The sequence below is a fragment of the Limanda limanda genome, chromosome 2, assembly GCF_963576545.1.
Source record: "Limanda limanda chromosome 2, fLimLim1.1, whole genome shotgun sequence".
NCBI lineage: Eukaryota > Metazoa > Chordata > Actinopteri > Pleuronectiformes > Pleuronectidae > Limanda > Limanda limanda.
Window position 1 is genome coordinate 28894841 of NC_083637.1, and position 124952 is coordinate 29019792.

The 124952-nt window shown below is 41.7% G+C and overlaps 4 protein-coding genes across 6 annotated transcripts; 1 reads left to right on the plus strand and 3 right to left on the minus strand.

Annotated features, from left to right (window-relative positions):
* Positions 1–863: 863 nt before the first annotated feature.
* Positions 864–74746, minus strand: rims1b (regulating synaptic membrane exocytosis 1b). The gene is made up of 34 exons (XM_061085573.1): positions 74580–74746; positions 51420–51633; positions 48054–48065; positions 37603–37889; positions 36131–37023; positions 29836–29876; positions 29404–29514; positions 29058–29157; positions 28397–28520; positions 28225–28281; positions 27875–27921; positions 27578–27693; positions 27361–27491; positions 27039–27210; positions 26220–26373; positions 25936–25971; positions 24170–24323; positions 23072–23188; positions 22556–22618; positions 21995–22072; positions 19927–20046; positions 19082–19171; positions 17523–17600; positions 16133–16246; positions 15476–15615; positions 14549–14652; positions 14281–14441; positions 13854–14009; positions 8436–8653; positions 4790–4934; positions 4546–4658; positions 4022–4123; positions 3655–3794; positions 864–3551 (listed from the first exon to the last, which is right to left on the minus strand). The coding sequence occupies exons 1-34, from the start codon at positions 74744–74746 to the stop codon at positions 3345–3347; spliced, it is 4962 nt and encodes a 1653-aa protein (XP_060941556.1). The 3' UTR covers positions 864–3344.
* Positions 74747–81793: 7047 nt separating this feature from the next.
* On the minus strand, positions 81794–85046 carry LOC133022055 (keratin, type I cytoskeletal 13-like). Its single transcript, XM_061089072.1, has 6 exons — positions 84690–85046; positions 83855–83937; positions 83449–83605; positions 82577–82741; positions 82334–82459; positions 81794–82018 (listed from the first exon to the last, which is right to left on the minus strand). Exons 1-6 carry the CDS (start codon positions 85044–85046, stop codon positions 81794–81796), a joined length of 1113 nt encoding a protein of 370 aa, XP_060945055.1.
* Positions 85047–98285: 13239 nt separating this feature from the next.
* Positions 98286–115732, plus strand: krt222 (keratin 222). 3 transcript variants are annotated; one of them, XM_061094096.1, is made up of 10 exons: positions 98286–98622; positions 98854–99079; positions 101211–101293; positions 102230–102383; positions 105264–105548; positions 107724–107849; positions 108588–108808; positions 111790–112010; positions 112090–112192; positions 113646–115732. In XM_061094096.1, exons 2-10 carry the CDS (start codon positions 98882–98884, stop codon positions 113857–113859), a joined length of 1605 nt encoding a protein of 534 aa, XP_060950079.1. In that variant the 5' UTR covers positions 98286–98622; positions 98854–98881; the 3' UTR covers positions 113860–115732. The 3 variants fall into 3 exon arrangements, with proteins under 3 accessions (XP_060950079.1, XP_060950088.1, XP_060950070.1); XM_061094105.1 differs by having other exon boundaries at positions 98897–99079; XM_061094087.1 differs by lacking the exon at positions 98286–98622 and having other exon boundaries at positions 98648–99079.
* An 887-nt stretch (positions 115733–116619) lies between these two features.
* On the minus strand, positions 116620–123569 carry LOC133019198 (tensin-4-like). The gene is made up of 12 exons (XM_061085593.1): positions 123335–123569; positions 122130–122445; positions 121462–121793; positions 121276–121371; positions 121010–121141; positions 119953–120045; positions 119273–119350; positions 118899–118961; positions 117488–117659; positions 117275–117343; positions 116983–117012; positions 116620–116752 (listed from the first exon to the last, which is right to left on the minus strand). The coding sequence occupies exons 1-12, from the start codon at positions 123567–123569 to the stop codon at positions 116620–116622; spliced, it is 1749 nt and encodes a 582-aa protein (XP_060941576.1).
* Between the last annotated feature and the right edge of the window lie 1383 nt (positions 123570–124952).

Consider the following 124952-nt stretch of genomic DNA (forward strand, 5'->3'; position numbering starts at 1 on the left):
TTTACGTGATTGTTTCCTGTAACAAGTATGAAACATCGTCAATCGTGGTTCCCAGAGGATGACTCCTAATTGACTTGATGATCCCCTGACTTTTCCACTTGAATTACCATGAGGTTGACATTTTGGGTTTTGGATGGAAGAACTCAACAAAAACGCAAAGTTAATTGGATGTCCTCAGCTCAACTTGAGTTCCATGCTGATCAACAAATGTTAGCATACCATATTAAATGGAGCTGGGACACCTGATATAAACAGTAGCCCTGGTAAACCTTAGCATGTTGGTATATTGCAAAGACTCTGACTCCGTTGAACAATGGTTACAGTTGATTAAAATAGATAATATAAGTCTTTAGAGTAATGAATAGACTGGTAGTCCGGTTGTTACATTAGTAGTTTTTAGTTCTTATTTATTGCCACATATCAGGGAGAGATCTGCTAATATATGAAAACAGAATACATCATATTCAGTATGTCTGTGTATCCTACTTTTCAAAAATGTGATTATACAATGCAACAATTGTAATGTGCAAACGACTGATTTATTTATTTAATTTATTTTTCAAAGTTCAGGCTGAGATAAATGAAGCATGAACAAAGTCATTTATGGGACTAAAGAAAAACCTTCCCTAGAACATGCCAAGAAGAAAAAAGTTTTTCCACTGTGACCTTTTGGCCTAATGTCACAGGTAACTGCAGGCTGATAGTATAACAAGAAATTTTAAATATATATACATATATGTGTTATTTTGGCTAAGTGAGACATCACAAAGAAGGCAGGTTTTCTTCCACACATTCTTTTTATTTGTAAATAATAAAAATGAACTTTTTTTTAAATATAAAACATACACATAATTTGAGCCACATCTGTTATACAAACAAGAAATGTTGCAGTGAATGCTTTACTTTTTTCTAATTTTCTTTTTGTTTCAGTGGAACACAGAAGTTGTAAACAATCAGCAATTTTTTTTCCTGTTAATACTGACAAAGAAAAATTAAGAAAAAACTAAAAAGAAGGGGAAATCAGCTTTACCGGACGATGAAAAGAAAGGTCAACTCTTCTGAAGTGGGACTGAGCATGGTCGGAGTTCAAACACTGGGTTTGAAGCCCAAAGAAGTGTTCACGCGTCGACTTTGAGAGCAGTGGTACACCTGGAGGTTTGGCGGCTGTGTGCTTGAGCTCAGCCGCATGTGACCCATGTCCACTGCTCTGTGTTGTCCCACTGCATGGTCCCTATTGACGTATTAATCGCTCCTCATTACATGACTTGGCCCCTGTGAAGTTATCACTCAGCCCAATGAAAACCCAGTGCATGGCTGTTGAGTATTTACAGTGTGTGACTCTCTGTGCATTAACTCTTTACATAATTTAACAGTTCATGTGTTAGCATATCTGAAATCATTATGTTGAAACATAATTCATATTTTCATATAGGTGGATCTGATTTGTACATATTTATTCATACATCATCTCAGCCCCTTGGAGGTATACTATGATGTGGAATAACAGTAAGAGGGGCTGTGAGGTCTGCTCAGTACTACCATACAGTACAGTACATCTTCCAGAGGTTCGAGGAAAGACAACACAATCTTGGGATTTAGTTTGAGAGACATTCAGCACCGGACTGAGGGACGTGGTGTAGACTGCAGTTGAGATCAGATGTCTTTGCGTAATGGGAATGGCTTCTGTTTCTTGGTTTTATTTCTTTAATATTCAAGTACGAGCAAACTGTACAACTGCATGCAACATACAAGCGGCCCTAGAGTATGTGGAACTAACACACGTATCTAGGTCAGTATCTTTTTTTGTATCTGTTCTGTTTTACAAAAATGTGCATGCAGCTCGGAACAGGTTCCTAAGTCATGCTGGCCCCGCCTCTTCCTCGATGGGAGGAGTCTGCGGGCCAAACGGAGGATGGCCATTAGTGTTGACGTCGGGACAGATCAGTCTGATTCGTTACTTTGACATTCACAGAGACAAACAAGGGAAACTGTGAGCGATTCTTCTCCTCTGTTTGTTTGTGTGTTTTCTAATATCTAGACAATGAAATGAACCGAATGAGTGACGGTAGTAATCTCTTTTTTTCCTTTTTTTAACGTCATGTATTTTTTTTTGCAAAAAGTTAGACTTTTTGTCGTAAAAAAATCAAGCTCTTGTGCTTGTGTTAAAATTTAAAAATAATGTAAACTAAGGGTTGGATAAAAACCTCAAACGTGCTGGGGTGTAGGACTGCACTTCCCGAAAAATGTGAAAAATAAAACGCTCCTATCTTGCCGTTGCACAGGTGAACAAAGATTTATATTTTAAATTTTTTTTACAGTGATGTTGTATCCTTGTGATTTCAAAGTGACATATATCTTATTTATTGGTCAACCTCTTGAGAGGCCTAATATACATCTATACAAAGACGACTGGCCTGGACTTCTGCCAGAGGTGCAACAAGGAAAACAACTCTGCCCGCTGTCAAGTGTAAAAATCTAAGCTGTGGCAATATCATTAGCACCCCCCTTGAATAACACTTGCAGACATTTAATAGTTTTTAGATCCGTTTTTTTATCTCTCTGTATTTAGTTTTTTCTCACCATGCACACACCAGACTGACAACATTATCATGAGCATTTTACGCACTCTAAAAACATTTTGTGCCAGTAGTAACAAAGGGAAAGAAATAAACGACAAAGCAAACACACTAAAACAGTGTGGCCTCGGAGCAGCCATGGTAAACATATTGAAAAGAGAGGGTCCTTTGACAGAGAGCGGGACCAGAGATGTGGCTCCAAGGTCATAGGCACCAGAAGAAGGCCCTGTGCTTCCAGACTGAATACCCAGGTGGGAGCACCCTGCCTGGGGGCAGGAGTGCGGCAGTCTGTTGGGGTTCTGGAGGAGGCCACTGCAGAGAGGACTGTGCCAGCTGCAGGGGTGGAGTGTGATCACCTCTGTCTCGAGTCCATACATTCCGACGCTTACATACATTTCTTTGCTATTGTTGATTCAGTTAAAAACCACCCTGCATCACTTTTGATTCTCTGACACTGTTTCGTCTCCTGTCTCAAGAGCTACAGCTTGTCTGTGGACAGCCCTGCCTCTTCAGCATACACAGAGAAAAAACAATACGATTTTTCATCGAATGGATATGAAACACTGAAACGTGGCGCTCCCTACAACAGACAAAATTAACAGCGACAGGAGTGATTGTCAGATCTCAACAAAGCTTTCTCGTTGTGACTGTTTCTGATTGTTGTTCTACATTTCCGCTATTAGTTTTTTCCCCCCTCTCTCTATTTGTCTCTCTACTCTTAGTTTCTTGAGTTTGTTACTCGCCGAGCGGTGTAGAGCTGTTGGTCCACTAGGATCGGACTCCTGAGGAGTCAAGTGACGACTGGGAAGCTCGCCGTGTTAGGGAGGCAAGTGTCGGGTCCACCAAGGAGGACGGTGGGAATAACTTGTACCAACCAATGACTGTGCTTGATAAGTCCAGTTCCTCCAATAGGATTTGTGCAACTCCCATGAAGCTTTTATGGTCCATGCGGCCGTAATCTCCCCATACAATCACCTGAAAGAAAGAAAAAATCGTTCAAATTAAGCAGCTCTAGTTCGTCCTGCTGAATCATATTGTTGGAGTGATCTTCTGCTGAGGAAAGACATGTCCCACTTACCTGTAAGACTTTACCCTGTGGGCTTTCCTCAAATAGCAGTGCTTGCTGGTACAGTGGGTCAAGTGTTTTCCGTGCAATCTTTGTTTTCTTTTTGGCTACGTACGCTCCGTTATTCAGCAGGTAGACCTTGACATATGGAGCTGAATGCAGAGGCAAAGCAACAGAAAAAGCCATTAGTGGGGAAACAGAGTGCGTCACCAACCCAATCTCAATCAGATCTCACATGTCTTTATGAGGAAAAGCTTCAGCTGAGTGTATGCACTGGATTACACTGCCTGGGTGTATATCACATAATAATGCTCTCTTGAGAGGGAGATAGGGAGGAATTAGTTGCCCTTCAGTATCTAAATGTGGGTCAGGTCATTACCGGGGAGAGATTTGGATCCTGGCTTTTGTACGAGTCCTCGAGCTCTGATGACTTCCACCTCCAACTGGCTCTTCTTCTCCATCATACCAATCTGGATATCACCTGAGAAACAGACGAAGAGCAGGTCTAGAATTAAAGCCTTGCACTTGTAATCCAACCAGTCAATAACTTTATGGGTTAGGGTTAGGGTTAGGGGAAGTCGACCTTTGACTTGGGAAATAAAATGGTGTCATTCTATCCTATAAGGCAGTGGTTCCCAAACTTTTTACAGTCCCGCACCCCTTTGGACATTCAATCTTCAGCTACGTACCCCCCGTATATTTTTCATGTTGTAACCGTTGCTCTTGCAATCATCTCTAGGATAGTATACTAGTAAACTGCTGACTTGGTATGAGTTATGACACCACTGACTGATCTGAGTAGACAGAAATACCCTAGACAGATGCACTTACATAAATTATTAAAGAAAATATCCATCCAATGTATGGAGAAAAAATATTAAAGAAGAGAAGAGCGTATCATACCTATTGCAGGAGTAGCCAGTGTTTGCCTGCCCACTAACTGAGCTGGTCCCAGACCATCCAGGAAGTCACTGAACTGGCTGCTGGCACCTAGATTCACTCCAGAGAAGATGAGACTAGACAGAAAACACAGAAATACAGTTTTAAATATCCATTTCCATTCCATCCATTATCATTTGAGTGTTGCAGGGAAAGGTGATCCAATCCCAGCTGACATTGGGTGAAAAAAAAATGATGGTTTCCTCACTTTCCCTCCGAGGTGCAGCTATTCATGCTGCCATTGTTGGACTCTCTGCTGGGCTGTCGACTCATGTTCCTGGTCAGCTCCACGGCCATTCCTGTCTCGGTGCTCCTCTGGATAGGTGCTCCCTTCTCTTTCTTACTCTTCCCCTCTGGATGGAACAGGAAAGATGGAGGGGAAAAAATCCCAATGATGTTGTCAGAGATGCTATTATAGTTATTTTTCACTTCACTCAGAGTAAAGGTACAACTTTACCCTGTATTATGCTGATTCTGTTTAAGGAAGATAATGTACAAATATAGTGGAAAACAGCACACATGAAAAAAGCAAAGCTGGCACACTGACTCCAAACCACGGAATTATGAAAGTAGACGACAATTTAATTCCTATGGAATCTATGTCAAGTTGATCTAACAAAAACATTTGTCTTATGGAGTAAGTTTAACATTTGGAATTAGTTTTTATAATTATACATTTTGGGAAATTCCTACAGGCAGCTGAGAAAGAGTTTCCCACCCAATTCTTGGCGAGAAAGCAAATAAGCATATTTCCCAAAATGTCAACATTTTCTTCCAACTATTTTACTCTTAATTCACAACATGTTTCATATAGAACATGAAAATGAGGACAAAAAAATTGCATTATTTAAACCTTGTTCTTCCTCACGTGATTTTTTGTCACAAGTGTAAGTTATAGCACATTTCTCATGAAGCATCTTGTTCCATTCTATCAAGCAACACCTACTTAAAAAAACTGCACATGCTCACTGTGTAAATGTGTGGCCTTTACACTGAGGACAAATGACTGATGACATTGCTATGAGATCATCAGGGTTATTTTTTCCATATTAAGAGAAAGATTTCCATATTAAGAGAAAGATTTCCTAGTGGTTAAATAAAAGCCAAAAACATTATTCTGAGAGAGCCCAACTTCCAAAGCCTTTTTATCCATGGATTAGAAGTGAACTATTAGTTGCTTCCTCAATCATGGTTACAGGAAGTAAAACATCACAGACGCAGTTAAGAAGTCTGTGATCTCCCTTTGTAAGTCACAGCCAAAGTCGCACCCATGTCCTGCTGAATCCAGAAATGGTAGTAAACAGGAAATTGTTGGGTAGAAAAAGAACAACACTTTGTGACATCTCAGACTGGGATGTGTTCACCTCCTGACTGAAGATGTAGCTGCTTATCCTATCATCCCTTTCATATGATAAGCAGGAGATGAATCTTTGCACACAGCAGTCAACAGCACATACAGTCAATCCAATAGATAACGTAGAATAAACCGTTGCATGTATAAACTATTACCTCCTGGTCCCATGAAAATCCTCACGTTTACAAACTCAAACATGCTTCTCCCTTACCTTCACTTGCTCACATCCATCATGAACGAGACCGACTTCTCAAATTAAGCTTGATCTCTGCACTATCTCCACTTCCTCTCTCTCTCCTCTCTACATGAGGCAGAGAGCCAAAAGCCCCCCTTAGGCCTAATGTTCTCTAATAGCTTTTTATGTCTACTACAAAGAGGTGGAGCACAGCACTTGGCTTTCATCGTGAGTCGTACACCACCCTGTGGTACAAGTGGCTGCCAGGCCCAGACCAGCGAGACTCTGCACTGTGGCTGGGAGCTGAGCTGCGAGGGGCTCTCAGCTGGCCACGATGTTCTGGAGCTCTCAGGAACATACTTATGTGGTTGTTTGTCTTCGCGACACGTGTCGGGGGAGGCAGAGGTTTTGTCTTTTACACAACAAAAGCACACTTGCAATTTGTGGTGCTCCGGTACAATCTGCTCCTCGGGACAAATCCACTGAAAACACAACGATTGCTTCAATGCGAAACACGGTTTCATAATTTGGTGAAATCAGTGCGGACATAGATTACATGTGGTGGAGATTAAATAAAAGCTTTTGGGTAATGAATGTCGCAGGGAAATCGTGTTGTTAAGGAGAGCAGTAATCCAGGCAAACAGAAGGTACATGAAGCTATAAGGTAAACTGAAGGAACCAATCAGGCTGTGTCAGAGAGTCCAGGTCAAAAAGATCAGCACACAACACTAGCACTTGCGGATCAATGTCTGTTTCACTGAGATCTTGTTCAGCTTTTGCTATCGAAACATCACAGAGCAGTAAAAATATGCAAGATAGACAAATAGTGTCACTACTCAAGTGTTTGTTATCTGCCTGATTATTAATCAGTTATTTTGCCCCACTGGACAAAACACTGTGATGCACCAATAGAGGACCAAAAATGCAATTTTGTCTGATTCTGGTACTGATTTCTTCAGTATCTGGGCTCTTTATATATCAATACTTAATATTTACACTAGTCCAAAGTGGATAAACTAAACATCTTCTGAAGGTTACCACAGGTTCTCTGTACTGTTTGGAAGGGGAGGGTGCGATAAAGGGTATTCAACTGCAACATGCAACTTCACCACTAGATGTCACTAAAGTCAACACACTGAACCTTTAAGTCAAGCCGCGTTATTTAAATAACATGGAATCATTGGAATTATTAACAAATAATTTAAAGTAAATCAAGATTAGGTTTGGGGAAGGTTAAACTAAGGCTTTGGCAGAATTTTTTTTTAAATGAACAGTTGATAGTAACCCCAGACTCATCCATCACTTTAGCCTCCAAACATTTACTGTATTAAACCAACTTCTGTTACTTGTTAATATCTCTTCCCCTCTACTCTATGTTATTCACAAAAATACAGGAATCTGCCTTAACAGCACACTATCAATCAATATTTCTATTCAGTATTCAACCCAAAAATTTAAAATCAAACTAGGAAAATTAAAGGATGTATTCTGCCAACCGTAAAACTAACTCATGCTTCCCAATCAACACTCCAGCAGTTTAACTCTGTATCACAGTGCATTGTGCTTTAGTCATCATTGTTCTCTCTATCAGTCGGTGGGATGGACATCCTTCCAGTCATGTCATGTTATTCATTTATAAAACTCCACTGATGAAACTCCCAAGCTACCTCACATCTCTTCTCTCATTTAAAACCAGTCTCTACATGATCCAGTAACTTCTTTACCTTTGATATCCACTGCACTTGCACTAACGTTGCCAGAACAGGGTTCAGGTGACATGCATCTTTTTAATGGAATGAGCTGTAAACTGTCCTGCATCTGCAGTCCTACACTCCCCTCTGGGATTTTACATCTTTGTATTCTGATGCTTTTCATGATTGTTCTAATTGTTTTAAATGCGTCCTTGTGTTACTCTCATTAAGTAACACTTTGTTCTTTCTTATTTATTTGCTGATTGTGTATGTTTCTTGTTCTCAGTTCTGTCTAGAAAAAGATGACAGGCGTGACAGCCTGTTTAAAGAAAGATCAAATAAACAATGTCTTCAGAGAAGTGATGTACCTCCTTTACACTCAGCTCAACTTAGAAGGAAGATGATTGGTCGACCCTATATTTGAGCAGCATGGTGTTGTTACTGCCTTTATTCCTCAGTAACCACCCTCACACCCTGAATGTGACATGCTGACACTATCACACCAATATGAGTGTATGCAATAATGATTCATGTGAGTTCCCTTTTCAGCAGAACATTGCCACATTCACGTCAAACGTAACCAGTGGGCTCCAGAGCCACCACTGAACATTTTAGAGTTGCCATGGCAACTCACCGGGGCCATTGATCTGTGAAGTGCTGCGACTGCGACGGTTTCCAACTATGGCCACCACCCGTGCGCTGAGGCTGGAGCGTCTCTTCTTGCTGCCGCCACCCACAGTGCCCAGCGCCGTGTCTGATTGGCTGCCGTCAGTGCGTTCCTGGGTGTAGATCTCCCCGCTCACGCTGGAGCTCTTCAGCATGTTGCGGCCCATAGACGACCGCATCTGCCGGCTGGAGAAAGAGAGAGAGAGAGAGAGAGAGGAAGATGCTGAGTGGCACTGTGATCTGGTGGAATGGAGAGGGGATGACTTTCAGGTCTCAACTTCCTCTGTACTGTACCTTCCTTTTAGTAGAACACAGACACAACATGGTGGATTTACAAATGGTGGAAGACGATGATTTCAAGCTGACTGTTGTTGAGTGATGTTTAATCAAAAGTGAATCAAATAACAGAAGAGTGAAAAGGTAAAATTATGATACTGAAAGGAACTAAAACATATTAACACAACACACAACTGAAATCAGCATAGAGTTTTGTGTAACATGACTGTGCTGTCATTTCAGTCACTACTCTATTGATGATTTCATGAAATTATCCAGGTTAAAATCAAATTGGAGTCAAGTAAAACACAATCTTTGGGGGGGTAAATTATAATGGCTTTATGTAAATAAGTTCCTCAAACAAGCCACTGCCCGAGAGCAGAAGTTGCTCAGTGCTCCATGCTGCCTCCTAGGGGCTCGCAGGAGCTGCCGCATGTCCATTCCCTCAGAGGGTGTGAAAGTGCTGCAGGAAAGCCCGGCCACACTGCCCCTGTCACCCATACTTGCCGCTCCCAAGGGAGCCAAGGAACAACTAGGGAGGGGCAGGTTGGCTTCCACTGCCCCCTGCAGGGGAGTCAGGGAAGGGCGTGCAGCAGAGGGGTAGGTTGGGAGGGGAGGATCCAGGTCTGGAGGACGGAGAGGGTCCGGGCAGTCACAGCACAGGATGCATGCAAGGAGGGATCTGAGACATGCAGTGGGGTTGCACAAACACACACACAGACAGACACACACACACACAAATAACACAATGACCACATAAAACAAAAATGACAAACACACTTGTACATAATGGAAACTGGGGTGCAGTTGTGCGTAGGACAGAAACATCTTGTGATTGTGTGTTTTTGCCCGTGAAACGATCATTTCAGGAATTTGTCCATTGCAAAATCATTTTTAAATCATTTTCTTTATTCTGAAATGTCAGGTTTTGGGGAATCAAACAGGTGATATTAAATAAAAGCTAAAAGAAAAGCAAACTTGAATTCATGCATGATTTACACGTGTGGCATCCAATTGATTATTTGAAACTGATAAGACACAAATGGCAGGGGAGAAAGGTTGAAGAACAAGGATTAAAAGAAAAGATGACAAAAGGGTTTGATGTTTAGGTGTGACTTCACTGCCTCTGTATGAACTCAAGAACAGATCATCAAACTCAAGAGAGATATTAATACCCCACTCTGAGTGAAAACTGATCTGAGACCAGCTGTCCATCACTGGTTGACACATTCAAATCCCCTCTGTCTAAAAACTGAGCCCTGGTCTGAATCATAGATAAATGACATGACCGGTTTTCTCAAACAGACTGACTGCTTATTTTTAAATAGATGGAAACTGACTTAATTTTCTGCTTTTGGAATTCAAACCTATGTTTTCAGTTTGTCTGATTGCAGCCTTATTATTATAACAGACACAAAATCCACTGCTGCCTGAAACAGAGCCTGACTTTTAAGTTAAGCATTTAGAAGCATATAAATCAGTTTAGTAGCACATGTGTATTTATTTTAATCTATAAAGGGATATGAGAAGACAGCTGTCAAAGGTTCAGTATCTTGCCCAAGGACACTTTGTAATGCAGACTAGAGGAGCCAGGAATCAAACCACCTCCCTTCTGGTTAATAGATGACCCTCTATACCTCCTGATCCACAGCCCCCTGCCACTGGGGGCTTTGTTGCACCCGATCTTTTGACGTGATGAATAATTAATTTCATGCTCTGCGTTCACTGCCATTTAATTAGCGAACTAACTGGCTAAATCTAACTATCCAGCTTCCTCCTCAGAAGTCTAAAGCTATTAAGAGTGGATTACATGATTTACATTGCGTCCGGCAATAGTGGCCCTGTCGTTGTCATTTTTGTGTTTTCAACCTTTTAGAAAAACAAACAAACCAAAATAAAGGCTGCTTGGGTTAAATTTTTAGCAATAACTGTGCTATAGATTTTACAATCATAACACATTTTATTTTAGTAGCAAAAGCTAGTAAAACAGTAGAACTGTCGAGCCCTGTCCTAAGAGCTGATTTGCAGCCATCATCATAATAACTGTTTATCTCTCTTTATTCAACTGACACATATAAACACATATTAAAGATGGAGATTTTCTCACATTACACTTAATCAAAGAGGATGTCCCAGACTTTGATGAGTAACATTGGTGGAATTCCTCTTGAACTTCATTTATATTTGTTCATATGAAGTATATGGATGCAAGTAGCCAGTCAACGTCTGAAAATATGTTCATGCACCTCTGTTCTTCTCAGCTTGAGAAAATACAATATGGCAAAAGTATTTGAACAGGGTTTTCTATGGTGATGTTTGATGCGAAAGTACATGATAATATTATAGTAATAATAATGTGCCTCCAGATTTGCAGTGATAACCTGTTAAATGTAGAGGAACCAGACAACTGACCTCAACACCAGCCAACACTTCAGGATGAGCCAAGCTCTTACTAGCCTCACTGACACTCTCGTGGTTGAAGGAGAACAAATCCCATGTAGCATCCGATCAATCACAATTCATTGACAGCTCAGAATTCGTTCTGATATCGGTTGTCCACATACTTTAGCCATATTGCTGAGATTGTGTTTGGTTTGAAAAGAGAAACTAACACATACTCTCTCGCCCTCCTTCTCACCTCCCACTCCACAAAGTGTGTCAGAGGCTGTGAGGCTGTGCTTTTATAAATCTCTGCTGGGATTGATCCGTGGTGAGGCCATAAAGAACCGACCTCTCTCTCCTCCTCCCAGACCTCAGTACATTAGCCAGCTAATAAGCTGCACTACATCACCAGCTGGTCCACGACGGACCACTGGGATAGGGTTGTTTGTCCCTGTCAAATCACTGACACTGGTCAGCCGGGGAAGTGCACAAGCTTTGTGTGTGTTTTTGAGTGCGAGATGAGAGCATGAGACTTTTTATTGCTTTTTAGTTCTTAATCTTTTATTTTTTTATTTTACGTTACGCTTGGAAGTTTAGTTTCTAGTTTCATTATTTTTTTTAAAGTAAATCATTTTTACATTCAATCATTAATAATCAGATTCAGACTAAGCTGAAAACAATTAATGTGGATTCTAATTTTACCTGAGAAGGAAAATATTCTACCTAAATTTTTTAGAGATTTCACTTATTAAGTGCTGCATCTATTGTTGAGAGACCATTGGGAGACCCATTTTAAAAGGATGGTGAAAAATAAATGCAGCAGAGGGAAAATGTAAATTTTCAGTCTCTTGTATGGTTCAAGCTCCAAAAATTAAAGACACATTTACCATAATGCAACGTATGCATGTCTGCTCAAATCCAGCATCTCAATTAATCACATTTTTACGTGATCCCATATTCTGACATTCCTGTTCGGGAGGACATACTGGCACAAGTCAACATTTTGTCATGTGTATAATCAGGGCTGGACTGGGAGAACAAAACGGCCCGGGCATTTTTTGGCTCAGACCGGCCCACATAATTAGCCGAGCACATCTGCCATTAAATTGACGTAACTTATGTCTTCTAAATGTCTTAAAGTAGCTCATATTAAAAGTACTTAAGTATCAAAAGTATCTGGTGTTGAAATGTACTTAAGTATCAAAAGTACAAGAACTAAAGTAAAAAATGCAAAGCTCTTTTTATAGTAGGTCTATACAGACACAAAACAACCCAAAATGTTTCTCCTCAAGATTTATCTCAACTGACTGAAAAATTACAACAACAATATGCATATAATGTATAATTTTACCAATTTTGAACCCTAGATGCTGAGGTTCAAATAGTAATGGACCAGAGCATCTAGAGACAACAAAGAATTAACTATAAACAAGTGCCTCTTGTGTCTGCCCAAGAACATTAATAAACCGCAGTATAACCACTAAAACATTCTGTAAATATCACTAAACATGGACCTCTCATCAGTAGCAGGAGTGATACACAATGCCCCTTATGATAACTCAGCAAAGGGAAACCAGATCTTGGCACACAAAATAAGACACTATCTCTTATCCTATTCTAGAGGAAGTAAAAGTCGTAACAAGATTTCTGAAGGTGAACCTGCGGAGGGATAGACCAACCTCTCGCGCTGCCCCCCCCCCGACGGCAAACACGCCACCGGACCTGCACATCTCAGGAGGGAGGGGGCAGCGAGAGAGAGAGAGAGAGAGAGAGAGAGGTGCGCCGTGGGTAGAGGCGTGCGACGCCAACCTCCGCTGCTCAAGTAACGAGCCAGTTTGGAGAATGTATTGAAAATTGAAAATGCGCGCTCACATGTCTGCCTCCACTCGCTCATCATTGTCGAGTCCTCCTCGCTCGTCTCCCGGCGCACCTGCTGCTGCTGGGCTGGTGAACCCGGCACCACATAGGTCCGTCAGTTTGGCACATTTAGCAGCCTCCACCTCCAGAGACTTCAGCTTTTTTTCCCGATGCTTCTCAGCGCCACCCGGGCGTTTTTTTGAGGTCCCGCCCCCCTCGCCCCCGGTTTGTGTTGTGATTGACAGCACTGTCAGGGCTCTCTGAGCCTGTCAGCCCATGATTGATTGACAATGACAAACAATAGACCAATAATATGTGTCGATGCTGGCAACACACTGCTAGCCCTCTGTAGCCAATTGGCCGGCCCAATTGGAGGGAATTTAGAGAGGAAGAAGAGAAAAAAAAAAAAACAACAACATAGCGGACCAGACCGGCCCACATTGGGTCAACGGCCCACCGGGATTATGCCCGGTATGCCAGATGGCCAGTCCACCCCTGTGTATAATTGACAGAGCGCTCCTTTAAACTTGTTTGGAATTCACACAAAGTCCTAATAAAATCAAATGAATCGTTCTCATAAGAGTGAGACTAACTGCACCTCGAAACTAACTACAATGTCAGTGAGTTAGACATTGAACCCCCCTGCAAGTTGAGAGAAAACTGTTCTGTAGCCCATAACCTCCCTTTGGACGGTGCAAGCGAGGAAGGAAACTGTCTTCCCTGCAGAGCACTATAAGAAACTGTCTGTAATTGTTGCCATTTCAAGTTTCCGTTGTGTGCTGTTGTCTTGAACGGATGGGAATGTGGGGAATGAAGATGTATTTTGTGCCATCATCAGTAAATTCACCATTGGGCATCTATTGATGTTTACCTGGACTCAGTGTCGTCTCCTGTAACAGTGTGTCTCCTGCGCTTCAACTCCGCAGAGAAACGTCTCTTTCCTGTCGCCCTCCTCCTCTCCTCCTCCCCTTCCACCCCCCACGAGATCCTCCTGTCCTTCTTCTCCTCCTCCTCTAAAGACTTGGATCTGTGTTCAGTTTGTTTGGATCCACCGTTCATCATGTATCCACATGTTGTATGTGTTTATATGTGTTTGTGTGCGTGTGGGGAGATAGAGGACACAGGGCATGCAAAAAAAACAGAAACATGCAGACATGCATAAATAAAAAAGAAAGACACACAGTGATTAGCATGCATAGAACAGACAATACCCAAACATGTACGGTAGGTGTATTTCACAGAGGTTAAACTGGCTGTATGTGAGTAACCGTGATTTAGAGAAGCCAATGAGGACTGACCTGAGTCGTCCCCCAGGCCGTTCTGATTGGATGGACATGTAGCTGGTGCTACTGAGGCGAGAGGCACTGCTGGCACGGGAGATGGCTGACACATCGCTCATATCACTGTCCGATGATCTCGCCGACATGTTGTCACTGCTACGCCGCTGTTCCGCATACATCTATAAACAGAGAGAGACGTGCAGGAGGGGAGAGACGTGATGATTTTGCACAGAAAATGTGTCATTTATTTATAACTCATCAAGTGCAGGAAGACATGGACGCTGACCTCCCGTTTGGTCTTGAGGTCCGTCTCAGGGTCGTGGGAGGCTGAAGGCCGGTAGGAATGTACTTTCATTTGCGCCTGTCGGGCTCGCTCCTCTACTGCGAGGGCTGGGACAAAAAGACAGAAGAAAGAGAGAGAATAAAGGAATAAGAGAGAGAAAGAAAAAAAATAACACAAAAACCAGGAAAAAATGTATGAGAAGCATTTGTGTGTACTCAATGAGAGAGACCAGAGTATCTTGAGGATGCAGGACCAGGTTTCTGACACTAGATGGAGCATGATGTGTACTGATCTGTACTGATGTATTAGGATAAAATGCTATTTGATGCTATGCTGGGTTTAAAAAGATGGGGAAAGTCAGATAGGGATGTTATGTTGTAATGACAGAAATCAACGGCCAAAGCATAAAGACTGTGACTGTCTACACAGATCATTTAAGCACCTTTGTTTAATCCCATCCGGCAAACCCCACCCATCTGTCAGCTATAACCAACAACAAGAGGTTAGAACGACCAGAGCAATCATTATGCTCTGAGCTGGCATACGTCTGTAGTGTAGCCATATTCAAAAAGGTTGTTGAGTTGATTAGAATGATGATACACAGTGTTATTCTCTGCATAGGCTCCCTCACCATCTGTTTGGTAGATCCTGATCATCCACCAAACACTCAAACAACTGCTTTGATTCAAAGCTGACAATGTGTTGTTATATGCTCATAAAACTTCCTTAAAAATGTAATAGCTTTTTCTAAAGTGATAGCAAAAGGTAATGTTACCGACGCAAGACATTTGATAAGTCTTTGTATTTTGTGCTTTGTGTTTAAAGATGTAACGTCTCAGCTCTCTGCAAGTGAAACTATGTCATCTCCTTAACTCCACATTATTTGTTAGGCATATATTAGAGTATATAAATGAGGAAATAGCTTTTAACACTTTGAGATTATTGAATCGCTCCCACACAACATACCTTGCTCTACGCTGCTGCTCTTTGCAGGGAGCTGCGGCAGCTGCCTGCCCCTACGACCTGATGAGGGAGTCCCTGTTGGAGAGGGGCTGCCGTGAGGATGTGCTCTGACCGTCAGGAACATAATGACACAAGCAGAGAGGGAAGGATAACAAACTGTTATAGCTGTGATCCTCATTAACGGAAGTTGCGCTAATAACAAAATCATAAAAGCAACAAACAGCCAATACTTAAGGTCGACAGGGCAAGTTGGGAGAGGAATCAGTCGGAGTCGTCAGTACAAGAGGAAAAATAGGTGGCACTGTATGTGTTTATACACAGAATGCATGGTACCACAGTATTTATACATATCTCGGTTTTAAAATATTTGGATGTAATTTTACATGTAATCCTTTACACTAACAGCTTCAGACCAGGTTGTTCCCAAAATGTACCTCATCTACATAACAAGATCATATAACCTGCTTACACAGATATCATGCCTCTTCAAATGAACATGACTTTTGTTTCCTGAGTTACGACAAATACCTGTGGTACTTGTGCATACAGTGTTAGCACACTCAGTGCAAGAGAAGAAATCAGCACACAGGGGAGCAGAGGTGTTGCTCTGGCAGGGACATGCACCTGTCTAGCCGTGGCGAGTTTGGACAGGACCCAGCCAGGGCTGTCTGGCCAAAGGGCCTCAGCGGGCCCCCTCTCCCCCTACTGCCCCTCAGGATAGAGGTGGGCTGGATACGACTGCCATCAGTGGGCAGGCACCAGGAAATAAAAATGAATTTAAACATAAAACCATAAAATGTTGCTCTTTTCGGGGCTCAATGTGTGCAAAGGATTTAAAATGGAATGATCCACAATCAAAATACATGTATTATATTGCAATAATATAGCAAATCTATTCCTGTTTGAAAGTTCGAAAAAAATACCTGTCAGCAACTTTAAAGGTTACTATTTAAGTTTTAATTTCTCACTTCTTTAATCTGCAAAAAAGTGTAAACATGACAATATTTAGTTTGACGAGAACAAAGTCAACACATCAGAACCCTTGGTACCTTTTGGACATGGGTTGTTGTTTCTGGTCATTTTGCTGAGCTAAACTAAACGGTCAGCAAACATCCTTTATCTTTTCAGGAAAAAAAATGTCTAATTATGTGTAAAAGTCAAATGATTGCAACTCGTAGCATGTTTATAGCTAATATTTTTCCATTTCAACCTTATTCACCTACCAACTGCACAAATCCAAACCAATATTCCAGATTGGACAACAACATGGTCAGACATCATCCCTCCAGTGAGAGGATCGAGGTGACAATAATGAGAGGAGGTGAAATAAGGCGAGTGAGTGAATGAATACATCTATGAATGATCTTACCTGTCTCCCTCGAGGCTCTTTTTGCAGCCCCTTTGACAGTTTGGACTTGATGAATTGCTACCCCGCCTGTTTCAGCCCACAGCAACCACAGAGAGAGAGAGAGAGAGAGAGAGAGAGAGAGAGAGAGAGAGAGAGAGAGAGGTGAAGAAAGAAAAAAACAGGACATGGAAAATGACGTACCACACAATGGTAAAACTGAATATTGATATATATGGCATGTTCTAAATAATGTAAAACCATAAGAATGAGACTAAATGGTTTGGTTTAGAGGGTTTATAAAAGGAATATAAAGCTGAGAATTGTACATTTAGGGAACTTTTTTCTTCTGCCAGCAACAATATTACAGCAAAGAAAGCGCTTTCAAGCCAGAGAAGTGAGGAAATTCAGAGCAGGTGCTCGGCAGAAAGAGCAGGTGCCGCAGTATAAAAGAGGGATTACACAGCCTTAGAGCACAAATATTTACAGGAAAAGGGGAAGAAACACTGCCAATCGCAAGATCTGTGCGACGCTACCATCCACGGGATGAGCTCTGGGCTTCAGTTTAGGCTTCACAATGTAGGGTCAGGAAGGTTTAAGCAGGCAAGCAGAGCTGCAGCTCAATGTTTAAAGGTTTCGGCACAGCAGAGGAGAGCAGGCTTGATATACCTCTCCTCCTCAGGGGCTACATGTTCTACTATGATCCGGGGACTTGGGGGAGTCTTGTGGGGCAAAGAGTTGGAGCACCTAGAAGGACAGAGGGGTGGGAGGAGGAGCATTTGGAGGTGGGGACACCAGGGTTGGTGGTTAATGAGTACAGGGACAGTCAAGGCAGTGAAACATGAAACTCTGTTTAAATTTCATGGCATATCACTCAAAAGATTTGCCTTGTCTTTTTTAGGTCATGTCATAAATATGAGCATCACAACCACCCATAAACAAACTAATATAGTAGTAAATACACTGGAACTTGGAAGGATTTTATCCCATATCTGGGGAGATACACTTGCTGACCTTCTTGGTGTAGATTAGATGAAGATTGATACCACTCTTATTTCTGTACGGTTTATATGATGCTTTAACCTAGACAAGGTTAACTTTGCTAAAGAAAGATAAGAACTATCACGGTTATCTCTGTCCCTTCCATGTTAGCAGCTTGGACACGTCCAACTAAAAAGTCAAAATATGTGTCATTTAGGTATCACAGTTAGGTCTATTCAAAGTTCCCTGTTTGATTATATTTGGTTCTAATAAGTCATTTGATGCTATATTAACAGGGTGGGACCGAAGTTGGACTCCAAATAACAACACCAGTGGAAGATGGCAGGGTCTGTAAAAATGGTTATTTTGCTTCATTCAAGAGGAGAGACCCATTTGTTTAAGCCATACTAAAACTCGAATATTAAAAGGACTTACGCAGATTATTTCATCTTTGCACAGATTCCCCATTTTCAGTTTTTGTTATTTGATTTGTTAATCATCAGTAGCATTTCCTTTTATAAACAATACTTGGTTTTACGGGAGGTTATGTGTGGAACTGTTTCACCGCCATGGGTAGTGCGTTTGTGAGTGTTTGAAAATAGCCAGGCTAGAAATTCCTCCGTTTTTAGTCTAAGTACTAAGCTAAGCTAACTGGCTGATGGCTGTAGCCTCATATTAAGAGTGAGTGGTAAAGAGTGTGGTATTGATCTTCTTATTCAACTTTCTGGCAAGAAAAAAGCGAATTCCCAAAACGTCTGAGTTAAAGCTGCCCTTAGTAAACCAACCTGGGATCCATGTACAGAACAGCATCATTATTCATGATTCATTATTTGAAATTTGTTTGCTTGTAAAGTTTAAGGAACAAAAATATCTACAGGCGTTTCCCAAATTATAGATATTTCAAAGACTCCTTAACAGAAGGAAGATGCTTTTTTTCTGAAAGTGTGCAATTTTTCTTTTTTTTATCAAGGTGTGCAATGGCAAATTCAGATATGTATGAAAAGGACAAATGACATGAATTGAGGTGAAGTCATGCAGCATTGTGAACCCATAATATTGAATGATTCAATCATGAAGTCAATAGAATACTGATTTGAAAGCTGTGACTGAAAGCTATCAGCGGAGTCTCTGATTATTGACTGTGAATTCATTTTTAAACTGAATTATCAGTGTCAGCAAATTATCAGCAAATTAAATTTGATTCCTGTAAATGTGTGATTTCATGTGATGTAACTTTCTTTTTATACCTGTCTCTGTCAGGGGAGTGAAAGTTGGTGTCTGGTCTCAGACAAGTGGTGCTGGCACTCCTCACTCTGTCCAGCGACGGCTGCAGGTCGCTGCACCGCCACAACATGGCAACATAGAGAGAAATACAGTAGAGAAAAAATAGAGATGGAGACAGGATGTAAATGGATAGAGGATGTAGGAGGGGTGTCAGGAAGAGGAGATAAAGAATAACGTGGCAGAACAAAGGGGTGATATTTAGGATACAGACAAAAGGAAAGAGAGAAAGTCAGAAAACGGAGGATTATGAGAGGTAATGTTAAAAAAGAGAAGCAGACAGAGAGAGACAAAGAGAGAAAAGGGAAGGCCATCAGACAGTGCAGTAACATGGAATGGCTCTGATGCTGTATCTCCATTTATCATAGCCAGTCATTCCTAGCGGCCATACACTGCGAGACCACTCAGATGGAAGGTTGGTGAGTTGCCATGGGAACCAGGTCTAAGTGGATGAGGGGACTGCTTGTGTGTGTGTGTGAGAGAGAGAGAGGAAATGAATGAGTGAAGAGGAGAGCAGCCAGCGTTCACGTTACTCTGTTGCACACACTCACAGCTGTATGTTTGTCATGCTGTTGGGTGACAACCAACAGATGGTTGACTTTGTGCCATCGCATGACATTGCAAATAATGTTTTCAGGACTAATGCGGCACAAGGATGGCAACAAGGGCTTACTGTTTGTTTAATGCTCTGCACTCGTCAGTACATGTATAAGCCTCTGCTTTGTGTTGTCACATGAGGAAAGGGGGCGAAAGAAAAGGTTCTGGGTGGTGAGTGGACGGGGGATGGTGTGTGGAGTGGGTGTGTTCTTACCTAACCGTGACCTCATCAGTGAACCTGAGCACACGGTGTGTGAGGATGCTACGAGGCATGGTGCTAACCCCCTCTTGTCTGTGGGGTGCCTTGCTCTTTAGGCATGCGGGGAGGGTGGAGCTGTACGCCAAAGCCCCCGCCAACACCAGGCAGGGAAAGACCCGCATTGCAAAGAAAGGCGAGAGGAAACAAAAATGACACATGCAACTCAACAGAAATAAGCAGAGAGAGACTAAGTGGAAAAACACAAGCACAAAATTAAGCAGGAGGCTTCTTGCGGATGATCAGGAGACAAAGAAGCCACATTCACATTATGGTGCAAATTAAAAAAATGGTTTCCTGCTCACAGCTGCATCTCAAGGTTTAACAGCAAAAACAGAGAATTCTCAAAAAATAAAAAACTGGGTCGCCTTAGAGTGGAAATGTACCTGCTGCATGATGCTGGTTATGACCGGAAACCGAAAATCACTAAATGAACACATATTCTATAGTCTTACATAATAAATGATGTAAGAGAATGAACATGGTTCCTCTTGCCCTCCCTGTAGGTTGACCCCAACCATATATATGGAGAGATTACATGTAATGCTGATTACATAACAGAATCTACAGATCTAAAGTCGTTCAGGCGGCACGTGGTGAGGAAACCAAGCCACAGTAAATCTATATAATGTGTAGGACTGTCATAAAAGGGATTAGAGCAGAACAGAGAGAAATAGAGGAAATTGCTTAGACAGGAAGTCTGTCTGTCTGTTTTTACAGCCAGGACTGAAGCATTACTGTAAATCTGATGGATGATCATGACTTTTTAATGCTGCTTCGGAGGCAGAAAAAAAGAAAAGAGTTCCCTATAATTCAGAACATTCTGACGGGATGTGGTGAAAATTATGATTCAAGGATCAACATCTGATTAATATGTTTAAGGACCAACTAACTGTGACTGACAGATTGTGTACAGTACTGCCAACCATCTTCAAATCATCCCACAAGTTTTCGACTGTCGTTACTATGTGGTACTGCAACTACAGCATTTTGTAGACGTTTGGGAAACTTGCAAGGCACATATTTAAATAGAATTGTTACAATTTTAGTCCCTAATGTTGGTCAAACTCAGTCTAGATCCTACACTTCCTATAATGCTAATAGTAAAATGCTACCAGATGTTTTATACAAGTAAAATAAATTGATCTATTATTTAATTCGGAATGAGCTTGTAAGACATCACAAAACTCCAGGAACAAAGAAGACAATGTTCTGCACTTTGAGCTAAATGCTGATATCAATTATATCAATGTCAGTATTCACATCCTGATGTTTTACAGGTATTTTTTAGCAGTGAATCCCTAAAGCTAAAACAATCCATCGTAAAGGGGAAAATAAAATAAAGCCCATCCAATATTTGACGAGAGGTTTCGCTCACAACCAGAAATATCAACCCCAAAGTCACTAGGATTCATTTTTTTGGGAGCATTCGTGTCTACAACAAATTTTGTGCCAATCCATTTCATTGTTACTCACATATTTCCATCTGGATCAAGATCGCAGACCTACACTTGCTTGGTTTTTCCAACTTATTTTCACAATATCATCCTTTGTTGATTGTTTAACTCTAACTTTTAAGATCTGACAGCATAGTTTTAGTCAAACAACACTTTATTGGCACTTGGCTTAAGATATCCAGATGGCAGAGCTCTCTCCACTGCATCTGTGACTCTCAAGAAATTATAAAAAAAAGTCAGTCTAAAAGTCTCTGTGATGTTTTTAAAAATGAAAAGAAATACTGTATTGACGTCACCTATGTATGATTCACAGTGTAAAAGCTTCATAGGATTGCATGATACAGAGGTGAAAGCAGGACATACATTCAGCTAAAGCAGCACATGACAAAGCAACACTCCATCCAAAGGAAACACAAGCAGCACAGCGGTGTGGGGACATATGGCCATTTATTGCGTTGCGAGAACACCACCGCAATGAAATGGCCCAACCAACTCCACAAATGTGTCTGGGAAAGCTGGACAGGCACAGAGAGGGGTTCGCAAGAACGCCTGTTGCGCTAAGCACTTACCTGTAAATATCTTTATGGATACCGTTTGATAACAGGGGCATTTTGGGTGGGAGTGTGTTGCTGTGTCTACCTACGCCCCTGGTTTTATGAGTGGAGATCATGCACAAAAAGCAAGAGAAAGAAAATACAATACATTGGCTGTGAGTGAAGACATCCAATGCAAAAAAATAAACAAGATAGAAATGAATAAGAAGAGATTTGACTTCTTTGAGGTCATCCATCAAGCGGGTCTGTAATCCCCTCACACACCGACCAGTATGTTGTGTGTGTTCATGTGAGACAGTTGTGGGGGTAGACAATAGTTGGACACGTACTTATGAATGTACTTCAACTACTTGACACATACATATGTAGAATTTGTGTTCATGCAGTCGCACAAAAGCAGACATATAAGATGCAGTCAGGATAATTAACAAACTGTGTTTGCACTGACAATGTCAGCATTGTGTTACGATGAAGTTGTTAAAGTATAGTGAGAATGAAAATGATGAAAATGGTGTATTGTATTAAAATAAATCTGAGTGGTGGTTGTCTTTCTTTTCTTTAAGTCCTTTTCGTTACCTGTTAGTGTGCAGGCACTCGGCACTCCCGCCCCGGATTGACCTGTGCATCTCCAGGACCTCACTGTCATTGCCATGAGGATGGGTGAACAAATGAGAAACAACCCAGAGGAAACACAAAAAAAGAATATGGCAACTCAGACAGGCAAAGTGAAGTTATGAATGACAGAAACCAGGAAATCATAATTCTGAGTTTCAATCAAGTTTGAATTTAACAATAGAGAATGATTTAACAAAACCAGTAAGACTAATTTCAAACTGTTAGTAATATTAGTAGAAATTAGTTTGTTAATACCACACTGCAGACACTGAATAATCAAGACAAGAGTCAAGCTTTAAGAAATATAACTAAATACATGTATGAACTTGTGCAGTCTCCATAAGTACATGCTTTATAAATGCATGATGGAGACCACAGTTGCTGAATGACCCACAACGTTGTGTATCATGTTCTTTCACATTACTTATTGAAACAATAACCACATCCTTCGCCCACAGATCCATAAAAACAGGGTACCTGTCCTCTGAGTATTCATAGTCCGAGTCACCGGAACGTTGGTGCTCCAAGTGGGAGTCGTGGTAGCGGGAGGGGGAGTGGGAGTGGTGGCGGTTCTGATGGATCTCGTCCAGACTCCTGATGAAAGCAGAAAATGTAAACGAGGCTTGATATTTTACAGTTCAGCCACAAACTTAACAAATAACAATAAATAAAAGTATGGAAGTTGTATTAGAAAACCAACCGAATTGCATTGTTTATTCTATAAAAATTGAAGTATTACATTACATTACATTTCATTTAGCTGACGCTTTTATCCAAAGCGACATAAATAAGTGCATTCAACCATGAGGGTACAAACCCAGAACAACAAGAATCAAGAAAGTACAATTTCTTCCAAAAAAAGCAAAACTACAAAGTGCTTTAAGTAAGTGCCATTTAAGTGCTACTAAAGTATTCATATCAGCGCAAACATAAACGCAGATATGTAAGGCTTACTTATATGTTATCACCTATCTGATATACCTTTGGGCTCTAGTAGAGACACTAATAGAATAATGAATTAATTTCCATACTGTTGTTTGAGTGAAGGTCTGTCCTGTCAGCTGATACATGCTCATTATAGCGCTGCACAAGCCAGTTGTATGTGATAAATCAAGGGTGTATCATTACAAAGGTAAATATACAGTGAACAGTGTATGTCAGGGTAAGAGTCCAGCTTGCTTTAACATATTTGGCAGCCTCCTGGTCTCAGAACAATTAATAACATTGTCAGGCCTACGGCCATTAACAGAGATTTACAGCACATGTGGTGATTCAGCCATAAAGCAGTGAGATTAAGAGCCTAAATAAATACATGTTAACAAGCTGCAACAAGGATCGGACACAAACACGTTATAGTCACGGAGACATTGCATTAGAAACACTTACACTGAGACTATTGTAGTCCACACGATAATCTGAGTAAAATGATAAAACATTTGGACGTGTAATCTGAATTATATAATCTCAGTGAAGGATATGTTTTGATGTAGTGTACATCAAGCTTTTGGATACTAGCCGTCACAACAACATGCTCTCCGCTGAGAGTTATTAGGTGATCGTGTTGCTGATGCTCACCTTTGCATTGGCACGTGTGCCGGCCGCGAGCGGGCCCTGCACGAGTCCTCCCTGTGAGGAGAAACCGAGCGAGAGCGGTGCTGGACGGCCCGCTGCTGCTCAGGCACAGCCAACGTGCTGCCCCGCTCTCTCTCCCTGGAGTTACGCTCTGCATCTACACACAAACACACACACACGCAAAATTCAAACACACAATAATACGAAAATGTTTGTTGAATCATGGATTTGTGTGAGCAGAACATACACCGACATGGATACACACACAGCAACAGGCTCACACATTCAGGCATTACTTCTGTGTCCTATGCTAGGGGTGCACAAGTTGTGAGTGTTGTGCTAATGACGACCACTTGAGATGCCATTCTCCTACAGTCTGTAGAACATCTCAGCAGGATGTTTTACAGGCAAATGACCAGCTAGCACACAGGCTAACGAGTCATGTGAGCTAGCCCGAGTAGCAAACTGTTTCTGCCATGTCTCTGTCAGACCTGAGGTTTGCTTACAGTTCCTGTTTTAACCTTTTCACATGTGAAAGAACACACTCTTGACGCCTGGGGGACCTTTAACCACTGCAGCAGTAAACAAACATCATTGGACATAAAATGTAAATATAATACACTATGATGTTTTTTTTTTTCTTGATTTTAAAAAGTACAAACAAGTGTACATAAAAATCCTAGAGTAATTGGATATACTACTTGTTGTAAATATGTTATTATTATAATTACTATTTTTCCACTGAAACAAAAGCTAAAGATAGTGGGCATTGGTGCATTAAGAGCCATCTACCACAGTGTCACACTGACTAAAAACATAATGAGAGTAATAGATTTATAATACATTCCTGTGATCAATAAAGTACATTTCTGTGTTGACTAGCATTTAAAATAATAAAAGAGACACAACTCCCTATGCATTTATCTGTTTAGGTGTACAATCTACTGTATACAGAATATATGGTAGAGTAAACATGCACAATTGTGTCCAGTAAAAATGCATTGTTTGTGTGCATGATCACAATCTGAGCTCAGCGTTTGAATCATGAATTAAAGAAGCCTAATTATGCAAAACTAATTTGCAGATTGTGAACAATCATTTAAATTCCCCATGTGACAAATCACACTCGATTGTGTATAGCCAATAGAAATGTATAATTAACTGATGCAGGTCCACATTCAGCCTGACAGGAGAGGAAGCCACAGCAGAAACAGTCAAACAACAAAGCAGTTGTGGTGACTCTGTAAATTCAGCTTCTAGTTTACTTGTCCGGTGTCCTGTAAGTGAAGTAAGCAACCTCTGAGCAGGACTAGAAGCATGCAGGTGTATGGCAGGAGACTAAGTGGAATGGCAGTGAACAACAGTAGCTCGGTGCGTCAGTGTTTCTACGGCCCAGCAGAAGAGGAGAAACTGTTCACTGCAGCCTCGCTGAGGTCCAGTATACTGCTGAACTTCAGCTGTATACTGGCTGAACACCACAGCACTGCAATTGAAAAAGTAGCAGTCCGATAGTAATATGATGAATTGCAAAAGTCTTCAGAGTGTTACCCTTTGCTGATACAGCAAAGATCCATTGTTTTAATTTGGGTGCAACTTGTTCTAAATCATACAGAGGAGCCAAAAAGGAGGCTGGAAGATTTAGGATCATCAGAAAGAGGGAGGAGGCAAGAAGACGCTGTCTCACCCAGTGCTGGACGCCTACATGCTACTATGAGGAAAAATTCAGTAACCATGCCCTCCCCACCCACCTTTACTCACTACCATCAAACCATCATCAAACTCTGTATCTATGATGCGATGGGACCCTGCGCATACAAACACACACAAATACACATTTACAAACACACACATACAAGACAAGGTAAGGTTGAGCAGTTCTGTTCCACTGAGAGACAAAAAGAGAAAGCTCAGTGAAGCAAAGGTTAGCAACCGGACACTCGAAGTACAGTAAGTTCACAAAAGAGAAAACTTCTTGATATATATATCTATATATATATATATCTTTATATATATGCACACAGCCTGGACATGTAGGGTGTATATCCAGACATACTCTGTAGCTTCTTGCTGGGACTGTCTGCATGGACATGTCGGCGTGGGAGGTACGGAGACGGCTGGGGCAGAGGTATGGAAGACGCGTCATGTGTCTGGAGTTTGTACCAGTGAGGAATGTCGTCCAGCAAGGCCGTCTCCAGCTCTATCAGGATCTGAGAGGGGAAGGACGAGGGAGCAGAATAAGAAGTGAACAGTCTGGTGGCGCCACGGAGCATCACAAGTGTTACGGACTGTCTTTCTTTGGAGGCAGTTCAGTGCTGCAGATGTTGAACACAAACACAAAACCAACCTGCAACCTCTGATCCCAAACTACAGATGTGTTCTCGTTGTTGAATATTTGAATACATATGGAAAGTTGAAGAGTTAAAATCAGTCAATATTACAACTTAAAATTACCCATTACACAACAGACTAAACAATTATATAATATTTAATAATTCTGTGGAGCAGAACTATTTCTTTACTCCTTTGACGCATTCCCCCGTTGTGTGGACAAGTGTTCAGACCCACGTGACTTCATCTTCATGTCTCGCCAGTAACACAAGATTTCCATCTGATTATAATGCATTATTTGATATAGTGGATTGACTTAAATCATTTGAATAAAATAGTAAAGCAAATTAAGATGATAATGTGTGCTTTAGATAACATTACGTGAACAGCTCATTCCTTTACGCGTCTAAATTGCCACTTAGTTTTTTGTAAAACCCAGAAAACCATACCCTTATGATATCAACACTGAGAAATAAACTTTGATCGGTGAAAACTAAAGTAGGCATGTATACAAAAGAAGTACAAGTCCACATGTCTCCCCCACCTCGCCCAGGAATTCACTCTCCTCCTCCTGCACTCTGGGCTGGTCCCAGACTGTGATCTCAAGCATGCGTTCTCTGAAGTCCCGCCGGTGAACGTGGGAATATAAGAAGGTCTGGTTCCACTTGGGCTCAGTGCTCTTCTTCACGGTTTTAGTTCGCCGTTTACTCTTGTCACTGAAGCAAAGGAGTGAAAACACAAAGTTTAGATTACAAGAAGAGTGACCTTAAAACAACAAGCATAGATGACTCATGGTGCATTTATGGTAAGTAATACTTGCGAGAGGAACCTGCAAAATAAGGAAAAAAACGACTCTGTGTCCTTACCTCCTGTCAGGCAGGAAGTACATTTTGACGTAGGGGTTCCGAGGTCGTCCGTCTGTTCGGGTCGGCAGGTCTATGGCTAGAAGGACGTTGACGATCAGCTGATGGCCCACTTTATCGTACCACAGCTTCACCTGAAAGGATGCGATGACGGAAGTTAACCTCCATCTATATTCATATGGATTCACAAAGCTCTGTGTGTCCTCCTCCGGATACTCACAGAGAGCTGTCCAGGCAGCACCAGAGGGAGGTCTCGGAGGGTCCCCGGACTAGTAGGGGACATCACTGATATAGAGGGGCGGTCCATCTTTTGTGACTCAAAGGAGCTGGAGCCCGCTGAAGGATGAAGAGAATAAAATGTTTTATTAATTTTCATAGGAAAAAGCTCAAGCAGCATCCGGATTTGGAATTAAATCACAATGTGAAGAGTGAATAATGTCCCACAAGCTGTTTACACAAGAAGTCAACAATGGTAATAACGTCTACAGTCACGAAAAATGCTCATATAAACACTTACTAGATTCTAGAGGAGGGTGGGACGACTCTGGGATTCTTGGGATGTCTCTGTGAAACACAATCAAGAGTCGGTAAAGAAAATTAACTACATCATGAGAATGAACATCAATGGAGAGACACAGTCGAGACATTTGTCGGCATTCATCTTTTTAAAAAAAAATGAATGAGTTCAACCAAGAGTTGTGTGGTAGAAGAAGAGCAAGCACTCAAATACACACTTTCATATTAAACATGATGCGTAACAGAGAAGAAAGGAAGAGCTGGAAAAAAAGGGATTTTCTCTTGGATATGAAGGATTTGTGGGGAGGCATGAGGGTAAGGGGCTCCATCCATCAAATCAACACTACTTACTGATATGCTCTATACACTTTTCTCAAGAAGTTTTGGGACATAATTCGGTGGATAGAGCTTTTAGATAAAGGAAGGAGACATATCAAAAGTGTCTGTCAGATTAAAAATCAAATGGTAGCACTTTGGTATTTTCATGACATTTTTTATATCATATTAATAACATTGATCTTACCCTATAGGTCTTGAAACAACTATTTCAACTTGAGGTTCGGCCTTTGATTCAAGGATGATGTTGTACACTTCTTTCTTGGTTGCCCCTGGCAACGACTTGCCATTCCACTGCAGCACCTCGTCACCTGGAACAACAACAACGATGATCCAGCCTGATTCTATTATTTTAGCAATTATGTCTGTCCATAAAAGCCAGCAGCTAACAGATGTTTGCATTTCTTAATATCAAACTGAAATGTGAAAAGAATATAAAACATACAGTGAGTCTGAGACTCAGACATGTTAGATACTGTTTCTTAGTTTCAGGACTGTGGCTGTTCATGGCGAAGGGGAGCCAGCATTGCTAGGAGACGTGGTGTCAGATATTTTGTTGCACTATTGACCACAAGTGACAAAAGAACACACATTCCTTACAAAGTCAACAGTTACTCATGTTAAAACCCACTCAAGTAAGTATGAGTAAGGATTCATCCACTTTACTCAAGTGAAAGTATAAAAGTACAGGCTCTGAAATCTACTAAATGTATTAAAGTAAAAAGTCGCCCTCTGAAGACCATTTCTCTTGACTGTATTCATCAAAAGAAATGAAACAGCCTCTCAATGAAATTGTTAGTGCCTCCACGGTGTCCGACATAAAAGCAATAAGTTCGGTGGACTGTCACCTGCTCGGAGGTGTCCCACGACATCTGCCAGACTGCCTTTCTTGACTTTGGTAATGAAGGCACCAAGTCTCCCCGTCTCTGTTATCTTCCCTCCTACCACCTGCACACAAAGAATCAGAGGTGCATGATGGGCGATATAATACATGCTATTATAGATATTTCTGCCTGCTACAGCATTCACAGGCATTACAAAAAATTATTATTTCTGGATTAAAAGTTTCCTCTTTAATCCCTTACTCTCTTGCTTTCTTTACTCACTTTCAATTCGCTCCCTAAGCTCTCCTCGAATGATTCTCTAAAGCAATTCAAACACAGCACTCAAAAAAAAGGATGATTTGCTGCTTACTTTTAGGCCGAGGAGGGACCCAGCCTCACGGGGCATGGCGGACCGCTTGCTTAATGTGATGCGTCCAATCAGGTGGTCGCCCTCTTTCGATGGCTGCCATGTAACTGGATGCTACCGGGGACAAGAGGGCCATGAGGACAGCAGACCAGGTCATTTATTAAGGAAGTTACGACATATTATGAAGGTGGAGAGGGTGAGAAAAAGAAGAAAGGGACAGAATGAAAACATATTAATTACATTCATAAATAATGTTAATGTTATATTTTATCATAATGCTGTCCTGCTGAGGAGGGTTTGACAGCTAAATGCTTTCGTTAGATCAGAGTTGATTGTATGGGCATACAAATGTGGTGATCATACGTGAGAGTCTGTTTGAATGTGAGGAGATGTACTGTTGGAACATGTTAAGTGGTCTCGACTGTTAGAACTCACATGCCACACTGCAGGATCCAGTGGATGACAATCCCAGTCCCCTGCAGGCAGAAACACAAAGAGAGTTGGTTTAGCTTTTTCAAACACACAGAGTAGATGTTACAATCTCAAAATTTAACAGATTGGTAACTTAATATTATGGTTTAAATGTAATGAAAGAAAGACTGAATGGTGGGCAATGGTATCAGGGCCTCACATGACCCCAACCATCCATACAATCATTAACTTCTGTTACATACGTAAGACATCATACATTCTTCAACCTTGGTAGCATCTTGCAACTGGATGGGTAACCTACAAAAAGTAGTGTAATGGGTAAAAATAAATTCATATGAATTCACATGTAAAACCTCTCACTTTCTTCGCTACTTGTAAAAAGCGCAACAATGTATTTACTTCTGATAGCTGCAAGCCAGGCACGTTGTCACAGAGGAAACTCAGGTACTGCAACAATTTACAGGAGGACAAAGAAGACAAGGGGGACAAGGAGACCACACCTCATATGATGTGAAGGACTGTGTGTAACGTGAGTTTAATCACAGGTGATGGGTTTGGTAGCATGTCATATGTTAATGAGTTTGACTTGGATATAATTCCAGGTAACAGAGCTTTGCGGATGTGGGCAGTTGCAGGTCTGCAATAATGGACCTGTGCAGTACTCTGACACTGGTATGGGATTGTCCAGCTCTTGCCAGCAAAGACCATGAACCATCTCTACACTGACGAATGGATTGAAACACAAGAAAGAGTAAAACTCAGTATCAGCAGCTTAACTGGATGTTGAGGTTCAGGATCATTCAACTACTAAGAAAAACAGCTATGCTGCTTCTACCCCTGTACCACGAAATAGAAGCAGTGGAAACACAGTTTTATCGTTGAGTAATAGGTGGAAGAACTGTAGTTTTTTATTATATAGGGCATAGATGAGAGGATGGTGAAGTTGCAGTGCAGTATGCCAACCACTAGAGAGTTGATGAAATCCCATGAGTTCCTTGTTTTGAAAATGTATGTTGTAATGTATACTGCATGTTAAGTGGGAGAGGAAAGGAGCCATATACTGTAGATACAGAAGTTGAAAAAGTAAGTGCAGTAGAAAGAAATGTAACTGTCACTCATGAAGCACATCTCAAAACATTAATTCATAATCAAACTGATTCTCTGCGTTCCAAGTTGGCCAGTACAGAACTCAATGCCAGAGCCAGGCCACTATCACAGCATCCCAGCTATCATTAACACTGACAGATGGTCGGGGGAGCAGAGGAGCTAACTGGCCCAGCATCACACCACTGGTCCACCACAGGAATAAAACAGCGACAGGATGACATCAGGAGGGGAAAAGATCTCAGGGGACTGAAGAGGAAGACTGAAGTAAAGGGGAGCAGGGTGAGAGTAAATAGAATTGCATGCTGTTGCAAAAAATAATAATTGTAAATAAATAAATATTGTAATATTCAGGAGGAGTAAAGTAGAAAAACGACTGCTCTCACAGGTTAACCAGTGAGTTCATGTGTACAGGGGATAGTGAAAATCAGAAACAAGTCTAAACAGACACGACTTCTCCAGCTCTTTCAATCTGAACGTCCACTGAAAATGCCAGAGAGGATAAATACTGACTCAGCAGTTTAAAGTGCTGAGTGGAGCGTTTGGGTTTTGGAGGATGAACACGCTGGACAGATTACACAATGTGAGCTGCTCTTCTAACTGATGCTACATCAAAGCATCACCTCTCTGCAGGTATTAACGTATTATTGTTCTTCATAGGCTTTGAGTGTGTGGTTGTGTGTGTGTGTGCGTGCGTGAGTGCGTGTGTGTGTGTGTGCGCGTGTGTGCTCCTATCCCACTCCATCTGCTATTTCACCTATTTCAGTCCCAAAAAATGAGTGTACATAGCTCTTGAGATCACATGACCCTAAATCCCAAACCTGTGTTAACTACCTCCACCACAGAGCCTTAAATCACTTTGTTAATAAAAACATGGTATTTCTGTGCATCTTTAGGCCCAATCTCATTTCACCCCTTGGCCCTACCCCTATTCCTACCCCTTGTTTTCGAGTGATATCTTGCCTCTTGAAACGGAGTCACAAAGGTTAGTGGTTTAAATCTTACCCTTCGAATTGGGACAGCCCTTCGAGAAGCCGTAACATCATCAGTAGTCGTTGCGAAACCTGACACAACTGATGACGTGTCAGGTTTTCTCGATGTTAACAGACGTGACATCATGCAAAAAAGATCACTAGCATACTAATGCTAGCACCCTTGCAATCTCTGTTTTTGAAAATGACTATAAATATTGAAACGATATCCTAATCATTATCTCGTAATTTTTGAATCCTTAGAAAACAAGCAAATACTTCATTTGTGTGGCTCTCTCCCATCTTCATGGTGATTCGTATGGTATTCTAGGTACCCCAAGGTTCCAAGTGAAGGGTCTGAAAAATATTAGTTTCAAGGGGTTTTAAAGCCCCACGCCTTGGCTCTACCCCTCAGTCACTGTATGCTAGCTAACTATGCTAAATATCTGACGATTATGCTAAAATCATGAAGCTGACCTGCTTGAACATGTCACTGAGTGGAAGGCGGTAATTCTAATGAGCAGGTCAATGTTTGGGATTGTTATTGCTCTCGCTTTTGCCTCGCAGGTTAACACACAGGCTACAGAGCTGGTGAAGATTATTTCTGAATTAAACCTGAATAATAACCCTGGTTAAATATCTATACAGAAAACAACAGCTTGATTTTATACTTCACTTTTGCACAGATGAACCGATTCTCCAATAAGTCAAAAGGCCATGTTACAATATCCTGACAAGACATACAGTGTTATATTTGAGGAGTTTTATCAGATGGAAAAAGACATGGTGTGCATGCCCTGTATTTCTATAGCATATTTCTAGTCTTGATGATCACTCAAAGCACTTCACTGAACAGTTTTGCCACTTTCTCCATCACACACACCTCAATCACACACTAGTGACACAGCCATTAGGGACAATTTGGGTTTTAGTATCTTGACAATTCAGCGCCCAGAATGGGGGAGACTGGGATCCAACTGCCGAACATCTAGAAAGAGGACGACCACTCTACCTCAGCTGCTCTCTCTCTCTCTCTCTTTCTCTCTCTCTCTCTCTCTCTCTCTCACACACACACGCACGCACACACACACTCACACACGCACTCACATGTCACACCAATAGCAGACTTCCTCTTCCATTTCCTCTGCACCATCTTGCTCGTCCTCTCAACACCAACAAGTAACTCGTTTTTTTTATTCACTACCTGCTTTCATTTGACTTCAAACACTGAGTTAAGTTGCTTTGTCATTCAAGCTTCAGTCTGGCATATACTGCACTGCACTATAACCACTGCGTATTATTAGAACATATAATCAAAATGTGTAAATATTACACAGCAGCATCCTCTTATACATCATTTATGTTGTGTGATAAGGTTTAGACCAGATGTTTCCTTCTGCATTAATCGATGAGAAAACTCAATCAAATTATGTTAAATAGAAATAAAAGTCAGACTTTTACATTACTTGGTCTTCTTTGTGAAAATAAAACGTCACTGTATGAATTGTTTTATTTACTCCATTTGTAATTACCTTATAATAATCACTATAGGGGAGTGGAGCCACTAAGTCAACCACCAGTACCAGTCCTTATGTCTGAAATCCCATCTATCTGGTTTATAGCTTCAAACTAATAAAGCACTATGTTTAGCTGCACTAGGAGGAGAAATACGTGGCTTGCTGCCAAATTTTCACTCTTTTGATGGCAGCGTTGTCTACAGCCTAAATGTCAGTATAATGTACGTTTCCTGCTTTTCAACCCAGTGCAGCAGCAGTTTACCCGTGGGCTTAAACACAGTCCAAAATTGTGTGGCCGCTGCCACAAAAGACGGAGAGGCGGTGGACTAGTGGCAGAAACTTGGACTATGGCCAGAAAAGGTCTCTGGTTCGTCTCTGGTTCGACTCCACGGAGAAACAACAAAAAAACGAACCTGGATTGATCTGTCCAAAAATCCAAGATGATTCTCCCTACCCTGTCTAGTGCCCCTGAGCAAGGGACCTTACTCCCCTAACATCTGCTCCCCGGGCGCCGTACATGGCTGCCCACTGCTCTGTGTGTCCTGCACCAGATGGGTTAAAAGCAGAGGTTAAATTTCCCCTTGCCTGTGCATGTGTGTGGGATAAATACATGTATCTTAATCTTAATCTTAAAAAGTTGTATGAAAACACATTAGACTACCTGCTCAGCACCAAACAGCAAATTCGAGGAGGTAGTGTAAAGTGTGTTCATACAACTTTTGTGGTGAAAGTGCTGTGAATCTGCTGAGTAAATAAGCAACTGTTTAATAACTAGTTCCTAATATTAATGAAAAGGTGATTATAAGTTAATAGCCAAGTGTTCATTTGAAACATATATCAGAGAAACTACCAAATAATTTATTTTGGCGTTGGCCACATTGTCACAAACAATTTTGCGTAAATTCTCCAATAGGGCAGAGCAATAAAACAATAATAAGTATGACTGCGATTACATTTTCTTCAATAACAAAATCACAGGACGCCCAGTTAATTTTTTTAAAGTTGAAACCACTGGCTCCTGCAAGATTTGTGTTGGCAAAATAGAAGGGGGGTCGGAACAAAGATGTGACCAGTAAAAACTTTTAACAACAAACTAAACAGTAATTTACAAATATAACAATGTAGCAAAAATCCAATATAAATCAACATAATGCTTATGTATTGTGCAAACACTGTGAGAGGTGTAACACGTATAATCTGTCTTGAATTTGCCTCAGACTCAAAGAAAATATAGATACCTATGTAAATTGTCATGTTGTTCCATATATCAATTGCAGGAAGCTTACAATGTAACAGGCTATTATACTTTATGGAACACTTTATTATGAGGCACTTAAACCGCAGACACATAACATGAGGTCACTTATCCCAATTCATAAACCTGTAACATAGACTGTGACACCAAAGCCTCTCCTGCCAATAAAACAGACATATTGATCCTACGAGCCATCTGACTTGATCTAATGTATCTATGTGACAAAACATGCAATACATGATCCTGCAAAACGTGCCACATGCCACAGATGAGGGTAAAGAGAGACATCCTGTTTTGAGTTCCAGCTAGCTAAAGAGTGTTTAAAACAGCTAATAATCCCAATCCACACCATCTACCCATTACCAGTCCCTGGGATATGGTAATCTGGATTAAAACATCTGGAACCGGCCCTTCTGTGACCAGTGAGAGAGATAAGCTGTCAGAGCACAGCTATCTCTGCCTCTTGAACTCAAACACTCTCTCACGTGGCTTTCTTTAGTCCGGCCTAGCATCGCAATGAGCTGCAAAACACACAGGTGCCAAAGCAACCACCAGCATCTGAGCAGCATGCAACCACAAGCAGGCTTGGTTTGTAGCTGGTGGTCCATTGGTGGTTGGCTGGTTGCAGCTGGCTGTTTGTGAAGCATTACATAGCAAGCGAGCCACTGACCTAATTCCACAAATCTGCTGGCCTAAATCACAGGGACTCTCCAAATATATGAGAGCTGTCCTGAGAGCAGCAGGGTTTAGCCACAGCACAGAGGTGTAGATGACACACAGGGATAGTAATGCACTGTGGGATGGGAGAGTGCTTCATCCTATCACTCATCCTATAGTTTTACTGTCTGAAATTAGCATGTGTTGGTATTCTAATAATATTATGAGCCAAAATTTGCCTCATATCTCTACTAGGCTACCAAGTCTATTTTAGGAGGATACAACCATAAAGCTTGGGAAGATTGAAACCAGCTTCAGCTTCGGCAGACTTCCTTCCTGGACCTAATTGTGTAAGGATTATTGAATTCCTTATTTAATTTCATCTGCTATTTCCAGATGAAAAATGTGTTATAAATATATTCACGCTCTTTCTATTTCTTAAGAGTATTAACTATTACCTATTGATGCTGTGGTTCTAATCCAGCTCACACTACACTGAGTATATGGAGTTGACACAGTCGGAAAACGCTCGTGACAATGATGAGCATACAACTAATATAGACTGATTATGGCCCTTTATGATTCCTACACAGAATGAGAATCATGTGCAGATTAGGGATGGACATGTGAGGTAGGTGAGAACTACAACAGCTCAAAACCAACTTTTGGTGATAAAATCAGCTTTAACAAATGAATCTAAGGAACTGTGAATAGCAAACTATGCAAGGTGTGTAAGTTAGGATCGTCAAGATAGTTTCGTAAACTCGTACAGTGAACACATCTGTCCGACTGACCTTTCTCACTGACGCTCTCCATGTCCACGTCCTCACAGCTGGTGTACTCAGGCGTGGAGCCGCCCTCCTCCTCTGAGCTGCTGATGGACATCTGCCGCTTGTTGACTCCACGTTTGCTCTTGTATGAACGTGGAGGGGGTGGCCGCAAAGATTCAGACTGGTCCGAGCTCTGGGAGTCCTTCCTCAGCAGGTTATCCCCACCTTTGTCCCTTGGTGTCCGTATTGTACCCGGTTCTAGACGGCCCTTGTTCAGACCCCAGTCTGGAGGCACCGGTCCCCCAGGTTGGGGCCCTGATTTCAATCCGCCACCAGCAGGTGCAGGCCCCCCTCCAACCCCCACGGTCCTATCCACCGAGTAGGCTCGGTGGTTCTCCAGGACCTTGCGGTCTCCTTCCCCACCCCCACCCCTCCTGGACAGACGGTTTTCAAGCACCTCACATGCGCTGCCTCCTCCTTCACCAGGTCCCAATCCAACTTCGTTGATTGCTAGATCACTGTGTCGTCGTTCATGCCGTACTTTGGACACCTTAGCATGCATGCGCATTTCCTGCTCCTCCTTCTGCGGTTTCACTGGGTATCGGGCCAGATTGGGGTCACTGCGATAACGATTCTGGAACTCCTCCTCACGTCGCTGCCGCTCCCTCAGCTCTTCCTCCTCTGGGCGTCTCCGGTGTGTTTCTGAACGACCCAAGTTGCCCTCTCCATCCTCGTAGTCCTGAGAATGGATCTTCTCCAGCCTCCGTCCGTCTCCCAGTCTTCTCTCTCCTCTGTCACTGGAAACCACTCGCTCATCCAAGGATGACTGAGATGACAACTTCCCAGCAGGTCTCCGGCCACTACCACGCCCCATGCCTCCTTTACCATTTTGTTCATGGAGGGAAACTGGCCTTTTCCTGAACGAGAGGATAATTTGTTACACACATGTATCATATAGTCAGACAGAGGCGCAGGTGCACCACTTCCATGAGCACAGGTGAGCAAAAGCGGAATTTGTTATATGAATAAAATGCTGAGAAGAGACAGAAATAACTGGCGCTAAGCACATTCCTTTCTATATTTGTAAAACCTTGGCTCAGCCGTTTTTGTGTGAACAGATTGCACATTCTACTAATCAACTTGAGACGGATGAATTCTTACCTAACTCACCCACCAAATAACAACAAAGGGATTGAATCAAAGACCTCCCAAGACTAAAATCTGTGACCTAGCTTTTCCACGGGTTAAGCTAGAACAGACACAGATCTATTTTTTTCTTACCTCAGGGATTAAAAAAACAACAGCAGCCTCTGCCAATATACCATAAGAATGGGTCCTGAGCCTCAAAGCAAAGCAAAAAATGTAGTTCTCTTTCACAAATTCTTATCATATTAATAAGAAAAAAGATACAATTTGTTAATGTAAGACATCCTTCAGTGGCAGTATAAAGAACAAATATATCACAGAAGTTGTATTTGTATCCTGTGATGCCTTACTTTTCTCTGGGTGGTTCACTTTGGGAGCGAGAGCCAGGCATGGTGTCAGCACCTTGGGCAGCAGTGATACCAGCAGGCAGCTGTGTCCCGTCTGGCCCTGTGCTGGAGGGCGGGGCTTGGGACCTGGAGCGGAGTAGCTTCCTGTCCCGTAGGGCCTCACCTCCCGTGGTTGGGTCGTTCAAGGAGCTGCCCAGGCTCCCGGGCCGCACACCTGACTCCGAAAACCATTCTCCTGATTTGGTGAGAATCTCCTGCTGCTTACGGCACAGGTTGCATACCCACATTACCTACAGGGGTTAAAACAACAAGAGGTGTTTTCAAAGAGAATAATAACTGAATGGAGTTTAAAAAAGAAGTGGTCAGGCATGCCTGTGACACAAAACTCAGTGGTACAGTCCCACATTTACACAACACAAGTCATTTTTACCGAACATCAAGCCAAGAACCAAACATACGCAGTATGATGAACTTTTATGAAAGCAGATAAAGCCTTCACTAAAAGATGTCTTTCTACTCACCTACAATAATTGCTCATCCTAACAGAAAACTAACAATCCTAAGTTCAACACATTAACTTCATGCTTTTCCCTCTCTGTTACTCCAGCTAATCAGAATTTTAGGTGCACTCATATATACAGGTGTGTGCACTCTTAACCATCATGAGTGAACACATCTTAGTGTTTTTTGTATGTTTTAACTACAGAAACACCTTTAAAGGTTGTGTTTTTATGGGCGACTAATAAAAACCTGCTGCCATTATGATCATATTGGTGATATAATAAAAACATCTCAATTGCAAGGGCTACCAACATCACAGTGACACAGTAGTTAAAAAGAGGAAGGCAACATGAACCAAAAATGTAACTGTATGCATATTGGTTTAACCTGTACAATTCTATAAAATGCCCCATTTTAACTATACAATGTTGACATGTTGAGAAGCAATGATAAAACTCTATTCTTCCGCCACTAAATGTGATAACATCATATACTCACATGTTGCCATGGCTACCCGAATATCACCTCACTTCTACAGAAAAACAACAGGATTTATCTCCGTCCGTATATATAATCCCAGCGGTTTATTTTTCAGAGAGTAAATCCAAAACGAGTCAAAACTCAGTCGTCCCTTGTATTCCAGGGTAAAATCTTGACACAATCTGAAAACAAAACCTCCCCGGGTTACGAGGAAAACCCCGATACATTCCGCAGGCTGCCGATGGGATGGACTGTTAGCGGTCAGTTCAGCAGTTAGCAGTTAGCCTTCAGGGCACCAAAGCACATTCATCATGGCCTGATTGAATCCTAGTTGGCGCATGTCCAGACTAATCTAAAGTAAATCCAGTGCCTGCACGGCCCACAGCTGTCAGGCAGCCGCCCGGCTACACACTACTCTCTCTCTCTCTCTCTCTCTCTCTGTCTTTCTCCACCTCTTTACCTCAGCTGAGGGGCCACAGATTAGCGGTGGCTAGTAATCCTTTCAGCTCCTCACCATTATTCAACTCATCATCGGCTGACAATACCAGCTCACAACTCATAACTTCTAACCTATAGCACCCCCGGAGAAGTCTGTCGCCGCTTAAAATGTGATGCTTGTCTATTTGAGGTGTTAGGGTGCAGGTGCTTGGGAATCCAAAAGGAAAAACATCACACAACATATACATTGTCGGTCTCTTCAATTGTTATTGTGTTTCTGTCTTGTGGCTTTTGCTGTTGTGTTGTGGCTTTTGTAGTTGTGTTTTTTCTTTATGTTTTTTTTTTGTTAATGTGCTTTGAGTAAGACGTCTTGGCCACCATACATTTCAGATGGCACACTCCATACACAAAAATAATTTCAGTAGAGGACACTCATGTCACAGATGTGAACATACATAGCAAGTATTTTTATAGCTATAGAAAAAGGCTCATCTCTTTGAGTGGGTTCTGAATCAAACAAGCAAAACCCCCATAGGAAAAGAAAAGTCTCAGTTACAACACAAAACAACAAATAAGGAGCACGCTGGAGTGGTGGAGGTTCTGACTTCATACTGCAGTGTTTTGATCTGCTCATGTAACGGGAAAATAGAGCCAAAGCATGTTGATCGCCTCCTGGTGGCTAGCTGCAGTCACAGACCCCCACCTTTTTTCTCAAAAAAGTCTTGCTATTGGTTGAGCATGTGTCGACGGGACATCGATTCATTTGTGAATCGTGGGAGGAAGTGGAAATGCATCCTCTATTTTTTTATGCAGTCTGTGATGCTTCACTGAGTAGGGCTGATATTAAACTTCAGTATTCTATTAATGCCAACAGAAATGTGTTGGATCAAAGTGCCATGTTTTTGTACAGCTATACTTCTTTTTCACAAAAAAATGGAGGAACACTTGTACTTGTTCAAAAAGGTGATTAGCTTTTTTCCCATTGACAATTTTTTCCCAATTTGAATCAGTTTTTTGTCACAGTGAGTCATGTTCGATGTCACAAACGCACCAGAAACTGAGGTGCGTGTTGCCCGATACAAAAAAATGCTGTTGCAAGTTGTTCACAAGATGAAAATCAATCAACGCAAAAACATTCATGGCTTTTAACGCCCCAACTCCCGGCAGTTCAAACCCTGGGTTCAACAGATTTATTGCAATAGGCTCCAAATACAGTTAGTTTGGTTTGCTTGTCACAGCCAACGAGGAGGAGTAAATGCTCTAATCCACAAACTTAATCCACGAGTGAGAGCATCATATACTGTAGAAGAAAACACATCAGGCTGTTCAAAGCCAGTGTGATCTCAAAGCAAGAGACAAAAAGATCTAATTTTCTAATGGCACGCCTTACTCTGTTTGTAATGTGCTTTAAAGCCCATATTGCAGAGGGGGAGGGTAGAAAACAATAAATGGTTTTAGAACACATGGGCACACACACATCTTCACACACAGACGCATGCACACAATGCATATAATCCTTTACTGGATGATTGTGTGCTGTGTTCCTAGATAGCCTGAAAGATAGTATGGGAATTAATTATGTGTGAACCAAGTGTTTGTGTTTGTGTAGATATGATGCAGAAGCATCACCCAATAGTGTGTGTGTGTGTGTGTGTGTGTGTGTGTGTGTGTGTGTGTGTGTGTGTGTGTGTGTGTGTGTGTGTGTGTGTGTGTGTGTGGACCAGCCGGAGCATGATGTCAGATTCTCAGCAATGCTGACCAATCAGCTCCTTCCGTCCAGGGGCGGCCCGCTTTAGTGTCACCTCGAGTTCATCTCGCTGCCTCACTGCCTGTTGTGGTGCGAGATGTGCCGTGAGAATGTGTTTGTATGTGTGGAGATATGGGTACGCTATGTAGGACATTTTAAAAATGTTCTTGCCTAGAAGAGCGTGGCGTGGGCGACTGCCTGCAGGCAAGATGTGTGTGTGTCTGTATGTGTGGAGAATAAGCAGTGCCATTGCTATCATGTAATAATGTCAACCTCTTTCAGTCTAAAAAATATGCTTTTCCATGGTAACCAAATCACAGAGAAGAGCCAGTGAGGGGAAAAGGGAGAAAGCATGTCATTGGCTACCTTTGAGGACCAACTGGGGATAGCCTGTCCAATTTGGGACAAAAGTAGTGTCCCTAAATAGGGAAAGGCAGATTATTTAAAGTATACTTTTGATAATTTTTTTTACTTTATTTTGATAAATGCATGAAAAGAGAAAGAGGAAGCAGGGTGAGAGAGTGAACACGCTGTTAATAGTCCAGCCGAACGAGAGAGGTGTATATGCTCATGTGTAATGCGCCTTTAATATTTGGCTATCAAACGGCAGATTTTTGGGTCAGTGGTTATGGTTGAGGTTAGGTTAAGGTAAAGGTTACATTAAGTCAGCAGGAAACAAATATAGGTCTCTGTCCCCAAAGGTCACATGTGGTCACATGTGTGTGTGTGGTTGAGTGTGTGTGTGTGTGTGTGTGGTTGAGTATGTGTGTGTGTGTGTGTGTGTGAGTGTGTGTCCCTGTTCGTATTGACACAGGTCTTCTCTCTTTTCCAACTAATTTCTTTTTATTTCCTTTCCTTGCTCCCCTCTCCCTCTTCCCTCCTTTCCTTCCCCCTGCACTCTTTCCTTTTCTCTCCTCTCTTTTAATTATTCTCCTTTCTTTGCCCTTTATTTCCTTTCCCATCCTCTCTTCCTTATCTCTCTTTCTTCTCCTTTCTCCCCTCTCTTTTCCTCGAATTCATTTCTATTTTGCCCTACCCTTTTCATTTCCTTTCTAATTTCCTCTTATATCTGCTCACCTTCTGCCTCAGCTGACACACCTGGCTGACTTTACAAATGAGGACAACACACACCTGTCACTCATACTCCTCTGTCCCCTGGCCTCTTTTCCTTCATCTCCCACCCCCAACACCGTTCCATCCATCTGCTGACAAAATGGTGAAGGCCTGCGCCACCGCAGCTCTGCCGACAGCAGCAGCAGTCAACAGCATTCATTTAAGCCCGAAATGTGTGGACATCAGCTTTTCTTTAAATGGGCAGAATAAATAGGAGCCTTGGGGGTAGAGGAGCAGTGGGGAAGGGGTGTTTGGCTTTCAGTCAGCATGTGCAGTGACCCAACTCTCAACACACACGCACACACACCTCAACAGAATGACATATGAGGCAGCGCTGGGTGTAAACTGCTATCGTTCAGGGAATGGTAAATCCTGAATGGTGGGATGAGAGACGACCGCAAAAAGGCATAATGCTCCATTTCCCCTAATAAGGTAGTAGATCAACCCTGCAAGCAGACCATATGCATTCGGTGGTGAGGGCGGCTGAAAGAAAAGCAGAGCTGTTGTGGCTTTAAATCCACGCGGCTTTTACATTGCTGATGTCAATATCATGGAGAAGACTCTTCCCTGTATGCATTCCCTTCTCTATTGCTCACCACTCTTGAAGCAATTTATTCAATGCTAAGAAGCTAATAATTGTGTTTATGATAATATAAATGTGATTGAAATGTTTATTTTTGTTGGAAAATTACTCAGAAGTAGCACCCTCAGTTTTTCACCTTAGAAATACACGTGCACAAATGTGGGTTTTGGCGCTTCTAAAGGAGCAGTGAAGGGAGGGGTGTATTTGTTTAAAAATATCAACAGTCGTTCCCCAAAATCACTTACTCGACCTTTAATGGAAATCTGTCAATGAACTTTCTCCTTACGTACTAAATTAAAAGGTAATTCTGTGTAGTGAGTATATCATTAAAGGCCCCATATTTTACACCTTTCTGGGATTTAATTTGAGGTATTGGTCCCCCTAAGATGATATATCAGTGGTTTAAAGTCGAAAAAACTGCTTTAATGTGTATTTCCATGTCCTCTCTTCTGCCACATTATTATTATTATTATTATTTAATAATTATGTTATATTATTTTATAATTATTTAATTATTTATGAGCCCCTCCTCTGATTGGCTGACTGCACTTTGAGTGACACGCGACCAGGCCTATCACCTGTTTCATTCTTGCCCGTTGACGATCCCTCTGATAAACACAGTTGAAATTCACGGTGGTATGTTTGGATACATCTGTAGAATACTAGCCACATATTTATAGCAACAAGTCTGCCTGGTGACGCGTTCGATGTGGAGGGGAGGAGGGGGAATTCTGGTGGTGGTGGTGGTGGGAGGGGTGGTGGTGGGATCGGAGGCTGGACTGGTACCAGCTGGGTGGGGCTGAGAGACGAGTGTCACCCAATATGACTCACATGGGAGGAAGTACGAAACGCGACGTTTCTATAACATATTTGTTGGAATGAACTGAGTGAAAAAGTACGCGGAGTGATTGTTGTCATACTTTGAGGGTCAGTACTGACCCCCTACAAGATATTACGGATAGTTCAAGTCCAGCAAATGTTTTTTACACAATATGGGTCCTTTTAAACAGTAATGCAATACTTAATCTGAAGATAAAACTGTAAAGGAGCAGACCAGAAACATCTCATTCCTCAGGACACAGTCCACACCACCACAATATGCAGGGTTTGTCTAAAAAAGCCAAGTCATTATTTTAGTGTTTACTTTATAATTGTGTGGTGCATTCCCCATATTATCTTCTATCTTCTAATCGATGCTGCTAAAAATCCTGATGATGTTTTCTTACACCTGACATCTATTGCACTTCTGTCTGTCCTGAGAGAGGGATCCCTCACATGTGGCTCTCTCTGAGGTTTCTACATATTTTTACTTGTGAAAAGGGTTTTTAGTAGTTTTTCCTTACTCTTGTTGAGGGTTAAGGACAGAGGATGTCACACAATGTTAAAGCCCTATGAGACGAATTGTTATTTGTGAATGTGGGCTATACAAATAAACTTGATTGATTGATTGATTGATTTAATGACGCCTCATTTCACCATTGAAATTCTTACATAAAATGTTAATTTTGTACAAACATATTTTAGTATGTCTGGAAAACAAAGACTTGAATTCACATGTAGGCTTTCACTTAGTAGTCATGACTTTTCAGTGAAGGTGATAGGAAAAAAAGCTGTTACAATATTACAAAACACAAGTATTAACAATGCTGCTTGTCCTGAGGATGAAGGCTGTTTCAGTCATCTATCTTCAGCCTCATACAACAAGTGGTAGCAGTTATGTCGGGAGAAATAGCGGAAAGACGGAATTTAAGAGAGAGATTGAAAGAGGGGAATAAAAGTTCAATGTATATATGCTTCACAAATAGGAAATTGAGAGAGAGAGAGAGAGAGAGAGAGAGAGAGAGAGAGAGAGAGAGAGAGAGAGAGAGAGAGAGAGAGAGAGAGGTGTGTGTGTATATGTTCTGTGTGTGTGTGTGTGTGTGTATGAGTAGAGCGGAGTGTAGTAGGAGGAGCAGAGAGCATTGGGTTAGTCATCTATTACTGAGGAACATGATTGAAATTATACAGTGCATCCTCCCTTCCAGTAAAAAGTGCAGTGTCAGCTTGATGCTGTGAGCGAGCGAGACTCTGTGTGAGACTATCTCAGTGTGAATCTGAGTATATGTGTGTGTGTGTGTGTGTGTGTGTGTGTGTGTGTGTGTGTGTGTGTGTGTGTGTGTGTGTGTGTGTGTGTGTGTGTGTGTGCGTGCGTGCGTGCGTGTGTGCATCAGTGGTAGAAAGTGGGCCACACAGGGGCCATATACTTACAAAGAAGCATCACCCAATAGTGTGTGTGTGTGTGTGTGTGTGTGTGTGTGTGTGTGTGTGTGTGTGTGTGTGTGTGTGTGTGTGTGTGTGTGTGTGTGCGTGTGTGGGCCACACAGGGGCCATGTACTTACAAATAAATATAAGAGCTGAAGTGATGTGCTAAATGATTCATGAGAGAATAATACTCTTTGTTTCACCCCACAAATAGCACAAGGCATATACGGCCCAGATTATCATACAAAATCCTTAATTTGGTTTAAATTACTATTAATATTGGTACAGGAGATCGAGATCACCGTGCTTCCTATGAGCTTGACTTAAATTGCGTGATTACGGTATATTCAGTACTTGTATAAATTTGTGTGCGTGTGTGTATGTTTGTGTATGTTTGTGTGTGTTTGGTGCAAGCGCCAATCTGCACTCCACTAGGAGGCAGTGCTCGTCTACAAAGGATAAAAATTGGTGAGTGGTTGGTTCAGTTTCTGGAGGCCATCTGGAGCTGACATTAAGCAGACATAGACAAGCACTCAGCCATTAACAAGCTATAACACCAGTATAAGAGTAATAGCAGGGCAAGTTGACACAGGGCTTTGAAATACACATCAGCTCCTGCACACACTTCAGGTATAGCTTAGCCTTTCCGGCACATACTGAAATTAATTTAAACTTGAAACTGTTGGCATGTAACGAGGTATTTGTTTTGTGTTTTCGTCAAATAAGTGACCATTAGATCCAGATAAAGAAAATATCCACCCAGCAGACGTGGAGGAGAGGTACACCCAGGACAGGGGTGGAAATATAACAACATTATTCTATGCTTTAACTTCAAGCACAGGAAATGTAATAGCTTTTCACATACACTATGTCAATTCTGCCACTTGAGGTCTCTCAGTAAAACAATAACAAAAGACCTAATTTGAAAACATCATGGAGCTGCTTGGGATAATGGGAGTTGTTGTCTCACCACCATTGCTCATGAAAATCAACGCAACTCAGGCCAAATCATGTTCACAGATAAATGTATGTATTAAAGTTTTATTCATGTTACACATCAAGCGGCAATGACTAAACATCATCCAGTGATCCATCATGTTTGACCAATACTAACAGTAGAAGAAACGGTAGCTCAATGGCTAACTTGCTAAATGTGTGTTTTCCTCTATCATAATTGTTTGCCCCGGAGGGTACAGCAGAAGCTGGCAAAACCACGGGTAAAGCAGATATGACGCAAATCAAAGACTACTATAATGAAATGTCAGATTTCTCTGGATTTGAACACTGTTGGAAACATTTAGGCTCATTTAAGTACACAAGTCAACAAAATTTTAAATAAAGGTCTATTTGTTTTAATGAAGACTTGTTACTTTGATCTTTAAGAGCAATCATAACTCATATGAACTCTATTGGGCCCAAATAACCTATTCTCTCCATTATTCCTTTTTCTTTTAAGGCAAGAAACCATGCACAGCAATACCAGTAAAACGATGACTGCATGTGCTACAACAAGAACCGACATTTGCCAACCCCTCCCTTCATGATAACATGACAGCTATGCCATAGTTAAAACTTAGCCGACAGCTATTTTAAATCAATATTTTTAAAAACCAATTTAAAAATGTCTTTTTTCAGTTCAGGTAGACAAAAACGTCTTTATGCGTGGACCAATGAGGAGGCTGCAATGGAATTAACACATGAAACAAGCATTTGCTCTCCTTCACCAAACTTTCCAATACATCCATTTATTACACTTTTTCTTTTTTGGAGCTTTGATGGTTTGACTCCTTATTTAATAACCCCATTCCATTACCCCCTCTTCTTCTGCAGTGGTATAATGGCACCTGACTGGACAATTAGCGACATCTGCTGCCTATCTCATTGAACCAATTCCTAATTGTTGCATAATAGTAGTGGATGTAGTTCTGCTGCTTTAATAAAACGTGGTTAAAATGTGCGGATCATTTGAAAGGAACCCGCTTATGTTCCTACTGACTCTTTTAAAAAGGAGAAAACAGATCGTCCTAAAGGCAAAAGCTTGTACATTACTTTTATATCCCAAGGGAAAGACCTTTAGGACATTCACTAATCTTGAGTAGATGGAGCTTTGACCCAAAACTAGTAAAATACCCATCAGAGATACTATTTAATACTAACTACACAACGCATTCAGGGTTGTCAATCCTTTCTATTCTGACACTTCTGCCTTCCCTCGGAGCATTTATAAAGTGACTCCTGAGCACCAGGCTGTGCAACATCCCAAACTAAAGCTCCCTCACATTCCCTTCAATGTGTCTTTGACAGGACGCAGCAGTAACAACACGTTTGCAGTGACCAAGCATTGGGAAGTGGTAAGTGGACAAAGTGGAACACATACAGTACCTGGGCCCCTCCCATCTCCCTATGGCAAGGCTGGTCTGGTCTCAAACACACAGGCAGGGAAAGCATGCACAGGCATTGTGCATTCATAATGCATTCAGATAAATGTTTGTAGGGTAGAGTGCTTTCTTATAAGCATGCCAGCTGAAATGCCAATCTATCATCATTGGTTTTGCCAAGGTTTTATCCCATTATATTATATACTGCCCCCTCCCAGCACAGCCATGCCTACAGCCATAGGAAGAGGGGTCAGGATGGGTCAGACAATTCAGACGCCCCTGCAGACAGCCTATGTTACGGCTCATGCTTGCTCTGCCCACTGTGATCAAATTGCAGGGTCTGCATTCATTCTCAGAATTAGAGTAGTGATGCAGGATCACCCTGGGACAGCTTATCTACTAGGATCTGTCACACAGAAAACGGATTGTGGGTCTGAATTCCTGTTCTGATGCTGTGAATGAGAACAGACCCGAGTGTGGAGGGGAGACAATAGTGGTGACCCATGCAGCGAAACTCAGCGAGCCTTACCCTGTCCTTCACTATGACACACTTTGCAGGGGGAGGAGACAGACATGGGACACATAGTTAGACAGGGTTTATGCTGGAGAAAAAATCTGCTGAGGACACAATAGATCCAGTTGGCTCCGCCCCACAAAGTACAGTCATTTCTCTGAAAAACCATAGTTAACAGAAACTATGAACTATCAGCTACTGGCTTCACCCCGACCCAGTAGCTTAGTCTCTTGCAATTGATATTGATGTTTTCTTCAACACCTTTTCTTTGGGCTGTGACATTGCAGGTTTGGCCAACACAACGCCAAAGAAACTAAACATATAGTTTACATCACCTCTCCGGGGCAGAAGTCGGTGTGTAAGCGGACAATCTCACCTCCAGATTTGAACACGGTCAGCATTTGTGTGGCACAAACATCACATTCACAACACAGAGAGAACAAAAAATAAAATGCTAACCACTTTGTCTTCCTTTGATGCATGCAGTCCAGGTAGCAGTGAGAATTGAGAAAAGTGAGGTATGAAGTGGAGCAAGGAAGGAAAGGGAAAAAATGAAAGAGCATAAAAGGATATAAGAAACAGAGATGAATAGAGTTTGTGACAGATCGTGAGAGAAGAGGGGAAAGGAGGATGTGGTGCAAACATTTGTTATTTACATTGGGCAGAACTCATACACAAACTTCATATTCAGTGACAGAGTCTGAGGCGGCGGTGGGGACGACAGTATGGGAATGTAAGTGACCACTGACATGTTTGGCTGCAGCGACATGCATGACCCAGCTTGGCATGACCTGGGTGTGACTCATGACCTGTGACAACATCAGTATGAATCACAGCTCCTCAAAACCAAGAGAAAACTGGGACAGCAACAGCAACATGGAGTACTTTCCTGCACCACCCTCATCTTAACGTAAACTCCTTTTCTGGAACAAAACCCTTCAATGTCTTTTAATTTTCATATATCCGCGTGTAAGAGCTGCTTAGTTCCTGCTTTAATAAAAACACCTACAATTATATATAAGGCAAAACTAAAAAAATCTTTTGAATTGTCATTGAGCTACCTAATATTTTTTTTTATTGAATCTTTCATCTGATCTCAAGATACTGTAAAGAGGTTGTTGTTTTTATATAATTCTTAATTTCATCAATACCGTAGATCAATAAAACTACAATTTGACAAATTAAATATTCAATTACTTTTTGTATGATATAATATGTCCATTACCACCATGTTAGGCAAGGGGAATGCTCATGGCATGATCAGTGTTTGGATGATGTTTAGCCTGTTGCTGTGATGCCTTCTGCAGGGCACAGGGCAGCACTGCACAGCTCTGCCAATAGGAATTGATTAATTATTACAGTAAGCTGCCTACGAGCAAATACAACTTAATGGCCTCATATTTTTACCCATATCTTTTATTTTACTGACCCTTACAATGCCATAATTGTGCGTTGTGTGTGACATCTTATCTGAGAAAGGATTTTCAAAGTTTTCTTTTATAGAACCTAGGACAGAGGCAACCACAACCAAGACTAAAGCAGCTTCATCCCTTCCATAGCATCCCTACCACACACACACACACACACACACACGCACGCACGCACGCACGCACGCACACACACACACACACACACACAAAATACATACACACACACAAAATACATACACACACAATACAGACACACACACTCAAATTAACACATATACACACAACCTTTCACAAATATACACGCATAAAAGAAAATAATAAATGTTCTCTTATCCTTTATGAGGATTTTATAAATCAAATTGTGCCATGATCTGTTTTGGTTAAGTGGTTAAATTAAGTAGTTGCATTTTCACAAATCCCTTTGAAAGCTTAAGCTTTCCATAATAAAACATTCCTTATTTGAAAAAAAATACTGATTTATGTTATTTTGATTCTTTTCATTCAGCCGAATGTTTAGCTTTATTTGTGTTATTTATAGATCACATTGACTCCATGCTGGTCTCTTGTTTTCCACATTACAGCCTGCCTAATATTAATGACTTTACCATCAGGGATACTATGTTTATCCCCAGGCCTTTGAGTTCATGTGGTGCCAGTGTGAGAAGAGGTCCAGCTGGGATGGGCGGATACTGAACAGATTGGGGACCAGCAGGCCAAGGGTGTAGTGGCCGTGTCCAGGTAACAGAGTCAGGAGGAGGTCCTCTCTCTTGGGTTGGAGGGGAGCCCAGAGAACGTTTAGATGGCAGAGGGCTGGGACTTAAAATAGCTCAACCATGTTTGGTTTATGGGTGGAGGCCAGACTGATCCAATCTGGTAGTCAGGTCTAAGATTCTTCTTAATGGTTTGGATTTGCTGTTATAGTGTGGGCCATTGATGTATAACAGTGTTGCCTGTTGTTTGCAGCGTAAGTGTAGCACTACTCAGTGTCTTTTTTCTTTTTAGCCACTTTGACTTTATTGATTAATGGCTTTATCTAATCTCCAGTAGGTGCTATCGAGTGAGATATATCACAAGTACAAGTTCAACTAACTTGACACACACACTCTTTTGATGATCATTTGAATTTTGCTGATTTGGATCCATATTAAACATGGAAAATACCTTATTGGTGCCAATAGGCATATTTTTTAATAATTTTTTATTGTGAGCATCTTTGCAAACTGATTGTCATTAAGCTTAAAGCACCGCATAAGTTCAGCCTCACAACAGTGGCAGTTCTAGGGGTTTTCCATATAAGGCGCCATAGAAGAGCTATAATTTACACAGAGGGGCCAATGATATGTTCAACATCCCTCACAATTCCTAATTCAGTAAGGTGCACTTTTAAGTCATTCCTTGTTCACTTTTATAGCTCTATAGCTTTGGGCAAAGACACACATCATTGAATATGTTTTGAATAGTGTTCATTGTTCAAGTACATTGTGTTCTTTAAATAAGCATAGAAAAAAAATCTTAACAAATTGTTAGAATTATTAGTAGTATTGTTACTAAGTGACTTCTTTATTAAAATAACATTTATAAATCACAATAACTTTCCCAGCTACACTGCCACCCTCTTTTTTCAAAGCAAAATCAGATACATTTTTAATGGCGAAAGAGTTCACCACTCAATAAAATCAAATACTCACTGCCAATAGGCTTGACTGATGTCTGTCCATATAACTTCAGTATGTCCCAAAACAGTTTCCATTTTTTTTTCATGTTTTGACTAGTGACGTTCGATATTTACCTTCGTCAATTGGAATTAGTGAAAGCCATTTTGGTGAAAATAAGTGGATGATGCTGCAAGTGTTGTTTGAGAAATTGTTTAGCTACGGTCTTTGCTGTAAAACCAGGTTGGAATGTGATTGTTCTAAATGAACGATGGCAACTGTTGTCCCTCACAACAAGCCTTTTTGTTTTTCTCTAAGCTGTTTTCAGTAGTAGTTTTTATGGAAAGGTTTTCACTGGCCCTGGTCTTTGTTAGGACACGTTGCTTGAGGGGAGCAGCCCTGTCACTGTGGGACATGCAGGCTTGATGGCTGCAGTGCAGTCACAGGACACACAGGACAACACAGATGCTGTAACTGGTGTGCTTTCACGATCAAGTGATCTCAAGTGTTTCACTTTATAACCATTCCACAACACCAACACTGCAGCCTCAGACTTAAAATGAGCTGATGACTGGGGCCAAGCCATTCTCCCAATACACTTTGGTCTCACCAAAGTGTGACCAGGGTGCAAAAAAGCAGACGTCAACAAACACACAGAAGCGGAAGGACCAACAGTACAACTACAGCCGGAATGAGGTGAGCACAAGAGGAGGAAAGAGGATGTCAGAGGTCAAGTTTCTCACATTGTTGGAGCGCAGAGAGACCCGCCCTCCACAGCGAGCACAGAATTTGGTCTGGCAATAGGAGCAGTGGTGACCGCAGCCGTCAGCAAACTTGGTCTTGCGGCAGATTCCGCAGGTGGGCGCATCGTCCTTCTGCTGGGTCGGCTGACGCCGTGTGTCCCCCCCGATGCGACGCACCTCCTGTTTGTAGCTCTCAAACTGCTGGTGCAGTGTTCTAAGAGAGGGGGAAAAGAAAAGTTGTACAATGTCCGTTAGTTGAACATCATGGACTCAAAAAATATTACTAATTTATCTTCTAGCACAGTTCAGATCGTCCTGTATCCACACATTTACAAAAACTCAAACAGAAAAGGACCTGGAGGGATTTATGAATCAGTGATAAAAAATTTTTAACGAATAAACAGAAACACAGAAACACAAAGCAGTGTAATGCATGTGTGTGTTTGAGAACAACAATTCAGTTGGGGCTAAATCACCGGCAACTAGTGATGGGAAGTTCGGATCTTTTTACCGACCCGGTTCTTTGAATCTCGTTCAGTAAAAAGAACAAATCTTTTTTCGAGTCACTCGTTCATTTCAACGGGGGGGGGGGGGCTGCGCAACGGGACTGTTCCATAGGCTCAGTCAAGGAAGCAGAAATGATTCGTTCACTTCCCTACTGGGTCTTCGGGTACGAGTCTTTGGATCATTTATCACGTGACCTGCATTGGCTCAGTAGAGGAGCGCTGGAGCTGGAGCGAGGGGCGTTCATGGTCTCCCGGAGAAATGAACACTCTGCGTTTTTAGTATAGAAAAACGTGAATTATATTCGTTCACAAGTCATAATGACTGGTTTTGTTATTTACACTTACAGTTTACTGCAGATCATATTTTTTAAAGTAAACCTATTAAATACAGTACAACATTACAGTTTGTATGGTTTGAAATTGTCATTTATTATCATACTGGCATTTAATTATCACGGCAAACAATTACACTGCACTAAACTGTAAGTGTTAATGTAAAGTGAAAATAACAAAATCAGTCTGTATGACTTGTGAACGAATATAATTCACGTCTTTCTATACTTAAAACACAGAGTGTTCATTTCTCCGGGAGACAGTGAACGTCCCTCGCTCCAGCTCCAGCGGTCCTCTACTGAGCCAATGCAGGTCACGTGAAAAATGATCCAAAGACTCGTACCCGAAGACCCAGTCGGGAAGTGAACGAATCATTTCTGCTTTCTTGACTGAGCCTATGGAGCAGTCCCGATGAGCAGCCACAAGAAAATGAACGAATCTCTCATTGAGAGGACTCGTTACTCCCGAGTCCTTGTAAGGATTCGTTCATAGTGAACGAATCGTTCACGACCGACACATCACTACCGGCAACAAGAGCACCATCACTCTCACAAAAATCATGCACGCAATAAAAATAAACTTCGGCTCAGTATTGCTCGGTGGCTCACAGCCTTTCCCCTCTGCTTCCTGGGATGTCTTAGCCTGGGTGCCAGACGAACTTAGCCCCGCCCACAACATTTGTTGTACGGGAAGTTCGGTCTGGAGTCGCTCCGTTGGGGAGAAACTATGCTCCAAACCGAAGCGGTTCGATCCAATCAGATCGTCAGGGCGGGCTTTATACGATGATTGACAGATGATCTACAGTGACGTAATCAACCACGTCACCAAAGAGCGCTGCCTGCCGAGCTGAGACATAGACATATATAGTGATCTCTCTCAGAGCCTCGGTATCGGCGGGTCGCGGTCCCGGGTCGCGGTCCCGGGTCCCGGTAGCGAGGCTCTGAGAGAGATCCGTCGCGGGCTTCTTCACGCCGCCGCCGGCCGGGGCTCTCACGAGCAGCCCTGGTCTCCAGCTGCTTCCTGGGGGCTTTGCCTCCGGTGGATATACGAGCGGCATTTCCATTGATTTATTTAGAGAGTGAATCAACTCCTGAAACAGACAACTGACAGCAACTATGCGTCGCTTGACATACGTCACATATTACGTTGCTCTGATTGGTTGTAGGTCTATCCAATTGAGCGAAGAGACATTTGGTTTCCTGGTTCGGTTGAAACACGCCCCATAATCACAGCCCAATGGAGCGGTCTCAGACTCATATTCTGACTAGAATAATGAGTATGACAACGTCAGGCTAGGGATGTCTATGATTGATTGAAAACCCAAGTGTGAATTGAAAATCAGGACATGTGGAAACATGCACAATGTTGTCTCAACACAACTGTCAAAAGAATACAGCATAAGCATACCATGGCTCTAATATAGGGGACCCAGACAGGCATTTTAATTACTTCGCTGAATGAGAGAGATAGAGAGGAAGGAGATGGCTTCATTCACAGCCTTTTAGTTAATTTGCCTGTTTGTGGAACTAGACAAACTCTGGTTAATTCTCTGGCAATACACTGACTTCACAGTCGTGTCTGCAAGTCATTTGCGAAAACTGAGACATCTAGACCATGTAGCACACTGGCATTTATACATTTGCATATTTGGTGAAGTAAAAATGAGGCATTCACACTGAATCTCTTCACCCTCAAAAGAAAGTTTATAAGTGGAAGGCTGACTATTAGCAGAACATTGAACACCTCGAGAAATCCTGCAAAAATTCTTAAAATACAAGTGTAACAGAGCAGTTGATTAACTAGAATCTATAATCACAAGATGCATTGTCGCAAGGCAACTTTCAACTTAGTCATTTTGTCCAACCAACAACCAAACAATCCAAAAATACTCCGGTTAAATTGATCACCTGGCAATGTTGAAAGTAGACATGTCCTCCTGTCTAAAGGTCGCTCAGCTGCTGGCTAGGAAAGAGGTAGAGTACATAAAAGCTGATCTGTTGTCAGCAGCTTTTTTTGGTCGACATAAAACCAAGAGCTGTCCTCCACCATCACCCATCTGAAGTCCATTGACGATGTGCCTTCGCTGAATACTGATTTTCAGAGTACGATTCGAGAAAAGCTTTCGTTTTACAAAAAAAAAACCCATCAACAAAAGTTTACACAAATGCCACAAAATACAAAGTTCTACAGTCAATAGAACTATTTCTATTCCAGGGAATGAATAGACAGAGGTAGTTCTTCTTCACTACAGCCTTTCTAGCTGCCTGTGGAGAGTGCTATGGAGCAGACACAGCAGACTGTCACCAAACACAGTTGGACCAGGGAGGTGACGAGCAGACTGGGACACATCTTGGCCAATCAGCTGACATGGGCAATGGTTGGGACAGTAATTATGTCACAGGAAATGTTGAATGAAATGTGTACTTTCTGTAAAAAATACCCTGTTAAGGTTACAGAACTCTGTAACACAAAGCCTAAGCATCGTATATGGTTTTTGCAAAAATTTGCTGAAGGTGTGTAAGGAGAGCCTGAAAGATAACCTCGTACAAATTCAATACATGGTAATCAGAATACAGTTTAATATTTAAAATCAAGATTATAATAGTTTGCATTATCTGTTCATTATCTGCTTGCTATTCAAACTGGTTTCCTATCAAGCTACCCACTAAGTCAAGTACTTAGTCCGTGAACTGTAGATGAACCTGTTAGCATTGCCAGTATAGTAGCTATAGCTTTGTTAAACAACCATTTGGGAACCCCTAACCTTTGGTATGTGAGCTAGCGTCTAGATAATCCGAACCCTGTTATTTATATCAACTTGACTCATTTGATCTTATGGAAAAACAGATTAGGTAAGAACTGCCCTATCTGGTGCTATATTTTGAGAGGATTATTTGCATGACAACAAGAATTATTCCATTAAAGTACAAAATTCACATTTTTGATTGTTTTGATTTTGATGTTCTCTAGTGGAAATTAATGTGTGAAGTCTATAAATTCAAATACATTAATGGAATGTATTAATATGAATTGCACATATATATATGCAATATTATCTTTCACTCAAAACTATTTAAAGAAGTCTTTGATTGAGCTGAAATGATAAATGGATTCTAGAGTCGACACAAACCTAAACTAAACTAATCCGTATGTAATTCTAATGGAAAAAGGACATGACACAGCTACAGCAGCAACGTCATCAAAGTGACATTTGACCCCGAGAAGCTATCTATCCTGCCAATGGGAGTCCAGAGGCTGAGCCAAGCCCAGGCACCATGGGAACAGCTGTCAGAAACAGAGGGTGCACAGGCAGTTGTCATGGCAACATGGTGGCATCAAGTGCTGGGTGTCAGCAGGAGTCAGTGCACCAGCTGTTGCTGTTCTTAGAGCCATGGTTTCATCAGTCTTTTCTACTGCTTCCACACATTCAGCAGACATGCATTGGTAAGGCAGCACAAGGTGACTTTTTAAATATAAAAATAAAATGGTGTTCTCAGCCTAAATCACGAGGGAGCTCTGCAGCAGTGAGGAGTGTCTCATCCTCTTTGACGAAAAATTTATAACGTCTTGTCTGGCCTATAATTTCTTTAGAAAAAGTATTTCAACACAAAAGTGTCTCATGGATGTCAGTGAACATTCATTAAAATCTAGACCCAACAACATTAGATGTTTTATAGAATGTTCTCATATACCTTGATTTTAGTAACGTTCATAATTTGTCAAAAGAATGTTGTTGTGGTTTTAACTGTTTGTTTGTTTTGGCCATTTAGGGTCAGTAAAACCAGTTTAAGACACAACACTGACATACTTTCATGTCAATATTAGACTCATGGTCCTTAATGTTTGATTCATGCTTCTGTGCCATTGAATTCACTTTTTTTTTGTTGCTCTTTCTTGGCCTCCACCAACGAGAATAACTATAACGGCTATTTTGAACAGAATTTATATGGACAGCTCAGGACAGCCGCCTGCTACCACTGGAAACTATGCTGGTGAAACTGAAGCATAACTGTAAAGATGCTGCCTGAAAACCAAGACAAGGAGCTGAAAGATGCAAAAAGGTTTAACAAAGCCCATTTCATGTGGTTAATATGGAATATTGATTCATCCAGCTTCAAATCATAATCACTGCATTTGTATCTGTAGCCTAGTTCTTAGTTCAGACAAACAAAGACAAACGTTATGGCTCCAGTTTTCTTTCTCCATTTTGGAACTGCTTCACAGTGCATCATGTCAGTGACAAAGAATGTGTCATGGTAACATGCTCTCACCAAGGGTGCAAAGGGAAAGTGTCAGACTGGCACAGAACGGTGAAATCCACAAATATAGATATTCTGCACAATTTCTGTGAAGTAACTATATGAAAATACAAACACCTACAGTCTTCACCGAACATGTGCAACCTCACCAACCACACATTGTTAAATGTGCACCCAATTAAAGGACAATGATTAGTCCCAATTTCTGAGATCCCCGTCCTCTGAGTCAGCACACAGCTCCTATAGTCATCCTTATCCACTCTGTGAGACACAGGGAGAGATGTGTTCTCTGGTAAGGACAAGTTCTTTGTGTTCACTCTACTGTGTGTTCATTGACTACATGCCCGAACCTCACTGTGGGTCAGCCACCATTCCTGGGATCACAGGTGGGGGAGGAGCACAAAAATATTTTGCTGCAGCAGATAAAATCTTTCTTCAACTGATTTCCCTCAAAAACAGGCAGCGAATATTTGCATTGTTAGTCACTTGTGTAGATGAACTCACAACACTTCTAAAAGTCCCATGTCCTTTTTTCCAGTTAACTAATTTCTTAAACGCCTGAATTATGTTGTGCTGCTAATGTTAACTCTTTACTGAATATACAGTGTGCTGGTGTGTGGACTTGAGAGGTGAAATACACAGGTTCCTCTACCACTACAAATACAGACACATTCAATCACAGAAAGCCATCCTGTCAAAATGGATCCAGCAGGCTGACCAATAGGAGCCTGGGGTGGACAGATGGGTCAACACATCACATGGATTTTATACAGGAGACTGTTGTTTCCAATGAGAAACAACATCTGACATCTGACAGTGAAGGTCCAAACAAACTGCATCCTCCAATCAGTGACGGTACCACTCCATGTTTATTGCTGTAACCATGCCACAAGGTAAACACACCTTTTGGATTGGATTGTTGAGGAATTCACACAATTTGTTATTGTTCCAATTCCCTGGTACAGACCTTTTTTCCCTGAAGATGTTTTTGACTCATAATATGTGTCCTTGCTTCGCCTTGGGGTTCATTACGTGTGTCATGTTCCTCCCTTCCTTCTCTTTCTCTCGGTTTACTGGCGGATTTTCACCAACTCTGTTACTCCCGGGACCTGGCAGCAGGAACTCCTCGGCTCCCAGATCAAGGCTGAAATTTGCTGCATATCCAGTTGTCAGAATCCTTTCCCATTAAATTAAAGCCACACTTTCAACCATTTAGTTTTAAGCATTTTGTTTTTATGTCGACTTGAGTTTGTGAAAGCTACTAGCTAAATGTAGGTAAACACCACAGGCTGCCAGAGCCAGAGTGTGTTGTCATCAGAGTTACGTGCCGTATTAACTAGACACATGCAGTGATGTTTATAGTGCCTGTAAGCAGAGCAACTTTTTCAGTACAAAGCTCATGCACTGAACTGAGGCACGAGAATCAGCGTAGTGATTCCATCCTGTAGGAACCGGCCATGTAGGAACCGGTACCTGATTTCTGTACCCAACCCTACACATACACACCCAACCCTGTAATGTTGCAACAGAATTTGTGACTACATTTCTATAAAAGCATAATCTACTGTAATGTGTTACGAACACTGTTGGCATGTGGCCATAGCAGACGGTGACCAGAGGAGTTCAAGTGGTGTGAACCAGCTGAACTGTGGCTGTCTCCTCTCGCTAGGTCAATGCCATGGGCCAGGAGGGACAGCCAGAGAGCCAGATGTGAGTAGCCCTGCTTTGGCTTTGTCAAAACAAGTGTGCAAATGAAAACACATACATACACATATACACACACAGACCCACACACATGCAGCCTCAAAAAAAGTAAAAGACATAAAACCTAAGCATGTACAGGTTTGAATTGTCCTAATGCTACAAATATTCAGCTGATCATGTCCAAGAAATCTCTCCCTCCCTCCCTATCCTGTTTCGTGTCTCTTCTCTTCCTTCTAACCATCTCTCTCCACTGGTGTGGAGTTGTTAACTAGCACCGCTATGAATACATTGCCCAAGGATGGAAAAAGGAAGGCTCTTTCTGTGTGTGTGTGTGTGTGTGTGTGTGTGTGTGTGTGTGTGTGTGTGTGTGTGTGTGTGTGTGTGTGTGTGTGTGTGTGTGAGAGAGAGAGAGACTATTTCTATTTCTGTCCCATCAGCTGGTTCCTGTTGACGCCAAGACTTTCTCTGTTGGAGATACAAAAAGTTAAAGAAATAGTTTGTATGCTTCTGCAGAAATAGCTGAAACTGTCATATCACAAAATGTGATGAGACAGAATGGTCTTTGTTGGGCATTAGACTCTGCAAAAAAAAGTAATAAAGATGCTCAAGATAAAAGAGCACACGTGAAGTGACATGTGTGTCCTGCTTGAGATTTAATGACCTAAAGAAGAAGCCTTTCACAATAGCATCTGAGGTAACAGACCAGAATCATTCATGAATGCAGACTATTTATTAATATTCAAGAAACCTTCCATCTCTCTCTCTGTTTCTTACACCAGAGGGTGCAAGTCCACTTGTGCAGATTTGGCCGAATTGAAACAGAATAGACCTGCTCCTGTCGGCCATTATATTGTACAAGTTCATCATTAAGATCGGAAGGATGCATTGTTTCTGGGCAGCTGTGGTACAGGAGAAAGAGCAGGTCATCCACTAACCAGAGGGTTGGCAGTTTATCCCCGTCTCCCCCAATGTGCATGCCATGTCCTTGGGCAAGATACTGAACCCCATGATATATGATAGAGAAAGTGATGCACGTGCGTGAATGGGTGGATGGCAAAACTGTACTGTAAAGTGCTTTGAGTGGACATTAAGACAAGAACATTTAATAACGTGATTGATAACCATATTTTTGCGGGTCAGGTGGTGCAGATTGACTGAGGTATGTGCACCCTGACACACATCACTCTTAGCATCTACATCCTACTTACAATAGACAGCAAAGCTTCAGCATATTTCTAGGATCATTCATATTTGCCTGAGAAGAAAACACATAATTTGCTTCTTGCCACAAGATTTCCTCCTTTAAATTCTATTAAATTTTAAAAAATTGTGGTTACAACAGCAAGTGGTATGTTGTCTGTCTGTCTGTCTGTCTGTCTGTCTGTCTGTCTGTCTGTCTGTCTGTCTGTCTGTCTGTCTGTCTGTCTGTCTGTCTGTCTGTCTGTCTGTCTGTCTGTCTGTCTGTCTGTCTGTCTGTCTGTCTGTCTGTCTGTCTGTCTGTCTGTCTGTCTGTCTGTCTGTCTGTCTGTCTGTCTGTCTGTCTGTCTGTCTGTCTGTCTGTCTGTCTGTCTGTCTGTCTGTCTGTGTATCTGCATTTGGTTTTAAAACAATTGGTCTTAAGTTAACAACAGAAGTAAACAAAAGCAGGTTTCTTGTTTCTGAAATGATAACCGTTCGTTTCAATAAATGTTCACAATATTTCCCAATTTAAATATTGATAACTCCAAAATATAATGTACTGGCACATTTTTCAAAGTTTTATATGAACGGAAAAAAACAGCATGTTGTATCAATAGTCCCAACAGTGTTGAATAAAAACATCTCTGCATCTAAAGGGAGCCAGAGACCAGGGAAGACGACAGACATGTTGGCACATGCTATGAGGCAGTGAGAGGAGCAGGAGGAGTCGGGGGAAAGCAAAGTGATCAGGGGTGATAAATGAAAGAGAGCAGACACAGACAGAGAGAAGAGACAGTGGGGTAAAAAAAGAGAGTCCGGAAGATGAGGCGAACAGGTGAAGGGTGTAGTCACGATCCCAGAAGTCTTGCCATCTCAGAAAGAAATGGATAGACAAACAGATGTCTGCAGGGAGAAGAAAGAGGGGGTGATGGAAGTAGAACGAGTGAAAAAGCTAAAGGATGAACAAAGAGAGCCAAGACGGAAACACGCGTGGGCCAGAGACCATCGGAAGAGAGAAGGCGATGCATCCGGAGCCACTCTAAAAATACCACTTGAGAAGAGGAGTGGATGATAGAAAGAGGATGGAGACAGAATGATATAAAGAAGATGGGCAGGATGAGAACATGGGGAGAAAGGAAAAGAATAGATGTCAACGACACTGGTTTATAAAAGCAAGCACATGAGTAATATTTAAATGAAAACAGTGTTATGTGTCGGAACAAGGAAATAAAAATACATAACGTTCCTGCTAGTCAGCGTGGTCAATGTCAGTGAGGTAAATAAGTAAGAGAGGGGTAAAGAAAAACAGCAGTTGGGTGCTTTACCGAATGCAAACATTGTTTTGTCGTCTTGGTTGCCTGCCATGATGTCCTGCAATTTTACATATTTGGGCTCCTCAGTCAAAAGGCTATAAAGTGGTGCTCACGTTTTAACGTCAGCAGATATAAAGCACCCAGACGGTCAGTGTGAATCTATCTTTAAGGCGGCGAATTCTCAAACAATCTGGTTGATCCTTCTTGGCTTGATAGGGTTTGATTCCCAGTTGTCATTCTTTCCAGGATTCAATGTCGCTATCACTGTAACAGTTTGGTATTTTCAAGTGTTTAGGTTCCACCTCTGTTTAAAGAAGTGTTTTCTGTTTATTAGTAAATCCCTGTGTTATGTCTGTTTGAGTTGTTTCTGGGTTTCATGTTTTCACACTGTGTTTCTGTTTCCTGTTTTATTTTGTAGGCCCTGATCCTAGTGTGTTCTTCACTTCCTGTCTCTGTGATTGTCTGCATCAGTCCTCATGTGTTACCTGTGTTCAATTGCCCCTGCCTTCCCTGTGTGTGTATATAAACCTCTGTGCGTCCCTTTGTCCTCGTCGGATCGTTTGTCTAACCGTTGTGATGTCCTGTCCTGCTCTCCCTGTTTCTGTATCCTGTGTCTCCTGAGCCTCTGCATCTCTGCATCCCCTGTGTAAGAGTCCAGTTTCCCCCTTTAGTGTTTATAGTTGTTTTGTCCGTTAAAGACTTGTTTCATTAAAATTACACCCCTTGTGAATACTCTGCGTCTGGGTCCTACTGCTTCACCGTATTCCTGACAATCACATCTCCTCATAAGGACATAAAACTGTCAATTTAGTACACAACCTTTAAAGCAGCCGTAATAACGACACATTAATCGACGTCTTCTGCTTTCTTGGTTGTTTCTTTTTGGTAAAGAATCTCTTGGGAGGTCATGAAATTTTGCAGGAAAAGAGGCTCCTTTATAACTGAAGTGTTCAAAACTCTACCACTTGCACTTCTTCTGAACAGCGAAATGTGTCCATTGCCAGTATGTCCTTTGCAAGGAACAGGCCACACTGAGGCCCCATTTATACCTAGTATTGACAAGAGTCTTGCATGAGCCAATCACAAGAGAACAGTCCAGGACACTGGGGTAAATGCACTCAAGATGCATTTAGACACGTGGTAATGACCAGGGCCTGAGGTCGTTCTGGTCGCTCTCAACCATGAGCATGAAACATGAACACCAGGGTTGAGTACCAAACTCACTAGTCTTGAGGACACTGACAGAACTATGTTAGTACTACTGAGTATGATTCATGTTATAAAACAAGTGGCACATTTCAGTACCTGGAGGCAAAAGAAAGATTAACCACTCCAGATCAGTGGGTGACGGTAGTAAATCCAAAAACTGAAAAGGTGGAAGAAGAAGAAAGATTTGTCTAAATCAGGGGCCACAATTTACATTATATGTCCAACATTTGTGCACGTTTCCTAATCGTTTAAGATGCACATTAATTTAATTCCTTGCTTACTGTTAGCGCTGAGCAACACATCATTGGAGATATTTTGAAAATTGTTCCTTGTTCAATCACATTGTGTTCTTCAAAAAAGAGTAGAAAATAACAATTCTTAGTTTATTTAAGATAACTGAAAGGACATGGGCACTTAAGGGCCATTCAGTATTCTGCAGGGGCCCCATGGCCCTGCCCCTGGATCTGCCCCCATTTAGAAGATCAAGAAGAAGAAGAAGAAGAAGAAGAAGAAGAAGAAGAAGAAGAAGAAGAAGAAGAAGAAGAAGAAGAAGAAGAAGAAGAAGAAGAAGAAGAAGAAGAAGAAGAAGAAGAAGAAGAAGAAGAAGAAGAAGAAGAAGAAAAAGAAGAAGAAGAAGAAACTAATATGACAATACAGCAAGTATGTTTTAACTTTTCAAAAACTTGACACAGACAACGCTCACTGCAATGTCTGTGAAGCCAAATGCAAATCCTGCCATGGTAACAGACTCTGGTAACACAGACTGAATCCTTCTGCTACACAGAGCCAAGCAGTGTTCAGCAGCCGCCCCTCCCAGAGTCAGTGCATGGATATTGATAACTATTTTTATTGATGCTATAAGTGTTTTACCCATATCTATGAAGCAGAGTGCTTTTCTGGCATTGTCAGAGTGAGTTTGTGTGCATATTTGTGTGTATCCATCATTCTGTCTCTCCTCTTTGTGCATTTATATTTTCCTCATTTCGCATTTATATATCTCTCCCCCATTTCCTTTCCTTCTTTACTTGTCATACCTCTCTCTGTCATTAGTACTGTATATTGTATTCCACATCGCATTTCTCCCATCGTTTTCTACACATCGCTGTATACAGTATATACAGTTCACTCTGCATTGTCCTCTCTGTTTCTTACAGTACACAAATCACATGCAGTGTACAAAGCATCTGACCTTACACAGCCTGCTTGGTGATTTGTAAGCCATGACTCTACTTGATGGAGTAGTTGTGGAGTAATTACAGGCAGCCTCTAATCCCCTCACTCTATCCCAGCAGCCTCAGCTATAGCTGCCACTGCCTCAGTTGCCCCCCCTTCTTCATCATCATCTTCAATTTCTCCTGCTCTTCAATTGATTACCCCCTCTCTAACCTCCATGCACAGTGATCTACAGATGAAATGATGGTGTAATGAAGATTATTCATTTATGATTTTTTATTAAATTACATCTACCCCGTAACATTTGGCCGCACACTTCTCACCACTTTAAAATGTCTATGATTTATAAATTTGAACACTTTGAGCTAGGCGGACAATGTGTTTTCCCGACAGTGTACTGTCCGGGCATCACTGGCTGCGTGAGCCAACAGTGGCTCTGCGCATCTGCTGCGTGTCTGCTGTGTGTCTGCTGCGTGTCAAGTTTCTCTGTTGTTCACACAGGCTGCGTGTCTGCAATGTGACGTTTCTGGAATGATCAATGCATTTTCCTTGAATTAAAGTGCAGCTATACAGGAAACTACTTGCCTGGACACTACACTATAAAAGCGTAAACCTTCCGGTCCTGTGATAGCACTAAAAATCTTATTAAAACAAAACCTGTTACTTTGAAAAGGGTGCAGGAAGTGTTGCAAATATTTAGGTTTGAAACATAGTTGACAGATAGACATTAAAACTGTGGTAAAAAATAATTTTCACTATCTACTGTGGGATGCAGAGAGAATAGGCGAGGCCTCGACTCAATAGATGGATGTTTTGAAAACACGTGGAAAAAGCGGAGCAAAGGATCTTTTACTGATAGGCTAGTTAATATTTTGTGCCTTTATGTAACATTTTTTAAATTGAAAAGATTTAGTGTATTTGGTGGAATGCAGGTACTCCTGCAGGTATTGATATATATTGTTTTTTATCAGTTCTGCATATGGCACTGAAACAACACCATGTGGATATATTTGTGCTCTTCCCCTGTTTATCTCACGACCTTCTTTGGAACATATACCAAATGGCATTGAGTTTTTGTAAAAAAATATTAAAACCTTATTATGGGGTAAATTCATCAACTTTTTCTTTTTCAGAGAGCCTGGTCAGCTGGAGCAAAATGCATTCTCATTCAACTTTAATGCTGGGGACGTCTGGGAGCACTAAAGAGGCCACCCACCGAGCCTCACTCAGGTCTCTCCCTCTCAACCCATAACTCACAATCCCACCCAGCCACACAGTGCGAGCCACCATTTCTTCCCATCCTCTCAGGCCACATCGGTTTTCCCTGTCACATTACGCTCCTCTTACACCATTGGTAAAATATTAACTGCACTGCCTATGAAACGGTTGCTTGTTTCACTGTATACTTTTGTAAAATTCCATTTAAGTTGTACCGTTTGAATATTTAATTAACAGAACTACAGTGGTGGTTTGGTTGATACCGTCCAGCATCAACCAAAGTTCGCAGGTCTTCAAGATACAGGCACAGCCAGCGACGTGCATTTGTTGTGTCTTGTCAAAACGTTGTGGGAGCAGCGTAAGGCAGTGTCTTGAGGCAGTTAATCTTCTTTGCTGTCGGGTGGAACTGAATGTTGGAAAACACTCAAAAACGTAATTTGCTGTCATAACTATAACTGTATTATTCCCAAAATGGGCTTTATGGAGAACAGGGAAAAGGGTACCGTGTTAATCATATCACACACAGACCTGTCGGCTAATTATTCCAGAGTGGTGAATACCTTGGTGTGTTTTGTACGTTTTGGTTCCATAGGTCAGTCTGTGTGATACTGGACCCCGTTCATTACAGATTCAAGATGATGGCTCTATAGAATCTGTATCAGCTGATGAGTCTGTCACCATCATGGGCCAGGAAATCTTCATAGTCACTAAACACTTGTTTCCAACTAATCCTTCAGTGCCACTGCATCCATCACTCAGCATTACGCACAAGTGTCATGGTAGTATTTAAGTTTACAGCTATTGGACCGATTACTTCACACATAAGTGGGATCCAAACCCACTCTGGGATACTATTTGGAAATCAAAATTTAAAGGTAAACACAGGTTATAAATTTGGAGGTGTCCAGTGCGCTGGTCTGTGTGCTCTATGCGCCTGGTCAGCACAGACACATTCATAGCAGCGATTATATGAAAACTGAAGTCGTATTTGGTGATACAGGCACAATGTTAGAAAAGATATAATATATATAATATATATAATCTGTCTTAAATTCACCTCCTCACGTCTGCCTCACCACTTTCCTGTCTCCAAAATGTCCGTACGCATGGGTTTGAGTATGCATACAACTACGCACATTCACCCGTCTGTTTTTATAGATCCCAACATTTGCATGAGAAGTGGCGTACGCACAAAATGGGGTCTAAAAGATGGGTACGCAACGAATATAAATGAGACCCCAGAATTGTAGGAATTAAGATCATACTGGGCAAATGTGAAGCATTCTTCTTCTAGTGCCAACATTCAGTTTCAGTGCCACTGTCAATGATAGTGTGTTTCAACAAGGTTTCCATCCTGAAGGTAGTTTGTTCCCTCTGATATGTACTACTGCACCCCGAGGGGCATACCGGACCTTTGTTGTCATGGTTACAATAATACATACGCAAACCATACCAGTGGCAGCCTACAGGACCTCTGGGAGAAGCACAAGACAACATGAAACTTTTTGGAGACATGCAACAAAGAGGACAGATTGAAGGACAAACAGATGTCCCACAAACACAAATCATGAACACACAGACACACACACACACACACACACACACACACACACACACACACACACACACACACACAAATAGTTCCCCCCCCCCACCCATCCACCAACTTCCATTCCTCCAGGTGTTAAAGATACACCCGACTGCCTTTGAGTTCTTTTAATTAAGAGCAAAGTGTGAAGATCCAATTCAGCACACTTTGAATACAATAGACACACAAACACTCACGAAAAGCACATAGACTCACACTCTCTCCAGCTGTTTGGAAAAAAAGAGCGGAGGCTAGCTGCAAGGAAACAGGACAAGCTGCACAGTAACAAAGGCAATCTGTCTTAGCAGGAGCTGACTTTTCCTTCTGCAAGCTTTCATCCACAGGCCAACAAAACAGCAACACCATCTGTGTTTGTGGTGCAGTTTGTGTGTCACTTGTCATAAGTACTGCAGCACAAGTGTTCTCAGATATACAATATAGACACGATGCCTGCATTCCTGTGTGTGTGTGTGTGTGCGTGTGTGTGTGTCTGTGTGAGCAGGGTTGTGACAAACACTATATGAGCTTGCATGTATTGACCTATGTAAAACAGGAAGGCACATACGCATCCATACACAAAAATGCACCAGCATACAGAAACATACATCTGCACCCTTGGTCACAATGCAAACATTTCACACTATAGCTAATAAATGGAATTAAACAGTGGGCCAAAACTAAAACAGGTTAACAAGGAGAAAAAAAGCTTGGGAACACCAACAGCAGCCAGTGAAGTGAATATTTAAATATTTCAGGAACTGCTTCCAAGTGTGAGCTATTTTCAGACCTGATCCATAATTCAACATTAGCATTTTTCCCCCACAAACCTTGAAACCCAGAGGTCTGCTCTGAAAAATACTCCTTCTTAACCCAGCTGAAAGACCAATTTTGGGTTTAGTGGATATCTTTTGGGGTTTTCACTCGAGAGACATAATTTAGTGACTTCATATGATTTTAGCTAATGCTGTTGATTCCAGCTAGCCTGCTAAAAGTATTCTGGACAGACAGCAGCAGATATCTGAAACAGGTTAAAGATAAACAGTTAACTAATCATATCATAGGAACAATGGGTAAAAAAAGCACAGTGGATACAACAGTCATTTGGAGCCAGGTAAAAGCATGTCTACTTCAACAGGAAGAAGCTTTAGCTTCACTTTGTGCAAACCTTTTGGCTCAGACATGTCAACACTACAACAAACCTAAGGATTGAGTGGGTTTGTTTGTAAGTCTCTTGCAGTTTTTGTTTTACTGTTGAAATCTTTTTATTGTCACAAAAGCCATCGCCGTTGTCTGTGGCCCTCACAGGACTTAATAAACACAACCAATCATTTCATTTGGACCAGATTGCTCACTAGCGTACCTGTCTGTTATCTAACCGACGTACCAGCATGTGCCCAACCTGCCCATGCTCTCACTGAACAAGGACCTTCAGCAGAAGATACATACAGCGCTGAAGCAGAGACAAGAGCTAGCGAGCGAGTCTTGGAAAAGTCTTCTTACAGCAGTTGTCAGTGTAAGTTTTGGGGAACTAGCTTCGACATGAGCACCGATGTGAGGGTTGGAATGTATTGGCTTAATGTTTTCAAGTTTAGTCTGCTCTTGTTATCTTTTTCAGGAATTTCCAGATTCCAGATTACCTAAACTCTTAGGCCCATTTTTTATCTGCAGTATCAATTATCCTGGTTCCATCTTTGTTCATACATGTACAGTTGTGACCGCCCCCTCCACCCTCACCTGGACACTAGGTGTCCCTGGGCTTTATTCCCCTGAGCTGTTGGTGGAGGTGACGTCAGCTGCATCAGTGCACACCTGGGCCTGGTGTGCTCTGCCCTTTGGAAGCCGTGCCTCATTCATGCCTCTCTCTCTCTGGGGGGGAGGTTGGTCTCCCTGACTCCCACAAGCTGCATCGGTTTTTGTTTGCCTTACACACACACTTCACTCACCCATACATGCTTTACATGACTGACCTACTGATTCCTATGCATTGTATTAATTATATTATGTTTATGTTAACATAAATGTCTGTATTTGTAGCAGCCAACTTGTGTCATCTCCCTCCTTGTCTCAGGCTGTGATACCTAAGCAGAGGATGTGTGTTTTTTGTGTGCTCTCCAAGAGGTTAAAAATTCAATGTGTTCAGGAATTTATGCTGTCACAGTTTGTATACATACATATGCAGAGCTAAACATTTCATTTAATCACTTTATTCTGTTAAATTTGACACTATCGCTATTGAAACATGAATTTCAACATTTGGTGTAATTAGACTGAATCATTAATAGTTGGAGCAGTTTAACACGTTTCTTGGAATGTTAAAATTGGTTACAACTAAAGTCATTAGCTAAACAAGAACTCAACATAGTGTCAAACTACACACACCGGAAAGAGAGTTTGTATAGTCGTTTTCAGACGTGACCTCCGGGTTTTAAAACCCAGAGAATTGGCTACGGAGTTTACCTCAGAGTTTGTCTTTCACACATTCACAACACAGCAGGAGGTTTGCTGCACAGACTCCTTCACAACAGCATCAAATCCACATTATTCAGGCGAGAGATGGAGCAGCTGGGTGCGGCACACAGAGGCAGGAAGTGATGTATTAAGTCTGCTGCGTAGATCACCTGATCATGTTTACAGCACCTCAACGAGGTCGTCAGCTCTTATCACTCAAACTCTCTTGACATCTTCGTCGGTGTCTTCACGTGTGTGTCACTGCCTTTTCAGCAAGAGATGATTGTTTTAAAATGTTTGCGTGAGTCACGTGTTAGAAGTATCACCCACGAGTCTCCGCAAAGCCTAGAGCCACATGATGAGCTGAGACAAATATCCATCTCTTTCGCCAGACTAGTTGAGTTTGGAAAAAGAGTGATCTTCAAGACACCTAGCACTATGGGGAACTTGAGAGTCTCTTTAGTCTCTCTCACTTATAAATTAGCATTGTGTTAAGTCCATGAGTTTTCGCCATGTTTGCTGTCTTGGCCTCATCTTTGCCCTCTGTCATGCTAGCTTGCGAACTTGCTAGCCCCTGCTAGCTTGCGAACTTGCTAGCCCCTGCTAGCTTGCGAACTTTTTAGTCTCTGTGTCTTCTGTACCACAACAGTAACATTTATATTACCATTAATATTTGTCCTCTATAGCAAAAGTGTTCCTGTGATTTAACCTTTTGAACACACACAGTATTGCTGTACTCCATTAGAAGGCAGCAGAATTCTCAAGCAACATTTGCCATTTGAACTGTTTTTAATATACAAATATCAACAGACTGAAACCAACCTGCCCACATCCGATCAGAAGTCAACCTATTTCCCCTAATAATGAAAACCTTTTGCTTTGACCTTGTCACCACACTACAGCTGACCTCTTGGTGGACACTAGCGACCTCATCGGACAGTAGACGGGGAGGGGGCTTCGCTGCCCTTTAAATGCCCCCTGTAGCCCCCTGCCTTGGGGAGCCCTGGTACAGAGAGATTAGCAGTGTGTGTGTGTGCATGTGTGTGCATGTGTGTATGTGTGGGGACCCCTTACGGAAGCTCTTCCCATTCATTCTGTCTCCCCTTTTCCTCTCTCTTTCCACTGCTCTAATCCTTAAAACCTTTAAATCCTCCCTCCTCCTGTGCTCCGGGTCCTGATTTCTGCGTCTGTCCATCTGGTGTCAAGGAACCAACTCTGTCAAATCTGCACCTTGTACTGTGCCATAGATAGGAAATTGTTCAAGAATTGAAGAAATGTTACCAAAAATACTATTAAAGCCAGAAATAAATTCCAGTAAATTCATAGAGTACTACCGCTTATACTGTCTTCTTGTACTTCTCTGCCTTTAAAGCAACAAAAGTGCCTCCATTAACCCCACCCTCCCCCGCTCCAGCCTTAAGGCCCTGTGTGTAGGTCCACCCACGTCTGAAATGTCTACAACCTCTCTGCCGAGGGCATCAATATTTTACACATTGTTTCTATATTTACATTTTGGAACCCACAAAAGCTCCCAGGAGTGGACGGGATCTTGGAGCATTGAGCGGCAGAGAAAAGACTTCCTGAGAGTTGATTCTTTTGACGTCACATCCTTGCAGGGGTTGGTCACTGCCGGTTCAGCATTTCACTCACTCCTGACTGCATGAAAGCTCTCATTCACTAACATCCGCTGGATTAAGAAGTCAATAGTGGTTTAACAAGTCAATGGAACAGGCCTCTGAAGTCAACAGTGCACTAAACGTGGACAGTGTGTCCGTTAGCGCAGTGAATCTGTGCCGACTTCCAATGATATGACCGGAGCAAATTATCAGCGGCCAAAACCAGGTGTTCTGGCTCAGCAACACATCAGGCCCATCCAGCTCCTCTCGTGCTGGAGGTTACACTCACGACAGATAAAGTCCCATATCAGTCGAACCTTATCAGGGCCAGCTGCTCAGGTCTCAGGAAACCACTTTGAACAGTGCTGACCGGGTGCAATAGTCTCCACATAAGGTACAGAATGTTCTTTTTGGATGTGAATTTTCACTGCTGCTGAGGAAATCCTCGATGGCTGTTGTTTATGGCACCTCTGTCAGTGAAGATTAAGATGAAACACTAACATGTGCTTTAAAGGCCCATAGGTTTGGATATGCTAAAGAAATTACCTACGACCTTGTTAAAACAAAATAAATAGAAAACCAATGATATAATTAAAGCAAAGGTTACTTAAGTAGCCTGATTAACAGACTGAACTGCAATTTCACAGCAATCTGATGTTTTGCTCATGTAGTCGATTACTGTTTCACCTATTATAGCAGTTCATCTTTTTCATGATCATCAAAAAATGTGAGATAAATGTTAAACGGTCTGTATTTATAAAGCTCTTTGCTAGACTTGATGACACGACAGGACAGTTTTGCCATTCACCCATTCATAAATGCAGTCATACATTGCATCACTATGAGCAGGATTTTCTCATCACACATCACTCAGCCTTAATGGGCAATTCGGGGTCTCAGTATCTTGCCCAAGCACTCTTTGGCACACAGAAGGGAGGAGACTGGGATCGAACCACCAACGATGTGGTTGGTGGACAACCTGCTCTACCTCCTGAGTCATACCCTCCTCCACTTACAATCAATTCTGTCAACAAACGGCCGGCTTTACAGATGTTATAATCAATTCCATGTCTGTTGCCATTTTCTGTTCCTCATGAATGTAGCTTTCAAACATACTTACATGTATGGAAGCTGTTATGTATTTGCGTACATACAGGTATCTATCTGGCTATGTAGGAGGAAGACCAGACTTTTGAACCTTCTTCAAAGGCATGGAACCAAATTCCGCTTTTAGACTTGGATGACTTCAATGATATGAGAAAACGTATGAGAGAGAGAAGTTTTTTAGCAAGTACATAACTGACACCATGGGACAATAATTTGTTTTCAATGGCTCTATGATCAAAGGAAGCTGTTTAGTGTGGTTGTACTTGTTATCTGAAGCTCACTGAGTCAGTGGATTATTTAGATGATCTGCCAAGGACTCTATCGTATCTATTAATGTCAATATTGTCTGTGTTCAGGAGATAATAACAGATTTTCAAAATGTTTCTGATAGCACACGTTACATAGATATTTAGAATGATAAATATCTATGTATATCTATAGATATTTACAATGCCTAATACAGTAATAAATGTGTTTTTTCATTCAGATTCTTAAACCTGACTGTAACACAGCTTGACACAATTTACCACAGTCTCATTCGACTCATCACCCGAGTTATATGCAAATAGTCTTCACCTACATCTGTGTGTTTTTAATTGTGAAGGATCAAGAAGGATAGTGGGGTCTTTCTTTGTAGAGTTTGCATGTCGTCCCTGTGTCAGCAATGGGTTTTCTCCAAGTGCTCCAGCTTCCTCCAACAGACATAAAGATTGGGCTAGGCTAATTCGAGACTCTAAATTAGTAGGTGTATGTGAGACTGAAGGGCTGTTGGTCTCTATATGATGGGCCTGCAATACTTAACCACCCCCCCGCCCCCCCTTTGCCCCATGTCAGCTGAGATTAGCTTCGGCTCCTCCTGCGAACCTCAAGAAGATAAGCGGTATAGATGAATGATGGATGGATAGAAGTATCCAGTATACACAACACATATGGAAGTTTTGGATTTCAAAGATTTACTTTGCAATATTTAAAATAGTATTTCAGAGCGTGTGTACCTGATGGCTGGTTTGTATGAAAGACTTAATTCAGTAGCTTATAGGCTACAGTATGTAATTTGATCTCCGCTGTCTCTTGAATAAAAGATGAATTAAAAAAGCTTAACCAAGTAACAAACATGCTCTCTGGCCTTGGAGGGCTTGTTGGTTTATTTTTTAACACATGCAGTAGTTGCCCTCTTATTGCATGACGACATCTGGGACAATAAGGGCGACACTGTCATGGCTGATAAAAATAACAATAAGCACCTTTTGAAATACAGTAACAAAGTGCTTTACAGGTTAAAAATTAAAGATTCAAGGCAAACAATAGAAAAATAGGCAAAAGCTATTTGAAGATCACAGACTAAAGCATAAATGCACAAAATAAAAACAAGAACTCATCTGAATCTAAAAGAGGTCACGTAAGCTTGTGATAGTCTGCATCGTCCTTTCTTTTTCCCTGACTCATTTACTCTGCCCCAAATACATCAACTTCTGAAAAAATGGCAATTGTGTTTCTATTTATTCACGTTTATTTGCTTTACGGGGTCTAACTTCTTTATATTCAGAAGTACCTCCTTATTGTCAGTGGCAGTTAAAGACCATTTTTCTGTTAAGTCAGTTTGGAGCATCACCTAAATGACTAACGTGTAATAAGTGGAGGCCAAATTTAAGCCAGCTTTGTTGTTCTCACTAGTCTGATCTAGAACTGTGTCTGATAAACCTCTTTCTGATATTACCCATCATGCACAGAGTGGCTCTTCGGTGTATGTTAACTCCAAATAAAGCTTCCCCTTGATAACAAGAGGATATACCTTCTGTCTTCTCTCTCTATACTGCAAAGTGTCCTCATATTCATTGTGTCTTGCATGATAATCCTGCACAATATGCCGTGGTAAATTTGAAAGAGCAGCAATTATTGGAATGGTTTTCTGAAACCACATTTCTCTTTTGTCCATGGTGTGCTGGTCCCCATCAATGATTAGCCAGATGATGAAGCCATTATTGACTGAACCTGAGCCTGCGCCTCATGGAACATTAAATACATAACTTCCTCTCAAGGGGCCCGGAGCAGCTCTCACCCAGCTTCCCTTCAGGCTGCAGTCGGGAAATGAAAACAGCCATTAGAATCGGAGCGAGAGCCAGAGTGCTTATAGGAGGCTGCACTACCTGCGACGACAGTACCCATGGTGGTGAAGCCAGGAACAGGGCACTCACATGTCCCAGTGCAGGTGTGGGTAAAACAGATGAGCATACAGGCCAAGCTCACTTGTAGACTCTGCATAGGGCTTCAAACTGCCATGGTGTGTGTGGGAAACCCCTGAGCCACCAAACTACATTGTAACAAACCCTGTATAGGAGGAAGGTTAAGCCCATCATGACAGTGTGGTTTATAATACATTATGTGTTTGTGACATTAAAGTGGCACACTACTATGCTACTATATCTCTGGCTATTCCACTATGATGCTCCTTTAGTGCCACACATCTCTGCGTCTTTCGGAAACATGTCACCGCTTATTCTACGATTCTCGGGTAGGCTATTCACCATTTGATCGAGGATTTCAAATGTGCAATATAACATAGCCGGTGTCTTCTAGTCTGTATCGTGTCCGGTTAGGGCCTAAGAGTCCCAACCACACCCCATCTTCCTCGCTCCGCCGAGGGGGAGCGCAGATGGTCGCACACACCGCCTCACCGTGCACCGTGAGTCCGGCTACCGGGACTTTTCAAACGGTTTGTGCCGCTCCAGGCCTGTGAGCTATAATGCCACAGTAATTCCCATTATTGCCGATCTCATCCCCTCTCTCTCTCTCTCTCTCTCTCTCCCCACCTTTCTCACTGACACACACACACACAGACATCAACTCATCGGGCGGAAAAAAAACACTAAACGGATAAAGCCACTCCTGGCAGCATGCGTGCGTAAAAAAAAAGGAGAACCGGAGTGGTGCTGGATGTGTAAGCTGAGGGATGGGGTGCAGTCCCCATTGATGAAAACGTGTGGGTGAGGGATGGATGATGCTATGATTCATCCCAAGCTCCCCCCCACACCCCCACCCCCACCCCATCACGAGCACTGTCACACCCCGTCCTCTTCCTCACGGCCCCATCTACACCTGTACCATGTCTGACCCTGTTTCAGGTCATCTTTGGCTGCATAATGTTTTAATATTGGCTGATCCCACCCCTCTCAACCCCACAGGATGTATTCGTTGTGATGCTGAATTGTTTCACACACACACACACACACACACACACACACACACACACACACACACACACACACTGAGCTGTTACTGCTATGTACTGTGCCTTTATACTGGTGAGTCCGTTTTGGGGGACACACACACCATTAAAGACAAACCTTCAGGTGCAGAGCTGAGGACAGACTAATGGCTGCTGGCTGTGTGTGTCAGGTTGACCAGCACAATGGTAGCCTCATCAGTGGTGATCAACCGGGCATTGATGTGTATGTGTGTTCGGCGTGTTTAAGTTCCACCTGATAGAAGGAAGGATGCTGCCCTTACTTTAGCATGGCTTGTTCTTTGTCCTCTTCCTCCTTCTGCCGAGCCATCACTGCCATGATGATCTTCCTCTCCTCCTCGGTCAGGTGGCTGAGGTCCGGCAGATCCGGCATGGATGGCGCCGCGGTGGGTGGGCGAGGGCCGCCCTGGGGCCCCACGGAGGCGGACATCTTCTCCACCACCACCGCCGACGCCGCCGCCGCCGCCCCGCCGCCTCCTCCCGCTCCTCCTCGGCGGGTCGTCTCGGCTGACAGGTTTCCCCCCGGAGCTTTTTCCGAGCCACACCTCACGACGCGCTCCGCGGGCACGGCGGCCGCGGCAGCCGCAGCTCCGGCGAATAGTGCGGGCGGCTCATGGTTGCGGGCAGCCTCGGTTGTGCTTTTGTTCGTCCACTCGCCGGATGCTCGTCCCACCACACTGTGGTCAGTCACTACCCCCCCGACCAACCCCTGTCTTTTCCACCTTCTCTCCCCTCCACCGCCCGGATTCACGTGGAGCCCATGTCCGCTGGTTCACGCCGGGAGCTGAGTGGAGCTGAGCGGGGCCCTGGTTCCCTCGGCTGGGTAGTGGTCCCTCCGTCAGACTGGAGCAGGATGTTGGATGGTATAGGCGGAGTTCTCTCTCTCGCTCTCTCTCTCTCTCTCTCTCTCTCTCTCTCTCTCTCTCTCTCTCTCTCTCTCTCTCTCTCTCTCTCTCTCTCTCTCTCTCTCTCTCTCTCTCTCTCTCTCTCTCTCTCTCTCTCTCTCGGTCAGTGATGGGAATGCAGCCCACCTCTCCCTCTCCCTTATTTTGCGGGGGCACGCTAACTCATGTGAGAATGGGGTCCTCATCATCACACACACATCGTCCTAGGGTTTTAACACACACACAAACACACACACACACAAACACACACACACACACACACGCAGTCGTGTCTCCATGACGATACGTTGACATTGATTTCCTGGAGACTAACTCTCTGGACTAATTATGGATAATACTTGCAGAACTCTTTCCTTCAACTGAACATTACCATAAACCAAAACTTAAACCACACATTAACTGTTTTAAGATTAACTTAATTTTAAAACATTACTTCACGTAATTATTCATGTCATATGGATTTGCTTTTTGTTCCCATGAGGAACGAGACACCCACACACACACACACATATATTTGGTACACAAAGTTTCAAAGTGCATATTTGTGATTTAAATGTACGTACATCACGTATTAAAAGCAGTTGTGTAAACCACATGTATTTGCAGCCACATAAAAAAGGGCTGTTACTCACTAGTCCGTTTCAGCACCTGGACAGCTCCTCTGAACAGCAGCGTCTACAGTCACATGGTTTATTCTCTGATTCACTCTGCAGCTTCTTCAACAAGCTGAACATCTTCTCTGGTTGTTTTACCAATGTGCCATACAGGGTGAGGGGTAGAGTTTACAGACTGGAAGAGCAAAATGTGCTTCTCGTTGGGCTGCTGATAAATGTCATGATAAAGGCCTACAAGATTAAACGAGAGTACCATGATGCTCAGTTTAATTCAATATAGCTATTTCCAGCTCGTTTTGCATGATTTATTGCATGTTGAAATTTCAATCAAGACACACACATATATTATGTTATACATTTGTTTTTAGTGTCATTCATGTGTCATTCGACATCACTGAAAATGTTTGTTTTCAAAAGGTATATTTTCTGATTCCTTTGGTCATGTGTTATCTTACTGATTTTATTTCTCCTTGTATCTTGTGTTACTGTAGCTCATCCCCACTTACGTTAACTCACAGCAACAACACCTCCCCTCCCCAAGGTCCCTCTCTTAAGACCCCTGAGATATGTTCATACTGTTGGTCCCTCCCTGATGACGTGACGCACGGGTGAGTGGCGGCGTCCGTCCAGCAGGTGGCACAAACCCCACATGCTCCTGCTGCCGCGTGCTGTCATCCAGTGACGTCACTGAGGAGGTGACTGTACAGCGGTGACGTCAGCTTCTCGTGGTGCAGGATTTTGTCATTATGTGGGTCGTGACTAGGGAGCACCAGCCCTGAGTGACACAGTGGTGCTCCGGCACAGCGGCTGTTTGGTGCAGACCTCGGATATGAATAAAGACTGAGTGGAGAGTGTGGGAGAACACGGAGCTCCTCCTCGAATGGATCTGTTCTTCACATTTAAGACGTGTACACTTTCTCTGTCAACTCGATAGGGACACTTTATTACTGGGTTAATGAATAGGATGCATGTTACACTATTGTGACATATCAAATGTTGATATGTCACAGAAGACATTACCAAGTATAATAAAATGCAATATTGTGTATAAATTAAAGATATAATCGGCTCCACTTTTATAGTGGCATTCATAAATTGCACATACTTAAAAAAAAAAAAAAAAGTTCTTAAGAGGTGACAAAGAATTTCATGGTGACCCACTGACCCCCACTATCTGCATGTCAAAAAAGGAAATGGAAAATCGGCCGTATGGGACTGATTGAAGATAATCGGCTAAACTATTTTTTTACACCTGCTTCTCGACAAAAATACCAGGTTTTATTTAAACTAATGCAAATAAAGTGTTTATTATATTTGAAATACAAATTAGGTTCTAATGACCCTTCATTTGTTTTGACAGGGAGGGAAATATTGATCACTACAATGGCACACTGTATTTCTGCTAATGCATGCAGATTGTTAAGTGACTGGTTGAACCAATTAATGCAATGAAGTGGAATGACCATCTAAGGAACACCAGGTGAAAAGTCTTGTTTGACAACCAAATGTAAATCTGCCTAATGTAGCAGCAGCACACTCATTAAACAACAGGCTCTGCTGACACCAAATACACCAAGTAAAACTCCAGTAGACATGATCAATCAAAGAGACTAGAAACAGAATTGTTACGATCATCGTGTCTCTTCAGGGAGAGACAGCCATTTGCCCTGGACTTGAGTTAAACCTGGAAGCTGTGAAATGAATGACTGAAAATGTTGACCCCCTCATTACACAGATGAATAATTGGGAAATACAGAAAGAGAGAAAAAACTTTGTAGTTATTGGACAAAGGAGTGAGTGGAGGCCAACTCACAGAATCACACCAAAAGGCTGCAAATGAGTATTGTCCTCATTCCTATTATGAGGTGAAACTATATATATACTTTCATCTGCCGTCAGCAAAACCAATCACCAATTTTCAGTGGGTTAAAGGTGTTGCCCCAACATTACTGCTTATTGTAGAGACCAAGAAGTTTGCTCTAGTAGTAGTAATAGTAGAAGTATTAATCATAATAATAATAACTAGTATCAAAGGCAATATGAAATTCACAAACAATCAGAGTAAAAATAAAATAATAATGATAAAGATTTGGATAATAAAAGTCATAGACATCAAACAATAACAGCTTTTTTATAAAGATGTGTCTTAACAAGAGAGATAAAACATTAACCAACTCTGCTAGTCTAATCTCGTCTGGCACATAGGCACTGATGGTAAAGGCTCTATCTCCATTGGTTTTCAGTCAGTCTAGATTTCTGAATGGCTAGAAACGCATTACGAAAGGATCTCAGGCTGCGTCCTGGCTCTTATAGGGAGATAAAAAGGTCTTAAATATAGGGAGTGGCCAGCCCATGCCTGGCTTTAAGTGTAATTAAAAGAATTTCAAAATAAATCCGAAAATAAACAGGCAGCCAGTGCAAGGAAGCTAAAACAACAACAATCTTTTGGATGGTGTAAGAAGCCGAGCGGCAGCATTCTGGACTAACTGTAGTCGGAGGATTGATTTTAGTTCTACTTTATTCTTGAAGAGCAAAAGTAAGACATTTCTTCCTCCTCATCGGACGACCGATTTCTGAATAAGACCACTCTAAAGGGAGATACAGTAGTCAAGGCGAGAGGAAATAAGGCCGTGAATGAATTTTTCCAGATCTGTATGTGAGATAAAAGGTTAAACCTTGGCTATGTTTCTTAAATAATAAAAACTCCTAATGTGTGGTTTGAAGCTCATGCTTTGGTCAAAGACTACACCCAGATTTTTTGCTGTGATTTCATTTTTCCTGAAGGTGGGACCAAAGACAATTACATCTGATTTGGAGGAGATTAGTTGGAGAAAGTTGTTTGCCATCCAGTGTTTTATTTCAGCAAGGAAGTCGATATATTATGTTTCATAAATTAACTAAAAACCAGTCCCAATCCCATAATTTCACCACAACAGGAAAGTAGCCAGGTCTGGCCAATGATCAGTATTGTGTAATCTAACGCAGCCGAGTCTGTGATCAGAACCAAGGTTAATCTAATATTAGAAACACATTATTATCTGTTTGATAATGTTTTCAACCTGAAGGTTCAAGTTATTTGTTACTGGTACACTTCTGATGTTATAGAGAGCGACACAGGAAAACCATTCTGGTTTGATTTGATTTCTGATTCTAACATGTCTGCCTGATTACTGCCATTATACCATTTGAGATTCTGTAGTGTACAGTAACAAAACAGCAAACAAGCAGTGCTCTGTGTGTTTGATGAAGACCTGGAGGAAGCTGGCTTACTGTAAGGTGGGGATAGAGATTGGGTTAATGTGTATGTGTATAGATCTTCAAACATGCAGCCTAGAGCTACTTCCCAGCCATTTTAAGAACACAATGGGTTTTCCATGGAAAAAAATCTAAATTTGTACTTTTGAGTTGACTTTTCAGGGGTTTAATATGTCATGAGAGACATCATATTTGGTCTGACTACATTCTAATACTGAAATAAAGGAAAGAAGCTGCTTCAATAGGATGCTTTCCCACAGAATCAGTAGACATCTTAATACAATCAAATCCTCATCACTGTGAATATACTGACATCTAGTGGATAGATGAGAACACTGCATGAGCAGTGGACAGAAAACCTCCTCACTTCTTGAATCCGAGTTTGTATGTGGCAGATATGAGAGACTGAAATCTTTGTTGAACAGGAGCCATTGTTGTTACAGATGTTTAGTAAGGAATCAAATTAAGTGTTTAAATACAGTGCAACTGTAACAATAGTCTACTCTAGACTCGTGAAGTCGGCAACATGGGAATGTGTAGTTTGCGTTTGTTGTTAAGCTATCAGCAGCCAAAAGCCTTTAGTTATTCCAGAGCCAATCTAAGCAGAGTCTGTCCACTGTGTATTAATGCTACTGAATAAACCTATAATTCACCTACAAGGCAGTCACAAGGTTGCCTTCAATGGATTGAACACAATTAGGCTAATCGGCTAAAATACTTTTTTACACCTGCTTCTTGACAAAAAGTCCATGTTTTATTTTAATAAATGGAAACATAGTGTTGTAAAGCATTCTGCCAGTTCATGCTAATTGGGGAGCGCCTGATTGGAGGAATACAATATTCTTGGATGCCGCTGGGAGTCTCAGGAAAGTGAATGAAGTTGAATAACCATCTAAAGGAGGACCAGGAGGAGCGTTCGACAACTAAAGTGTCTTGTGGTGCGTGATGTCACAGAAACTTACAGAAAGGTTTTTCACAATGATTCAAAATATGCAAATCTACTCCAATGGATTTTTTTCTACATCTTACATTGAAAAGATGAGGGAAATTGGCAGAAAAAATATGAATACCCCATGAACGTTTTTAGGATACAGCTCAAAAGACCCCTGTTCATTCTGGTGCCACTTACACAAGAAATGATGATTAACTGTATCTCTTTTCTCTCCTAAAGAGTAACTAAATCAGTATTTATTACCACAAAGCATTGAGCAGCCATGTTTTGCTGCTTAGTAACTCAACTTCTTATTTCTCACGTTTCAAAAGTTTCAATGTCTCACTTTATCAAATCATCATTATTTATTCTAATCAGATTTATGTTACATGTAAATATCCCTTTGTGAAAAATGAAACTTTTCAGCAAACTGCTACTGAACTATCTATATCTATCACTATTTGTGAAAATCACAAAGTTAAGGCAAATACATTATTCACTTTTGGTTAATTCTACAAAGACATGTGTAAGGTTTTAAACAAACACAGTTGTACCTGTAGATAATGTACTTTTATATTTTTGTGCAATCAAAGATGAAACAAGTGGAAGGTCAAATTTTATTTTCTTCAGAAAGTTGAAAAACCAAGTTGCCAGCAGCCCTTTCACAACCAGACACAGGAGGGTTAATACAAATTTAGTCGTAACTGAGATCTGAAGTACTTACATTACAGGTTCATCTTTACAATGCTTTATTTTGTTAATGGTAAATTTACCAGTCTAACTTTTAATTGACAATATGTAAAATGTAAAAATGGTTTAACATCATATTTCACAAAAAACACATCACTACCACAAAATGGACCAATATTTTGTATGACAATGACCTGTACCCCACCCAAACCAATGTATCTATGCCTCAGTGGTCAGAGAATGAAAGGTCTCAATATTCTCAAGTGCATTTCCTGTCTGAGGCTCACACCTGCGCCCTATGAATGAATCCGGATTTGTTTCTATCAACACTTTAAACCATTTTATTTATAATAGTTATTACTTTTTAAGGCAATCAAAATAAATATTTTCTGTAAAAAAATCCACCTGCAGAAGTAAACAAATATGAAAGATTAGGGTATAGATTTCAGAACTGGGTAAAGTAATAACTCATTTACTGGTTTGTTTTAGTAGTACAGGAAGGCCTGTGTGGATTTATTTTAGATTTTATAATTTTATTCGGATTTAATGGGATGAGTTCAGTTTATTTTTGACGGTCTCTGTCTGCAGATCTTCTGTGCGGGACACCACTCTTCCATCAATCATCTCCTCAATCACAACTCTAGTCCTCTGGGTAATGACTGGTAGAGGTTCTGAGGAAAATCAAAAGCAAAATAAAATCAGTCGAATATTTAATTAAAGAGGCAGAGAGCTAAAAAATGCAATGGCGATATCAACTTACTTTTGACCTCTTGGATCATAGTCTTCTGCACAATGGTGGCACCAGATTTGCTGGAAGAGCTGAAGATGGAGATTATACAAATGGGGTAAATGAGTAGTTTGGCATTTTTGTTTATACACTTTTTGCTTTTTTGCTGAGAGTTAGATGAGATAGAAGGAGCTGACTAAATGTAAGATAACAAATGTTGTATTTGTAGTTGGTGGTCAATTGCCATCAGCGGGAGCATTTAGACATCATAGGGCTATTCCCGAAATGTTTGACTATTTCTTTATTATACTTATAATTTGTGTGCAAAATTTTCTTAAACAGTATGTGCAGATTCTTACCCTGTATCCTCTCCATCCAGCAGCCTTCGGTACTCTGCGATCTCCATCTCCAGCCTGGTCTTGATGTCAAGAAGCTGCTGGTAATCGGCGGACTGCCTCTCGATGTCCGACCTCATCTTGCTGAGCTCACTCTCTAGGTGGTAGACCCGATCCTGGAGCTGGCTCAGCTGCATGCTGTAGCTGGACTCAGTCTCAGACAGTGTAGTCTCCAAGGCGGATTTCTGCACAGGACACAAAACAACAAGGAGATATAAGAAGCCTCCCGAGAACTAATTGCTTGTTTTCAGCTTCCTCTTTTGATTGTGTTGCCTGAGGCACAAAAAAAGTGACTGGCAGGTTTTGTCACTGTTATTCATAGCATGTCTAGTCAAACATGTTGTAAAATATGTTACTATAGCATGTGTGGTGAATGCACTGCAATAACACAAGATCATAAGGTGCAACTGGTTGGCAATACTTGTGTTGTATGGTAGTGAAGAAAAGGAAATGTATGAAATAATGTGCTGCTGCATCTGTTCACGGGGTGTATGCCATACCAGGCTGAGCTGGGACTGCAGCTCAATCTGCAGAGACTGCAGGGTCCGCTTGAGCTCGTTGATCTCGCTGCGGGAGCTCTGGAGGATCTCTGTGCTGGTTGACACTTGCTTGTTCAGCTCATCAAACTGAAGGACATTGAATTGGACATGAAAATGTTCAGAAAGCTATTCTGGCTATAAGATCATTATTGGATTTTTTTTTTTCATGAGGTTTTATGTGTCATTCGTTCCGCTCCCACTCACCTTGACCTTGTACCAGGCATCCATTTCCCGGCGGTTCTTATCGGTGATGCCCTCATACTGAGCCCTGATCTCGTCCAGGACACCGTTCAGGTCTGCCTGGGGCTTGGCATCCACCTCCACGTTCACAGAGCTGGTATTCATTTGATTGCGCATGGCTGCAAGCTCCTGCAGGCAGAACAACAATTAAAGGTCAGATGTAAAATGTAAAAGATGCAGGGAGAGCCAAAGAAGGATTGAGTAAAAGAAGGTTCAAAGAACCCGTTTGGAAAACAGCTAAATTCCTGCGCTTAAAAAAGAAATATTGTATTTTTAAAATAAACAATATCTTTGGTTTGGCTAACAGATCCTCAATTTATCTGATGTCACCAATGTTTGCTAGTATTGATTACATTTAAAATGGATGATAATTTGTATAAATAATATGTATGTATATATTGAGGAACAGTATGGAGTCCCTTTTGCAGCATCTCCATCAGTGAACCGACTGTAGGAACTTCTTCTCTGACATGTCGTGTCATCAGATGATGACTCTCATGACTGCTTGTTTTACGGCTGCACCCTGCGGCCTGGGGCAGCATGTGCTTCCACATACACAGCTTGAGGGCACAGCAGACAATTCAAACAATGTTTGTTTGCATAAGTAAAAGATGGCATCCCTAGGCTTTTGGCAAATATATGACTAACTCTCCCATGAAAAACTTTTGTAATATTGTTCTTAGCCTCTTTTCTCAGGAGCCAAGGATGAATGAATGGATAATGCTCCCTTCTGGTAAAGTAAAGAAACTATCTATCCTTTAAAAAAGATTCAGGAAGATACTGGGGACGGGCTCTCTGAGATAGTTTGATGTTATTGCTGGCTGCAGGAACCTCACCTCTGCATGGTTCTTCTTCAGGTAGACCAGCTCCTCCTTCAAGCCTTCGATCTGCATCTCCAGGTCAGAACGGGCCATGGTCAGGTCATCCAGAACCTTGCGCAGTCCGGAGATGTCCTGCTCCACAGACATGCGCATGGCCATCTCATTCTCAAACCTGCGTAGGAAAGCGGCATCGACATTCATGTACCTGCTCAATTACTGTTAGAACTAACAACAAAAGCAGACACGGTGACACTGTGCCAAAACCAGTCCGACCGGTTTGATCTCTGTTGACCGTTACACCCCTGTGTGTGACTATATTTCCACTACGTCTGGAATGACTGAACCAGTCACGTTAAAATACTGCAGGTCATTACATTTTTTAAAATAGATTAAAGATTATAATTCCTGATAAACCACTCACTTGATCCTGAAGTCCTCTGCTGCCAGTCTGGCATTGTCAATCTGCAGCATCAGCCTGGCATTGTCCTGTGTGGCAACATTTATCTAAAAAAAAAAAAGAAGCAGCATTGTTAGTCATCTCTTATCCACAAAGATATGTTGGTGATTCATTTGCCCAGAATGCGGGGCAACGAGGTTTCTTTTGATCTGCAGAACAGAGCCATTTACGCCTGAGTGGCACTCCACTGTAATTATTATAAACCGTTGATGGCATCAGGTGATAAGTCATACTAAACTTTACTTTTAATATGGTGTGCTTGCATTTTAAAGTGCAGCAACTCCAGTGACCTTGCAAATGCACATACTGTAAATCCACCATGGTGACGTTTTATGAATGAATTAAATGATTGAACAAATTAACCGATCCTGTTCTGAGTTCACACGACTGACTTAACGCAATATTTACACATACAGTATGTCAATGAGGAATCATCAAGGTGGGGCAATAACTAAAGGTGTTAATCTTCAACATGTCATGTTAAATGGAGGATGTTTTATTTTTATCATATCAAACATGATTTTCTGTAAAAGATTCAGGAGTTGGGGGCAATCAATAGATTTTTTGGTAGATTATCATTTGTTTGTGTTTATATAATTTTAACGATGATTTAATGATACTTATTGACATTATATGTTATATAGAAAGTTTAAGGAGTTATGAGACACAAAATAATATCACCTGTGGATTATGTTCTATTGTAATGATGATTCTTGACTTTATGTAACAGAAGTCAAGTTGAGGTTGGGTAATGAAACACATTTCATATATGACAGTGTGTGCGGACTGGGCCGCTCACCTTGTTGCGCAGGTCGTCCAGGATAGGCTGGTACCTGCTGTAGTCCTTCACAGCGGGGGCCTGCTTCTCGTACCACTGGCGGATCTGGAGCTCCAGCTGCGCGTTGGTGGTCTCCAGGATGCGCACCTTCTCCAGGTAGGTGGCCAGCCGGTCGTTCAGGTTCTGCATGGTGCCCTTCTCGCTGCCCGAGATCATGTTTCCTCCGCCACCTCCTCCCCCGAACGCAGACATCAGGTTAAACCCGGCGCCGATGCCGTCGGAGGCGTAAGACACCCGGATGTTTCTGCCGCCCGCGCCGCCATGGACGCTCGACCCGCGCTTGGAGCTCGCCATGGACGGGATGGAGGAGTAGGACATGGAGGATAATCCAGAGCGGTTGGACACGGACATGGTGGTTTGTCTTCTGACCGTGGGGTTGGACTTCACTGGAAATGGTCTGAGCCCTGGAGAGGTGCGGAGCAGCTGGTGTTGAAGGCAGCCCGGAGGATGCGTTTTTATAGCGCCTCCCTGCAGATGGGTGCGGCCGAGCAGGTAGATGGAAAGATGCTTCTCACCCACCATCACAGGTGTGACCACAGGGCGTGGTGAGCTGCCCTTCAGGTTTCCTGTCCGCCATGTCGGAACCACTGGTTCATTTAAGAAAGGGGTGTGAGTCACTGACAACTTTCATGTCAGCCGCTCTGACAGAGGACTGGTTTATCTTTTGGCAAGAAGAGCTGGGGACAATTAGCCCATTTAACACAATGATTTGAACCGTACATTTATTACTAAAACGGACTAAAACTTCAATACCCAAATGTGTCATTGTTTGAATTTGAAAGGTGACCATTGATTTTAAAATGTATAACTTTGAATATTCAAACTACATCAATGTTGGCAGACTTATTGTGTCTGTACGGGTGCTTAGAGCTAAATGCTCATGTATTCATGCTAACATTTCCATAAGGACTTTCTCTAACATGAGCTGCTTTCAGACATGGACTGACCCTCGGGTAATCTCTGGACATTCTCCGCTCAAGTTTCCAGGTGAGCTGTCTCCAGCCAGCCCCATTTTAAAAACTGTCCCATGAGCCCATGTGAGAATACAGCAGGCGATCCTCAGCAGGAGTCACTGCGAGCCAGTGGGGGGTGACGGACATGCGACAGAGGCAAAAATGAAACAAACAAAAATGAATACATCTGCCTTAAGATAATCTCCTGCTATGTTCCTGTGTGAAAGACAATCTCTGGAGAAAATGAGTACCCAATTCTTCAGACATTCTCAAGTAATATTTTACTACCATTACTGCCTTCTACACAAGATTGTGGTTACTGTGTTCATGAGAAGAATTTATATATCTACTCCCCCTTGTGGTACTCACAACTTCAGATCGCACAATTCTTTTGAAATTAGCTCCATGTCCTTGAGTTGTGACGTGTTTGCTGATGTTTCGAAATGGGGCAGGCCATGGGATTTTTTTTAGTTGGATGATAAGTTGATGTACTGTTATTTTGGTTAAATAGAGGAATTTTACTTTCCCGCTAGCTTGCTAACGTGATAGCCTTTGTGGCTTCTAGACAACTACATACAGTGTAGTGTACACAACTTCTCAAGGCATAACTAACTCATGAGTAACATGTGATGGCAACCCATGTTCACATCTTACATACTGTGTTAGATTTAAAAGTGAAGCCAAATCATCTAGATTGACCCCTGGTGGCTTGCTGCATTAAGTCATAAAATCGATTTCCTCCATGTTAGTGGATGGGACATAGACCAGATTAGGTATTTAATGCTAAATATGGGGTTAAACCTAATGATTAACAGCTCATGTAGTGGCAGGTATATGATGCCTCACTGCCACAGCACGAACGCTGCCATGGAAACTCTGGCAGCAAATTACATCAAAGGTGTTGGCACCTGTACCTGGTTTAGATTTTCCAAATTTCTGTACTGGGGGAAGTAGAGATGCCTTGTCTATATAACTTCATACAGTTGATAAAACGTAAGTGTTTGTAAACATGATCGCAGTGTTGCCAGGTTGCCTGGAGGCCTGCCATTGAGTGTTCTTGACTTGTCATTAATGAAAATGATATGTCATTGTTAAGTGTAGGCCCATCCCTCCAAGATGATAGAGTTAATAGAAAACGTATTTGTTCCAGTTTGCTGCCTCGGGGGCTGCCGCTGCTATTCCATGAACTGAGCCCAGATGAGCACCTGTGTGTATTTTTCCATTTATGTCGCAGATAGTAAAAGTAATGTAATGTAAAAAGTTGGATCAGTGACTCAACCTTATTCTTTTCATGTTTGCACATAAATGATCAGAAACTCAATAGGAGATGATAGATTTGTTAAAATGTAGATTTAATGGGCTTTTTTTCTTTATCTGTTTTACTTGAACTTTAAACTCAGTTATACTGTGGAATGTCTTGCAAAGTGGCCATGTGAGTTTTTCTTTTGTACTATGTAGTATAGTTTCTATTGGCCTGTAGCTGTGTTGACTGAAATTTGTGTTCGGAGCTTTACAAACAGACCACAGTTTGATCAACTGTTAGCTCAATGCCCCTGATATTTGACAATGTCTCTTCCATCAATGTGTCTTGTCAGAGGGCTTTCCTTTATATGTACAGTCTTTCTTATTAATGCTATAAGGAAATAGTACAACTCCTGACAAGGGAAAACAGAGTTTTAACCAAAATGTGAACTTGGATTTAACTCAAATCATAAATAGGTTCCGTGCTTCTTCCACTGTCCCCTTTTATAAAAAGACAGTGGCCTGCAGCTCTCTATTAGACAGAGAACACTTCGTGCCATGATGTGGTTTGATTGTATAAGGCTGGTTTGTGTTGGCCAGTCTGTCAGCAGATTTTAATTCGGATCACCTTGAGTTGCCAAAGGTGTAATGCAGAATCTAATCACAAAGCGTGTTCACCGATCACCCAGTGGCAGATGCACAGCATTGGGTTGTATGCAACTAAAATTCTGACCACTGATGTTCACAGGTATGAAATTTGATATATTTATCTGTTGAAGATAAATATGAAGAAATGCTTCACAGTGCAGACAAAAGTTGATCTTGGCAGAAATAGCGGCATACACCTATACTTTCTTTCTTAGCAGCTGCCAAGGGCCACTCACTCAGAAACTCATTAGGTTCCAACTCCCACGAAAAGTGTTTGTTTTTATGACTGCAGGCATGTATCCAAATAAACCTGCAAATCATTTCAGTTGTTCAAAGCAATATCCATTTGATTGAACTTAATTAAAACTGACTGGCAGGTTTTATGCTGTAGTTAATGGGTGAAGGACCAGTTGCCATTCAGTCAGGTGACAACCTATTTGGGGCTGCTGTACAATAATTGAGGTAACCTCTAGATTTCTGTGGCTTCATCCCACTGACATGAATTATCAGACATGCATCTTCTCTACGCCAACATTTTAGTAAAGGCTAATATTTTTAAAACAATTGCAATTAGATACAATTAACAATAAGAGAAAAGGTAAGCTGAAACTGGTACTTCAGCTCAAAGCTATATGATCAATATTTCCAAAAGTTACCATGTGTTATGTAAGAGTGGGAACTGGTATTATCACCCGATTCTGTGATTCCCTCACTTGTACAAAGTGTCAAGGTAAATTTCAGCTGTGTCCTTTATACCGTGTTTTAAGCTTGTCCTCTGATATCTTCCTTTGAGGCGTTCATGCTCTTACGGACACCCTGGAAAATGGTGGATGAAGATTTAGAATTTCTCTAGTTAATAATGATTTCATATTTTTGTCATCTTCATTTCTTCTTAAATCACAAAAACCTAAAAAATAAAATTGCCATAAGCACATTGTATCAGTGTTTACTATTTCAGCCAGAGAAATCAGATAGGCTATTTTATTTTGAAATTAATAGTTGGAGCTGTTATTGGTCGTGATATTGGTAGAAATCGACTTAAAGATGTCAATAAACAGGAAATTACATTAAAAACGATAAACTACATATTTTTATTATCTAGTTTATCGTTATATCATTTTGGTCAGTTTCATGAAATGTCTGCATGACAGTTGGTAGTGTTTAGGCATTTCTTAAATGAATCTAGAAAACTGTGTAAACTCTCCAACTAAGCTCAGATACATAAATATGACCTGTCTGAGCTTTTGTGAGGTTTGAATGCTCATATTTAAAAGTCATAAACAATTAGAATGCTCGCTCTATGGACCAATACAATGAATAATAGTTGCAGCCCCACATATTTATCATGATTCTGTACATATTTAGTGTATTTGTTTTACTTCCTCTGCTGTTACACAATGCCTTGAAAGTTGTATTACACTTTTAAGTATTAGGTTCCTCATTTTGTCATGTTATCATGCACTGGCGGAGTAGACCAAACAAAGAGATGCCTCTGCTCAGTTTAACTCGTAACTTTCCCCGACAAACCCCTACTCCATCAGCCCTTCTGCTGACCGCACTCACTGTGAACATAAAGTTCACATCCCGGACTTGTTTGGCTGAGACATTTGCCCATCCTTGCTTTACGCCTCACTGACTGACTGTGGCACTCCTAGTCTAATTGTTATTTTTGAAGTGTTGTGTAAGCCCTAGGTGCTTTTTCAAAACTGTCAAACTGATTGTGAAAAAGATAAAAGTTTTTCCTGCTCTGTTGCAAATATTGAATGAGAATTAATTTAATATGAATAGGATTTAATAGTATGAAAACAGCAATTAACACAAATTGTGAATGTCCATGCATGTCCATGTTCAGTTTGATTCATCCTTTACAACCTTGAGAAAAATACTTTGAGGTCATTGTCTTTAGGATCGTTTTTCCGTTCCGTTCTGTTTTCTTGGTCCCTCAGTATCATCTAAGACCTTGAGTTAAATGGAAAAAAGCAGTCATCAAAGTGGACGTTAATGACACATAATGAGTTCTACTCTGCATTTCTTGTAATTTTCATACCACTTCCCCAGCCGTTGTCAAAAGGAGCCACCCTGCGGGTTCATGCATGTGTCACTTTAATTAGGCTGTGCCCTTCACTTTTCTTCCTTGTAAAGTTGTAAGACACCTTCCAAAATATGTCTAAAATATGTGTGTCTTGTATGTCTCCCAGACTACAAACTATGACATGTAAGGTATGATGAGTGTCTGGTTGTCTGTGATAACAAACACACACTTTGTCAACTTCCCATGGTATGATCAGCATTAAAGTCTAAGGTGTGGAAGGTTTGCTCTATGCAATGAAAAGAGTAAGGGAATGTTTTTGGCTGGAAATGTGCACGATCTGGTTCTGACAGTGTTTATCGGAGGAGGATGTGTTTATTGGAGACTGTGGAACTGCGTGGCTAAGGTGCACATTATGAAATGCTCACGTGACATTTAGGTCTTCCTTAACTGCGTTCGGACATGAGCTTAACTCGGACATTTTTCCAGAGGGGCTGGATGTGAGAATGTAGATGTCTGAGTGAGAGGCTCCTGTTGCATTGTTCATGTGTGAAAGACAGACCCCGGAAAATTCCAGTCCAAAATTGTGCAGACAAGGGACTCTAACTAACGTCTTTATCTTTACCATTATTTTGAAGTTGCTATCATTTCATCAAAATGTCTCTAGCTCTAATTTCCAAGAAGAATACATTATACAAACTGTAAACCTAAGCATGTTGGCAGATTTTTTCAGTAGGGCGCAAGCAGGAGAAACTCAGATGCAGCCCCTCTGGGGAATGTCAGAGATTATCCAGAGTTCACCTCAAGTATGAAAGCAGCTTTAATGTTTTTTACTTAAAATGTTTAAATCTCTACATATATGTTAGTAATCACATAATTTTGTCATTAATTGGCAAAATTAGTGTATGACATAATCTTACACCAAAATCTCATTTATATATCAACACGGTACGCAACACAGAGCTACATGTATGTCGGTTTGCTGTTTGGAGCTGGACAGGAAGTGTGCAGTGGTTTATCAGAGTTTTTCTTTGTACATTTAAACAAAGTTATTTTCAGTAGAAACATCAATAATGAGGTCTTAAACCAGTGTTTGACGGTTATAAATAAGTAGGTGCCACAGGTTGACTTGTGTGGTATTCTAAGACCTGCTGTTATTGCCTTCACTGCCTCTTGCACTGGAAGACAAAGCACATGAGACAAGCTTCAGCCTAGCATAGTCCCTACAGTAGTGTCTTCTAAAGAGTTTATGTGAAGATAATCCCTTCTGTGGTTTAGGATTTAAACAACAATACTCTCGATTCAGCACTCAGGTGACTTGCTTACAGTATCATGTAATGACAAAACTCTTCTGGCATGGACTACGTTTTATAATTGCTAGAGAATGGATCAAAAGTGTTCTGTTTTTATAACAGGTGTCTCTTTTGTCAAAGTCCTCCAGTAAAAGGCTCCTTGTACAGAGAATGAGGGGTCAACTGAGTCATGATCAAAGAGTTCCTCAGCGCCCACCCTTAAGGGGAACAGCAGCAGACAAATCTAACGTCCCTCTGTTCAGTGTTAAACTCATGGGTTTGGGAAAACTTGGCTTGTTTTCATTGTCCTGTAGATCGTGTCCAGCTCTGAAGCCTTGCCTCTTCTCCTTCAAAATTTGTCAAACAAGTCCCCACCTGCATTTTCCTTTTGTTCTTAGTTACATGACTCCCCCGACCAAACACTGCGGCTCATGCCGTGCAACCGGGGCTATTTCTTAGATCTTTGTGGGAGTAACATGACATTAAGAAAACAAGTTTGGTGGCATTCCTCATTAGCAGTCACAGCAGAAATCATCTGTCCCAGACATTCAGAATAAAGCCACATACAACGCCCTGATGGGTGTTGTTTTTCCAACTGACAGCATTATTACTTGCATTGTCATCATCGCCACCTTCTTGCCAACAGGAGGACACTTTGCTGAAAGGGTATGGGAGTGGGATGATGGTGACAGTCCTGTCTGGCATTGTTGTTAATGAGCCTTTGTGTGTGTGTTGTTTTTAAATCTATCTATCTATCTATCTATCTATCTATCTATCTATCTATCTATCTATCTATCTATCTATCTATCTATCTATCTATCTATCTATCTATCTATCTATCTATCTATCTATCTATCTATCTATCTATCTATCTATCTATCTATCTATCTATCTATCTATCTATCTATCTATCTATCTATCTATCTATCTATCTATCTATCTATCTATCTATCTATCTATCTATCTATCTATCTATCTATCTATCTATCTATCTATCTATCCTCTCTTTCTCCGAGACAAATAGCAGAAAATCACAAGCCAGACAAACTGTCAGACAGTAAAACCAATATAAAACGTTTGCTTTCTTCTCCTCATCTATCTTTTCTCCTGGGAAAGAGTGAAAGTCTCGACAGGTACAATATTTGTGCAATAGTTGGAACAGGTAGAACTCCAGGCTCACTTGTCTGAATTTATAATCCCCACATCCTGTTTTTTTAGCAAAGCACAAGTGTTTGCCCAAGGGAGGAATACTTGCAAATTCACAAAGGTGTTTCTTTGAAGTCGAGGTAGGCACAAAGACACAGATGAGAGAAGGAAATTAAATATTCTCCCAACAGTGAAACATCTATAATGAAATATTGCATGTCAAAAAAAAAAATGGAAAAGAGCAAGACTTCTTTATGAGTTGAGTGATACAGAAAATCAACACGGAAAATGCATGATGTAGTAATAATAATAATAAATTTTATTTATAAGGCTCCTTTCAGGACACTCAAGGTCGCCGCACAACAGTCAACAGCACAGTCAAAACAAATCTCTAAAATGCACAAAGCAGAGCAGCAGCAGAACAACAATTTTGGCAGACAGGAACATTAAAATGTATACGCCTGCCTAAACAGGTGGGTTTTGATGTGGGATTTAAAAAGAGCGATTGAATTTGGGTCAATGTTCCTGATGTCAGGGGGGAGGGAGTTCCAGAGGTAAGGGGCAGAGCGGCTGAAGGCTCTAGATCCCATGGTGGACAGATGGGCTCGGGGGACGGTCAGGCTGATGGAGGAGGCAGACCTGAGAGACCGGGTAGGGACATTGATATGGAGGAGGTCAGAGAGGTATGGAGGAGCGAGGTTATGGATGGCCTTAAATGTATGGAGGAGGATTTTATACTCAATGCGGTGTTTAATAGGAAGCCAGGGGAGTTGATGTAGAACGGGGGTGATGTGACTGATGGATGGCGTTCTAGTGACGATACGGGCAGCAGCATTTTGTACCAGTTGAAGTTAATGGAGGAGTTTGTGTGGGAAACCAAAGAGAAGGGAATTGCAGTAATCCAGGCGGGAAGTGACAAGGGAGTGAGTGAGTGGCGGAGGCAGTTGATATTGCGAATGTGGAAGTAGGCGCACCGGATGGTGTTGTTGATGTGGGTATGGAATGATAGGGTGCTGTCGAGGACGACACCCAGGCTCTTAACCTGAGGAGAGGGGGAAACCGAGGAGTTGTCTATGGTGAGGGTGAAACTGGGCTGTTTGGTGAGGGTGTGTTTGGAGCCAATGAGGACTGCCTCAGTTTTTTCACTGTTCAGTTTGAGGAAATTGGAGGAAAACCAGGATTTGATTTCCTGTAAACAGGCACAGAGGGAGGAGGGTGGGAAGGTGGAAGTGAGTTTGAGGAAACGTAGAGTTGGGTGTCGTCCGCGTAACAGTGGAAATGGATGTTGAATTTACGGAAGATCAGTCCAAGTGGGAGGAGGTAGATGATGAATAGGATAGGCCCAAGGACAGAGCCCTGGGGGACACCAGAGGAGAGGGGGGATGGTTGGGATGTGAATAATTTTAACTGGATGAACAGAGTACGGCCATGGAGATATGAGCGGAACCAGTCTAGGGGTGTGTCAGTTATGCCAATTGAGGCTAGTCTGTCAAGGAGGGTGGAGTGGGATATGGTGTCAAAAGCCGCGCTCAGGTCGAGAAGGATGAGGATGGATAATAGTCCGGCGTCAGCTGCCAATCAGGAGGTCATTTGTGATTTTGAGGAGGGCTGTTTCTGTGCTGTGGCGGGGGCAAAAACCGGATTGGAACTGTTCGTAGAGGTTATTGTTGGAGAGATGAGCATGGACCTGTGATGCCACTTCCTTTTCCAGGATTTTTGAGAGAAATGGCAGTTTGGAGATGGGGCGAAGGTTATTGAAGTTGTTGGGGTCTGAACCAGGTTTTTTCAGCGTCGGTGTCACTGCAGCAGATTTAAGAGAAGATGGGACAGAACCAGAGGTCATGGAAGAGTGGATAATGGCAGTTATCAGGGGCAGTAGAGGGAAGGCAGGCTATAACCAGGGAGGATGGCAGGGGGTCAAGTTGGCAGGTGGATGATTTGGATTTCCGGATGGCAGAGGGGAGTTGGAAGCATGAAAGTGGTACAGGGAGGGGGGAATGGAGAACTAGAGGTGCTGGACAGTTAGACATGTGAGGGGTCAGTTGCTGGTGGATAGTAGCAATTTTTGTGTAAAAAATGACATCAGGGCGTTACAGTGGTCAGTGGAGTAGAAGTGTGGGGGAAGGAAATCGGGGGGGCGCAGTGTGTTGTTGACCACTGAGAACAGGGCCCTAGTGTTCCCAGCACCAGCAGTGATTTTATCTGTAAAGCGTTGGGATTTGGCTGAGAAGAGGGCATCTTTGTATTTGATGATGTGAGCATGATACATCTGTTTGTGGATAGTGAGTCCAGATCTTCTGGAAAGCCGCTCCAGCTGACGTCCTTTGGCTTTCAGCTGATGTAGGTGAGAGGAGAACCAAGGGGCAGGGTGGGTGAATGAGACAGTGCGAGTTTTTAGGGGAGCAAGTGAGTTCAGCAGAGTTTGAAGACCATTATTGCAGAGAGAAACCAGATGATCCGGGCTGCATGGGTAACTGATGGTGGGGAAATTGTCAATGCCTGTTCTGAAATCAGCTAAATTAATGTTTTTTATGTTACTGAAGGACATAACATGTGACTGTTTGGTTTTGGATAGTGTTAAAGTTAATTTAAACAAAACAAGAGATTGGGAGATCGACAGCAGAACAGTTAAAAAGAGTAACACCTGAGCAACAGACCACGTCCAAAATATGACCTTTAGAGTGGTTAGGGAAATCAATATATTTAGTTTGAGGCCAAAACTGTCCAGGCAAGAAGTGAACTCCTTAGTGAAGGCATTATTAATGTTGTCCATGTGAATATTGAGATCACCCAGAACAATTAAATTGGATGAGAGTGAGCAGATGTGGGTAAGAAATGTGGTGAATTCATCAATGAAATCCTTATTAGGTTTAGGTGGACGGTAAATGTTGGAGTGGGTCCATTTAATTGTAAAGCGACAGATTCAAATGACTGGAACGCCTGCACAGTGACAGGTGAAACCTTCCAGGTCTCGCGGTGAATTATCGCGAGACCACCTCCTCTGCCGGTGAGACGGGGTTGAGAAGTGTAAACAAACCCAGGTGGAGTAGACTCATTCAGCTGAGAAAAGTCATTGGGTTGCTGCCACGTCTCCGTTAGACAAAGAAAGTCATACTTGCGGTCGAGGAGGAGGTCCTGTAATAGTTGTTCCTTGTCAGTGAGGGAGCGGATGTTAAATAATCCAAGATTGATGTCACTGTGTTCGTTGGAGAAGCCAGCGTTAGCCGACCTGGCTAGGCTAGCTAACGCGTTGTGGTCCACCTACCTGGGGGCATTTCTCGGAGGTCGGCAGCGGGATGAGGACCAGAAGGAGCCGATAGCAGTGGAATCATCGATGTGGTAGCTTCGTCCGGATCCACGTGGGAGTACCTCCGGCAGGGAAGGCGGGCGATGTCCAGGAAGTGGTGTAGCACCGGCGGGGGAGCAGACCGGAGGAACCGAAGCTGTAGGAGCTCTGTATCCATGTATTGGATCAGGGTTAATGCTGGTCCCATTAGAAAGGCCCACAGCGAGTCTGAAAATCCACACGACGAATAGGCAGATGCCTCGTTCACCGAGTAGCAGGAGCAGGAGCAGTGGGTAGGTGAGAAGAAGCCAACACGCTACATGTACGTTTGAGCAGACTAAAACAGGATACTGATAAAACCGATCGTATTGACAGTAGGATCAGGATAGAATCAAACAGTACCACGTTCGCCGAGAGTAGATGGTCTGCTGCAAACTGTGCAAATAATCATAAAATCATTAAAAACAACCGGAGAGCAGCGGCAGCTAATCCCGCCAGCGTTCACTCAACCTGCTGCTTTATGGAACTCTATGTTGATCTCCATCAGCCATCAGTAGTATTTGTGTGTAGCAGTATATTTTGTTGAGATAGCCATGTCACAATTATTCAACCCCTATATAATATTGTGGTTTTAAAAGCTGTCTGACAGTTTTTTTGTCCTAAAGTGGAGTTGAAACATAATTAAGCCTTTGGGAACTCTTTACTGATCCTTAATTTGCTGCAGCTGTGATATTCATATATATAAACCCCACCCATGAAGGTATTCAAGGTGAGTTGCAATCATGGGAAAGACAAAGGAGCTTGCAGAAAAGCTGAGAGAGGAAATTATTTCATTACACCTGAAAGGCCTTGGGTAGAAGAATATTTCCCCAAAAAATGTTATTCCAAGAGACACAGTTGGGAACATTATAAGGATGTTTAATACTTCTGGAGCAGCTTCAAACCTGCCTGGCCATGGAAGAAAGCCCAACATTTCATCAAGGGCCCTCAGCAACTAAGTCAGAACAACTCAGATAAACCCCCATGTGACTGCAAGACACCTACAGGATGACCTGATGAAGGCTGGTACAAGTGCTTCAGTGGCAACTATAAGATGTGCACTGAATAAACAAGGACTCCATGGCCGGACTCCAAGACGCACTCAGCTCTTGACCACAAGGACCATCAAAAGTCGACTAGAGTATGCCAGGAGGAATTTGGATAAGATGACTGAGTTTTGGGTGACAGTTCTCTGGACTGATGAAACCAAACTGGAACTGTTTGGACATATGGACCAGCGGTATGTCTGGCGTGCAAAAGGACAGGCTTATGACTAGAAGAAAACCATCCCCAAAGTCAAGCATGGAGGTTGGTCATTGATGATGTTGGGCTGTTTTTCGGCAGCAGGAACTAGCAATCTTGATCGTGTACATGGCATCATGGATTCACAGAACTTTCCAGAAAGACAATGATCCAAAGCCCACCGACAAGTCAACCAAAGCTTGGTTGAGAAAAAGATCCTGGAACGTCCTGGAGTGGCTTTCTCAGTCACCAGATTTAAATCCGATTGAAAATCTTTGGTTGGATTTAAAGAAGGCAGTTGCAGCACGGAAGCCATAAAACATCACTGAGCTAGAGGCATTTGCACGTTAAAAATGGGCAAACATTCCAATTGAGAGGTATCTTTTATTGTTTGATGAGTTTTTTTGTCATTTATTGTCATTATCTGTCATCCACATCACTATAATGTCTATTGAGGTGAGGGGGTTGAATATTTCCGATTGCAACTGTATATAAGCTTTATGAGAAGAAGAAGAAGAAGAAGAAGAAGAAGAAGAAGAAGAAGAAGAAGAAGAAGAAGAAGAAGAACTAAAAACATTTCCTCTTACAACATTAAATTGCAAATGAAAAATATTGATATCTTAAGCAAAAGGTTCCACATGTATGCCAGTCTGGTAACACAAGTAGCACATGAAGGTGATTGGTTGACACCTGTCCAAGGTCGAGGCTATAGATAATGGATGGCTGGATAGACATTGTGTAACTCACAAATAGTGAATCATCTTTCTTCTGCTGATGTTTGAGGTAAGGAGCAGAGGGTCCAAAATGGAGGAACCTGTTCTCGGCCATTAGTTTGGTTACAGCTTTCCTTCTTATTAAACCAACTTGTGACATACGATCATTCGGCAATTGTCAGAACTCGTTTTGAAGTTAGGGACTGACCTAGCTAGCTTGCTTACTTACATGTTGGTAGCTTTGAGTGCTTTTCTGCTTGAGAAGCATTAAAATGTTTCCCTCAAGTGTTTCATGTGTTTGCAGCTCGACAGCTGATTCATTAACAAATCCTGGTTCTAGCATGACCCACAGATAAACTACTACGTGACAATTATGCTAATTTTAGCATTAGCCTGTGACTTCCATATGTAGCTGAACACTGTTCATTACATAGTTTTGCATAAGCAGTGACGATATCAGTATCTGGTATTTAAGAATTGTATGGTGTTATTCACTAAATGACACGTCAGTCAAGTGTCATTAAACAACCGATTTAAATGTTGTTTTTATTTTTGTTTGTTTTTGTAAGAATTGACCATTAGCACCTTGGACATTTTATGGATGTCTATTTTATTCAACTAAACATTGGAGCAGCATGAAAATATTTAACAAAACCTTTGCTCCAGACACAAACTCTCAATTATTCTCTGAAACCAGTTATTGAGCAAGATGCAATGCTGCACAAAGTGTGTTTTACTTGACTTCAGTACACAGTCTAGGTGGACGTCACTTTAATTACAGTACATGTAACCTCTTATTAAAGCCCCACTCAAATACACACACTCACACACGGATCCTGCCACTGTGTTTCCCTGAACATTCCCTCCACAGTTTGTGTTGCTCTCTGTTTGAAAGCTGCTCAGTAATCCTGGATCAGAGAGTACAAAGGGCCCCAGAGTGCTGGTGATGTAAGCACTGTGTCCAGTACTTACTCCACCGCTCTCCCCTCTCCCGAATGGTGCCCAGGGAGTGAGATGGGACAGGGAGGACCATCCTGATCGTGGCTGACACCGAAGACTAAAGGTTGATATAGCAGTGATCCTGGCAGGCTAATGGCAGCCTGCTTGCTCTGTCTCAGAGGCTTACTGCTGATGACCTGCGACACAGTGGGAAAAAGTGTTGACCAGCTTCTTCTAGAGGAATGTGGCTAAGCTGTGGTGACTGGTGGATCGGCTCAGTGTGACCAGACAAACAGACTAAGGGACTTTTGCTACCAGTTACTACATTTACTGCACTGTATTTGTTGAAGGTCACTCAGCTGTCGGTGAGTATCGCTGGGTAAACATTTACAAAGTAAACGCCTCTGGCGTGTCGGTGTGATCTCTGACTGGGTGGCAGTTTGTTTGCTGTGAAAGCTTTAACTTTGTATTACTGTGTGTGCATTCTGCAGCAAATTGGCCAGTCATATATCATCTGAATGTTATGACCATCATAGGCACAAGTAGTCATTGGACTGTGTGGAAATGTCAGCGGCTCGTTGTGTGTACCTGGATAGATTTGAGTGTGCAGTCTCTCAGGTCTCCATGGACTTGCTGCAGGGCTCGAGTCAGACCATGTGGGGTCTGAACACACGTTTGAAGGGCTTCCTGGAGCAGGTGAACAGGCTTCAGGAGGCCAACCAGCAGCTGGAGGATCAGATAGCCAACTGGGGGACCAGGAATGCTTCACGCTCCCAGGAGTGGTCCCAACAGGAACATGCATTGACGGAGCTCCGTGGCCAGGTTAGACTTACACTTGTTGAAATTCGTTATCAGTAGGTGATCATTTGAAATCAGCAGAACTCTTAAAAAAGGTTGGAAATTGCGTATCTCTTTGCCAGACATATAGGCACAATCTCTATGTATATTAGCCGCGCTACAGAATTAATTGCACTCAGGTTTTATGATAATGCTTGGCTTTTGGCATCCTCCTTGTCTGGCAGAGAACATAAGCATGTGCATATCAAACAATGACTGCAATAAAAACACAGACACAGTGGATTGTTGTGGTTAATGACAGCCTCAAGCAACATCATGGGAACTGCCTCATATACATGTTCACTTGAAGTCAAGGTGAGGAGAAATGGCAGCGGTGCCACCCTGGTTTCAGGCTAAGCATTGCTTTGGGGCTATTGCTGCTGATTATTGATCATTTTGACATTTTTAACAACCATTAGCATGCCCAATGGTTACTGAAACTTCAGCTAAAAGTTGACATAACTTGATCTTAACCAATTTGACTGGGGTAAATCATGAGCGATATAGTAAACATAATTCTCAGATTGTACAAAAGTCCTCGAGGTAGAAAGAGAGAGTTAAAGCCACATCAAAGAAACTTGCTTCAGAGGATTAGGATCAGATATTTGTGTCGTTACTCTTGGATCAAAGCCAGAGAGACGCAGCAACAATGCCGTCTGTCACACACAGAAAGAATGTGGAACTCTTTATTACTTTAAGACCAATATCGTCACGCAATCACTACGGTTGCTCACATGACTCGACTTGATGGTTTTCTGCTGCTCCCATGGTTTTAGTGTCGCGTACTGCTTGAAGTGCATGACTAGCTGTTTTTATGACTCACCAGTGTCTTGTTGCTCACCACGTCACTCATCTCAACGTCTGGCAGACAAGCCTGTGACTCTGACACGATCAAACTCTGCTAGTGTTTTTGTGCACGTATTCAATGCCTTCTTGTTAACATACAGGATTATGTTCCTCTTTTTCTTCTGGAGTGCTGTTTCAAATTTGTGTTTTCTTTACCCGGCTTACTCATTGATGCGTAATCAGCCTTTAAGACGTTAAAAAGGAGAACATGTCAATGTTAAGATTCCTTCGTCTCACAAGGGCTTAAAGAAGGTGTAACCCAACATCCACATAATAGTCGTGGTTGTAATAGTATGGAATATTCCATGCTATATTTGTCTTTCGCGCGACGTGGGTGTGTGCCGTCCTGAAAGTGCTGCACTCATAAAAAAAACAAAAGGGAAATTAAGGTGTGTTGCCTTATTATGTGCGTGATAAGAGAATAGGAGACTCCTTTCTTTGTGCTTGGATTCCTCCTTGGAATCCAAAGACGGTTTGGGGCTTTTGTAAAGAGACGAATGAAACTGAATTTTTGAGGAAGTTTTGGCACATGTATTATTTACTCAATATGTACCATCTTAGCACTGACTATTTGAGCATGCAGGTGAGGTAAGGATAACAGAGAAGCAAATTAAGTAAGATTTGAACAGAAATACAGTTATGGCACCTGCTAGCTTGCCTTGTAGAGTGAGTGCTCCACATACGGAGACTTGACCCCCTTTGCAGTGGCTGCAGGTTTGCTTCAGACCCTGCTGTTTGTGACGTGTCTTCTTCCATGCTCTCTCGCCATTTCATGCTTGTCCTATCAATAAAGTAAAAAATGCCCCATATCTTTACAAAAAGATAATAAATAGTTATTATTTCATAATTAGGATTCATGTTTTCTACTTTCAGAGGTGACTATTCACCAGACAGCACATGTTGAGTGATCCACAAATTCCGTATAGCAGCTTCAGTGTGAAATCCCTGGTATTGTTCATGCTGGTTCACTGTCACTCTGCTGGAAAGAAGGTCAATTCAATTATTATGTAGAAAACAAACATATCGATGGAACTGAAAAGTTACTTGCATGTGTAAGATTTACATGTGGTGATGTAGGACCTGCAATACAATATACCACTTCACTTTACACATTACTTTGATTTATTGCAATTCTCTTTTCAACATACCTAATGCCACAGCGCAGCCCACCTCATCCACTTATCATCGTCACTTTGACATCTGAAAAACTGAACATTGTCTTCCATGATCTTATCTGATGGTGTTGTGTTGTACTTTGTTTTTCTTTCAGGTTGGTAAACTACTGATGGAGAATGCCCAGCTGGCATTACAGTCTGACACCATGAAGTCCAGAGCTTCTGCCATTCAGTCCAGGTCAGCTGGGTTTGCCTGTAGTTTTCCTGAAAGCTCTAACGTTCCTCTTCATCACCCAATACAGTCCAAACCAGATAAGTCAGAATAGTCAGTATATCCGGCATGAGATAGCATCCATTAGCCTACACTCATTCATGGAGTTTGGGCCCTGAGTGATCAGGTACAGTGAGAAAGGTTGGAGGTTTGGGGGTTTTAATCAGTAAAAAATGAAATACACGCTGATGTGGCATTACTGCCCCATAAAACATCTCAGTACACGAAGCAAAGTTGCAGAATAACTTATCCCATATTTCCTGTTTTCATGCTGTTGCAATGCTTTTCCAGTCATCTGTTATCAAACTCTGGCCAGTTTCTGCTCCTGTGAGCCAACATGCATACAAATCCAGGCAGGGCTTTGTGCTGCGTCGGCACTTTCACTTATGTGTTTATGCAGACTGACACCGAGCCCCAGCACCACCTCCGCTGCCAACCATTAACCCATGATGGACAGCGGTAACAAATAGATACCCCTGTTCCGGCCATTGACACCTGCTTACACTACTTACACTACTGGTTGTTGGGAGCTTAAGTTGTGCAGAAGACCTTCAAACTTCCAAGGGATATTCACCATCTTTTCCTATATTCTATAAGAATAGCTCCACCTGATGCATGTCCTGCCCAGCTGAGTGTGTGTGAAACTCTGGACTGTGTTTATGACACACTGAGGATGGTGTCAAGGTCTTTTAAAATCCTTCATTCTAGTAGATGTGATTTATGGAACACAGCCTCACGATATAGTTAATATCTAAAGACTGGGAATGTGTCCTCTTGATCATCTTGATCATTTGTGTTTTCTTTATCTGAGCATTACGTGTGATTGATGTACTATGGGTTAAATGATTAACTATGAACACTGACTGATGGCTCAGTAAATAACCTCAGCTGTTGACATTGTAGGTGTGAGACAGAGGAGCGGAACACCCAACGTCTTGAGCAACAGGTGGTTCTGCTCAGGGAGACTAAGAGGAAGGCAGACCAGAGCAGCATGATGCTGCAAGCAGACGTCCACCGCTCCATGACAGAGCTGCAGGAGACGCACCGGGAGTTTGAGGTCACTAAATATACTCCAAATGTCCTTTATGACATCTTTTCTATGCTTTCCTTTAATCTAAGTCTGTAATCTCTTGAATTATGCTTTTCATCGTTTCTTTGAAAAAAAAATCAGAAAACATAAATACACACGTACACATGTAAGGCAGATAATAATGAAAAATAAAAATTAGGAATAAAATCAGAAATCTAAATGAATTACTTAAATTTTTCAACATAATATTCAGGAAACAGTATTTTGCCATTAACTCTTACCCCTACACCCGAACACATACCCCCTGTCTGCACCGCTGGTCTAGATTAACGTGCAAATCAACCCCTTTTAATTTAATTCAAGGGTAATGAATTATCAGCATAAGTAATCAAGGTTGCAAGATGGACAGCTCAGTCAGTGGGTTAAAGCTGGTCACCAATTTAGCTTTGTGGGTGATGCTGGTTTTGAGTGTGTGTGTTTGCGTGTGTGTGTGTATGTGTGTTGTCCTGTATCTCTTGTTAGAAGTGTTGAGCAGGGTGGGCTGGGTCATGGATAACATTTTAGGGTCTGCACCAACATCAGGCCCTAATAGTTGCCATCCACTGCTCAAATGATGCTTTGGGCCATTCTGATGGCCGTCTGCAGAGCTGTCTGCTCCTTCGTGGTGCCGCTGGCATACCCTGCTGTGCTGCAGTACATCTGGATGGTCTCCACTGTGCATTTGTAAAAGTTCATGAAGAGGTTCCGGGGCAGCCCGACGCTCCTCAGTTTCCTCAGGAAGTCGAGCTTTATTGTTCCTTTCCAGACAGTCTTTGGACACCCAATCAAGGGGTCTGGGTGGGGTTTGCATATTTTTCCCAGTGTGTGGGTTTCCTCTAGGTACTCCCATAGTCCAAAGACATGTAGTTACAGATTAGGTCAGTTGGACCATGGGTGACCTGTGACCCTCAAAAGATAAGCAGTATAGTTAAAGGATGAATAATGGATACTTTACAATGACAGCCTGATAGTGGAGTATGTGCTACCAAGTAAGACTGGGAGAGAACAAGAATATAATTTGAAAATAATAAATGAATAATCCCTTCTATTATTGAAACCTTTGTTGGTCGAGGATTTTGTGAGTTTGATAATCCCGGGGGCTGGAAAATGTACAAAATGTGTTTTAGGTCAGATGCAGTGTCTTAAACAAGCGGGCCACGGCAAGGTCGACTGAGGTAATGCTGACATTAGACATAATTGGCGATGAGGGTTGTGATGGTAATCTGGAGATACAAGAGGCTGGAAGCAACAAAGTTATCTACGTGTATTTATTAAGGGGCTTTCTGCAATAGGATCAACACAGGGAAACCACAAGCGTCTCAGAGTGAAGATGCAGGACAGTCAAACACAAGGATCTTATATAGGAGGACTAAGGCTATCTCTCTCAGCCAATCCAGACTGGTTCTGTAGGCGCAGGGAGAGAGCCATCTAAACACAGACAACTGATTTACATGTGTTTCCTTTGGAGATAAGCACACATACATTCAGTTCTTTGGGAAGTCTAAAGTGTCAAACAGTTTTCAGGTCATACACAGTTCAGACTATTAAAACAGTCCAGGTCATAAACTTATTTGAACAGTTTGTACATGTATGTAAAAAGGTCATAAAGGCCCAAAGGCTACAGAGCTACAAAAACTTACTTTCCAACTACAACATAGGTTTCACACATACTTAGTTAATTTTTCCATTACAGGGTTCAAACTTCTTTGTGAAGTTGGCTGGAGATTGAGTTGTGGACAATGTTGGACATGATTGATCATTTGCCTTTGACACCTGATAGGATTGTTGTCTTCCACTCAAGATGTGGTAGCTAATAAGTTTAAGACCCAATGTCACTATCACTGGCTATAACAAACACTGCATTAAAACACAGGCTGGTAGTGGAGCAGGTTGGACCAGAGAAGTTTGAACAACAGCTCAGTAACTGACTGTGTAGTTGTTCCATCAAAGCTGTGACAATATTGACCAGTTATTAATAGGATTATGGTACAGGCCCACTAGACCCATGAGTGGTGAGTGCTGGAAACATTGGTTGAAATATGTATTATAAATGTGTTATTATTATATAATAATATGTAATATGCTAGTTCCCCTACTTAAATATTTCAACAACTATTCCCTGGCTTGCCATGATATTTTCTACAGAAGATCATGTACAGGTACCATTCTAGATGAATTGTAATAATAACGTGATCCCTAAACTTTTCTTCTTGCGCCATTATTAGGTTACAATTTTAGCTTGATAACATTAACTCATTATGTTTTGCTCCATTAGCCTCGGATGCACTTAGTGTTTTGCGATAATGTTGTGCTAAATGCTAAGTGTGTGTGTGTGCGTGTGTTTGTGCGCACGTTTGCATTTGACAGCATCTTCTGCCTCCACTCATCTCTGACCTCATCCTCCTCTCTCTTTTTTTTCATTTCCCACCTCCTTCTATTCATTTTCTCAGTCTTGCTGACTAATACCACCACCCCTCCTATTTGTAACAGATTATTTCCACTACTACTGTAATTTGTCCTGCACACACACACACACGAACATGCACGTATGTAGGGCTGAATAATGATTTTGCTCACTTGCCTCTGCATTGCGATGACTGCCTCATTGCCCACTGTCATAGACACACACGCAAACACACACAAACACACGCACACACACACACTCCTCTCTCTTGCCCTCCTTTTGTCCTTTGCATCTATTCAACAATATGTTCACAAACTAATTCCATCTCTCTGCTTTTATTTTCTTCAGTGTCTCTCCCTCTCTTTACATCATTCACTCTCCTCTCATGCTCTCTCTCCCTCTCTCCCTCTCTCCCTGTCCCCCCCTCCCACCCACTCTTGCTCCCTCTGGTTGGCTGTTTGTAGGCAGCCCATGCTCTGCAGCTGCAGCGGGCCGGCTCCTGCGATGCCCTGTTAGCATCATCTACGGCAAAAGGAGGGGAGGAGAAGCATGGCACAGGGATGGAGCTCACCCAGCTCCTCGACCGAATCAGAGCGCAGTGCGACCATAACAGATTTCCCGGCCCAGACGAGAGACACCACGGCCTTGGGACCGTGGCAAATCCACCTCCAGGCTTGGTCGGGCCCAGCCACTCTGGTGCTGGAGCAGCAGCAGCAGCAACCAGAACACACAGAGGAGCTCTTACTGAGGTATGTATCATCCTCGTCATCCTTGTGAATCTTCACTGAGCTGTTTTTTCTGTGCCTCTCTCATGCTGTGCTGGCCCACTGCCAGTCAGACACACCCTCAATACCAACTCCAGACTCTCCGAGGTAAGGCCGACAGATGTACTGTGTGCTCCACTTGATTTAAATGGTAAGTGGGCTGTTTGATGACTGTGGTGAAAAGGTGGAGAATTAAGAGACACTGTGACTCTCGGTCCTTTCTCTGTGTGTCTGTTTGCAGATTTTCTGTTTTGTATGACTTTCTCCTCCTTTTCTAATCACTTCACCTAAATACTACTACATTTAGTGCTAAACACTATTTCAGTAGTGTGTAACAAAATTTGATCTGCCACTACTGTCTTTATTATTCCTGATCTTCATTAAATATGCATGAGCCAAACAACAACCCATGCCTTCTCATCTGTAGGAACAGGATTCAAATCTGTAGGACTTGCAGATTTGAATCCTTTATCTAGTAAAAGTAGCTTTTTGTTATTTTTGCCACCTGGCCCCGAGGTTTGGACATCTTTATTATGTCACTGTTCCTGTGCCACAGCACAACGACTTTGGTCTGACAGTGACCACGGGCTCCAAGCCACCACAGTGCTAAATCAGAGCATCTTTTATAAAACAGTGTTATTAATATCAGATCCACTAAGGTTAACGTTAACACAATGCTGCAGTCAAATGCCTGTGTGGTAGATATAATTACCATGGCTGACATTCAAGTTGTCAGCCACTTTGAAATGATGTCCTGTCTTTTGGGAATGTCATACTGGGTTTATTAACGTACAATCCGTTGTATACTATGGTGTTATGATAGTGCTTAGGGAAAGATGCTGCCCTCTGTGTTCTTTACTCCATGAGTTGGTAAAGTATGTGCAGACAGTGAAGTGAAGAATCTAAACCTAGATACAGACACCATATATCACCAAATAGATACAGTCATCATCAATTTCAGCAACATTAACTCTTTTTAATCTTAAAGCTGTAATGTGGAGTATTACTGTAAACAAACAAAAGTTACGCTTACATTAAGTGTTTTTCACATAAACATTGTGTGAATCCCTGTGGTCTGATAATTATTATAACTGCTGCCATCAGTGTGACACAACAGTGTGAAACCGGTGACAGGCGTGTGTGTCTCATCATGCTTGTGCAGCGTGTATAGGATACAAACAAAAGCAGGGGCCCTGTTCTAAAAACATAGCATAAGCAGTTGTCAGATCCTCCACAGGGCACCTTTATTCAAATCTCTGTAATGGTATAATATAAACTCTCAATCAGCAACAGTGTGCACAAACTCCAGCAGTTTTTCATCAGTTTATACACAGACATCTTGAAAGCAGATTTTCATTTGTAACAGATTATTTTCATAGTGAGGAGTAGATATTTTTACTTAAGTAAAGGATCCCAAGAAATCCAACTTAACCGTATATAATAAAAAATTGTCTGATAACGATTTTTGTTTGCCAATCTTATAAGTAATGTCAGATGTTATCTGTCTAATTTCCTTGTCATGTAATTATACAATTAGATTATGAATGATTAATGAGGTAAAACAGAAAATGGAAAATTACTCATAACATGAATCATCTTTATTTACTGTCAAAACATTGCCGTAGGTGTTCTGAGGAAGCCACACCGCTCCACTGCATTTGAGGTGGGGCGAGGACAGAGAGTGTGAAATGTCTGACAGCTGTACAGTGTCTCGGTGCAGCTTGTACAGCTGTGTGTACTCGCACACCCGGGTGTCTGCTCCACTTTCTGTTTAGCAAACTGAAACGCACACCACCAACACAACCACATAGTCCAGTGGGAAATCTTTCAGTGGCTGCATGTGATTCTCATCAAGCCTGTTTCATGTATCTAATACATGCATGAATGTCTACTAGAAATGAACATGAGCACATTCTGCACCAGAGTTAGCATATCTTACATCTTATCACAAGGTTGACGACTGGTGTTGTGTTTGACTGTGAGAAGTTAAATTTGTGTTTGTGTTTGTGTGTGTGTGTGTGTGTGTGTGTGTGTGTGTGTGTGTGTGTGTGTGTGTGTGTGTGTGTCTTCACGTTTGGCTGAGAGTGAATGTGGTGGCAGTGGTGGTGCTGGGTTCTTGGGCCTCTTTCAAAATCTCTCCCTTCTCACCTAACCCCCCAGGAGGAAGCAGCGTGGGCTCAGGTGAGCCTCGGCGGCGCCGCGCTGAGGGAGGCGCGGGCCGAGCTGGCAGAGGCCAGGAAGCAGTGGCACTCCCTGCAGGTGGAGATTGAGACCCTGCATGCTTTGGTAAGACAACCTACAGTAACCTACCATTTTTCCCAGCTATCACACTGATAGCACTTCTCCTAATGATCTCAATGTTTCAATTATTTATTTTGTATAAATACTTGAAACATATCATTTATATAGACACTGTCTTTTCTCGTGAAAGTTGTATATGTTATTTTGTAGAGGGCCAAACAGCGTATTCAATAGTTGTTGGAACATTTCTCTCAAATCCACAGATGTTATATCGTGGTGGTGCTCGCAGAAAAGTCAGCACATCACTGAAGTCAGGGTTCATCCTCCAGGGAGCATGAATGTCTAACAAAACGTAATCTCCATCCAATAAACATATTTCAGTAAGGACAAAAGTGGTAGAAACTCTGTCTGACTAAAATGTACCAAACTGTTTACAATGCACTCAACTGCATTGTAAAATAATCCAAAAACAGATTAATAAAATGTTTTGAATACATTTTAATCATTCTATAATATTCAGTGGTGGGTATTACATTTACATTTTGTGGCAATTGACTTATGTTATAACAATGAACTAATAATCAATTGAATATTGAATATGGTTACATTTTAGCAGCATTTCACATCTAGAAACATGGATTTGTACTGTTGCACTCTCTGTGCTGGGAAGCCAGTTAGGGATTACGTTCTTTTTTTATAAAATTCTCAGTTATAACATAATTATTTGACCACATATATAATGTCCAGTCATGATGCTGACAGCTGTTGTCTCTTGCTATCCAGGAGAAAGGCCTGGAGAGCTCCTTGCATAACACCCAGCAGATGTACTCCAGCCAGCTGCAGGACCTCTCCCAGGTTATTGTCGGGCTGGAGAGCGAGCTGGAGCAGGTGAGGGGCGGGCTCTCCACCCAGCGTCAGCGCCACAGCCAGCTCCTCAACACCAAGATGAGGCTGGAGCGAGAAATTGCCACTTACCGACGCCTCCTGGAGTGTGAAGAGGGAAGGTGAGGACAAGAGACATAAATCATTCACTTGGAATTTTGTGGCTTCAGTGTCAACCAGGAAATTCCTTTTTACTTTTTAGTTAAAGGTGTTTCCCCATAGACTTTTCCAGCACCGCCTTCACAAACTGTCAAAAGGAACAGTAGGAAAAAGAGAAACATTTTATATATGAAGCAACAAGAAATAAACTTTACAGACACACTCGCTCGCTGAGATAACTCAACAAAGAAACATCTCCCTTTCATTTAACTACGAAGTGAACAAAATTGTTTCTTAATCGTTTCCTTTATTTAGCTGTCAAACAGGTCGGTCATGCTCCTTCGTCTAGAGTTTGGTTAAATCCTACTATTCTGTTATGGATTAGAGACTTAATCTGGATAGAAACAAATTATCCCCACTAATTGCAGGCTGAGACAGACTTAGGCTGTAAAAGAGAAGACCAAAACAACATGTAGTACATGACATGTAACAGTGTCTGGAAATTAAATGTTTACAGTATATCTAAGGTAGTTATACATACAGAGGACGACATTCTTGCTTCTTCTTGATTTATAACATATAAATCTAGCTCTGTCTGTAATCAGATATAAAGATAAACTCCAGTCTTACATTCATCAAGCTGTTTCAATAGGGAATATTCCATTCTTTTAGCATGGCCTTTAATTATCTTCACATTGGGTAGACAACTCAGAGTGAACTCCAGGGCAATTTAACACCTTTTCTGTATCACTCCTTTGATTGTCAGGCTGTAGTTTGAGGAGGGTAGTTTTGTTGTATGACTCTTTTAGAGGGTTACAGGGGATTGATTTGCCACTTTTGGTTTTCCTTATTTCTTTAGATTGCAGATGCTTTTCACTCAGAATCTGACTTTGACTGATGTCATTGATGCAGGGAGAGACAGGAAGTGACTTCTGAAATCTGCATTGTTAGGTCTTATTCAAGAAGGGTGGTGAGTGAGTGGGGAGCAAGTGAATGCTCAAAGGGCTGTGTGAGGAATACAAGAAGAGAGCTTCCTGACACAGTGAAAAGAGTCTTTCACATGAAACCACAAAGATTTGTGAATTTTGTTTGCCAAGTAACCAAATACAACATAGAAAAGATCAAACTGATAATTCAGACTTTGCAAAGACTATTGATATTGTAGTTTCACACATATTTGATCAAAATATAAGATAAAATAACTTAATCTGTGTCTACAGCCTTGCAAGCAGCTCTGTAAACCTGTAATGGGGCAGACTTTGAGTCAAATGCTAACACGCTGACAGTGAGTATAATTTTATGTGTGTTAGCCCATTTTCTGCACTGTTGTAGTATCCTTACTTTGGTACTTGGAACTAAACACAAACTACAGTGAGGCTCAGAGGAATTTCTTTACTTCTACATGTATGAGGCAAATACATGAATGCTTTAGCCAAATTAACCTTAACTGAAAGGACTTTTTGACTGAGTCCATTCTAACAAATATGTTATTGAAACGTCTCGTTGCGTACTTCCTCCCCCCTATGATGTCATTCGGGATCGCGCTCGTCTCTCAGCCTCACCCAGCCGGTACCAGTCCAGCCTCCGAACCCACCTCCCCCGCTCCCCACCACCAGCCCTCCACACCACAGGCTAACCACAACAAACAACACTGAAGAAACACTGCAACCTGGAAGTTACTCCATATTGAAACTCCGTTTTGGAACTCGGGACGTTACTCCTACATACCTTCTAAAACTTGAACAAACATGAGGACGGTGTAATAGTTTTTTTGACTTTAAACCACTGATATATCATCCTAGGGGTACCAATACCTCAAATGAAATCCCAGAAAGGTGTAAAATATGAGCCCCATAGAGTAATAGTTGGGTATTATTTGGCTTCACCCTTTGAAGACCATCAATATGTTGTCAAAGTTTCCCTTTAGAGAAGTATTATACAGCTGTTATTTGTCATGTTTTTCTCTCATGAAGATCCACATGCGTGTGGATGACACAATATACAGTCCTACCAATGATTTGGTTTCACAATATTCTATGATTCACGATCCTCCCCTTACCATGATCAGCAGGTGGTACTCTAAGCTATGCTGCTACCAGCAATTACATTTAGATCGTAAGATTACACACAATGAGAAGCACTAAATATAAACATAACCATTGTTTATCCACCTGTATGTAGGCTGGTGAAGTAGCAAGAGCGCACACTTCCTATAAGTGAGAATGTTAAGTATTCAAGAAGACCCAGAAACAAATTCACTTAGATTTTCAGGTATCATCCCAGCGGTTACCATTAAAGGTATCTTCAGTATAAAACAGAGGCCAGTATAATGCAACACACACAGACTTTCTGTAATCCTCCATCTGCAGTCCATTTATCCATTGGCCTGCAAGGATGCAGACAAATCTTGTATGGGATGCTACATCTCCTCACTCACATCCTCCTTCTAACTGCTGTTTCATGGTTTAATTGCCTGTCAGACTCTGGCAGGGTTGTCTATCTCGGGCCATCCCCAACATGCCCTAGTCAGCATTATTGATGCAGGATGATTATTGCCACAATACTCTCGCTGTTGGTGTAAGCACACATGTCTGTAATTCTGCTTGTAGGTTGTTATAGGTCCAGACAACACTTTGGCTAATCTTTATCAACATATTCATAGTAATTAAGATGAATTAAAGGAGTAAGCTGCTCCTTTCCATCAATTAGTTTCTCTCTTTTGCCCTCCACAAGGCCTGTAAGTAGAGCCGTCTCAAATGTGAAAATCACACAGTGGTTAATCAAACAGAAACAAGAGGCTTCCAGCCACAAATGTTGTCCCTCACCTACAGATTCTACATATTCACATGCAGAATCTGATAGAACATTAAAACATCACCCTTCCTGTATACACATCAAGAAAGCCAGAAAGTTGAACATTTTTCAAGCGGGTGTTCTATCAATGACATACACACTTATATTCTTTTGGCTATGATAACTCAGTATGCTGTGTCTGTGGCTGCAGGTACATGGGTCGCGACGGGCCGTCGATGGGTCTGCGACTCTGGAGGTCCTCTGTGGTGGAGCCGAAGGAGAATGGGCTGGAGAACAGTTTTAGTGACCCTGCTGTTACTCCTGATGAGCCCAAGTCTGAGCCTCTGCCTGAAATACCATCACTCCTCCCTGCAGAGAATGGGATGAAGAGAAGCATACTGCGCAGACAGCAAAGCCTTGTGATACTCACAGGTAAGAGACACACACACTCGCACGCACACACACAGTGCTACAGTCATGTTTGATTTGTTGTTAATGTCTGTTCTCACAGAGCCGTGGCAAGATAAAGATTTGCCCATCTCCACTGTGAAGACTCAGGAGATTCTTCAAGGCAATGTTATGCAGGAGAGTGCTGAGGGTCATGGCACCATCGAGTAAGTATCGATCTTTGTGCACCTCATTGACCTGCAGTCAGCACCTCTGCTTCAGTCTGAAGTGTAGGCAGTTTCTATTAGCAGGGCGTAACAGCATCACTTTAGAGTACAGATCTTTCTTTACCACATGAATGATTTTTAACAAATACAGTTATTAGTTTCAGGTTAAATCCTGTCTAGCCTCATCATCTCAGTTACCCCTCTTGTTTATCATTGACTCATCAGTTCATAATGACGATAATCCCTCCCAACCTCAGTGACGTCTGGTCCAGCGTAGCAGATGTGTAAACTCTCAAAGGCATTCCTCCTACACGTTAAACAAGTTACGAGCCATTAAACACTTAGCAGGCTGCTGCAGGTTCCCATGAGTAAGTCATTATAACAGCGCATGGGAATTTTTCTTCCTTTAAAGGGCTTGTGTTTGATGTGGAGACACCTGCCTGGTGTGGAGTTTGAGGGCATGGCACCTTATTGTTGTGCGAGACGAGGGTGGAATTCTTTGTCTATGCTTCAAGCCCAATAGACAAATCTACCAGCCACACACACACACACACACACACACACACACACACACACACACACACACACACACACACTGCAGCTGGTAGAGATAATTTGCATGTGTGTCATGGATCATTATGTAAATACATGTGTGTGTGTGTGCGTTTGCATGCGTGTTTTAGACATAATTTATTTTTTCTTGATGGTCCAAAAATCTTTCCTGTATGATTCTTCCAATGGCACAATTCATTTATTATTTTTATTTATTTTGCAACTCCCAAAAGCCCAATAAACAAATGATCTATATATGTTCAAACTTGTCCTTGTTGCCGAAACAATTATCTGTTAGTCAGAGTATCCTGTTTGGTGAGCCACACTTTCAAATACAGTGCTCTCTTCCTCTGGAGAGTATCTTCTTCTGTTCACAGAGATTTGCATCAATTTGAATTTTGTTTGACTGAGTTTGTTTTGGAAGACCCAGAGTTTTGGCTACTCTGTGCCTTACATGTTATATCATGAATTATGTGCATTTTTCTATGGTACATTGTATCTGTTACACAGAGCCATACATGGCACGACTGGCTGACACCTTCCAGCATCGAAGTGTTCTCCCTTGCTGCCCCCTAGTGTTATTGTATGTGTAATTACACATTCTGCATCACTTAGTTGGATTATGACTAAATTAATACATAAAATATTTTTTTATTTTTGAGTCATGCCATTGACAAAGTAAAAAATGTCGTCACAAGAAAATAATAATCTGAATGGCATTCACATTGAAAGATAGACAAATCTTGTTATGTTCCTAAACCAAAGAAAAATAGACAAAATAAACAAAATAGAGATATAAAACATAAATTCAACTGCTTTTCGAACTGATGATGTGAGGTTTATCATGTGTGATCATCATCACTTTTGAGTAACATACATGATTTCTAACGTTTCTTGTCAGGACGGAGAATTTTGACAAGGTGATAAAGCAGTGGGAGGGCTCCTTCTTCAGAGGGAATCCCAAGCTGCGCAAGAAGTCGGTATCGCTGCGCTTCGACCTGCACATGGCTGCAGCAGACGAGGGGTGTGCCCAGACTAAACAGGACAGCCTCCCGGACGTGGAGGTGTGTCTCATCATGAAGAGATCTCGCAGCATCCCGGCAATCACACAGTGACTCTGTCACCAGTCGGTCAGATCGAACACCGGTTTGCAGCTGTTTGTGGTGATGCAGGTGATGCTGGAGGTGCAGCAGCAGCATCTGTCATTGACATCTGGGATATTAACATTACCATCATGCTTAATATGTATTTCAAATTATATATATTCACTTTACATCAGAACTGATGACTGAAACAGTTTCTCATCAAAACCTTCACCCATCTGGCTTTTGTGGTGATCAAATAGGGCCATTTTTTACAGTTTCAGAAAGCCACAACACATTTTTCTCACACATACTTCATTACATTACAGAGGATAACAATTAAATATGCAAAAATGTCTCTGTCATCCAACTCAAATGAAGAACACGTGTCTCTCAACCCTGTCACTGTTTCAACTACTGCATTTAATCCTAATTAACTCTCCGTACAGGAGGCTGGGAGCACAGAAAGACAGTGATAAATGGAGTCAGAGATCACTAAGGCTGGACTTTTTTAAATAGGTTTTCTGTCGGGGCCTGTGTGGAAATGATTAGGGGGGAGGGTCTTGAGTCTTGATTAATTAGCGTTATCTCATGAGAGAGAGCACATCATTTGTCACTACCACACAATCCCAGGTCCAACTTCCACTTTATTGTATATCTTAAGAGAAGGTACAACTACAGTAATGTAACAATAAAATAATGTAAATATGACATATACAGTGACATTTACAGTTCTTGGTTAAAAAATATAGATATTTAATGAAATAAAATAATAGTAAAATGCTGAAAATTTGATAAATAATTTTGCCACTATTCGAAAGCAATTTTTCATTATGAAGTCATTTCAGTATGAACTAACACTAAATCTATTTTTGCGAGTTGGTATTACATGTACAGTCACTTTATTACACTGTTGATCCTGATCTCATTTTTTAATGCTCATTTCATCATTACAAATTATTTTCCTATGTCTTACACCCCCCTGACATATACATACAGCTGTGCACTGTCAGCAGTGTGAACAGTGTGAGCTATTGCAAGCATGCAGCTGAGATCTGCAGTAGTAGGACGCTACTAAACTAGCAGTTTAAACTGGAGTGCACAAATGTAAATTATTTGGGCAGTCTTTGTTGTTGATGGCAAAATAAATCGTGTTTATTCAATAGTGTGACATTACAAAAAGAAAAAATTGTGCGGTGGGTGTTGAGTTTTTTCTCTTTATCATTATCAATGGGTCCAATGAACATATGAGAAGAGAGGTCCATGCTTTTCAAACAATAACAAATACATTGTTCACCCCACCCCCCCTTGTTAAATAACTGTCATGCAATCCCTAAATGCTTGCACTGCAGACACTTACAGCACTTAAAGAACATCAGCACTGAGAGATATCCACAATGTGTTCATTTTGAGGGTCTTTGTCATTGCAGTCCATTCTGTATGTGAAGAAAAATGATATCAGACAAAAGATGTTGCCACATTCTTGACGCATTATGCTGTGATCCGAACAGCAGTCACACTCAACACTCAGCAAGTGTCTCAGTGGTTCCCTGTCTTAACCAGAGGAGGGCAGTATTTGTAAATAGTTAAAACTGCAGTGTATATTCAAAGCTCGACTCGGGTTGTGTAACACATGCTATCTGTTACACCTTAGATCTAGAGTTTTTATTCTAAGTATCACGTTTGGCACCAAAGATATTGAAAAGAAGAACTGGACCATTGTGCGTTGCATTTGGGTGCCTCGGAATACGTTGAGAATATTTAAAGATATTGTCTATGCAGTTCTGTGCTTAAGTTTGCTTTGCTTCATGAAGCACACTCTTCATTTTGAGAGCTCTGTAACTTCAAAATGAAGCATTATGCCTTTATCTCACGATATATTATTTAAAATAAAAACTGAAATACGTGCCGACTGTTGTGTTTTCTGTCAAATGTTTTCCATCACAATGTGAAATTGACTAACTGGAAGACATAAAGAGACTAACCACATATATTGTTGTACAGTGATTATGTGACGCCCTGTACAGACTCGGTACAGACGCTTTGATGTTGAGGTAATGGAAAAAGATAGTTTACTCACAAATAAACATGTGTAGGCCCACCCACCCATACACGACCTCAGGAGTTCAATGTGTAGCTTTTAATTGTAACAATTTGAAAAAGAGTACCATTAATATACAGAAAGAAATTGTTTACAGTGCAGTATAATAAATACATTCTGACCTAGAGTATATGCAAAAACTCTGCTTTGAAATTAAAGGACATAACAATATTTCAAGTACTTTTCATTAAAGAACATTCAGATTCCCTCATTGATTTATATTTCAGACAGCTGAGCACATTTAAACTTCAATTTACATTGTATTCATTCAACATTAAAAACAAGACAAAATACACTGCTGCACCCCCCTTAATATGCGAGATGTTGGTTTTAACATTTAACACAATAACACACTGTAATGATTTTCTGGGACAGCTTCATATATTCAGCGAGGGATCAGTGATGTTGTGTAGCAGTGCGCCATTTAATTACAATCATACTATACATTGGTTTCCTGTCTCTTATTTTTAGACCACCCTTCAGTCTTCAGTCTTCATACAGTATATGCTGTGGTTGCATCTGCCTTTTCAATATGACTTTAATCATCTGACCATGTTAAAAATGATAAGCATATTGCATCTCCATTTTGCTGGTACTGAAGAGATTACTTGAGAAAAGGACAGTACACACAGACAGCATTAAATAGGGCCTTAAAGCTGCACGCTGTTTTAGTTGTATCAGTGCTTGTGCGTTTAATGGTTGGCTATGGCCGCCTGAATAACCTCGACGGCCTTGTTGCAAGGCTGCAGGCGGTCATACTCTGCAAAGACGTGGCATACGTTCTCCGCACCAGCCTCGATGCCTTTGGCCACAAAGCCAAACATCCTGGTGGAACAAAGAAGCAACAGAAAGATTAGATTTGGATTAAATTTAAACAAAACAGAAGTATAAGTTAACATATTTTGCACAGTAGAAACAATTGCATTGCAGTATAGTGAAGCCTCAGAACCTCGGAGGCTTCACTTTGACATAAACAAAACATAGACTTTACAGTTAGATACAAAACATCATTCTGATATAGAAAGTAATTATAAGCAGTGAAAAACAAAAATTACCTTGCACCAAATGCAGAACCTTTTATCCACCTATGAGAGTAAAACAGTTCAAGAATAAAATGGTGAGATTTGTTAGTCCATGTAATGATCAATAGACATTTTAAATATGGTGGTGAATTAATGTGACAAACAGAAAACACTTAAACAGGAATAATGAGCTGATCAATGAGCTCTTTACTCTCAGTAAGTAACTTGAATGAACATCACATAATGTTTCCAAAACAGATGTGTTTGACAGATGTGAAAAAAAGAATCACTTTTAATTCACTACATGTCGTTGTAATATACTCACAATCTATTGTCTGGATCTTCACCACTGTAGCTAAGCAGGTGAGCAGGGTAATGGCGTCTGAAGAAAAGCCTGTGGAAAAAATGATTATGGAGTAAGAAATGTACAGTGTTTACAAAAGGTTGCACACAAACCACATATCACCACCCCCATGAGTTTGATGTGTACTGTAAGTAGGATCTCAGCACTAAGTGCACAGGATGTGTGTTTTCTTACTTCCTGTTGATATCTGTCAGAGTTACACCCTTCAACGACACCTTCAGATTGACCACGGTTGGTATGAAGGACCCTGAGACCTTCCCAAATGTTGAGGACACTGCCCTCTGAACGGCACAAGGGCCCGTCAGCATCTCGGTGGGAACAGCATTCAGGTAGATGAAGTTGCAAGCTATGGAATGGACGAACATTGTTTTATTATATGAGAATTAAACATGGAGGGTAGCAACATAAGTTTAAATGGGTGAAGACCCCTCCAGCTCCTTCCTGGACCTTTAGGGGATAAAGCCATATCTATTTTACACACAGGAACAAGGACATCGGCACTTCTAAACACTGTTTGTGTGTGTGTCTGTGTGTGTACGTGGAAACAAAGGGAATATACAGAAAATGTGTTTTGCTCATAGTGGGAGCTTTTGGGTTCCTCCGTACAGAGCTGTATGAATAAAACTGAATTGAATTGAAATAGATATACATGAAATATGTATGGAAATGAATGGAAACTATGATATAAGCTACAATACAGATGTGATACAAACTTGTAGTGTACTACAGGACGATGGAGCCGCAATACCATCGAAATATCTTTCTAAATATTTCCTAGACAGCTTGAGTAACTTCAAAAATATTTGTGGTTTACTAATTTGTGAATTATTTATTACGCTCAGTAATAGATTAAATACATTTCTGATAATTTCTGGTTTATGCTACTCATTTCAGTGGTAAATGTTGTTTGTTTTCTCCACTACATCTATATTTGATAGATACTCAGCAAGATAAGATGCAGAGGCCTACGAAACAAACAGTTATTGAAGCAATTGTCTTGAATGCTCACATCAGACTTTTTACTCCTCATTGCTACTAAACTCTAGTTATAACCACTGTCATTACATGTCTGTTCACCAGAATATGATGCAGCGTCCTTCACTCAAGCTCATTTATTACACTTGAGTCTGCTTTTCCGGCAATGATCTTTCAAAATGGCTCCTGTGATGAGGGTGAGTTAACCTGCATGGGTCTAAGATCTGACTCAGAAGTCAGGAAACCTTTCCTTTCCTTTCCTATCTGTTTTTGCTCATTGAAAACAACATGGCGATCACGTTATTTAAATGTTTGTTATGTTGACATTATTTTAGACAGAAGGAGAAACGGAAGGAGGGCACATTAAATACACATGAAAGAAGTTTCAGACAACTTCTGTGGCTTAAATGGGACGTTTCCTGTCTTTGTGGCTCACTTATAAGCAGCTGTTGAGTTTCCTTATTTTTATGTTGTTCCTTGTTTTCCTCTAAGTGAAGTAGCTACCACTCGGTAAGAATTTTTTATGAAAGTTGGTAAACTCTGCAGTAAAACCTTGGGTTATATGCTAATGGAGATAAACAGTGGTGAGTTGTATGTTACGTAGTCTCACCTGTTTTACTCTTGTCGTCTGAGGCTGGTTTGTCATTTGTCTTTTGCTCTGCTGTGCCTAGATCTGTGAACGCAAATAATACATTAACACACAGACACAACTTTAATTTCTTGGAGACTTTCTTGAAACTTCGCTACATCCTCCTACTTACCACTTCCCTAACCCCCCCCCCCCCCCCCAACTTAAATCTAACCATAACCTTAAAGTATAGCCTTAAAGTTTAATGATTTATTTTATAGCCTAAGCAGACTTCAATCCCCATAAAATAAGTACAACCTAGACCACACACACACACACACACACACACACACACACACACACACACACACACACACACACACACAACCCTTAACATTATAGGCTGACTTACTCACCTTGGGAGTGGAGCACTAATTTGCAGGGTAAAGCGTAAGCGCTGATAGTGTGCTGGTAGACCAGGGCGGAGAGACTACCTTTAAAAAGTAATAGAAAACCACAGTTTTGTCAAAGCTTGACAGAGAAACTCACTGTGTCACTCTGGAAAACAGGAAGTAAAATATTGGTGTTTTGCTCAGGTTACTTTCAAGGATGTGTATGATAGTTTAGCTTTTTGACAAGGAATCTGGATATATTTGTTGAGATAGGAAGACGTTGAGATTCAAAATGGTTATTATTTTATTCATATTATAATGAGTAAACCAGGTGACTGCAATGGTACTTGAAAAAAATGTTTGCAATGTGAAATTGACTACAGCTTACAGCTAGAGCAAAGAGGAATTGAGTGCATGAGTCTCAATCCTTAGACTCTGATAAAAGGGACGACAACGATAATCCTTGATAATGGCTCTGTGGGTGTGAGGACACGCCCTGTGACCTCATCCTTTTGAATAAATAACAAGATGCCTGCGCTGCTGCCCACCCACATCCCATGAGGCCAGACATGGCTGACTCAGGTCTGGTGGGGCAGACATCACCAGAGCAGGATGTGCAGTCATATTGAGTAGGAGTGAATTCTAGGAAAAGCTGAACTTCTAGATGGGTAACTGTAGGTGTTGCAGGCGTTTACAGCACTTACCAAAGTATGGTTCCTGAGAAGAGCCTTTGACCCGAACGCCCTTAGTTGATGATTCAATGAGGAAGTGTCTGACAACGTCTGAACTGCTCTCTCCTGTTTTAATAAAGGACAAATATCAGGAAATGTTAAACTGAACTTTAAGTGGCATGATAAAAAGGCAATGGCAGTGATCATTTAATATACCTTGTATTTGATGAATTCTGCACCACACACAGCCCCCAGCTACAAAAAGCAAGGTGATCACACGGCAAACCCATAAATTGCCTGTAACCCATTATTTAACAGGGTACTTTACCCTAGCCACCACTTATTTTCTATTTATTCAATCAAATTGTACTTTCAGATCTTTCATTTCAATCACATCTTATAAATCATTCACAATTTTGTGTAACAAAATTCTTGTTCACTATAAACTTTTCTTGAAAAACCTAGTAAGAGAAAAGGTTTTAGTGAAATTCCTGGAACAAGGATAATTGTGTTATGATTATCCTTGGAGATATAATTCAGCAGAGGAGATTGAAACAGACAGCACACTGTAAGCCTGCATACACTGAAATGGCCTTAGTGCAAACACACTGCTCGTATGTCTTTCATATCCTCATTCCAAAAACAGTTGAAAAAATAAATCTGTAAATGAAGTAAGCCTCAAAATTGTTTTGTGAGTGAGGTCCATTTTTCTTCTCAGATTGCTTACAGTTCCATAAACAGCTGGTTTTCCTTTGTGTTTACACAGGACATACTGTGGGTGGAAAAAATAACAGCACTGTCTCCTGCCTCGCCACAGATAGCTGGATGTCGTCAGACAAGACCATACACATCAGCAGAGTTAAGTAAGTGATTCCCTGTGCCTCTCAGGTCTCTGCTGTAGACAAATGAGCTCATTGAGCTCTCTGCTACACCGTGTTCACATTGTTTGTCTCTGGAAGTGGAAGCTGCGGGATACAAGGCCCAATATGTCCTGTATCCGACCAAACACTGCTCTTTGTTATAATGGCATGTGATTCAAAACGGATCATTAGTTCCGATAAAACAAAAACTGACAAGTAAAACAATGTACCTGGGTAGGTGGAAGGAGTGAAGTTGGTGGGACTTTGGTCCACCTTCATGGCCAGGCCGAAACTGCCTCTGTAAGACGTGCTGTCTCTCACCACAAATGTTCCTGCTTCCTTGTCTTTTACCAGAGCTTCAGCTAGAATGAATCAAACATAACAGAAAGTGCTTAGAGGTATCACAAGACAAAAAAAGAACTGGATCCTATCGGAGGAATTAACTTGAGCGCTGGAGTAAAGTTTAAAGTATGAAGTGCTGTTTTGAGATTCTCACCTTCTGCTCTGTTGATATGTGGAAGGAACCAAAACTTTGAAGTGTCCATGACAAATTTCATTGAGGGCTGACTGCCATTAAAATGGGCCCGGAAACCTAAAAAATCACAAAGATAGTTATGTCAAATAGTGTTGTAAAATGTGGTAGCTGCCAGTATATTTGACTACTGTGACACCTGCGACTCACTGTGAGGGGAGAATGGCTTCGAGGGAGACACAGTTACAGTCTGTATCAAGTCCATTTCTGGTGCAGGGGAATTGATGTGCAGATTTGGTTCTGGTGCACCATTCAACAACAGTACAGGGATGTCAGTCATAGACCCGTTGAGTGAAGCTGGACTGCTCTGTGCTCCTTTGCTATGGAGCTCCTGCAGATGTCCCTGTTTTGTCAGCGAAGGCCTGTCTGCGCTGTACCTGTTATCAAACAGCCTCATCGAGGACACATCACTGAAGGAGCTGGACGTACCGGTAAGGTTGGACTCTGGAGAGTCAGCATCTTCACTGGCCAAGGACAGGGTGCTAGGCAGGATGGAAGAGGAAGTGTTTACAATTGGTCATATTCCAGGGTTCAGGGTTCTGTGCACTGAGTTGAGCTTCTCTGAACTTTGAATAAACAGGTGAACAGCTCTTTGTTCAGCAGCGGTTCTTTACTTACTGCAGCTCAATTACTGCAAGTCACTTTTTGTTTCTGTGAGAAAACTGCAACCAGCATCACAACAGGCCAAACAAACAGCCCTTTCCAAACAGAAATGGTCAGAATGTGCACTGCACTAGTATTAACAACACGCTGGAAGACTGCATGTACAGCAAGCATACCTGATTAATGGCAGGCCATGCTTTAACAGTGAGTTTTACCTGCCAAGGATGTAGCTGGTGTCTGAGCATGTTGACATGGAGTGGAGCGAGGCTCCACTGTTTCTGTTGGGGTTTGGCAAGAAGGATCCTTGCGAAAACGCCATGTCCTGCTTCAGTGAGGGGATTCGTCGGGGTGCACTTCCACATGGCAACGGAGGCAGTGAGCATGTTGGGGAGCTGGAAAATACCGGCAGGCCGCTGGTGCTGCAACTGAGCCTGCTTCGTGAAGGGATGGGTATACTGGGTGACACAGACTGGACCATGGTATGTGGGGAGCATCCTCTAGAGACCAACACGCAGTGGGAAATATCTTCATCTGAGCAGAAGGATAGAGAAGAAAGTGTTTGCAAGAACAATAACAAAGACTATAGGAGGGAATTTTGTGAAGGATATGAAAAACACTGCATGGTCCCTGATTTCTTTGACTTCATGTTTTGGTTTTCTTTCAGCAGAAGGGACTTGGCATCCATGCAAATGCACATAGTTGCTGAAACTGTTTCATATTTTTCATGCATGTACCTGTTCGAGTATGTCAACTGAATGTATTCAATTGAGTTTGTACTGATTCTGTCTCAACTTGTTTGTGTGCACCTGAGGATCTGTCAGACTGAGTCTATGCCCCTCAGGAATACACTGCAGCCTGTGGGCAAGACAGGCACGTGGCCCCTGTTACATTATTATGACTAATACTCATACAGAATCATACATGAAGGTTTTCAGACTCTAAGTAGGTGAGTATTGTTACTTGTGGCAATATTGTATTATGCAACAGGAGCACTAATCAACACATCACTTGATTTATGTATTTTACTGATGAAATAGACCAATGAATTGTCTGATTTGTCATCCCTGTAACTGCACAGGGATGTTACTGCTGTTCCACCCTCATGTGTGACTTGCTAGTTTGCTCCTGTGGCTATAGCCTGTGCAGGGTGTGGCACTTGTCTGGGCAGTAATCCCAGAACAGCTGAGGTTGTGTAATTACCCCATTATAAAAAGATATTTATCTCAAATCTCAAAAAGGGCGGGTAAATTTCCAAAGCCCCAGGCTGTGTTCTATTAGCTTTATGGTTTAACTTTGCTCTGCGTCACACCTCTGTTGCTTTGGTTTTCCCTTTGATGCGCCCTGGAGACCTGGCTACTGTGTTTCAGAAATGAGGCGTTAGAAAAGTTTGAATAGTATAGGTACACAAAACTGTCTGTACCTGCGGGAGGGCTGGTGCACGATGGACTTTTGTTGACTGAAATGGGTTCAAATGTCGGATCCAAATCCAGGATGAGCTGGTTGAGATTATTCAGGGAGATGTCGAGATCAGCGTCACCATGGTTACCATTGGGCTGACTATTGACTGTCTCCTGAGCAGAGTCCAGGCGAATAGTTTGGCCCACTCTCAGAACATGGTTGGGAAGCATGTGGGACATGCCTTTAGCTGTAGGCATCATGTTAGGAGAGCTCACAGTCTTCTGTGACAACCAAAGACACAAATACAATGGAGAGAGATCAGTTACACTGTCCTGGAATAACAGCCTCTTTTTTTTGTCCTCTTTGCAAAACAGACTCATCATAAACCTGTTTTCCCAGAAACTCATATTGTTAGAAAAGGAAGTTTTGTACAACACAAAAACACATCCTCAACTCTTCCAATATTTGGTGATTAAAGTGCCCACTAGGCAACATTTGACCAGATGTTCTTTGCTAGGTATTTGATTGCATTTTAATGCAATTCTAAAAGCATTAGGTTCAACTTGAACCTGCAACCTTGATTCCAGTAGATTGACATTTACTGGACCTTTCCAACCTGTTGCTCAACCAATACATAAAACCACTGTATAAGACATGACACAGGCTGAGTAAACGGCTTACTTCAATGCTGATATCAGCATGAATATTTGTTCGGGAAAGGGTGTGTAATATGAGGGATGATCCGGTCACGCTGTGCCTCCCTCTCCATGTTTCAGACAAGGCGTGGGGCTCAGTGAGTCACCCAGGTGACTGATGGTTACCATAACTACACTTGTGTTTTCCTAAAACAGCCAAAACTATAATGGTGAACGTACTTTGGTAAAGTAGTAGAATTGCAAAAATCTGCTATTTTCTGGAAAATATTCAAAAAGATTTTAGGACTGAGAAGCACCTCCTGACGGAAAAGAATATGCCATGAATTCAATCATCACATAAGCTGTAATATAACTTTTGAATTATTCAGCACGTCTTGTTTTAGGCAATGAGAGCATACGGATAGTCAGTACTATAACCTGCTGCACTGATTATTAAACAATATAAACTATATTAATAATGAACTTGAGGCAATGCAATAAAATAGCTTAATGCACAAATACAACATTTACATGGCACAAACCATAAACACAGACACATGATTCCAACACTATACCCATAAAACTACATATAACTGTAAAGGTCCATAGAGTGGTTGACATAAAATGAATACATAGCTTTGTCAACTGTTCTAAATATGAAATAAAAGGTTGCCATACCTCAGCCGTCTCTCCCCATGTGTCCATTCAGTGCGTACCTCATCTTTTCATTTGTTCTTCATTGTGTTACATGTCTCAGGAAAGATAAAGGAAGACCATCTTACCTTTGTTTTCCTCAGGTCAGGATTCTACTGCTGTAATGTTGTCTTTTCTCTCAGACTGTTCACTGTTTTGGTTTGACACTTCATGTGTGTTTCATGCTTTTATTAATGAAGTCCCAACCCTTTTCCCACTGAGCCTATCAGCAACGAGGATCACTAATCCCTGCGGCTCCAACTGATGATGTCATCTTAGCTGTGTAAAGTGTATGACTGGAGGGGAGAGTTT

Coding starts and splice junctions, on each gene's coding strand:
- rims1b (XM_061085573.1), bottom strand. CDS start 74,746: ATGTCCGCCTCCGTGGGGCCCCAGGGCGGCCCTCGCCCACCCACCGCG. Junction 26,374..27,038: donor AGAGTGAATTCCTGGGCGAG/GTGGGGGAGACA, acceptor TTCCCCTCTCAG/ATCCTGATAGAGCTGGAGAC. Junction 4,935..8,435: donor TTCACAGATCAATGGCCCCG/GTGAGTTGCCAT, acceptor TGTTCCATCCAG/AGGGGAAGAGTAAGAAAGAG.
- LOC133022055 (XM_061089072.1), bottom strand. CDS start 85,046: ATGTCCTACTCCTCCATCCCGTCCATGGCGAGCTCCAAGCGCGGGTCG. Junction 83,606..83,854: donor GCAGAGGACTTCAGGATCAA/GTGAGTGGTTTA, acceptor TTTCCTACGCAG/GTTTGAGAATGAGATGGCCA. Junction 82,460..82,576: donor ATGCCTGGTACAAGGTCAAG/GTGAGTGGGAGC, acceptor AATGTCCTTCAG/TTTGATGAGCTGAACAAGCA.
- krt222 (XM_061094087.1), top strand. CDS start 98,822: ATGTCAGCGGCTCGTTGTGTGTACCTGGATAGATTTGAGTGTGCAGTC. Junction 102,384..105,263: donor AGACGCACCGGGAGTTTGAG/GTCACTAAATAT, acceptor GGCTGTTTGTAG/GCAGCCCATGCTCTGCAGCT. Junction 112,011..112,089: donor AAGCCTTGTGATACTCACAG/GTAAGAGACACA, acceptor CTGTTCTCACAG/AGCCGTGGCAAGATAAAGAT.
- LOC133019198 (XM_061085593.1), bottom strand. CDS start 123,569: ATGCCTACAGCTAAAGGCATGTCCCACATGCTTCCCAACCATGTTCTG. Junction 121,372..121,461: donor GAAGCCATTCTCCCCTCACA/GTGAGTCGCAGG, acceptor GTGATTTTTTAG/GTTTCCGGGCCCATTTTAAT. Junction 121,142..121,275: donor ACATATCAACAGAGCAGAAG/GTGAGAATCTCA, acceptor GATTCATTCTAG/CTGAAGCTCTGGTAAAAGAC.